The following is a 144179-nucleotide window of genomic DNA, read 5'->3' as shown; positions in this document are numbered from 1 at the left end:
GTACACTTTCTTGAATTTGTTCTGGATTTGGGGACTGTGAAAAGACCCCTGGTGGCATGTCTGGTGGGATAAGTGTGTGTGTCAGAGCTGTGTGTCAGTTGACTATGCAAACAATTTGGGATTTTCAACACATTCATGTTTCTTATAAAAAGAAGAAGTGATGCAGTCAGTCTCTCCTCAACTCTTAGCTAAGAGAGACTGGCATGCATAGGATTTATATCAGCCCTCTGATTCCAATTAAGAGCAAAACGTGCCACTCTGTTCTGGGACAGCTGCAGCTTAACTAGGTCTTTCCTTGCAGCACTAGAGCACACGACTGGACAATAATCAAGATTAGACAAAACTATAGTCTGCAGAACTTGCTTTTTGGAGTGTGGTGTCCAAAAAACAGAGCATCTCTTTATTACGGCCAGACCTCTCACCATCTTTACAACCATTGAATCTATATGTTTTGACCATGACAGTTTACAATCTAAATTAACGCCAAGTAATTTAGTCTCCTAAACTTGTTCAACAGCCACACCATTCATTACCAGATTCAGCTGAGGTCTAGAACTTAAGGAATGTTCAAGACCGGTTTATTACTGGCCGCTCATTCCAAAACAGACTGCAACTCTTCAGTGACTTCATTAGCTGTGGTTGCTGATGCATATATGATTGAATCGTCAGCATACATGGACATACATGCTTTGTTTAATGCCAGTGGCAGGTCATTGGTAAAAAAATAAATAAAGAGTAGAGAGCAGGGAGCTGCCCTTTGGTACACCACACTTTACATGTTTGACATTAGAGAAGCTTCCATTGAGAAGCCTCCTTGATGACAGCGTTGCACACTCTTGGAATTCTCTCAACCAGCTTCATGAGGTAGTAACCTGGAATGCATTTCAATTAACAGGTGTGCCTTCTTCAAATTTGTGGAATTTCTTTCCTTCTTAATGTGTTTGAGCCAATCAGTTGTGTTGTGACAAGGTAGGAGGTGTATACAGAAAATAGCCCTATTCTGGTAAAAGACCAAGTCCATATTATGGCAAGAACAGCTAAAATAAGGAAAGAGAAACAGCAGTCCATCATTACTTTAAGACATGAAGGTCAGTCAATACAGAACATTTCAACAACTTTTGTTTCTTCAAGTGCAGTCGCAAAAACCATAACGCGCTATGATGAAACTGGCTCTCATGAGGACTGCCACAGGAAAGGAAGACCTAGAGCCCAGATAAATGCTTCACAGAGTTCAAGTAACAGAAACATTTCAACACCAACTGTTCAGAGGAGAATCAGGCCTTCATGGTTGAATTCCTGCAAACAAACCACTACTAAAGGACACCAATAAGAAGAATCTTACTTGGGCCAAGAAACACGAGCAATGGACATTAGACCTGTGGAAATTTGTCCTTTGGTCTTTAGTCCAAATTGACTAGAGAACACTAACACGCATTCCAGGTGAAGCTGGGTGAGAGAATGCCAAGAGTGTGCAAAGCTGTCATCAAGACAAAGGGTGGCTACTTTGAAGAATCTGCAAATATAAACTATATTTATCATGACACAAGACGAGACCCAGATGCAGACACAGGCGGCAGATGGTTGGAGTCTTACAATATTTATTAATCCAATAGGGTAAGGCAATAGAATGGTCGCGGAAAGGCAAAAGGGTTAAAACCATTTCAGAGTCCAAAAGGTACCAGAGGGCAGGCAGAATCAAGGTCAGTGCAGGCAGGATGATCAGGCAGGCGGGAAAGTAGTCCAGAGTCAGGCAGGGGTCAAAACCGAGAGGACTATCAAAAAAAGAATAGCAAAAGGTGTACGGGAAAAACACGCTGGTTCACTTGGCTAACATACAAGACGAACTTGCACAGAGAGACAGAATACACTGGGGAAAATAAGCGACACCTGTCAAAAAAATGCAGTTACAGTGCCTTTGGGAAAGTATTCAGACCCCTTGACTTTTTCCACATTTTGTTACGATACAACCTTAGTCTAAAATTGATAATTTTTTCCCCTTATATTTACACACAATACCCCATAATGACAAAGCAAAAAACAATTTTTTTTGCTCATTTATAATTTTAAAAAATAAATATGACATTTACATAATTATTCAGACCCTTTACTTTTTTTGAAGCACCTTTGGCAGCGACTACAACCTTGAGTCTTCTTGGGTATGATGCTACAAGCTTGGCACACCTGTATTTTTGGGGGAGTTTCTCCAATTCTTCTCTGCAGATCCTCTCAAGCTCTGCCAGGTTGGATGGGGAGCATTGCAGCATAGCTATTTTCAGGTCTCTCCAGAAATGTTTGATCGGGATCAAGTCCGGGCTCTGGCTGGGCCACTCAAGGACATTAAGAGACTTGTCCCAAAGCCACTCCTGCATTGTCTTAGCTCTGTGCTTAGGGTCGTTGTCCTGTTGGAAGGTGAACCTTCACCCCAGTCGGAGGTCCTGAGCAGTCAGGAGCAAATGTTCATCAAGGATCTCTCTGTACTTTGCTCCGTTCATCTTTTCCTCGATCCTGACTAGTCTCCCAGTCCCTGCCGCTGAAAACATCCCCACAGCATGATGCTGCCACCACCATGCTTTTGCCAGATTTCCTCCAGATGTGACGCATAGCATTCAGGCCAAAGACTTCAATCTTGGTTTCATCAGACCAGAGAATCTTGTTTCTCATGGTCTGATAGTCTTTGTGTTTTTTGGCAAACTCCAAGCGGGCTGTCATGTGCTTTTTACTGAGGAGTGGCTTCTGTCTGGCCACTCTACCATAAAGGCCTGATTGGTGGAGTGCTGCAGAGGTGGTTGTCCTTCTGGAATGTTCGCTCTGGAGCTCTGTCACAGTGACCATTGGGTTCTTGGTCACCTCCCTGACTAAGGCCCGTCTCCCCCGATTGCTCAGGTTGGCCGGGTGGCCAGCTCTAAGAAGAGTCTTGGTGGTTCTAAACTTCTTACATTTAAGAATGATGGAGGCCACTGTGTTCTTGTTGAACTTCAAACCTGCGGAAATGTTTTGTTACCCTTCCCCATATCTGTGCCTCAACACAATCCTGTCTCGGAGCTCTACGGGCAATTCCTTTGACCTCATGGCTTGGTATTTGCTCTGACATGCACTGTCAACTGTGGGACCTCTTTTCAGAGACAGTTGTGTGACTTTCCAAAACATCTCAAAGGATGATCAATGGAAAAAGGATGCACCTGAGCTCAATTTCGAGTCTCAAAGCAAAGGGTCTGAATACCTATATAAATAAGGTATTTCTGTTTTTTTTAATTGATAAATAAATACAAATGTCTAAACCTGTTTTCGTTACATCATTATGGAGTATTGGGTGTAGATTGCAGAATATATATTTTAGAAAGAGGCTGTAACGTAACAAAATATGGAAAAAGGGAAGGGGTCTGAATACTTTCCAAAGGCACTGTAAATAGTAAATGTACTCTGGTCTTGGCACGTGCACTCTGGCCAACAGCTCACAGATACATTGCAGGTAGGCTGTGTGGTTAGGCTAGTCTACATGAGATTATTAGAGCGAGAATATTTTTGTCAAACGGCAGTCAAGCATCAATCATCATGTCACCAGAATAAGACCCTAATTAATTATTTGAAAGGAGAATCAAGATCACTGTGCACTTTCACCACCCTGTGAAGTTCATCATATCTTATTTCATCTGTAGCTTAATAAACTGCATGGTTTCCCAAGTCGTAGTGGGAGGACCACACACCATATCATCACGTGACTCAACCGACATTTCTTGCATAAATGAACTTTACCTACACAAAAAGATCTCACCATGTAGAACAAACAAATTATCTGACATTTATAAAATTGTATTGAAACTTCCTGTTTCCATCATAGCTGTCGTGAGTTTTTTAAACCGGAAGACTTTACTCACATGGAAACGTGTTTAGACATCATGGCTTTCTCGTGTCCCTCTACAGCTGCCATAGTCAGTGTCTTGCAAAATGATTCATCCCCCCTTGGCATTTTTCCTATTTTGTTGCATTACAACTTGTAATTTAAATAGATTTTTATTTGGATTTCATGTAATGGACATACACAAACAGTCCAAATTGGTGAAGTGAAATGAAAAAAAAAAAAGTATTTCAAGAAATTCAAAAAAAAAAAAAAAAAAAACAGAAAAGTGGTGTGTATCAATCAAATCAAATGTTATTTGTCACATACACATGGTTAGCAGATGTTAATGCGAGTGTAGCGAAATGCTTGTGCTTCTAGTTCCGACAATGCAGTAATAACCAACAAGTAATCTAGCTAACAATTCCAAAACTACTACCTTATAGACACAAGTGTAAGGGGATAAAGAATATGTACATAAAGATATATGAATGAGTGATGGTACAGAGCGGCATAGGCAAGATACAGTAGATGGTATTGAGTGCAGTAAATACATATGAGATGAGTATGTAAACAAAGTGGCATAGTTAAAGTGGCTAGTGATACATGTATTACATAAAGATGCAGTAGATGATATAGAGTACAGTATATACATATGAGATGAATAATGTAGGGTATGTAAACATTATATTAGGTAGCATTGTTTAAAGTGGCTAGTGATATATTTTACATCATTTCCCATCAATTTCCATTATTAAAGTGGCTGGAGTTGAGTCAGTGTGTTGGCAGCAGCCACTCAATGTTAGTGGTGGCTGTTTAACAGTCTGATGGCCTTGAGATAGAAGCTGTTTTTCAGTCTCTCGGTCCCAGCTTTGATGCACCTGTACTGACCTCGCCTTCTGGATGATAATGGGGTGAACAGACAGTGGCTCGGGTGGTTGTTGTATTCACCCCCTTTGCTATGAAGCCCCTAAATAAGATCTGGTGCAACCAATTACCTTCAGAAGTCACATATTTCGTTAAAGTCCACCTGTGTGCAATTTAAGAGTCGCATGATCTGTTTACTTGTTCTGAAAGGCCCAAGAGTCTGCAACACCACTAAGCAAGGGACACCACCAAGCAAGTGGCCCATGAAGACCAAGGAGCTCTACAAACAGTCCAGGGACAAAGTTATAGAGAAGTACAGATCAGGGTTAGGTTTTTAAAAAGAATACCAGAAACTTTGAACATCCCATGGAACACCATTTAAATCAATTATTAAAAAATGGAAAGAATATGGCACCACAACAAACCTGCCAAGAGAAGGCCGCCCACCAACTCACAGACCAGGCAAGGAGGGCATTAAAGAGACCAAAGATAACCCTGAAGGAGTAAGCAAACACGTTTGGTGTTTGCCAAAAAGGCATGTGGGAGACTCCCAAACATATGGAAGAAGGTACTCTGGTCAGATGAGACTCAAATTGATCCGAAGAATACTGCTAAAACAACATGAGTGGTTTAAGGGGAAACATTTAAATGTCTTGGAATGGCCTAGTCAAAGTCTAGATGCCAATCCAATTGAGAATCTGTGGTATAGCTCAAAGATTGCTGTACCACAGCAAAACCCATCCAACTTGAAGGAGATGGAGCAGTTTTTCCTTGAAGAATGGTCAAAAATATCACACGCTGATCTGTTTCACCTGTCCTCGTTATTGTCTCCACCACCTCCAGGTGTTGTTTGTTTTCCCCTGTTTATTTATCCATGTGTTTCCTGTCTCTCTCTGCCAGTTCGTCTAGTATGTCCAAGCCTACCAGCGTTTTTCCCGTTTTCCTGCTTTGCCTTCTCTCCTTTTTTCTAGTCCTCCCGGTTTTGACCCTTGCCTGTTCTGGACTCATTACCCACCTGCCTGTCCATTCTGCCTGCCCTGACCTCGAGCCCGCCTGCCACTCTGTACCTCCTGGACTCTGATCTGGTGATGACCTTTGGTCGTGGACAGGCAATTCTCTTGCCTGTTCCCTTTGGATTTATTAAACATCTTTAAACTCCAACCGTCTGCCTCCTGTGTCTGCATTTGGGTCTCACCTAGTGTCATGATAAAAAAAATCCCAGTGGCTAGATGTGCCAAGCTTATAGAGACATACCCCAAGAGACTTGCATTTGTAATTGCTGCGAAAGGTGGCTCTACAAAGTATTGACTTTTTTTGGGAGGGGGGGGGAGAATAGTTATGAATGCTCAAGTTTAGAGTTTTTTTTTTGTCTTATTACTTGTTTGACAATAAAAAAATATTTAGCATCTTCAAAGTGGTAGGCATGTTGTGTAAATGAAATGATACAACTCCCCCCTCCCAATTAATTCCAGGTTGTAAGGCAACAAAATAGGTAACATGCCAAGGGTGGTGAATACTTTCACAATTCACTGTATGGTGAGCAATATGTTTGGAACATCGAATCGCAATAAAATCACAGTATTGAATCGCATTACATATAGAATCGCTATACATACATACATTCCAAAAACAGGGCCCCCGACCCCAAAAAATATACTTTTAATTTAGTTTAAAAAAAATGGAATCTAGTCGAATTCATTAACTCTCAACTTACTGTTGAAATGTGGAATACACAAGGGGAAATTTTGAAAAATTGGTTGTGCATCAGAAGTGTTTCTCTTATGTCAGTCACTGACAGTCAATTAGCCATGTCAGCTAACAACTATTGGTAAATTAGGCAGCCGGATTGGTAAATGAGTTAGCCAGCCATCTAAACTTGTAGTTGTCAAGGCTCAGGAGAAGACCCAGATGCAGACAGTTTCGAAGTAACAAAAGTTTATTAGAAAAACAGGGAGGCAGGCAAACGACAGGTCAAAAGCAGGCAGAGTTCAGTAGCCCACAGCAGAAGGTACAGGTACAGGTACAGAACGGCAGGCAGGCTCAGGGTCAGGGCAGGCAGAGGTCAATAATCCAGGGTGGTGTGACAAGGTACTCAATTCAAATACAGAAAAATCCTTAATAGAAAACAATCGTTTTCTTTTCATCTATCGTTATGAGGGACAAGAGATTTCCCTAACAGCTTGACCTGGCCAGGAAATACTCTGGACTCTAACGTTAGTTGTAGTTCCTAAATACATCCTACAAGTAGGCTCAGGGTCAGGGCAAGCAGAATGGTCAAAAAACAGGAACTAGAGACAGACAGGAGCACGGGGAAAAAATGCTCGTAGGCTTGACGGAAAAAAACAACTGGCAACAAACAGAACACAGGTATAAATACACTGAACACTCGAAAGGTGAGAGCCAAGAGATTCCCAATACCACTGGAACCTGAGGAGACTTAATTAGCATCAATTGGATAACCTCGCTGTGGTTCCATGAGACTCGTAGGTTGATCAGAGTGGTATTGTGGGTAACCCAGCCTATAGAGCGCCCATTCAGCACTCTAACGTCCATGGGAATGGAGAGGGGCTGAGTGGGGATGCCCAGCTCGGACACCAGGGTAGCCTCCATAAAACTCTCATCTGCCCCAGAGTCGATAAGTACCCGGAGAGATTTCGACTGGTTCCCCCACCGCAGGATGGCATGGAACAGGGGTGTGAGTAATGGGAGAGGAAAAGTTGGAGAGTACTCGCCCCTACTGGTGAGCCTGGTATATTTTAGTGGACACAGGCATTTCGCTACACTCTCAATAACATCTTCTAACCATGTGTATGTGACCAATAACATTTGATAGGAGGACACAAAATTACCAGTAGTCCCGCAATACAGGCAACTCTTCATGTGAAGCCGGTGTAGACGCTCGGCTGGGGACAGCCTAGCTCTGCCTAGTTGCATCGGGTGAGGAAGAGGTGATTCGGCAGACTTCTGAGACTCTTGGGGGAACAGAGACATCGGGGACTTCCGGGATGCCACGGAGGCAAGGTGGAATTCTTGGTCGGGTGTGTGGAATAGGACCCCCTCTCCTTCCTGTGTTCCCGTAGCCGCCCATTGATTCAGATGGTCAAGGCAATGAGCGAGTTGAGATCCGTCGGTAGTTCCCGGGCTGCTAGTTCGTCTATAACCTCCTCCGATTGCGATTCCGGGTTCCAGGCATTCTCAGCTGCAAACGTGCGGAAATCCACTGCATAGTCTGCCACACTGCCGGAGTCTTGCCGAAGCTAGAGTAACTTCCGGACAGCCACTCTCCCGAACAATGGAGAATCAAAAGCCTTCTTCACCTCCGCACAAACTCCTCCAGACTGAAGCATACAGCCGACTGTTGTAGCCCAGGCGAGGGCCCTCACGGACATCAGCATGATGAGGTACACTACCTTCTAGCAGTTCGAGGGGAAGGAGGAGGGCTGCAGCTCGATGATGAGAGAACACCGTGTGAGAAACGCCCGACAGGTTCCTGACTCTCCAGCGAAGCATTACGGGGGAGGTAAACGTGGCAGACAACCCGTGGAATTGCTCCAGTAAAGTGTTCAATGAGCGGTCATGGTATTCAGTCGAGGTCTGGAACCCTTCCATAAGACCACAAAGCAATTCCTCGTGACTTCCAATGGTGCCTCCTCGGGAGGAGACAGTGTTGCGGAGCTGGTCCGAGTCTGCTGGGGCCGTCATGGCCAGTTTGTACTGTCAAGCCTCAGGAGAAGACCCAGATGCAGACAGTTTCGAAGTAAACATTTATTAGAAAAACCGGGGGGGAGGCAAATGACAGGTCAAGGGCAGGCAGAGGTCAGTAGTCCAGAGCAGAGTTCGAAAGGTACAGAACTGCAGGCCCAGGTTCAGGGCAGGTAGAGGTCAGTAATCTATGGTTGTGTGACAAGGTACAGAACTACAAGCAGGCTCAGGTTCAGGGCATGCAGAATTGTCAAAAACTGGGAAAGCTAGAAAACAGGAACTAGAGACAGAAAAGAGCACCGGAAAAAATGCTGGTAAGCTTGACGAAACAAAACAAACTGGCAACAGACAAACAGAGAACACAGGTATAAATACACGGGGGATAATGAGGAAGATGGGCGACACCTTGAGGGGGTTGGAGACAAGCACAAAGACAGGTGAAGCGGATCAGGGTATGACAGTAGTAATCATGCCTGAATACTGACCAGGCACACATGGCATGTGCCCAGGGGCCCTGACCTCCAGGGGGCCCCTATTGATTTTGTTTGTCTCCTTCAGATCATATTAAGATGGCAGAAGTCATATCAAAAATTTAGTTTCAAGAAATTAGCTTTAAAACTGCTAATATTTCTCTCCACTGCATAGAAACAATTATATAATTGCAGGAAATTAGCCATTTAACGACAAAATAATTATTTTTGCCCCATCGTAAAATGAGTAGAATTTCATGAAATGTTTTTTAAAATACACAATTTTCTCTCTGCCCTGTGGCAAAGTGTTTAGAATTGCAGGAAATGAACTTTAAAACTTAAAATGTTCTCTCTGCTGTCAAAAAACGTGTGTGGGGGGGGGGCAAAAGGCTAGGGCCGGCCCTGGTTACTGGTATAAGGAATGTAATTAAGTTGTGTAACTGCACAAATTGATTGATTATACAAATCAGTTGACTGCATGTGTGGGTATGGATGTAGGTACGCAGACCCGCGAGCCACTGCAGATTTCTTATGGTCCCAAGCCCCATCAAAGTTGCCCATCCCTGGTTTAGAGTTCAATATATCTAATGTTATGAACCCAGGAGTAGATGTGGCAGGTAGCCTTGTGGTTAGACCTTTGGGCCAGTAACAGAAAGGTTGCTGGATCGAATCCCAGAGCTGACAAAGTAAGAATCTGTCGTTCTGCCCCTGAACAAGGCAGTTAACCCACTGTTCACTGGTAGGCTGTCATTGCAAATAAGGATTTGTTCTTAAACTGACTTACCTAGTAAAATAAAGATTGCTTACTACTGTAGAAATCACATGGCCTTCACACTGACAACATGAATAAATATATAAACACAAATGGGTAAATCCTATTTTAATAAGGACTCTAATCTATTCCGCTCCGTCAGCCACCTTTCCAAATGAGTGTCTAGTCAATGTTACACACAGACAGCAGTTAAATAAGTGAAGCTAGACGTTTCTTTCACCTAGCTCCCTGGCCTGTTTCTGCTGATTTATGGATGTCAGTTTAGCAGAGTACATGGCAGTGTGAATAATTTGCAATTGTGAGAGATAAAGTAACACATAAGGGGTCACACATTTTCTTGTTACATCTCTGGATAATTCCATCATGCCATTCTCCTATACTTCCTTCTTTCAACTCACCTGTCACCCAAAAGCACTTATCACAGCAGCTATGTTGAGTCTTGTCTGAACTGTTTTACAATATTGATTTGGAGGCATGACATTTTAATTAATACCGGGTCTTAGCTGCTATAGGCAGTGCTATTGGTATGCGTTTGAGGGAGATGAGGGGAGCAATGGCGATAAGAATGAAGCACTTACTGTGAAAAGTTAGTAAAAGGGATGATGTAGATTTGAGAGACACATTGATGAACTATATTTAAGGTGTAAAAAAAAATAGCAATATCTATCTGTCTGTGTCCCATCTGTCTGTCCATCCATCAGTATGTCTGTCAGTCAAAGTTTATTCTGTGATGCACAACAGTCATCGAGACTTAACCAATTCATCTGTGTTTTTTCTCTTCACAGGTTGCATTGAATTTAAGCAAGGAACTTGGCTTGCCAAGAGAGGGAGAGGAGTGAGAGAGGGCTAGGGGGAGATGAGGTAACTTTGCAGCACTCCACTGAACAGCAATAAGCTTTGAGGGCTTAGCCAGCATAAACACATTAAACAGATGAGATTCATCAGCACTCTAGTGTCAAATCCATAATGCCCACAGGCAAATCTCAACAGCCAACTGCAGATACAGGGCTCTCCTCAACACACAGGAAAGCTGCTATCAATTCTGCAGGAAGCAAGAAATATATATTTTTTAAGAAATCGTAAGTAAAGATAGGCCTAGGATTTTTGGTCTCCAATTGACAGCCTTTCTGACCAAAAACATATAAGCTCGTTTAGACATTGCATGCATTTGAAGGAAAGTTACATGGCATCATTATTTAACAACAATGTTGTGAATGTTTTGTCACAGAAATATTACCTGCTGCGACTAAATTCAGTGTAAATTACACAGGATTGAAACGCAATCTTTTAGCAGATCATGATACTAAGTCTATTAAGCAAAGGCTGGAATTCAAACTAAACTAGGCACAGTGATGTTTATACCAACTACAGTAGCTATACTTATTACAGGAAAATGTGATAGGTTAGACATGCATGCTAGCAACTGGTTAGGGGTAAGGTTAAGTTTAGGCATGCTAGGGAATGGTTAGGGTTAGGTTTTAAGGTTAAGGTTAGGTACTGGTATTCCCTGTATGTAGCTCCATTCTTGTGTATTTTATTTTATTCCTCTTGTGTTACTATTTTAGAATTATTTTTAAACTCTGTGTCTTTGGGAAGGGCTCGTAAGCAAGCATTTCACAGTAAAGTCTACACCAGTTGTATTCGGCGCATGTGACACAGATTTGACTTGATTTGAAGGTTAAACCATGGCAAAACAAAAACGCCATTGGATTACATCCCCGTAATCCTGTTCCCAGACACATCAGCCCAAATGAGCGAAGAGTCTAGTGGACCAACGAGTCGAACTTGGCCATCGTTAGCCTATACAGAGGGCCAATAGAATTGGCTTAATCTTCTAACCAATCATCTCCCACAACACCTTCCCCCTAAACTTCCCTCATATGATAGCAGAGCCACGCACAGAGCCACGCCTCGCAGTAGTGTGATTCGCAAAAATTGAATTATGACGAATACTTTACTCAGTATGTTCCTCCCATACAATTCTGTGGTCACTCCCACTAAGGCCAACTTTGAGTGGTTGATATCCCAGGCTTATATGCGTAGTGCGCAATGGCCTGGGGATGAGGATATATCCCCCACCATCCCCAGTTTGCTTGAAAATGCAAGCCACGTACAGTAAAACACATGTTTGTCGATTTGCTGAAAGTTCAACACATTTAATCTTTAATTAGTTTTAATCGCTGAGCTGCACAGCTGGAGCAGTATATCATACCCTGATAAAATTATACATTTAAATTGAAATATTTATCCTCTGAGGTACTGTAAGGGGGGCCCTTCAACTTTATTTCACCATTTATCTGTTGTCTCATTTTTTCCCCAAGTCATTATAGCCCTTTTGGATAGTTTCACTGGAGGCAACCAGATCAGCATAAAATTAAGCTCAGTTTGAAATCTTTACATGCTCCTATAAGATGGGCTGAGATTCAATCATCAGCTGTCTGCCCTACTGGAGTGAATCCCCTCTGATGAAATGGACAACATATTCCTAGGTTCACTTACATGGTGATTATAGCAGCAGAGATAGGAAGTATAACCTTTCTTACATATATACATTTTTTCAAATTCCTTATGTGAAAATGAAGATTTATAATGGCCCTCATTGATTGAGTCTGGAAGTGTAAGAACGAAAGGGAGGAGAACTCATCTCACATGGTGGATAAATGCAATATGAACAAAGCATCTGGTCTCCTATACTCTCTGATGTGTTAATGCATAAAACAGTCCTATTCATTCATTTTCAGTTGCTTAATGTATCATTTACAGCAGAGCGAATGTTGTGTTTTTGCTGCTAATTTGTGTTCATGCCCTTGTAATCATTCCATTGCCTTGCCTGACAGAAAATAATGCCTTTGAATAATGGGAAATATTACCTGATGAATTCATTTACGCGATAGCATCTGGGGTAAGAAGCTTAAATGCCATCTTAAATTACATGCAGGCATTGGGGAAACTTTCAACGTGCCTCATTTGCATGAGAGGAGCACTAAGTGGAGCCTTGCTTCTCAGAGAGGCCGGCACACTCCCGGTGAAGGCTAATTGATGAAATAATTGTAATAAATTAGAAATCATATAATTAGTGAGCAGAAAATATTATCCACAATCTTTTTTTCTCCATGACAGAGGTATCACTCTCTATTGTTTGGTCAAACTTAAATATACTGCCAACAATTAAGCTATTACTCATTAGCACCAAACGGTTAGCATCGAACTGTGTCACTGGTCCACATCACATGGAGTGGATCATTGTGTACCAATCGTCAGAAATGGTTATGTTTGTCATTTCTTTTTTCTGTATAACTTCTGACAGGGGAAAATACTGCTTTCAAAAGTGGATTACAGTGTCTCCTGACCCCTCCTGTCTCAGCCTCCAGTATTTATGCTGCAGTAGTTTATGTGTTGGGAGGCTAGGGTCAGTTTGTTATATCTGGAGTACTTCTCCTGTCTTATCCGGTGTCCTGTGTGAATTTAAGTATGCTCTCTCTAATTCTCTCTTTCTCTCTTTCTCTCAGAGGACCTCAGCCCTAGGACCATGCCTCAGGACTACCTGGCATGATGACTCCTTGCTGTCCCCAGTCCACCTGGCCGTGCTGCTGGTCCAGTTTCAACTGTTCTGCATGCGACTATGGCATCCTGACCTGTCCACCGGACGTGCTCCCTGTCCCAGACCTGCTGTTTTCAACTCTCTAGAGACAGCAGGAGTGGTAGAGATACTCTTAATGATCGGCTATGAAAAGCCAACTGACATTTACTCCTGAGGTGCTGACTTGCTGCACCCTCGACAACTACTGTGATTATTATTATTTGACCATGCTGGTCATTTATGAACATTTGAACATCTTGGCCATGTTCTGTTATAATCTCCACCCGGCACAGCCAGAAGAGGACTGGCCACCCCTCATAGCCTGGTTCCTCTTTAGGTTTCGTCCTAGGTTTTGGCCTTTCTAGGGAGTTTTTCCTAGCCACCGTACTGCATTGCTTGCTGTTTGGGGTTTTAGGCTGGGTTTCTGTACAGCACTTTGAGATATCAGCTGATGTACGAAGGGCTATATAAATACATTTGATTTGATTTGATTATACAGTATGTGCAACAAGTCACTATAAGACTTCATAAAGGCATGCCAGTGTAAAAAGAGTTGGTTTGTTGTTCGGAAAGTGTTTCATAAATATATCCAGAATCAAATTGGGCCTTGTCGTAATACTAACAAAACAAAACATGTCTAGTATGGCTGGAATGTTTTCACACAATTAAGTTGAACCTTACCATTCTGGCTGATTTTTACAGCTTGGCTAGGTTTCATAGTGGGGAAAGAGTACACGTTGGTACCAGTCTTGATAGTGATTCTCATACATAGGTCACCAAATCACAGTGTAAAGCACACAGCACTGAGATTATATTCCTGCAATAGATAACTGGAAACAAGGCAATTATTAGTAAACACATTTACAATGTTCTACTAAATAGCATAAGTGTTATAATGAAATATCTCCTGCCCGGTTTACACCAAATAGTACATCAAAGGCTTCACCCTATTCATTTTAACCTAATTTATTTTCCCAATGAAAGTATTGGTCCAACAACTTGATCCATTTTCATTTCATTTTAATGTCTGAGATGACATTCTGTTTGAAAATGACTCTCGACAGTCATTTTAATTGACTAAAATGTGGGAGGGAATGTCAATTTAGAGAGTGGAAATAAAAAATGCTCAGCTGACTGATATCATCTTTTTAATTTTGGTCAGTGGAAATGTTCATGTCATTCAAATGCCTTACTGATGGAAAAAGCAGCTATGACAATAATGCTTCTGAGTCTAGGCGTCCTCTTCGTTTTAAACTGGGAAATCACAAACAGTTTATGGGGTTGGGAGCCAGAATGTCACTCAGGTCTGTCCATCTTGAAATGGCAAAACCTGCTGAAGTGTATTGATGTTCAAAAGTATTGTCCCACTGGGAAAATATTTCAGTTATACGCTTAGTTTTGATTTACATTGGATTGAGTTGTCAACTAACACTAATTCAATGTGAAATCAACAAAAAAAATTTAGCCACATCATTGGATTTAGGTTTAAGTTACTTCATGTTGACTTTTGCAAATCCAGTCAGTTTCCACGTTAATTCAATGTCATGACATTATTTATGATTTTGAAATGGATTCAACCAGTTTGTGCCCAGTGGGGTACTGAATTGTTACTGAATTACCCCTATGGTATGGTATAATAGTAGCATCCTCAAATGCCTTTCCCTGAGCATTTCCTATTTATAAATTCAAATGTTCTATTTTTTTCATTTGAAGTCCTCCCACAAGAGGCAGCCATTCATTCTGTACTTAGAGAAGGCCCGTTTGGTCAGAGTTTAGGGATCCTACATTTCCCCATTACAATTAGTATGTGTAACAAATGCTACACGTGTACTTACTATATGTCTTTCGTGATCAACAACAGATCCACAATTGATCCACGACATTGTTAGCGACATCATTTGTTCAGATAAATATGAATTATTTCTCTACTGGGGATTCATATTGTAGCTGTTAGATCCACTGTTGTCGTTTTGAATGGAAACAGAACCTCAGAAGTAGCATCATAGTTTTCAAATGTTTTGTCGTTGGGAACACTTTCAGGTGTTTTGTTGTTGTTGTTGTTGTTGTTGCTTGTGATCCATTGACGGATTTTTCCTTTCCTTTTTTTGTTTATAAGATCCCTCTGCTAATTTTTCTCACCTGTAGCAAAGTGCTCAGGTAAGCTCTCCGTCATAGCGCAGGGAGACAGAGATTGTGAAAATCTCCTGCCTTAATAAGAAGAGAGGGAGAGGAATGCCTTGCCTTCCTCATTACACTGCTGTCATTTACTCTTCATCCCCCCGTACTCTTTAGTGGCATTAAGACGGGATGTAAATTTGACAGTTAACGCTGTTAGAAAATGGCTGGTTCAAGAAGGGCAGGAATTAGAGATGGGCATTAGGCACTGATAAGCTCCTTTCCTCCGCCGTGGCGGCTGCTTAACATTCATGGGAAAGTCATCATCAAACAACGTTATCGCAGCTCTGTTGACGGCCGAGGAACATCATCACTATGATAATTTTTTTTATAGCTGTGAGCCAAAAAAGCACTCTTTTATTTCAGCGGTTTGTTAATGAGATAGGAGCTTGTTGGTATGGGCGATGCAAACTTGCCACTCTCCAGCATTTGTTTGAGTCCCCCAGTCTCCCGTCCCCCACTCCCACATCCCCACTCCTCCCCCTCCACGCTGTTTAATGTGGCAGGGAGACGTTTTTATGTACTCCAATAGAAGTGTTCTGTGTACATTGCCGAAGGAGGGCTTTTGTGTGTACCTTCACAGATCAGTTGCTCAAAGTGATATCAGCAAACACTCTAAGCAGCAAGGTACCTGGCATGTGGCACCTGTCAATCACTTACTAGCATATACGGTCACGGGTGCAAGGATGTGTTGTATTATAGGTAACAAGATATACACTGAGTGTACAACACATTAGGAACACTGACCAGGTGATTCCAGATGAAAGCTATGATCCCTTATTGATGCCACTTGTTAAATCCACTTCAATCAGAGTAGATGAAGGGGAGGAGACAGGTTAAAGAAGGATTTTTAAGCCTTGAGAAAATTGAGACATGGATTGTGTATGTGTGCCGTTCAGAGGGTGAATGGGTAAGACAAAAGACTTAAGTGCCTTTGAATGGACTATGGTAGTAGGTGCCAGCCGCACCGGTTTGTGTCAAGAACTGCAACACTGCTGAATTTTTTGACGCACAGCAGTTTCCCGTTTGTATCAAGGGGAGGGGGGGTGCAATTCAATATTAGGAAGGTGTTCCTAATGTTTGGTATACTCAGTGTGCTTGGTTGGCCTATAGATATTTTATTACTGGTATGACCATCATAAAGCTTCATTCCCATGTCCCTCACCAACAAAAGTGGTTATTACTACAGGCCTTTGTTCTGTAGTTAATGCTCCTTTGCTGGATTTCAAAGAGTAAAATGTTAGTTAGTTGATATTTTGTTTGTTTAGTGCTGATTTAATTTTACTAGGATCATATCACCTCCGCCTTACCTGCCACCCTAGACCCACTTCATTTTGCATACCACCCCAATAGGTCCACAGACAATGAAATCGCCATCACATTGCATACTGCCCTATCCCATCTGGACAAGAGGAATACCTATGTAAGAATGCTGTTCATCGATTTCAGCTCAGCATTCAACACCATAGTACCCTCCAAGCTCATCATTAAGCTTGAGGCCCTGGGTCTCAACCCCGCCCTGTGCAATTGGGTCCTGGACTTCCTGACGGGCAGCCCCCAGCTGGTGAAGGTAGGACACAACATCTCCACTTTGCTGATCCCCAACACTGGGGCCCCACAAGGGTGTGTGCTCAGCCCCCTCCTGTACTCCCTGTTCACCCATGACTGCGTGGCCATGCACGCCTCCAACTCAATCATCAAGTTTGCAGACAACACAACAGTAGTGGGCTTGATTACCAACAACGATGAGACACTCGGAGTGTTGTGTCAGGAAAACAACCTCTCACTCAACATCAACAAAACAAAGGAGATGATAGTGGACTTCAGGAAACAGCAGAGGGAGCACCCCCCCTATCCACATCTATCCACATCGACGGGACAGCAGTAGAGAAGGTGGAAAGTTTGAAGTTCCTCAGAGTACACATCACAGACAAGCTGAAATGTTCCACCCACACAGACAGTGTTGGGAAGAAGGTGCAACAGTGCCTCTTCAACCTCAGGAGGCTGAAGAAATGTGTCTTGTCACCTAAAACTCTCACCAACTTTTACAGATGCACAATTGAGAGCATCCTTTCGGGCTGTATCACTGCCTGGTATGGCAACTGCACCGCCCACAACCGCAAGACTCTCCAGAGGGTGGTGTGGTCTGCACAACGCATCACCAGGGGCAAACTACCTGCCCTACAGGACACCTAGCACCCAATGTCACAGGAAGGCCAACAAGATCATCAAGGACAACAACCACCCGAGCCACTGCCTGTTTACCCCGCTACCATCCAGAAAGCAAGGTCAGTACAGGTGCATCAAAGCTGGAAAACAGTTTCTATCTGAAGGCCATTAGACTGTTAAACAGCCATCACTAACACAGAGAGGCTGCTGCCTAAATACAGACTTGAAATCATTGGCCACTTTAATAATGCCACTTAAATAATGTTTAAATATCTTGCATTACTCATCTCATGTGTATATACTGTATCCTATACCATCTATTGCGTCTTGCCTATTCCGCTCGATCATCGCTCATCCTTATATATATATGTACATACTCTTTATTCTATCCCTTTACTTAGATTTGTATGTATTCGGTATTTGTTGTGGAATTGTTAGATTACTTGTTGGTTATTACTGCACTGTCGGAACTAGAAGCACAAGCATTTCACTACACTTGCATTAACATCTGCTAACCATGTGTATGTGTCCAATACAATTTGATTTGATTAATGGTGGAATTGCTTCGTATGTAGCCCATTGTTTGTACTCACTTTCAAGTATTCACTTGCTAGGCCAACCAGATGAGTAACCCACTGGGCACAGACGTAAAATTCAACGTCTATTCCACGTTGGTTGAACGTTTTTACAGCATTGGGAACCATTGCAAGTTGAGCGACGCATAGAGTGTTGTCGCTGCCAGCACAAAGAAGCTCTGTTTTGGATGGGGATGCATACACTGTGGACTGTAGATACCCCAAATCAGATTTTGGATTTATGACTTAGCTTTTGTTTGTTGAGTGGTTTAGCAGATATTTGATCTTTTGAGATCCCTACCAAGGGAGCCTACCAAGCATATCTAACTTGCTTTAATTAGTTCAAACATTTTCTGAATGTGAACTGTACTGAATATTGCGATATGTTATTGGTTCATTCTCATTTCAGATATTCCATAAATCATAAACAATGGACCTCTTTTTCGGGTATACAGCGATACGCCCTCGTATATACTTTTCACTGTCTGGAACATTACTTTGCCACATTTCCTGCTTTGAACTCAGACGAACAGAGCTGTTATAGCCTAACTGAATGTCCTGTTGGGTAGAGTTGTTTGTTTTTATATCCATCCCCATGAGCTGTTCATTTCCCACCATAAGGTCCTTCTATTGCTTTTCAAAAGAAAAGCATTTCCTCATGGCCTCCATGTCCACGGCACAAAGCGACGGGTTTGTAAATTCTCTATTGGTTTTGAGTGCTTCCATGCGTTTACATTTATTGAACAGAGAAAGGGCAACTTTGGAAATCAATCGATGTTTATTTCTTACCCGTTTGTACCCTAGGCATATTTCACGAGGATACTATTGAGTGCGCGCATGACAAAAGTAGGCTACAGTATTTATAAATATTGCTATTCATTTTCTTCAAATGTGCTACATGGCGTTTGTGTCTCATTGCCTGGAAAACGTTGACAAAAGCCAGCCAAGAAGAGATTACAAACCAATTCCCTCTTTAGTGTATCTTCATCTATATATTGAGTAAGAGACTTTTAAACAGAAGACAATTGTTTTAGTACCAGGTTTTATTAGTGTCTGGCATGCCTACGGTAGTTATGTTTCTTCAATACATGTAAACCTTTGTAAAAGTCTCTATGTCCAACTCTCCCAATGAGGAAGTATTTCAGTAATGCCCTTCTGTTTACAGAGAGCTTGCATTAGAGACCAAGCAGGGTGTTGGGGGGGGGGGGGGATAGAGTAATGTAGAGTAATGTAGAGGGTTATGATCGGGTTTAAAATGGTTATTTAATGAAAAGTGAAAATTAAGTCTCAATAAACCCTTTATGAAGCCTATATAGATGGTTTATACATAATTCATCATTTTAGTAAATGTTGTGACATACAAAGCGGGACAAAGAGGTAATGACACATTTAGAGACGTATCAGATCTGTATGCCCTTTATGCCGTGTGCTTATAAATGATCTGTGAAGCATCTATGTTGTGCTGATGAAGACTCTAAGCCTTGTAAGTTGTTTGTTTAAAGAGGGTCCGGTCAACCTTTTCTGAGTATAGTTACTTAATTTAATGACCGTTTCTCTACAATACCAGTATGTTTCAGTAGCCCATTACTTAGTAATCACATTGTCAAAAATCCTCTGTGCCTTTCATCCATCCCACACACCCTGCTGCTGTTTTTGTGGTCCCTTCTTTCACTCTCTCCCTCTCCCCTGTTCACTCTCGCTGTTCCCCTCTTTCACTTCCCTTGCGTTAGTGTTCAAATTCTGAGGGAATGAATGGATTACTCTTACTGAAATAGCTGTAACTCACATTTGAGGTCAACAGCAAATCCGTTTAGAAAAAAAAAACACACAAATAACCCCACTTTTCTCTCTCGTCCACAGTGACCTGCTTTTCAACAGTTCCTCGTCGTGTGGAGCTGAGCCAAGAGCTTAGTGCCACATTGATAGGAGGTAATCTGCAACACTATTTCTTCTCTAATATATTTACATTATAGTATTAGACTAAAATAAGCACCGTATGAGGGTGAGAGGTTGAGTGTTGTTGAATGATTACCTACAAGACTGACAACAAACAGACCCCAAATGAAAGGGGAAGCAATGGGTAACGGAGGAGACATACTGTGATGCAATTCTTCACATTCTGTATTCTAAAGAAAGGCTTGGTTTTGGGACTTCGCAATAATGTGTCTCAACCCTCCCATCAAAAAGCATGCCACAATGCTTTAATTCACTTACAGCAAAACTACAACTTATTCTTGGGATGAGAGGCTAAGGCTATTAGCTGATGCTAATTATGGATGTCTAAACTAGAAGGATGTGATAATAGGGAAAGGGGGATACCTAGTCAGTTGTACAACTGAATGCCTTCAACTGAAATGTGGTCTTCCGCACTTAACCCCACCCCTCTCAATCAGAGTGGTGCGGGGGGGGGGGGGGGGGGGGGGGGGCTGCCTTAATCAACATCCACGTCTTCGATGCCCGTGGAACAGTGGGTTAACTGCCTTGCTCAGGGGCAGAATGACAGATTGTTACCTTGTCAGCTCGGGGATTCAATCTTACGAGCTGACAAAGGTTACGAGTCCAACGGTCACGAATAACCTAACGGTTACTGGCCCAACTCTCTGACCACTAGGCGAATCACATGTGTTCTTGAAAATGGTTGACCATAGATCAATAACAGATGAGGTCAATAGGGCAGAATGGCCACTGATAACTGATGGAGGAGCACAATGCCATAGCAGGGTATTTAGGGTTTTATACAGGTTTTAGAGGTAAACACAGGTTTTTGAAATAAGCAGAGAAGGGATAAAAACTTGTCCCTGCATAACTGAATATGATGGAGAGTATCTACATTAAGACTTTCTAACACATTCATAATCCATACATAACCCATTCATAAGAAGTGAATCATTCTTATGTCAACAGCTAATGTATTGGTTATATCACAGTAATGGACCTTATCAAATTGCTACAATTCTGAACTGCTGCTTATGAATGTGGTATGTATGGTTATGAAGTCCTTATGTAGGCTAGCCTACCATTAAGTGTTACCCTTTTTTTCTATTTTTTGTAATTTTTTAAATTATTTTTTATTTTTTTAACCTTAATTTAAGTAGTCAGTTAAGAACAAATTCTTATTTTCAATGACGGCCTAGGAACAGTGGGTTAACTGCCTTGTTCAGGGGCAGATTTGGGAATGGCATGGCTGAATTATTAATCCATTTCGAATGCTACATTCTCAGTAAAAGACTCAGAATTTGCGTCAGTTCTTGTGGTGCACGGGTTCACAATTAATGTGTAATTAGCAGGTAATACTTCTTAATTGAAACTGATACTGTTTTAATAGTTTTTAAGAGTACAGTTTCGACAGAAACAAATCCACTCATTCAATACAATCAAACTGGTTGCATGAAAGAAAGAAAGTGAAAAAGGAAAGAGCTTGGAAGCCAACGAAGTGTATTACACACATATTAAAGTCATTTTCTCTTTGCCTCCCAGACCTGGCCAAAACACTTTTAAGTTCCCATTGTACTCCAAGGTATGTCATTTTTTTTAATATATATTTTTTTACTTGTTAACTTTGAAGTAAGCTGGGAAACGCATATAGGTAGAGAGGGGATGGCATCAAATAATCAGCAACTTCAAAAAGCATGCTGCCACTTAGCTCTCCCAAAGCTAATGTCCTCGAGACATTCCGAATGGAAATTATTCAAACTCATTTAGTGGCAGCAAATTGGTCTAAGTTCAATCAGAAAACAGACTGACACTGAACAAGAAGTGCAGCCTAATTATACTTGTTTGTCAAATGAAAATTTCATTTGGACAGAAATGAAACCTCCCAGCAACTTCTTTTAAGGTGAGCTCCTAGTTGTATTATCAGCTAAATGCAGTAAAAATCCATAATCATATGGTGATAATGAAAATGAAGCCAATGTTAACATTCAGGCTTCCATTGCCCCGGGCACACGGCGATAAAAATTAAGTACCATAGTCCTCTGGCAGGCACGTTGACACCCGGGCTGGTCTTTAGCCTCTTAGATGCGTTTTTTTTGCATTTTAAAAACGTTATCAAAGCACTGTTGCCTTGTGGAAAATGTCAATGTGAAATGCACTGAAGGCAAATTGGAATTTCATTAATTGTAAAATTATTGCTTTTGACTGATGTATTACTATGCTTGTTAAGAGCTCGAGAGTGGAACGCTCGTCTGTCTGCTCGGCAGTCTCGCCTCCTCTTGTTCCGTGTCATTTGCTGAAAGTTAGAGATCTACTTTCTGACCAAAATGGAAACGGAGAGTATTTGTAGTGAAGGGCAAGTAAGGCAGATCTAGTCGGGGGACATTAATTTCTAACATATTAGCATTATCTTTGTCTATTTGGATCTAAAGGTTGCATTACAGATGACAATTATGTGGAAAGAGGAAAGACAATGGACACATGATCAGATACATTGTCTATCTGGATAGAAATGATCCTGTACGGAGAACAACTATGGGGAAAGATGAAAGACAATGGACACATGATCCGAGATTTGTAGAAACTTACTTACATCAGAAACGTACTGTTGGTGTGTGTTTTTCGACATCTTAAACTATTGTGCAGTCAGATACAGCGTGAGCAACAACGCATCGCATACATATAGCATTAGACACAAGGGTTGGTCCTCGATTAACCAATGTTATTATACAGAGAGGTGACCTTCCATGGTCTAGTTGGTAACGACCCGTATGGTTCACCATGGAGATAGGAGCACTCTGAGTACAGCCTATCAACCAGTGCTACAAAGAGTATTGAGCTGCAATTACAACAAGGCTTAAGAGATGCCCTTGTGTGCAGACATCAGAGAGTCCACAGAGTGTAGGTATCAGTTGATGTACCTGCCCTCACAGAGCTTGTGTGTGTGTTGATTTACCTCTTAATCCTCTGTATTTCAATGTCGTCAATGACGTAGGAGTGGAAGGAGTCAATGAGTTGACCGATCAAGTCCATGAGATTTATTATCAACAGCAAACGGAGACTAAATGTTTCCCAGTAAATTAGGTGTGGAATAATGTTGTTTTGTGTGATACATTGACTCCTGATGGATTTGAAACCCTGACTCTCTATAAAGTAGTTACAGTACCATGACACACGTTTGGAAGCCGCATTTCTCTTTCATTTGTTCTTCCACAAACTCTGCTTTCTTCTCTCGCCTCAAGATTGCTATTTACCATACACTAGCACAATTGCAAAAGTAATATGCTGCATAGAATATCAACTAAACATAATTAAAAATATCTATGTGTATATATGATTAAACTATACATACAGAATTGTCACATGGCTGATCTCGATTATTCACATCCTTAATTGGATTTGTAATTACGTTTTTATGCCAACTTATTTCAATATACACTTTTTCAAGCATTGGCCTTTAGGATAGACAGAGAGCTGCACGCAATACATTTCTTGCATCGATGAGAACAGTTGCAACTGTATTTGCAGTGGAGCTCTGACCTCTTGTGAACCAACCAGGTAGTGCACTAGTGTGCTACTTAATCGAGAAATACAGAATGAATTATGAATCATTTTTTTGCCACTGTGAAAACCATCAAAACTCTTTTTGGCAAATGTTGATGTATCTAGACTTTGTGTGAATGCAAAGCATGATAGACTATATTTTACTGTATGTGGCAAGATCATTTAACCCATGACTACCCATGTGAAACATTGAAGTGACTTCAGGACTTCACATTATGTGCAATTGGATAGTTTGAGTTTGCTGTTTGACCATGTTTTTATAAAAATAAAAAATAAACTGCTTATGTATGTAAAATCTTATGTTTTCTACCTATTATCCAGCATTGAGCGCTGAGATTCTGTTTCATGAGATGTCTACAGTACACAACATACTATTATTCAACACCAACAAACGTTGCTGACAACTACAACGTATTCCATATGACAGTGGGGATAATCAATGGGTGAAAAGCATACCGCAATGCCATAGACAGTTTTATTTCCTCACCTCTGTGGTGCAGTTTGGTATTTTTACATTGTCACATGTCAATCTGTTACTCCTTGACATCATTTAATTAGATACTGGATTGAGCAACAAAAAAAATAAGGCCGTATATAGTTCCGCTTCATGGCCACGAGTTCAAACTCGTGGCCAGGAGCTAATGCATTTAATTATACACCTGCCATGGGTGGTACCTTGCTAAATATCTATTCACTATATACCCTATTTATAAAAAAATATACCTCTGATGTTCCACATTGTCAAGGATTGCACAAAACGTCAGCACGTATGCAGGATATTATGTAGCATTAATCCATTTTCTGCCATAAACTCTGTACTTGTGGACTACCTGTCCACGGTAATTCTGCCGTCTTTCTATATGAGATGGGCACGAACAACATAAACACTGTTACCTTTACAATGAGGCCACCCTACCAAACGTTCTATTCAAAATGAAACAATTATCTCCAACTAGAGAAGCACCGTGCCCAATATAAATAAATAAAGCAGGAATAATCTGCTGGACAGCATGATTAGTGTAGGCCAAGGCTGACATCCAAATTGGCTGTCTTATCATGTCCAAGTGATTCCAGCAGAGCAGAAACAGTAGATGAAAGCGAAATGATCTTTAAATAGTAGTTTAAGATGGTGGCTCGATAAGTTGTTCCACAACAGTTTTGATCAACGGAGCATGCATTCAGTACATTGCCTATTTAGATACTCCAGATTAGGCTAACAGGTCCTTTTTAATGGTTCACAAATAATATTTTTTTTCTCAGTTGTAATCTCTTCACAACTTCATTGTATTATCAATGTTACTGACAGTAGCATGCAGCAGCTCAAGCCTGTAGGAAGTGGTGGAAAATATAAAAATGGTAAACTTATTGTAAACGTTTTCATAGTCTTTATTTTTCTGCTGTTACAAGACAAAAACGTACAATATTAGCAATAAAAATGTGTCATAAATTACTGTCAATAGCAGCGACCACGCATTTGTTTAAGTACGAAAGGTAGTAGAATTGATAGTTTACTTTTCTTTAGGTTTGAGTTTATTTTTAATTTACCTAGGGGTGTATTCAAACTGTTTTCTAATTAGTTTGCAGGTTATTACTAAGAAACATCCAGAATCTCCTGGCTAGCCAAATCAGTGTAGGAAAGGCACGGAGATACTAAAACTTGAACTGAAAAGTGAACTGTGCCTTTAAGGAAGACTTTTGAAGTCTAGCTAATTATAATAGCGCAAAATGACTTGGTTAAAACTGTAAAACGACGACAACAGCCGAACGACAACAGTTTAGGAACCACCCCCGTGTATTTTGACAATGGCAAATTGAAATAGGACCCTTCAGTGGCACACTTATCTTCGTATGACTCTGCCAATGACTACCTAATGTCTAAAAGTCCATGAATAGGATTTGTTGTGGTCTCTTATGAGTAAGCCTCTCAATAAAATGTCCCCGCTGAGGGAAATGTCAATGCTATCCTCTGTGCTAGACAATGCAATGTTTGTTTAAATAATAATTGGAATCTTATCCTGCTGTTTGCTCATCATTTCCCGTGTGTGGTTATTCTCGACCTAAACTCCATTTAAGTTTATAATAACATTTCAGAATAGTTCCAGTTCACGTAAACAGAAGGTCTGACGGAGGTACATTTGATTTATTTCTGGGCTACAAATGGAGCAGTTTTAATCAAGGGAAACAAAACTTTGCTCAGGTACTCCAGCAGAACATACGGTATAATCTACCTATACGCATGAAAACACTGGGGGAATAAAGGAGTGACATACACTGAGTGTACAAAACATTATGAACACCTGCCCTTTCCATGACATAGACGCATGAAAACACTGGGGGAATATAGGAGTGACATACACTGAGTGTACAAAACATTATGAACACCTGCCCTTTCCATGACGTAGTCTGACCAGGTGAATCGAGGGGAAAGCTATGACGTTGAGACTGGTGTTTTGTGGGTACTATTTAATGAAGCTGCTGGTTGAGGGCTTGTGATGCGTCTGTTTCTCAAACTAGACACTAATGTATTTGTCCTCTTACTCAGTTGTGCACAGGGGCCTCACACTCCTCTTTCTATTCTGGTTAGGGCCAGTTTGCGTTGCTCTTTGAAGGGAGTAGTACCAAGCATTGCATGAGATCTTCAGTTTCTTGGCAATTTCTCGCATGGAATAGCCTTCATTTCTCAGAACAAGAATAGACTGACAAGTTTCAGAAGAAAGGTCTTTGTTTCTGGCCATTTTGAGCCTGTAATCGAACCCACAAATGCTGATGCTCCAGATACTCAACTAGTCTAAAGAAGGACAGTTTTATTGCTTCTTTTCCAGCTACAAGAGTCATTTACAACATTAACAATGTCTACACTGTATTTCTGATAAATGTTATGTTATTTTAATTTCCAAATTTTTTGAACGGTAGTGTATGTTGATAGTTTGTCATCATTTGTATTACTGTGTTTTATCTAATGATTTGTGGAAAACCAGAACAAATAACTGGTATGTCTTGTCATGACGTTGGAGTCTTATAATGACATATACCTAATATCTCGCTGCAAATGACATATTACTAATATGTCACTTTTTGTGACATTGATACAATGATTTAAATATCACTATTTTAACATTTTCTAATGAGAACATATTGGGAAATCCTAATTTCCACTCTCCTACCCTGATTGGGTTAAAGAAGTGCAATACTGATCTCAAACTTGGAAAGACATTTTCTGTCCTCGACTCGTTGAAGAGTTTATTCTCAGTAGGCACAGAAACATACAGTGTGATCATCCAAATTTAACTACCAATTAAAATAATTTTACATTTGTTATCATATTTTGTACAGCAACCTCATACGGCAAAACAGATCTCAAAGACAGAAGTTCATTTCTGAAGATATATCTGTGTGGCCTAATGTGTGGCCTAATGTGAGTGTGTAAGTACAATTACCTGAATATATATTTTTTTTAGATATAAGACTCCATATGCAGTGCCTAAAACCATTCTCAGATCGTTTTAGATTTCTTTCCATTAGTGTCTCATTGTGTCTGAGGGACTGCTTTCCACAAGTGCTGGCTAGCTGCTTACCAAATGAGGTTATAGTGTTTCCCCTACCAACTGTACATTTCAATAATTTGTTGGAGGGGCCTCTCACTGTCACTTTTTATCATATTATCAATGACGACTCAATTTCGCTCCGGCCACTCCAAATGGAGCGCTGACCCCGGCCCTATTACAGTCCTGTAATGAAGTGCAATGGAGTGGTAATTGGTCCACATTATACCAGATCAGGTAACATTAGACGTATTTCCTTATCACAATGAGCCCTGCTGCTGACTCTCAATGAGAAACGAAACACAGTCCCTTTCTTATGCAGGCTATCATCCAAATAACATTTTAGCTACTAGGCTATACCACCCCTTCCTATTTCAGTTTTGCATTTCAAGATTGCACTCCACATACTTAGGTTGCAACTTGTTTCTGGTTTCCCTCTGCCCTAAAAACTCCTGAAAAACTCCCTTATTACTAATGCAGATATGTGGGAGATGTCTCCAAGGATGGGGAAGTACAGTGAGTGAGCTGGTAACATGAGCGTCTTCCTGTAATGTGAGATGTACAGTCCTGGTCTGGCCCATTGTGCCTCTGTGGCTCCATCCATGTCTCCACGCCATGCATTGCAATATTGTTCTCTTATGTCCCGGTGTAAGTCAAATGAATCGGCATAGTCGTACTCCACCTTTTTGAAATGATATCTCACTCTACTCTAAGAAGTGTTTTTCGGACAGAAATCCCCAACCCATTATGGCACATTTCTGAAAAAGTTCATTCATTTCAGGATATTTCAAGATATCACTTCAATTCCCAATCATATCTTAGAGATGAGAACATATCCCAGGGAAATTCTAGTAATAGTGAACATGCAGACATCGCTCTACATTTGTTGAGAATGACAGTGGCCTGGGTTATAATTCTATGAGTCATACATACATATGCTTAACTTTTCTACTATTTTGTCAAATGATGAATTATGCAATTTCCATGTTTCCGTCTGCTGGAAAAACTGAGCTGAATAACACATTTCCCTAGCGTTGCAGTACTAGCGTTGCAGTACTAGCGTTGCAGTACATGAAACAAGTTTTCCAAATCTCAAACATTCAACCTTTAGATTATTTCTCCTCTCAATAGTGGCAGGCGGTAGGTAGCCTAGTGGTTAGAGCGTTGGACTAGTAACCTGAAGGTTGCAACATTGAATCCCCGAGCTGACAAGGTAACAAATATGTCGTTCTGCCCCTGAACAAGGAAGTTAACCCACTGTTCCTAGCCCGTCATTGAAAATAAGAATTTGTTCTTAACTGACTTGACTGGTAAAAAAAACCCATTTAAAATAGAAACGTGACACTGCAAGGTCAGTTTACTGCATATCATGTATAGTAGGGTTGATATCAAAACAGTGGAAGGGACAAGATAAATGGAAAGCAGCGACAACGTCTAGTATTGATTCATATACTGTAACGGTAGTGTGTACAAAGTGAGCATAGAATTGACAGAACAATGGTCCAGAAGAACATTGAACTTGCCATTCTGAAATACTGCAGTGCAGCCCCTGCTCTGAACTGAGTCAGGTTCTCTGGTAAGGTCAAAGCCATGCGCTGAACACTCACTGAGGAATAAAATACAGGATATTGGATAACAAGGTTAAAATATAGGAGCAAAATATGCTCTTATTAATCTCAGGCTGCAGGGATTTGACTTGAGCCACTTATTAATAGACAGTGGTTTTGAGGGAGTCCAAACAAAAGATAAAGATACAGTCATGCTCATGGCAGAAGTTAAAAGAAATAAGGATATTTCCACAGGAAATTGAACTTGGAGACAGGTCATGGATCACCAGACTTCAGAGAGAGTTGCAGGAGTCAGAGGTGAGCGTTTCTTAGTACTATTAAAAAGACAAACAGAAGGGGATCAAAGACAAAAACAAATGCAATCTGCTATTAAGCCCCTCGAGTCGATTAACGCACCGTTGCGTCAATCTATGTAACATGATACAAAATCCCCATCAAAATCCGTCAGTTTAAACTAGTGATATCTGGGTTGTTTTTTGTTGTTGTTGTTGCATTGGATCCGTCTCATTCCACCGCATCCGCCGATGTCGCACATCTGAGGTGAAAGGTGGCAGAGCTGAAGCGATTTTGGTGTTTGTCAGACCATGAGAAATCTTGAAAATCGGTCTGCGCACGAACACCTCTGTGGCGTCCGAAAGGTTTCGACCTCCACAACTATTATCATGAACACGATGATGGTCTTCGTTTTTGCTCTACAACCCCCACAGTCAGGAGACTGAAGTCTGAAGTCGATTCAGTCGATGTGCCAATTTCTGTTTGTAGCATCCGAACCGTTTGTGCTACAAACTAATGTGACCCAATAGTGAAAAGGGGAGATTCTCACAAACACAATGACCCCACAAGTGTCACGGGACTCATTTGAAGGTAACTGGTACCGGTAAAAGAAAAATGGAAGTATTATGTTTATTTCCTGAGCTTTCTTATATCACCTAGATATAGGACAAACACTTAAAAACCTTTCTTATGATAATATTTTTAGCAGTTTTTTTGCCATTTATGAATGTGTTATTCAATGTGTTTCTCTGGGCTATAGTAGTAAAGGCCAAATTCAATAGTTTATCAAATAACAATTATCCATAGTATGACTATCTTAAAACAATTCCATATGTCAGCTTAGAACGGCTTAGAGTTTTACGAATTAAAGAGAAAAGAGAAGTGCAGAGTGATTCCGTGCCTGGGGGCAGAAACATTATTTCATATTTAGATAATTCAATCATTGTATCAGTCTCGTATAGCTCTAGAATTGTAATTGTGGAAACATCCAATATTAGGTAATAGAGTAAACATTTTAGAATTGATGATGGGTATGTGTACCGAGATGGCCAGAAGTATGTGGACCACTGCTCGTCAAACATCTCATTCCAAAATCATGGGCACTAAGATGGAGTTGGTCCCCCTTTACTGCTATAGCAGCCTCCACTCTTCTGGGAAGGCTTTCCACTAGATGTTGGAACTTTGCTGTGGGGACTTGCTTCCATTCAGCCACAAGAGCATTTGGGAGGTCAGGCACTGATGTTGGGTGATTAGGCCTGGCTTGCGGTTGACGTTCCAATTCATCCCAAAGGTGTTCGATGGGGTTGAGGTCAGGGCTCTGTGCCGGCCAGTCAAGTTCTCCTAGACCGATCTCGACAAACCATTTCTGTATGGACTTTGTGCATGGGGGCATTGTCACTGTTGCCACAAAGTTTGGTGCACAGAATCGTCTAGAATGTCATTGTATGATGTACCGTTAAGATTTCCCTTCACTGGAACTAAGAGGCCCAGCCAAAACCATGAAAAACAGCCCCAGACCATTATTCCTCCTCCACCAAACTTTACAGTGTGCACTTTGCATTTGGGCAGGTAGCGTTCTCCTAGCATCCGCCAAACCAGATTCGTCCGTCGGACTGCCAGATGGTGAAGCGTGATTCATCACTCCAGAGAACGCGTCTCCACTGCTCCAGAGTCCAATGGCGGCCAACTTTACACTACTCCTGCCAACGCTTGGCATTGCACATGGTGATCTTAGGCTTGTGTGCGGCTGCTTGGCCATGGAAACCCATTTTACGAAACTCCAGACAAACAGTTCTTGTGCTTACGTTGCTTCCAGAGGCAGTTTGTAGTGTAAGTAGATTTGGAGCTGGAGTTTGTCTTTGTATTCAGTGATAACATGCTGCCCTCTGGTGGGCCTGTGTTACTGGACTGCAAGTGTAGGAAACCCTGGTCCTGGAGTGCTGCAGGCACATCATGTTTTTGATTTAACTGACCTGGAAGACCAGGTGTGTTGAATTGAGGTAATCACTGAACTGATCAATTAGCTCAGTTGGTCAGGTGTCCAGCCTTAACTGCGGTACTCCAGGAACAGGGTTACCTACCCCCGCCATACAGCATATACAGTTCTGGAATGCCTCTCTCAGATGTGCTTATGATGGTTGTAATGTGGGTTTGGTATGAGCACTTGATGCCGACACAGTCCCATAGAAGTTTGTAGCAATACAAACTGGTTTTGAAATAAATGCTGTACTGGATAGGCTATTTGAAGCTATGAGATGAGTTGTATGTCAGTGATGTGTGAACGCAAGATGCCTATGACAATATGTAAACTCACACGTCCCCTCAGTCACTGACATGCTTTTATGTGATGTTTTCAGGTTGACATTGAAAATCACACACACACACACTGTGTAAGGAAGTGAAAAAAAAGGATAATGTGACAACTATCAGGTGTGTGTGTGTGTGTGTGGGGGGGTGTGTGGGGGGGTGGGTGTGTGGGTGGGTGGAAAATACAAGATACAATGACTGCTTTGTTGTCTTGGTATGTTTGCTCTGTCATTGGTTTGACTTGAGGTTTGTTTTAGTTTTAGTCAGAAACCAAACTTTGTGAGAAGAGAGAACTCATGTAAAACATGTCACAAGCACTAGATCATGTCGACACAGATGATAACACGATACAATAAACTGCATTTCTCTCACACTTATCGCAGGGGCAGGTCTCACATGTCACATCTGTTTTAGGAAGTGACAGAGTGTCATCCAATAAGCAGGAAACAAACTGTTTCTATTAATATGACAGTGCAGGGGAGTTATTTGGCGAAAGCTGTTCATGAGAAGAGTCTAAATTCTGTGGGGTAGAAAGAAAGGCTTTGACTCCAAAAAGTAAGAAGAGCCTTTCAAAAAAGGGCAGATGTTTTGTGCTGTGGGGTGAGTTGATGCAACTGTTCTCAAACTTCACAATTATGGATGAAGTTGTCTCACCCTCAGAATCAGGTAAGAGGTGGACTTGTTTGACGTCTTACACTTCTTTATTATTTTTTTTGTCTGACGTTAGCCGGACAATAAAATACAAAATGTTTCAAATTCACAAACTAAAGTAATACTATAAGCTCTCACTCCACACTCGTGGTTTTAAAGAATTTAAAATTTTCATTCAGAAACTTCAATATGACATCTACCTAAAACTGCAATGGCTTCTTTCTTTTTTTGACTGATGTATAATGTAAGACCATTGACAGATTTGGTTTAGAAATAAGGAAGTTAGTGTTTTACTCTTCCTGTAGTTATAGTTGGCAACTGCATTGGTGACACGTTTTTGCGTGTCATCTTAGCAATATCTTTGCAAAAACAATGTCTGTACAGTATGATTGAAGCACATTTAGGATTGGGGTTAACCCACGTTTTAAAAAAAATACTACATTTTACGATAGAATACTATAGTGCATACTATAAAACTCTATAGAATTCTGTAGAAAACTAATATACTATAGAATCCTATACTCCACAATGTAGTATCCCTTGATCATGTAGTGCTTATTATAAACTTTTGTAGTGTACTGTAGAATACTACACTACACACTGTAATATTCCTTGATCATATAGTGCTTACTTTAGAATTTCGTAGTATACTGGAAAATACTACAGTACACACTGTAATATTCCTTGATCACATAGTGCTTACTTTAGAATTTCGTAGTATACTGGAGAATACTGTACTACACACTGTAGTATCGCCCTCCTTTTAGGTTTTACAAGGGTGAACTTGGCTTGATTAAGTAAAGTAATGAGTTACAACAAATTACCCGGACCAATGTTGACTCTGGTCAGTGTTTGCTCAGCTACTTATTGACTGTACTCAGTGCTGACATCTCAAACAGCATGCCTATTCATTCTTTAACCACAGCAACCTTGAAATCGCATAGCTCGGGCTGTTTTGGACACCTGGTATCGTGTACAGTTTCTGTGCAACATTAAGCATAATCCCAGCATTAATACCTTGACTTTTCTTTTTCTCAAATAACTTAAGAGAGAAAAAATACATCTATGAATATAATTTGATGTATGAATTTAGGTGTTAAGTACAGTTATACACTGTCCTAAATTATTGACACCCTTGATAAAGATAGGCTCAGACGAAGGATATCAAGGATCTGGAAGGATTCTGTACGGAGAAATGGCCTAAGCTCCTTCCCAATGTGTTCTCCAACTCATAAAACATTTGTAACTGAATTCAGGAAGGTGAGCTTATGTCAAATTTTCAAGATTGGCTTTAAAACATAAAAAAAAAATAATAATAATACAGACTCTGAGCTTCAAAATGGTATATGATACACAGTTGGGAGGACTGCATGAGGAAATGATGCTTATTTGAAATGTTATAAACTTGTTATCCCACTTTGGGGACAAGTAGCAGAAAAAGGACCATGAATGACTTTCACACTTTCTGGAGAAATCGTCTTTGTTTACTCCCATTCATCAATGTTCACAATGTTCACAAGCCCTAGCATTTTCCATCTCTTTAAGAATTCACATGTCAACACATGAGTCGGCATGGCATTGTCCTCCCGAAAGTAGTCCCTCTATTATTGCCCTCCATTGTCTCAGCCAATCACGGATCCTGCCTTTCTCCCTACATAGCTCGGTGCTTTCTCCTTGGCTAAACTAGGCTCATAATTGAACATTTGTATTCATATTTGTAATTAAGGCATTTGAAAGTTCACATGTTGAAGAACGTATTTCTGCAAAATTGTCAGCAAAAAAAGGCCCTATGATGGCCCTAATGTGAACTAGGAAATGGCGTCAAACGCTTACATTTTAAGAAAAGGCTTGGTGCCAAAAATGTATTGCTTTTTAAACAAAATCTCTTTCTCTGAACAATTGTATTAGTATAAAATAATAATAATGTTTTTGCATACAATAAAGCTCAGCATTTGAAATATTTATCTTATAGTCATTTTTGCTCATCTTTATCAAGGGAGTCAATCATTTCAGACCCCACTGTACATAAACAATTCAATTGTTTTTTAGATAATTAATTGATAAGATGTTAAATCCCATCATTTTTCTGTCTTCCAGCAATGTCTGGATTCCACTCCACGTGTGAGCTGTTGATTGTCCATTCTTGCGAGGCTCAGGAATGGGCTACGTATCTGCAGAAGATCTTGAAGTCGTCACGCAAGTTTCCCAAAAGGTCTATCGTATTGTATGCAGTTGACAGTGCTGACCAGCTACATGGATGCGAACTGAACATTTTCTATAATAGTAAATGCATCGTGCTGCTGCTGACAACAGCAATCCTGGACATTCTAAATGACCCTGAAGTCCTGGGAACTTTTCAGAGACTCCTTCATCCTCCACACAGAGTGGTGGCGCTGTTGTGTGGGATGTCGGGCGATGACGTACCCACTGAATGGTTTGAAAACTGGCAGAGCTGGAGAAAACTGTATGCTGAAGACGAACCTGCTCTTTACATCTCCACCATTCTAGAATCCATCGCTGACTGTATGTTCGCCTTTATAATACCCATGTTGTTGTTCTGCCTAACTTTGTTTCAAGTTTCAAGTTCTAATGCCACATGCACAAGTCCAGTGAAATTCCTTTCTTGCAAACTAAAAAACCCAACAATGCAATAATCAATAACAATCTGTTACTAGAAGAAGATAAATAAGAATATGATAAGTAAATTAGCATACTATATACTGGAAATAAGTGTCAAGTAAGTGTCAGTACCATTTTTACATGTGCAGGGATACTAGAGTGATGGCGGTAGATATGTGTAGGGGTAAGGTGACTAGGCAACAGGATATAAGATAAACAGAGTAGCTGCAGCTTGTATGTGAGTGGGTGTGCGGTGTGTAGAGTCAGTATAAATGTATGTGCATATTATTTGTAAGTGAGCTAATGATAGGGTTTATTTGTCTTGGTGTGACAGTGTGCGTGAGAGTGTAGGGCTCTGTGAGTGTGCATACTGAAATAAAAGATTGATAAAGGCACAAGGTAAACTCGGTCCGTGTAGCTATTTTATTAGTTACTTATCAGTCGTATTACTTGGGGATACCTCTTGCCGTGTGGCAGAAAATAAAACAGTCTATGGCTTTGGTGTTTGGTGTCTTTGAAGATTTTCCGGGACTTCTTTTCCTACCGCCTGATATAGAGGTCCTGGATGGCAGGGAGCTCAGCCCCAGTGATGTACTGGGCTGTCCGCACAACCCTCTGTAGTACCATGCGATCGAAGGGCGGTGCTATTGCCATACCAAGCAGTAACGCAGCCAGTCAATATTCTTTCAATGGACCAGCTGTAGAACCATTACAGGATTTGAGGGCCCATGCCAAACTTGTTCAACCTCCAGAGGGGCAAGAGGCGCTGTTGTGCCTTCTTTGTGACTGTGTGTGAATTTGGACCACTTTAAGTCTTTAGTGATTTGAAAACCGAGGAACTTGAAGCTGTCTACATGCTGCACTGCCACCACGTTGATGTGGATGGGGTCGTGTGCCCCCCCCTGTTTCCTGTAGTCCACGATCAGCTCATTGGTCTTGCTGACATTGAGGGAGATGTTGTTGCTCTGGCACCACACTGTCAGGTCACTGACCTCCTCCCTGTAGGCTGACTCATCGTAGCCGGTGATCAAGCTTACCACTGGCGTGTCGTCACCGAACTTGATAATGGTGTTGGAGTTGTGCGTGGCCACACAGTTGTGGGTGAACAGGGAGTACAGGAGGGGACTAAACACACACCCCTGTGGGGCCACTGTGTTAAGGGTCAGCATGTTGGAGGTGATGTTGCCTACTCTCACCACCTGGGGTCGGCCCGTCAGGAAGTCCAGGATCCAGTTGCAGAGGGAGGTGTTCAGACCCAGAGTTCTAAGCTTTGTGACGAGCTTGGAGGGGATAATGGTGTTGATCGCTGAGCTGTAGTCAATGAACAGCATTCTCGCATAGGTATTCCTCTTATCTAGGTGGGTGAGGGTAGTGTGGAGAGACATTGAGATTGCAGGTCACGGTTGGGTCTTCCTCTGTAATGCGTAATAGACTTCAGCCCCTGCCAAATGCCGCGAGCGTCAGAACCTGTGTAATATGATTCCACCTTATTCCTATATTGACCTTTTGTTCGTTTGATGACTCTGCGGAGGTCATAGCAGGCCTTCTTGTGCTTATTCCTGTCTTCGGCCGTAGCATCAGGGTTTTCTACGATTGCTCTGTGTGGGGTAGCCTTGCTCTTTAGTTTAGCGCCAACCTCAAATTAAAAGCTAATCCAGGGCTTTTGATTTGGGAAGCAGCAAACCTTCACCGTGGGCACAACGTGAAAGTATATAGCCAGATTCTCATAACATTCAGAGATACAATAACTTGATGAGTTTATGTTTGAGTTTTTGTGTCTTTGTTTAAAGTCAATGAGTCATTTACCATTAATGTATTATACTCACAAAGGATCACGTACCCTCTAGTTGTGAACTTACAGTCTTGTTAATTAAATTCACACATTTACCCATATTCAACTGAGAACAAGTGATGATAGGCTTTTATTTTGACTTTGTATTCAAAGGTAATACAGAAGAGGCTGAACATGAGGCGGAAGCTACAGCAAAATCAGAAGCAAAAACAGAGCACGAAATCCCTGTGGTTATGAACCCCAAAGCTGAGGGGACAGAGGAAGAGTCAGTGACAGAACCAGAGTGTGTCCAGGACGACAATGACGATGTGAGAACAGAGATCCACCCAAACCAGGAAATGAGCCCCACACAACCCACCTGCCTCACTGTTCAACCAAACAGAGTTTTATGCGGGGTAAGAAATGCTTAAACATACATATAGACAACTCTGAAATGGTACTGAACATTGTTCAAATATTTAATCTGGAAAGCACCACATAAGGAAAGATTCATGTTTACATAACAGGTACATGATACTGTCATAAGTATAAAAGCTTGTGGAGTGTATAGTGTCGGACAACAATGCCTCTTGGTTACTTTGTTTATTTTGTGTTCATTTAAAAAAAAAAAGATTAATTGATTAATATCAAGGCACAACTTCAAATCCCCCTCAAATTGTAATCAGCCCAGGACAACTTTATTCGCAATGGCAGTTTTTTGAGGAAACAACTATTAAGCATAGAATGCTATTTTTTTTTTACCTGTTTTACAGGACCATGCAACTATTTTTATAATCTTTTCTAATAAACTGGACAACCAGTTGAAAATGGAGGTGGTGTTTGCCTCTGAAGATTCAACTGCAAAACGGGTTCTAGGGATTTTGGAGAATGAATACACTATCAGTATTAATGCGCCTGGTAAGTAAAACTACCTTCAGAGGCCTTCGATCACAAATCTACAGCGGAACTTTTAGACCACTTACCCCAGTCTTCTATTTCACTTTGACTCATTATTCTATTTCATTTTCACATTCCTTTTGTGGACATTTTTTTCCACCAATGTGAATCATTTGAAGTGATTTGATAAGCCAATATGCCGTACAGTAGAAATACAGGACGCTAACTCAGATAACATTTATCTTTCCCAGATATGCCAGCAGGAGAGGTGTCACTCACTATGTATAGCAACGACTCACCAGTCTGTTTGAGGCCTGTAACATACTACACAGCCATGGGAGAAATCAGCCGTTATCTTCAACATGCAGCTGCTCCCCTGAACTTTATGTGTCAGGTGAGAGTTAGCTCCGTATAGAGTAAAAATAGGTCACACTTTATTTGGATAGTCCGGATAGTCCATCTGTAGGTGCTCTACAGATAGTTTGTTGATAGTGGGACTATCTGTTGATAAGCAACTGCTTGCTAAGGTTACGGTTAGGGTTTAGGTTTAGAATAAGGATTAGGGTAATGGTTAAGGTTAGAGCTATAGTTAAGGTAAGGGTTAAGGTTAGGGTTAGGGCTAGGGTAGGGTTAGGGTTCGTAGAGAGTTAGTTGAACTGTTGAACTGTTACTGCAAATAGTCTGTTAAGCATCTACAAATGGACTGTCCAAATAAATTGTTACCTAAAAATACAATACTGACAAATTCACTTTTCATCAACTCTAAATGAATGTATTTTTTATTTTTATTAAGACATTGTTCAATGACATTGAAGGTGTGATCTCACACAGACCAAAGCCTCAAGAAAGCCCAACAAATATTTGATTAAATTCTTTATGCTGGACGTATAATATTTTATTTAATCGTGTGTTATTCATTTCTGTGTTTCTAGGCATTCAATTTAACATCCAATACCACAGAGTCACTTGACAATTTGCTGACAGACTCATTACAATGCAGGATCCCTGCAAGTGGACTTCATGTGTTTGGAATCAGACAGCTAGAGGAAGACAATATGGCTGCATGTAAGTGTTATTTTTTTTTTACAGAAATTATAATGGAATGATACATTTGCTTGTCTACACATCAGCAGTTCTACAGTGATTTAAAAATATATTTTTTTACCTTTATTTAACCAGGCAAGTCAGTTAAGAACAAATTCATATTTTCAATGACGGCCTAGGAACAGTGGGTTAACTGCCTGTTCAGGGGCAGAACGACAGATTTGTACCTTGTCAGCTCGGGGATTTGAACTTGCAACGTTTCGGTTACTAGTCCAATGCTCTAACCACTAGGTTACCCTGTCGCCCCAGTGATGGGACAAGACTGTAACTACCAGTTTGATATCACAATATTGGGAGGAAAAAGAAGTACAAAAAGAAGTAAATAAATGTCATATTTACATAAGAATTCAGATCATTTACACAGTACTTTGTTTAAGCACATTTGGAATTGATTACAGCCTCAAGTCTTCTTGGGTAACATGCTACAAGCACACCTGTATTTGGGGAGTTTCTCCCATTCGTCTCTGCTGATCATCTCATGCTCTGTCAGGTTGGATGGGGAGCGTCACTGCATAGCTATTTTCAGGTCCCTCCAGAGAGAGATGTTCGATCGGGTTCAAGTCCGGGCTCTGGCCGGGCCACTCAAGAACATTCAGAGACTTGTCTTGAAGCCAGTCCTGTGTTCTCTTGGCTGTGTGCTTAGGGTCATTGTCCTGTTGGAAGGAGAACATTCACCCCAGTCTGAGATCCTGAGCACTCTGGAGCAGGTTTTCATCAAGGATCTCTCTGCACTTTGCTCCGTTCATATTTCCATCGATCCTTACTAGTCTCCCACTCCCTGCTGCTGAAAAACATCCCCACAGCATGATGGTGCCACAACCATTCTTCACCTTAGGGATGGTATTGGCCAGGTGATGAGCAGTGCCTTGTTTCCTCCAGACATGACACTTGGCATTCAGGCCAAAGAGTTGTTTCTCAAGGTCTGAGAGTCCTTTAGGTGCCTTATGGCCAACTCCCAGTGTGCTGTCATTTGCCTTTTACTGAGGAGTGGCGTCCTCAACCATAAAGGCTTGATTGGTGGAGTGCTGCAGAGATGGTTGTCCTTCGGAAGGTTTTCCCATCTCGACAGTGGAACTCTGGAGCTCTGTCAGAGTGACCATCGGGTTCTTGGTCACCTTCCTGACCAAGGCCCTTCTCCACGATTGCTCACTTTGGCTGGACGGCCAGCTCTAGAAAGAGTCTTGGTGGTTCCAATCATCTTCCATTGAAGAATGATGGAGGCCACTGTGTTCTTGGGGACCTTCAATGCTGCAGAAGATTGTTGTGCCCTTCCCCAGATCTGTGCCTCGACACAATCCTGTCTCGGCACCCTACAGACAATTCTTTCAACCTCACGGCTTGGTTTTTGCTCTGACATGCACTGTCAACTGTGGGACCTTATATAGACAGGTGTGTGCCTTTCCAAATCATGTCCAATCAATTGAATTTACTAAAGGTGGACTCCAATCATGTTGTAGAAACATATCAAGGATAATCAATAGAAAAAGGATCCACCTGAGCTCAATTTCAAGTCACGTAGCAAAGGGTCTTTTGTGAAAAATTCTAAAATCCTGTTTTGACTTTGTTATTATGGGGAATTGTGTGTAGAGTGATGAGGATTTTTGTAATCTGAAGCATCCACGACCAGCTACGGGTCTGTAGTCATTTAGGCAGGTTACCTTGATGTTCTTGGGCACAGGGACTATGGTGATCTGCTTGAAACTTGTTGGTATTACAGACTCTGTCAGGAACAGGTTGAAAATGTCAGTGAAGACACTTGCCAGTTGGTCAGCGCATGCTCGGTGTACACGTCCTGGTAATCCGTCTGTGAATGTTGACCTGTTTGTTGACCTGGTCTTACTCACATCGGCTATGGAGATCGTGATCACACAGTCGTCCAGAGCAGCTGATGCTCTCATGCGTGCTTCTGTGTTGCTTGCCTCAAAGCGGGCATAGAAGTTATTTAGCTTGTCTGGTAGGCTCATGTCACTGGGAAACTCGTGGCTGTGCTTCCCTTTGTAGTTCGTAATAGTTTGCAAGCCCTGCCACATCTGACGAGCGTCAGAGCCGGTGTAGTGTGATTCAATCTTAGTCCTGTATTGATGCTTTGCCTGTTGATGGTACATCGGAAGGTATGACGGGATTTCTTTTCAGCATCCCGCTCCTTGAAAGCGGCAGCTCTACCCTTTAGCTCAGGGTGTATGTTGCCTGTAATCCATGACTTCTAGTTGGGGTACGTATGGTCACTGTAGTGACGACGTCATCGATGCACTTATTGATGAAGCCAGTGACTGATGTTGTATACTCCTCAATGCCATTGGAAGAATCCCGGAACATATTCCAGTATATGCTAGCAAAACAGTCCTGTAGCTTAGCGTCTCCTTCATCGAACCACTTCCTTACCGAGAGACTCACTGGTACTTCCTGCTTTAGTGAAGAGGTCTGAATACTTTCTGAATGCACTGTATTTAAACCCATTTTATCAGACAGTTAGTCAATCAGATTAGGGGGACTAGAGTTATGGTTATGAAATGAGATAAATGGGACACTTAGTAAAAAACTTTCTCTCTCTTCCATTCACCTGTTGTAATCATCCCAAAATCCTATATGGGACATATGAATATTCTGGGACATGGCCCCTGTCAATGACTATCAAAACGTTCTATGTGGACATCCACAAATGTGATCTTGGACATGGCCACTGATCATCCCCAATTTTTATCTGGACATAAAAAAAATGCCATCTAGACCATTCCACAAATAGTGTGCCGTTTATGCCCTAGTGACATTATGTGTGTACATTTTGATAAAACACTCAATTTAACAGTTGGATCACATTCATCTACACTCTAATTAAACCACGTAAAAAAAAACATTTGTAGTATATTTTCATAAAAAATGAAATGTTTGTTTTCTCTTAAAATCCCAATTGTGGTATGTCCCACGTCATGTTTGTTAGACCTTTTTGGAAAATGTTAACCCACTTAACAAAAAAAATGTCCCTATGTTTTCACTATCACTGTAAAGCCCTAGTTAATTTTGTTGCTTTGACAAAGTCATTTCTGAAGATGATTATTTATTTAATGTGATTAGTGACTAATATACATTTGTCCTTCAGGTTTAAGGTGGACCCTTTAACTGAACTGAACTCTGGTTTTAATATGGTAAAACTAGTATTTTTTAAGAAATGTTTCTAAAAGAAACATTGAACATCTAAAAGTCAAGTAATAGTGTATTTTTTCTGTCTGTTTCCTGGTGTTTTGTGGACGAAAGCTAAGCATGTCGAGCATAACACTGTTACCCATAGATAGATACGCTAGGAATGTTTTAACAAGTTCAAATGTTTTGTTAAGCTTGTATTCAATTGCCCCTCCTTATTACACACAACAAGCTTCCATTCCCCTCGGTGACAATGGCTGATTTAATTAAGATGAAATCGTCAACCCTGTTACGGTCAACCCTGTTACGGTCAACCCTGTTACTTTAATATTCACCTTTTATAGTGATTTGTATTTATTTTTTTAGCTCTGGAGATGGGAAAACATGGTTATCATGAAGTTGAACATGTGCACTTTATAACAGTGTTAAAATAAGGTGACATTTTTGGGGGTCAAAATTACACTATCCAAAAGGCACTCGATTCGTGCAAAATAAAGTTATATCTAGTACCTAAAAGGGTTCTTTGACTCTCCCCATAGGATAGCCCTTTGACGAACCCATTTTAGTTCTAGGTAGAACCCTTTCTGGTTCTAGATAGAACCCTTTCAGGTTCCAATGTAGAACCCTTCCACAGAGGGTTCTACATGGAACCCCAAAAAGTTCTACCTGGAACCAAAAAGGGTTCTCCCATGGGGACAGCCGAATAGCCCCTATGGAACCATTTTTTATAAGAGGGTGGAACGATCCATCTAATCATGTACAAAAATCTTATCTGGAGGTCCAAAAATGTTGTCCACACCCATTGACATATGTTGACATCCAGGGATGTGATCTAAGTTCCAAAATATCAATAAATAATGTGTACTAGATGAATTGCCAACGTTTCACTTTTTTGCAAGTTCAACTGATAGTTTTTAAGTCCTCAAGAACGTTCAGAAAAAGTGGAATAGATGACATTGATTAATTAGACTTTTTGTGTCACTCAGATCAGCGAAAGGAGGAGCTTCCCACTCTGCTTCATTTTGCAGCAAAGTACGGGCTGAAGAATCTGACAACAGTCCTGCTACAGTGTCCAGGTGCCTTACAGGCCTACAGCGTGATGAATAAGAATGGAGATTACCCAAATACACTGGCAGAGAGGAGTGGCTTCTCTGAACTGAGACAGTTCATAGATTACTTTGTGGTAAGTTCATTGTTAGTATTTTCATTCCGTGATGTATTTATCTTTCATCTCTGAAGTGTGAACTCGATTATGTCAATGGCCACAGCCAGCTCACTGTCACCTATACCAAATGGAAATGCATTATGCTTATACTATGAATTGCACAAGAAGGAATGAAAAGCTACTGGTAAATGTTATGGTTGTAGCTTTCTGAAAAACATCTCTTCAGTGAAGACTATGTTCACGATGTCTACTCGGTAGGAGACAGCAGGCACGGCGGTAGAAGATGAGGAGGTGTACGAGTCCAACTCTTCTCAAGACATCATGAACGACTCCCTAAACCCTGGGTGTCAAGAAGACATCTACGAGACCATGTCCAACTCTTCTCAAGACATCATGAACGACTCTCTAAACCCTGGGTGTCAAGAAGACATCTATGAGACCATGACCGAGTTAAACCATGACTCCGGGGAAGACCTATGTATGACTAAATTATGACTAATCACATTAAGTACCATTTATCTTTGATGATGATGGAGTTAATAATAATGATGATGTTGAAGATCTTTGAATATTTTATTCCCCTCAGATGAGGACATGGAGAAGGCATTAGGAGAGTCTCATAACCCTGAGCAAGTCATACTTAGAACATTTTTTCAAGGTAAATTTGCAAAACACTGCATTGTACTGTACTGTAATTGGACTTGTGGACTTAAGTATGGTTTATAGTCTAGATATTCAGATCCTGGCTCTCTCTTTTTTTACAAATGACATGGCTTTTCTTTTTAGGTAAACCTGATGCAGGTGTGCCCCAAGTTGGGGAGGATACAACTGATGAAGAGGTGGGAGACCAGGTGGAAGAACCAGAGGGGTTTGAGGACGAAGAACTTTACAACATGTGTGTTTCTGATCAAATCTATGACACGTTGGACGAGAGTGCAAGCTATCTCCCGGAAATTGTCAACCGTCCACCAGCCCCCATTCCGAGACCTGTAACATTTTCAGAGCCTGAGGAGTCCAAGACGTACATTTCAAGAGGTAGATGGCTAAAGGGTTCTCCCAAGGTATCAGCTAGTGCATGAGTTGTCAAACCAGTGTAAAGTCATTTAGGTTGAGGTGAATAACAATGATTTTTGATTCACAGTGTTTTCAGCAAAAGAAGAATCAAGTCCACAGATGGACCTCAGAGAAACAGAGTCGTTCACTGGTATGTATCAAATTGAAAAGCAGATTAGATTATTTGTCCTGAATCACATCTTCTCCACTAATTAGTAAACAATGTATGTGCCTCCAAAACCTCCAGTGAGGCCTGTGAGAGATGGAGCCTCCGCCTCCTCTTCCCATGACCCCTATGCTGAGGTGAAGACCCAAGGCCAGAGGCAGCTCATAGCCTTGCAGGAGAAGGTGAAGGTGGGGGTCCTGAGTGTGGATGATGCTGTCAAGGAATTCAAGGCCTGGCAGTTTGATGAGGATAGGAGATCTCAGTCTCTGCGTAATCAACAGGTACAGTAGTAGATTATAGTTCATACTCAAATCTCTTGGCAGAACACACGAAACAGATCTTTTCTGTGGACCAAGCCTAGCCTCTGGGTGTACAACGACAACCTGAAAAACTACTTCTTTTTTTTTTTTACAGGAAAATTTGAAGAGATTACGAGGCAGCATTACCAGACGCCACAAAGAGAGGGAGAAGATTGGGAAGGAGATCGGTAAGAATATTTGGAGACTACTAGCTCTACTTTGTCTCTACATGTGATGAGCATAGTTTGAACTTCAATTTGCAATTACATTTCATTTGTCAGGGTTACTGAAAAGTGTTTATTTTGATATTTGACTATGCCTACGATTCTGTAGGTCACAAGACAGCATCATATTTGATACAAAACATGATAACGTCTTAGCAGTTGCTGTAAAACACTGAAATGGAAATACATTATATTTACAAAAGTACGTGGACACCCCTTCAAATTTGTGGATTTGGCTATTTCAGCCACACACATTGCTGACAGGTGTATAAAATCGAGCACACAGCCATGCAATCTCCATAGACAAACATTGGCAGTAGAATGGCCTTACTGAAGAGCTCAGTGGCTTTCAACAGGGCAATGTCATAGGATGACACTTTTCGGCCCTGCTAGAGATCAACTGTAAGTGCTGTTATCGTGACGTAGAAACATCTAGGAGCAACAACGACTCAGCCGAGAAGTGCTAGGCCACACAAGATCACAGAACAGGACCGCCGACTGCTGAAGTGCGTAGCGCATAAAAATCCTCTGTCCTCGGTTGCAACACTCACTACCGAGTTCCAAACTGTCTCTGGAAGCAACATCAGCACAAGAACTGTTCGACAGAAGCTTCATGAAATGGGTTTCCATGGCTGAGCACCCGCACACAATTCTAAGATCACCATGTGCAATGCCAAGCGTTAGCTGGAGTGGTATAAATCTCATCGCCATTGAATTATGGAACAGTGGAAATGCGTTCTCTGGAGTGATGAATCACGCTTCACCATCTGGCAGTCCAACGGACAAATCTGGTTTTGGAGGATGCCAGAAGAACGCTACCTGCACGAATGCAAAGTGGCAACTGTCAAGTTTGGTGGAGGAGGAATAATGGTCTGGGGTTGTTTTTTCATGGTTGATAACGCTACAGCATACATTGACATTCTAGACAATTCTGTGCTTCCAACTTTGTGGCAACAGTTTGGGGAAGGCCTGTTCCTGTTTCAGCATGACAATGTCCCCATGCACAAAGCGAGGTACATACAGAAATGGTTTATCAAGATTGGTGTGGAAGAACTTGACTGGCTTGTACACAGCCCTGACCTCAACCCCATCGAACACCTTTGGGATGAATTGGAATGCCGACTGCGAGCCAGGAGTAATCGCCCAACATCAGTGCCGGACCTCACTAATGCTCTTGTGGCTGAATGGAACCAAGTCCCTGCAGTAATGTTCCAATATCTCGTGGACAGCCTTCTCAGAAGAGTGGAGGCTATTATAGCAGCAAAGGGGGAACCAACTCCATATTAATGACCACAATTTTGGAATGAGATGTTCGACGAGCAGGTGTCCACATACTTTTGGTCATGTAGTGTACTTTGCAGTGGCTATTTTATCATGTACACTGCTCAAAAAAATAAAGGGAACAATTAAACAACACAATGTAACTCCAAGTCAATCACACTTCTGTGAAATCAAACTGTCCACTTAGGAAGCAACACTGATTGACAATACATTTCACATGGTGTTGTGCAAATGGAATAGACAACAGGTGGAAATTATAGGCAATTAGCAAGACACCCCCAATAAAGGAGTGGTTCTGCAGGTGGGGACCACAGACCACTTCTCAGTTCCTATGTTTCCTGGCTGATGTTTTGGTCACTTTTGAATGCTGGCGGTGCTTTCACTCTAGTGGTAGCATGAGATGGAGTCTACAACCCACACAAGTGGCTCAGGTAGTGCAGCTCATCCAGGATGGCACATCAATGCGAGATGTGGCAAGAAGGTTTGCTGCGTCTGTCAGCATAGTGTCCAGAGCATGGAGGCGCTACCAGGAGACAGGCCAGTACACCAGGAGACGTGGAGGAGGCCGTAGGAGGGCAACAACCCAGCAGCAGGACCGCTACCTCCGCCTTTGTGCAAGGAGGAGCACTGCCAGAGCCCTACAAAATGACCTCCAGCAGACCACAAATGTGCATGTGTCTGCTCAAATGGTCAGAAACAGACTCCATGAGGGTGGTATGAGGGTCCGACATCCACAGTTGGGTGTTGTGCTTACAGCCCAACACCGTGCAGGACGTTTGGCATTTGCCAGAGAACACCAAGATTGGCAAATTCGCCACTGGCACCCTGTGCTCTTCACAGATGAAAGCAGGTTCACACTGAGCACATGTGACAGACGTGACAGTCTGGAGACGCCAGGGAGAACGTTCTGCTGCCTGCAACATCCTCCAGCATGACCGGTTTGGCGGTGGGTCAGTCATGGTGTGGGGTGGCATTTCTTTGGGGGACCGCACAGCCCTCCATTTGCTCGCCAGAGGTAGCCTGACTGCCATTAGGTACCGAGATGAGATCCTCAGACCCCTTGTGAGACCATATGCTGGTGTGGTTGGCCCTGGGTTCCTCCTAATGCAAGACAATGCTAGACCTCATGTGGCTGGAGTGTCAGCAGTTCCTGCAAGAGGAAGGCATTGATGCTATGGACTGGCCCGCCCGTTCCCCAGACCTGAATCCAATTGAGCACATCTGGGACATCATGTCTCGCTCCATCCACCAACCCCACGTTGCACCACAGACTGTCCAGGAGTTGGCGGATGCTTTAGTCCAGGTCTGGGAGGAGATCCCTCAGGAGACCATCCGCCACCTCATCAGGAGCATGCCCAGGCGTTGTAGGGAGGTCATACAGGCACGTGGAGGCCACACACACTACTGAGCCTCATTTTGACTTGTTTTAAGGACATTACATCAAAGTTGGATCAGCCTGTAGTGTGGTTTTCCACTTTGATTTTGAGTGTGACTCCAAATCCAGACCTCCGTGGGTTGATAAATTTGATTTCCATTGATAATTTTTGTGTGATTTTGTTGTCAGCACATTCAACTATGTAAAGAAAAAAGTATTTAATAAGAATATTTCATTCGTTCAGATCTAGGATGTGTTATTTTAGTGTTCCCTTTATTTTTTTGAGCAGTGTATATCTTGGTGGGGCAAACTACAAATTGTAATGTTAGATGCCCGCAAAGCCACTACACACACAATACATTAATTGCACTATGACAGTGACAAACGGTGACTACAAACTGTTAGGGCCTACATAAAATGGCCCCAACAGCAGAGCTTTCTTTTCAGAACCATGTGGTGAATCCTTACTACTGCTACACCTGGCTAACAGCTAACCCTTGTCTGGCAGTGAAACAGTTCATTCAGCCTCATTTACTGCCTTTTAAAAAAACATAGCTGATATTGCTGACTTGCTGAAACAAATGTGGTTTCTACTGACAATTGAGATGTACAAACTATGGCATAAGGGGATGACTAGCGGATAAGAGGCAATCCGTTATTTCGATTAAGACATTAATAAGCGAGCTAGGACAGATGTAGTCAATATAACTATTTGTTCAGCACTTTTGAAATGTACAAAGACAGAATTCAGAACATGGGCTGTTCTTACAGTATTCTCCCTGTACACCAAGTCAGTAGGGTAAACAGTAGGATAAATAAAGGGGGCATATAAGCAGACATTGAAAGCTCTTACAATATTCAATGTTTACATTTCTTTAAAGGTGCCTAAAGGCTGCTACAAGTGCACCACCAAGTCAGACCATTAGGCTAAATTATGAGGGGGAAATGGACCAAATTATTAGGGTGAGGCACATGGGCTACTAACAGCTTACTACATAACATACACTTAGTAGTACTTTCTTAGCTATAGTATACATATCTCCCGGCATATTACATAATTTAAGCAGCACCATACAAGACATTTTTGGACATCTTGTTGTGATGTGCTCACTTGAACAGGACGGTCCTTCGTGGCGGTCCTTCGTGTGTAAATCTTGTCATTACAGTCTGGCATTCTCTGGATTTATGGTATTTTCAAGACAAGGTCGAATCATGACGTCAATGATCTTAAGGTCAGATCTCTAGAAAGAGGCCCAAGTACCCGACTTGGAATTCTGAGTTGGATGACCATATTTTCCCAGTCGGGGCTTGTTTTTTTCAGAGTTCCCGGAAAACTCACTGAAGCCTGAACTCCCTGAAGCCTGAGAAAGTGTCAGAAGTCATGCTGGATTGACAACCTTTTATTCAACCTTTTATTGCCCATGGTGTTGAATGTTTATCCTTTTAAGCTTGGAAAAGAGACCCTTATACCCAGACTTGGACCACAAACCCACTCCACTGAATAGCAGGCTAGTGATTGCTTTGCAAAGCTTTCAGTTAGCCACTGATTCCTTCCAAACCACTCATTATTGAATTTGCGATTTCCAACTTGTTGTGTAATGTTTATGTCCAATGGCCGATGAGCACCGATACGTTTTATCTATAATTTATCTTTATTATTTCTCTTTATATGACAAGGATTGAAAAGGATTTGCCAGTAGATGATTAACTTAATTAATGATGATGACTGCTAGCTTGCTAGCTAAGATTTTGAAAGTATGATGTTGAATAAAAAAAAAAATGGATTTAACCTTTATTTAAGTAGGCAAGTCAGTTTAGAACAAATTCTTATTTACAATGACGGCCTACCCCGGCCAAACCCTAACCCAGACGACGCTGTGCCAATTGTGCGCCGACTTATGGGACTCCCAATCACTGCCAGTTGTGATACAGCCTGGAATTGAACCAGGGTCTGTCGTGATGCCTCTAGCACTGAGATGCCATACCTTAGACCTCTGCGCCACTCGTCCACCCAATCACACACGATCAGTCCAATCAAAGCTACGGTAGATATAACATGATTTGACGTCATTTTATCTGTAGCCAATGACCTTTAGGTTTCTTGGATGGGCACTAATGTAACTATGGCAGCAAAATTTCGAGCTCTACACGTAGATTTTGCAGTGACGTAGTGTCTCCATGAGTGACATGGGCGCAACTAGAGAACATTACCAACACTTACGCTCCATATTTTCCGCTGGCTGCCCCACCACTACATAAAGCACTGAGCTAGGCTGAAACACTTGCATTTTGGTGCTGCCTTACTCAAGAAAGCAACGAAGAGACTATGTTTGCAAACTGATATGTGACAAGTACTAATGCCAAAATAACATGCAAAACAGGCAACAACAATATTTTTGTAAATTATTTTTTTGAATAGCTAAACAGTTGGTGCTCAGAACCACCTGCCCTGAATGACAGGTCACCACTGATACTTTGTAACATCAATGAAGGTATGATATTTAGCTTATTGTTGATGAGTGATGCTTATTGTTGATATGGCCTCTACCCTGTGAGGTCTGGAGATAACCGCCCCACTACAGAGGAACCTTCCCTGGGGCGCCAACATGGCTGTGGAGTGTTCTGTGTACGAGCCCACCCCACAGGTCATTGCCCAACCCCCTCCTGTGATCCGGTCAAGCCAGAGAGACACCTGGAAGACTGGCAGTACCTCCAGCACATCCAGTGAGTACCATCTCTGTCGTTTGAATGTCACTATGAGCCTAAATGGTAGTACAAAATGACAACTGATGTAATTACTAAGTTGGTACTTTTTTTGTCATTTTGATGTTGTTTATATTATTGTTATTATCAAAAAATCTGTATTAGTACCAAGATAGTGCTTTTGGAAATATACTTTTCATTTGGAAAAGTGATGAACTCTGAAACGCAATTGGCCGTTCGTTTTGCTGACCAACTCTGAATATTTCCATATCCCGTATGGTCATTATGTCTAAAAGATGAAAACCTGTAACACATTACTCTCCCCATTATTGTTGCTCAATTCAGCTCCTCTCTCTAAGTGGCTTTCGTCTCTAGCTATTAATGTGCACGCTTGGCTGCCCGTAGCAACCCACCACAAGCTCTTGTTGAAGAAACTGTCTCACAATTACTTGTAGTGTTTCTTCCTTTCCTGAGCTTACATTTTTTACTTTTACTTTCCCCAGGTACTGGCAGTAACAGACTCAGCACACATAGTACGATTAGCTACAGCAGCGGAACTGAGCCTGACTTTGAGGTGAGACCAAATTGTTCTTTAAAGTCTTTTCAAGGCCCAGTTCACACAAAACACTCTTAGTATATTTCTGTCTTTGTGAATCCACGCTTCAGTAAACAAGGCTAAATAGCTTATTCGTAATCATACATGTTGTTGCTGGAGAGATATTCAATCCGATGGAATCAACTCACCGCAAAAAAAAACCATTTCAGTTATACAGCACATTTGTGATTGACATATTGCGGAAAAAAACAAGCATACTTATGAAGGCACAATGTACTTCTTTACTATGCACTCTTGTCAATGTATTACAATCTGTCAACTGCGACAGTGCTTTTGTAGATTCCCTGATTATGACTTATGCTGTGTATTGATTTGATCCATGGAAAGGACACAGCAGACTTCCTCCCTCTACCCCCACTCCCTCTACCCCCACGGCCCGCTGAGGCCGCACCTCTACCTCCTCCCCCCAGAATCCCACCACGACTCCCAGACCGGTAAGCCCGCTCTCTGGATAAGAGAGGCCTTTTTATACGTTCCTGTGTCAGGATCACTGGAACTAGCTGATTACAGAATGTTATATTGCATGTAATACGATATGGGATTTCTAGAAAGTCAACATTGAATCAGTAATATGACATCATCATAGACAGCGAAGGCGACTTCCTCCTCACAGAAATCAACAACAAAGTGCAACTTAAACATGCAATTTATGGTATTACAGCAATATGATGATTATAAGCATGAAGGGTCACAGAGGGTCTAATATTGCAGTATAACAAGCAATGTTACAATATCACAATGTGATTTATTAATGCTGTAGATAACAGCTCAACAAAGAGTACTATGCAAACCAATAGTTTCAGTTCAGAGTACGACATATTGAAAAGGCACGCACACTTGAGAAACACATCAGTGAGTATTCTACACTGTCGGCTACACGCAGTGGTAAACATTAGATGACAGAAGCGATAACGAGGAAATAATGGCCCACCACTGACTGTGTGTTCAGAGAGGAAACCTGAAGTGTGAAGATAGGCTATGTACAAGTTCAACATTTTCTTCATGAGCAAAAACATAAAAACGTGTCACATGGTAGAGAGAGGGATAGATGTTGAGTAAGAGTTTAACATAACAACGCTTATTCTACTCGTAGAGAATTCTAAATGTCTCGTTTCATGTTCACCTGTATTCATTTGAACATTTGCATTATAGAGCCTTGGTCAAAATGCAGTGTGAATGTAGTCATAGATGTCTATAAGCAGTTATTAGCACCTAAGTTGTCCATTATAATACATGATGCACTGCTCATAAAGAGTTAAACAGGCATTTTGAAGAGGGTATTCAAAAGCAGTGTTACCATGTATTCTTCCTAATTGTAATGAAACTGCCCAGAATATATTTATGTTGATAGTTACGTGCAACTTGCATCTCAAATAAAACCACGTGGGTAAACCGAGTCGATAAGCATCACAAATTGCCAACCACAAAACCAACCCCAACCCTAATGATTACACGAAACACTCTCATGATTCTTTACCCTAGAAGTTGTGGCTATATTTTGAAATGTAAAAATAATTGATGCATATCCAGTTACTGCAGCTGAAAATGACTGGACTAGTGGTGAAAAAGACAATCAGCTACACCACACGACCAAAAGTATGTGGAAACCTTCTCTTGCGCTGACGTTGCTTCCAAAGGCAGTTTGGAACTCTGTAGTGAGTGTTGCAACCGAGGACAGACCATTTGTACGCACTACACACTGCAGCATTCGGCCGTCCATATCTGTGAGCTTGTGTGGCCTGCCACTTTGCGGATGAGCCATTGTTGCTCCTAGATGTTTCCACTTCACAGTGACAGCACTTACAGTTGACTGCAAGTTGACGCTCTTTTGAAATGACTGGAAATACTGTTTGTCTCACATCAACATATGGAATTGTTTTAAGAAGGTCATACCAAGGATAATTTAGCCATTTGATTTTGAATGATAACACAACACTATGTAAAAAATGATGTGATGAAAATGTGTATTTGGCCATTAGCTCATACAAACGCATTGAATAACATTCACTACATTGAACAACAGAAGTATGTTCTGAAGTGTCGGCCCTATAGCTAAACAGTGTCCATATATACTTCCATTCATTTGTCAACTGGTACCTTCAGACGAGTGTCGTGAGGCCTGTTGGAGTCCTAGAGCAAAATAATCGACATGTAAGTGTTTGTGAGTGTATCAGCTTTCCACAGTTAGTTCGGACGCTACAGACAGAAGTTGGCAGATCAGCTGTTTAGACTTCAGACGAGTCCCAAGATGCTTGTCCCAAGACAAAACATAATTGTGTTTGTTAGAGTCTCATCTTTCCATAGAGGGGCCATAATAGTTTGTAAGCCGATCCGTTCCGGACGCCACAGACGATTTTGTGAGGAGACCCATTTTCGAGATGTCCCATGACCTGACAAACACCTCTCTAGCTCGGTCACCTTCCAGCCGCAGATAAGGAAGGGCGACGTAAACGGGTGCGGTGGAATGAGACGCATCCAATGAAGAAAAAAACAGATATCTCTAGTTTAAACCGACGTATTGTTGCGTTTTGTTGTATTATGCTAATTCAGGGGGGGGGGGGGGGGGGTTCATCTCTGTTTAATTTGTCATGCCAAGTGTAACTATGTGGTTATCTGTTATATTTTGTAGGGCTGTTGAGAGTTTGCTGGAGGAGCGTTACGTATCATACCCCTCTCGAGCTCTCCCTCAGAGACCACCTCAGAGGAACAACTCTCCCCCTCTCATACCCCGGAGAACACGATGACACACAGTTCTGCTGTCATAGCATTTCAAATGACTGCCCTCTAAAATAGCTGTCAGGAACAAATCAGGCAGTGTTACTTACAGTATTCATACCCCTTGACTTATTCCACATGTTGTTGTGTTCCAGCCTGAATTCAACATTTTTTTTTAACCATCTACATACAATACCCCATAATGACAAAGCGAAAACGTGTTTTTCGAAAAGTTTGAAAATGTATTGAAAGGGAAATACAGAAATATCTCATTTACATAGGTAGTCACACCCCCAAGTTAATACTTTGTAGAAGAACCTTTGGCAGCAATTACAACTCTCTTAATAACTTCACCATGCTCAAAGAGATATTCAATGTCTGCTTTTTTTTTAACCCATCTACCAATAGGTGCCCTTCTTTGAGAAAACCATTGGAAAACCTCCCTGGTCTTTGTGGTTCATTCTGTGTTTGAAATTCAATGCTTAACTGAAGGTCCTTACAGATCATTGGTATGTGTGGGGGTACAGGGATGAGGTAGTCATTTAGAAATCATGTTAACCACTATTATTGCACACAGAGTGGGTCCATGCAACTTGTTAAGCACATTATTACGCCTGAACTTATTTAGGCTTGCCATAACAAAGGGGTTGAATGCTTATTGACTCAAGACATTGCAGCTTTTCATTTATCTAAAAACCTAATTCCACTTTGACGTTATGTGGTATTGTGTTTAGGCCGGTGACACAAAATATAAATGGAATCCATTTTAAACTCAGGCTGTAGCAAAACAAAATGTGGAAAAAGTCAAGGGGTGTGAATACTTTCGGAAGGCACTGTATATGAACATCATGCATGAAGGTTTGGGTGTGTAGAACAGAACCACATAGAACGTCATCCTCAAGTCAGTCAATTCGGTAAGTAAACTGAAATCCATATTTAAAAGGGACATCTTGGATTCAAACAACAACAAAGTGGCACCCTGTCACTTTTTTGGTGAACAGTTGAGGGGTGGGACTGTATAAGCATAATAAAAAAAGGCATCTATTTTCAATGACTTCTAAATAAACTCAAATGGAGAAGCTATTCATTTCAAACGTTTTTCAATGTGAAATTCAAATCACTTTCTGAATTGACTGACTTGAATTCTAATGACTCCAACCCTACAGTAGACGCAGTGGTAGTGTAAATGATTTCGTAATAACTAACATGCGTTAGAATTGTAAACGGTTTTCAACAAATTGATCAAATAAGGATTATGTTATGTTTGTTTGTCACGCTTGTTCGTGGATTGTGTACCACTGTATACAACCGATCACACAATGAACTTTGATGTTTACAAATGCAAAGATGAACCATATATGTAATCTGTTTTAAAATAAATGTTTTGAGTTCATGTTTGGCACGCACCACAAGACATGGACATGAACATTCATTTCCTTGAAAGGAGTGCCATCAGCAGATGAACTTTGATTTTTACAAATGCAAATATGAACCATATATGTAATCTGTTTTAAAATAAATGTTTTGAGTTCATGTTTGGCACGCACCACAAGACATGGACATGAACATTCATTTCCTTGAAAGGAGTGCCATCAGCAGACGGTGTAAATCGGCACGCGTTTTACACCGCACTCTGTACATAGTGGATGTAACGTACAATATGAGCCACTTGATGGCGCTCTGTACATGATTTACACCGTTTTTTAAATGAAATGAGAGTGATGTTTGGCATGTTCTTTCTTTCTTTCTTTTGTAACACTATCAATTATCTATTGTCTGATGCTTTGATGTATATTTCATTGTCAACCTGCACAACACAACACACTATTGTCCGCTTACATTTGAGTGTATTTTTGGCACTTCCATATAGCTTAATTGACAAGTGAGCCCAAGATGGATCCAACAAGCTAAACGTATGGTGTATTAATGTATCACATTTGCACCTCTTCCTGAGTCACTATGCATAGTGGTCCTTCAACCAGAAATACACTTTAAAAACACCAACTTCACCAAACTTACTACTTACTACCTCATAGGCTACAATTAATCAAATGCATTCAATTCATCTCACATGAATTTCGCATTTTACAAGAGTTTACTTAATCAAATTATCCGTCAACATTCTAATGATGAGACACGTGTAAGAAGCCTGTAATGTAAGAGCGATGAAGATATCTCATAATAGGACATAATGAGTCCTGACGCCACCTCCATTATTTCGCCTGTCCTCAAGGAGGGAACGACGCATGTATTTGAGCAAGGGGTGAGATGCGAACCGTGTCGAGGAGATTGGTGGGTGTGTGTGCCTGTGTGATCGCTGTGGCGACTGTACATTGTAGCAGAGACCTCACTGCCGCGTGTGGCAGCGATATTGATAAGGAACACTGGATTGCCACTCTACAAAGGTAAACATTTGTCATTTTATTGTCTGCCTTTCTCATATGCTTAATTTTGCTCGTCAGATAAATATCGTGCATAAGACCATTTGGATTGCCACTCTACAAAGGTAAACATTTGTCATTTTATTGTCTGCCTTTCTCGTGTGCTTAATTTTGCTCGTCAGATAAATATCGTACATAAGGCAATTTGCATCATGCCCACGTTTGATCATTTCGCTCCCCTGACAACATAAACGTTGACAAATGTGTCTTTCATTTGATGGCTCGAGTGACTTGCGTCAATAATATCACGAGTGTTTGATTGTAATTCTAGCACTTACCTATTACCTGCACTGATGCGCTAAATACCGCAGTGGAGACACATCCATCTGATATCTGCAACCACACGACTAACCGCCGCTCATCCTTGTGTCAAGACACTATAGGGTTGTAAAAATAGAGTATTCTAAATATTGGAACTAAGGAATAAAACGTTGTGTTTTTTTGTTGTTGCAGGGAACGCTACAAGCCGCGTGCACATTATTGAACACACCGTCACTTGAACTCTTTCCAAATTATTTTACTCTTGATTAGTTCACAATATTGAGGATTTTATTTCTCCCGTAATAGCAGAAATAACATATGGCAACATGGTATGTAGGTAAATACATGAATGACGTCATTGGTGTGTATGGGCTGTAATGCACATAATACGGCACTGATAGGTAACCCCATTCAACTTTTGTAGGTACAGTACAGTATAATAACGTGTGGATGGTTGTCTACTTACAAACTAGCATCTCAAAATGTGAGTGTGGGAAAATTGAATCCAGAGCTCCTAAATTCCCATTGTTATTATCTTCTCTTTGCGTTGCATTCCCCTGTACAGTATAGGCCTACCTGGTTCTCCGTGTAATCTGTGTGGATGTGTAAAAATGACACAATGAATAACATAAGGCTGTCTGGAAGTCCATACTGTGCTCTGAAGTTGGACTTAATAGGATTGCTGCATCACTCAGTGAATGAGCTGCAGTATTAAACAGGCAAAATCAAGAAACAAACAATAGACTACTCGTGGTCACCAAATGGGAGATGAGAACCTCAACCTTTGGACACCGTTCCTTGATAATATATATGTATTTATTTTTTACAATTTATGAAGATTCTGGATTATGATATTTTTTTGATTATCGTCACAAACCCACACTTCACCCATAGAGACGAAAGCAACTGAATGCCCCATAGGGACTGAATGTACAATAGTTATTGACACACTGAATGGCTACCTCCATGTTCCTGACAGTTTCTTTGACAAACAGGCAGGCTTCCTGATTAAGTGCATGTGACATGTACTTTCACACAACGGGGAGGGGCATGGAGGCGCTCACTAACCACTGAATGACTGACCTCAGGATTGACCTGTGACCTCTCGCAGGAGGGAGAGCATGACAACACTGCCTCACTCACGTGTCTACACGATAGTGTTTTCATGTCAACATCTACACCCATTCAGCCCATGTGTACCATGACTCTGCCCTGTCCTGCAAGACCAATTTGAGTACTCCTGTCAACCAGTAAAACCTTGAGTCCAGGGGGATAGGTCCGTTCAGGACTGCAGCTGTAAACCATGCTACCATGTGAGCCAGCACACCTTTCAGACAACCGAGCATACATCAGCACTATATACAATGGAGGACTGTTGTCTATTGTCTAAGGAACTCTCTCTTTACCAGAAACATTTAACATGAACATGACATACTGATCAACATGCTGAATGGGTGACACATTCTGTAACAGTTGGCGAAGGATCTATAGTGCTAAGAAACCCCATGTGCTCTGTCGTTTAGAATGAACGCTTCCCCCCCCCCCCACATACCGTATTAATGAACTCTCTTTAAACCTTCACGTCCGACCTGTCCTCTTAGTCTTTATCAGGCGTCGCTCAAACGTTGGTGCTAACGTTTTTACATCCAAAATATTTCCTCATGTATGGCCATATTCTGTCTCAGTGTTCCTATGCTGACATGTCCAATGGCACAGGTGCATTGCAAACTCAAATGTCACCCCATAACATGTGAACAGCACGCAATTGTATGCACCAACTGCCGTAAGTCGCTCTGGATAAGAGCATCTGATAAACTACTAAAGAGGAAAATGGAAATGTAAGTACACGGAACAGTTATTTCTTTGAGAGAATTGTCTATGGCTTGTTGTTTCTGTCTTCCCAGGCGGATGATTAACGTCTTCTCAGGCTGATGATTAACGTCTTCTCAGGCTGATGATTAACGTCTTCTCGGGCTGATGATTAACGTCTTCCAAGGCGGATGATTAACGTCTTCTCAGGCTGATGATTAACGTCTTCTCAGGCGGATGATTAACGTCTTCTCAGGCTGATGATTAACGTCTTCTCAGGCTGATGATTAACGTCTTCTCAGGCTGATGATTAACGTCTTCCCAGGCGGATGATTAACGTCTTCTCAGGCTGATGATTAATTATTTGTGTTGAGTGGTAAATATTTGATCAAACCTTTAGAATCATGTTACTTGGAACCCTTTGAAGCGAGAAGAACAACCACGAGACACGAATCAAAACTGAATTTCAGATGTCTCAAGAGGTGCTTTATATGTCCATTATAAGGTTATTTAACATCTTTAGGATCTTAGTCATAAACCAAAGCCAGTTTATGGTAGGCTATAGCTAGACAGGTTTTATTAGTCTCTAAATGCATTTATCCAACTTGCATGTATTTTTTCAGTACAACTGGAAACCAAGGCAGGGTTAAAGCCAGCATATTAATCTAGGAGTTGTTGTCAATTATTATGCATCAAATACCCAAATCAAGAGCTTTTGTTATGTGATATTGCTTGATGGCATATGATTTGTTTACAGATCCTAGACAGTACCAGATAATGAATGCATTTGAAAACAACATTCTCTTTATTCTAAATAACTGATGGTTCTCTGGGCAGGCCCGATGTTTCTGCCAGACACACCAGAAAGGTTTCTGTTTCCATTCTGTGTTAATGTTACTGCACGTTGCCTAGCAACCTCCCCCCCCCCCCCCCCCCCCCTTTTCTCCATCTGCTCCAATTGGCCAAAGTGGATAGTGCTACATGAAGTGTTGTGCTTTGGCTTTTCGAGGTCTGAGCACACAAAGAGAAGCCCACCAATGGAAGTGAGTAAACAAGAAAGTGAATAGAGAATTTATGGTTTGGTGATTGATTTCTTGTCGCCCTCTCGCTGGCACTGCAAGCTGTGGTGGAAAAACCAGGGGAAAACAAAACACTTGCTGACAGCTGTTTCGACAAAAGCATCTAGTCTTGCTATATGCCCCACTCTGCACCATGCAGGCACGGTAGAATATCAAATTCAAATGTAAAAGCCAAGCATTTTTTTATTTATATTTTTTATTTTACCGTTATTTTACCGTTATTTTACCAGGTAAGTTGACTGAGAACACATTCTCATTTACAGCAACGACCTGGGGAATAGTTACAGGGGAGAGAATGAGCCAATTGTATGTACAAAACATTAGGAACACCTGCTCTTTCCATGACAGACTGACCAGAGGAATCCAGGTTCAAATCATGATCCCTTATGGTCACTTGTTAACTCCACTTCAATCAGTGTAGATGAAAGGGAGGACACAGGTTAAGAAGGATTTTTAAGCCTTGAGACAATTGAGACATGGATTGTGTATGTGTGCCATTCAGAAGATGAATGGGCAAGACAAAATATATAAGTTCCTTTGAAAGGGGTATGGTAGTAGGTGCCAGGTACACTGGTTTGAGCGTGTCAAGAACTGCAATACTGCTGGGTTTTTCACGCTCAACAGTTTCCTGTGTGTATCAAAAATGGTCTACCACCCAAAGGACACCCAGCCAACTTAACACAACTGTGGGAAGCATTGGAGTCAACATGGGCCAGAATCCCTTTGGAACACTTTCGACAGCTTGTAGAGTCCATGCCCCAACGAGTTGAAGTTGTTCTGAGGGCATTTCACACCGGTTGACCTCCTCCTTCTCTGCAGCAACCCCAGCAGCTGTGCAGAGCCCAACTGAGTGATCCGAGACAACAGCATCAATGTAACAGTCTTGCTTCCGTCCCTCTTCTTGTCCTAACCTGGTCTTGAACCAGGGACCCTCTGAACAAGCATCGTTAGCTATCGCTCGAAAAAAAGCCGGGGTTCTTGCAGGGCAAGGGAAACAACTGCTTCAAGGTCTCAGAGCGAGTGATGTCACCGATTGAAATTCTGCTAGCACGCACAGCTAACTAGCTAGCCATTTCACACCAGTTACATATAGTACTGTCGTGATGAAGCTGAGTGCCTGCTTATCCAAGTGAAAGATAAAGCTATCATTCTTGGAGCTGACAGATAATAGGCTATCAGTGCCCTTTAGTGCTTGTGTCACGGTAAGAGGATAGACAGACATGGGGTGGCACACTTAAAACCGTGCAGATATCGAGACATTTTTAGAGACCTACTTTTGTTACTTTTGTCTATGTACTTGAAATGACTGGATTGTCGATTGCTTTAAAAAAAAAATATTGTAGATATGTGTAGCTACTGTATCCTATGACAAAATAATCAAGTTGTCAGGTCACACAACCACTCAGGGAGTCATAACAGGTAGGACACTCAACAGTACGTAAGCCTGCATTTAATTTCTGAGTCAAAACACCACACTGAAATAAGGAGAAACTTTCAACACTCTCTCAGGACATAACCTGAAAATTAATCAACGCGCATATAAACATGTTAGGGTTCCCCATTGTCTAAGCCAACAAGAATCCACCTTAGGTCGTGGCTTGTCCTCTGGCGCTCTTCCAGTTACAGAATGATCGAATCTTATACTCTATGTCAGTCAAATGGCATCTGATCTATATCTATATTGTATGTTTTAAAAAAGAATAATCCCGGTTTCATATTTGTACTGTTTTGTACTTTTTACCAGGTGCCTAACAATAAGTATAATTGTTTATCCTCTCTCTGTCTGTGATTCTTGGTGTATTCTCTACCAAGAGATCTTGGAGGACAGCCTAGAGTCCTTGTGAGGCAACCGTATCGTCCTTGGTAAACTTTCAGCTCAGTGACATTCTTATTACACTGGCTCTAAAAGCTGAGCTGTCAGTTTGTGCTCAGACTGGCTCTCTAAAAATGTCCATATGAGACATTGTGTCCATGTGATGAGCCAGCGCCTTCCCCAGGACCTTCACACGTGCCAAGCCCACTCTATCCTCAGGCTCTGGTCATTGTCAATGCCCAATAACTGTCAGGGCTTTTCATGGCCATGCTAGCTAGCCGCAGCACCAACAACAACGACCCTCCATTCTCAGAAGCACTAACCTTTCATTAGCCAGGTCAACACACTGGGTGGATGTTTTTCCTCCTGTGAAAAGAGTGACACCTCACTTGTTTTTCACTTTATCTTGTAAGAACTTGTCGGATTATCAGAATACTCCAGTCCAGTATGTATGTATTGGCCATATTTTCTGTCTCGACAATTACTTATGTTCTTTCCTGAAACACTAGAAACCCAGAAAACTAGAATGTTTTAAAAATGGCATGCATTTCCTTTTATATTGCAGTTGTTTATTAAAACTGCTAGCCCCTGAACATCCAACGGCTCTTGTGTGGAATGTGTAGAACCCTCGGGCTCACAGCCAGTATGGAAACTGTTCATGGAAGAGAGGGGTCCTCACAATTAGAGGACTAAGCTGTTTCTCTGGCCCGGGCCTTTTCGAGCCATGTTTGGAGATGTTTGGTGAGATCCACGCTCAGCACTGGACAGCTTCTTTCCTCTCTGCCATTTGTTGAGAAAGAAAAAGTCAAACTATTTTGCGTAACAGCTCCCGCTATTTTTCTCTGGAGTACACCAGACCTAGTGGTGAGAGCTATTTTATATATGAACACAGCTCACTTGAAGTCTCAGAATTAGAGTAGGGTTCCCTGGCTGTGTGAGGTTTATCATAGTTCAGCAATTTTTTTTTAAGCAAGCAGAGAGCAGTTCTCGAACATGTGGAGCATAAGGGATTGCTACAGCTCACAATCGCTGTTCTCATTCACTGGCAGTGACACTGAGTTACACGAGTTGAAATTAGACCATTTTACTGACAAAATATACACTTAGGGAAATGTTTTCCACCATACCAGTATCATATTCCTCTCATTTGTCTTTTTCTTTGGCTTTCTTTGTTTTTATCGGATAGTGTTTACATCTCTTCTCATGCTTCTGAGATAGACAGTTGGAAGCTGGAGGGATTTTTTTTTTACAAAGCACATACGACTGTCAACCATGCAGGTTTGAAGTTCCACGAAGACCATAATTACATTTCAGTATGTCATTGTTATGCATACATGTTGTTAATGAACATAGTGAAATGGATTGACTGACCAATGTACGTTATCAACACAGTAAGAGAGCTTGTGAGTCAAGCCCCAGGGTTGTCCTGTAGCTAATTCCAGACATCTTGTAATGTCCAGTCTATTCTGCATGGACTGGGTTTGGATAGGGGGGGGCGAATGTTTTGATATGATCTGCTGCAGTTGTTGAGTGGGTGCCACATTCCCAGGAGGCATGTGGTGACAAGTCCATCTGGGCACGCCTTGTGCTGAAAGCAACCAGAACCCCAGACTCCCTTGTTGGTCTGAGGGTGAAGGGCCCAGTCCATATCACCTCGCCCAGTTAGTCTCAGAAGTCAGAAGACTGAGGAGAAAGAGATCAAATAGAGGGTCTGTCTAGAGTCGTAGGCTTGTTGACTATCTGAGAGAGCTTCCTACTCCAGGCTTGTTTATCTGGTTTACAAAGAATCTTGTAAGTAAAGTGTGATCTATAATGTGATGTATAGAGTGAATTTAGTGTCTAATGGGAAGTGAATTAGAGGATGTGTTTTTCCTGTATGTATACATATTACATTCACAGTAAAATGTTGTGTTGGACTCCTCAAATATTACACATGCCTCAGAACAAACAACTTGCTCTGGCTTTGAGGTGATCCTTGATTTTGAAGCTGTGCTGAAGGGAAGGCTACATTTCTGTAGCCATCTGTGTTGTGGAGCCTCAGCTGATGCATATCTAAAATGAATATGCATTTCTCTGTTAGTCCTGAATCACACATTAGGGAGAGTGAGCTTTCTTTTTTTTTTAAATGTACACTTACAGTTGAAGTCAGAAGTTTACATACACGTCAGTAGGAGTCATTAAACTCATTTTTCAATCACTCCACAAATTTCTTATTAACCCATTTGGGATGGGGGGCAGTATTTTCACATTTGGATGAAAAGCGTGCCCAGAGTAAACTGCCTGCTACTCAGGCCCAGTTGCTAATATCTGCATATTATTAGTAGATTTGGATAGAAACCACTCTGAAGTTTCTAAACTGTTTGAATAATGTTTGTGAGTATAACAGAACTCATATGGCAGGCGAAAACCTGAGAAAAATCCAACCAGGAAGCGGGAAATCTGAGGTTTGTAGTTTTTCCACTCATTGCCTATCGAATATACAGTGTCTATGGGGTCATATTGCCCTTCCTAAGGATTCCACTAGATGTCAACAGTCTTTAGAACCTTGTTTGATGCTTCTACTGTGAAGGAGGGGGGAATGGGAGGTCTGCCAGAGTGGCATGAGCTGGTCACACGCATTTGAGAGATAGCTCTGTTCCATTACATTTCTACAGACAAAGGAATTCTCCGGTTGAAACACTATTGAAGATTTATACCTTCAAACTCAGTGGTTTTTTGCTTGACATCATGAGAAAATCAAAAGAAATCAGCCAAGACCTCAATCCTATAGAAAATTTGTGGGCCGAACTGAAAAAGCATGTACGAGCAAGGAGGCCTATAAACCTGACTCAGTTATACCAGCTCTGTCAGGAGGAATGGGCCAAAATTCACCCAACTTATTGTGGGAAGCTTGTGGAAGGCTACCCAAAACGTTTGACCCAAGTTAAACAATTTAAAGGCAATGCTACCAAAAACAAATTGAGTGTATGTCAAATTCTGACCCACTGGGAATGTGATGAAAGAAATAAAAGCTGAAATAAATAATTCTCTCTTGTTATTCTGACATTTCACATTCTTAAAATAATGTGGTGATCCTAACTGACTTAAGACAGGGAATTTTTACTAGGATTAAATGTCAGGAAGTGTAGAAAACGGAGTTTAAATGTACAGTTGAAGTCAGAAGTATACATACACTTCGATTGTAGTCATTAAAACTCGTTTTTCAACCACTCCACAAATCTCTTGTTAACAAACTATAGTTTTGGCAAGTCGGTTAGGACATCTACACATGACATCTACGCAAGACACATTTTTCCAACAATTGTTTGCAGATGGATTATTTCACCTATAATTCACTGTATCACAATTCCAGTGGGTCAGAAGTTTACATACACTAAGTTGACTGCCTTTAAACAGCTTGGAAAATTCCCCAAAATTATGTCATGGATTTAAAGCTTCTGATAGGCTAATTAACATCATTTGAGTCTATTGGAGTTGTACCTGTGGATGTATTTCAAGGCCTACCTTCAAACTCAGTGCCTCTTTGCTTGACATAATGGGAAAATCAAAAGAAATCAGCCAAAAGAATTGTAGACCTCCACAAGTCTGGTTCATCCTTGGGATCAATTTCCAAACACCTGAAGGTACCACATTTATCTGTACAAACAATAGTACGCAAGTATAAACACCTTGGGACCACGCAGCTGTCATACCGCTCAGGAAGGAGACACGTTCTGTCTCCTAGAGATGAACGTACTTTGCTGCGAAAAGTGCAAATCAATCCCAGAACAACAGCAAAGGACCTTGTGAAGATGCTGGAGGAAACAGGTGCAAAGTATCTATATCCACAGTAAAACAAGTCCTATATCGAGATAACCTGAAAGGCCGCTCAAGGAAGAAGCCACTGCTCCAAAACTGCCATAAAAAAGCCAGACTACGGTTTGCAACTGCACATGGGGACAAAGATCGTACTTTTTGGAGAAATGTCCTCTGGTCTGATGAAACGAAAATGGAACTGCCATCATGACCATCGTTATGTTTAGAGGAAAAAGGGGGAGGCTTGCAAGCCAAAGAACACCATCCCAACCATGAAGCATAGGGGTGGCAGCGTCATGTTGTGGGGGTCCTTTTCTGCAGGAGAGACTGGTGCACTTCACAAAATAGATGTCATCATGAGGGGGAATATATGGATATATTGAAGCAACATCTCAACACATCAGTCAGGAGTTAAAGCTTGGTCGCAAATGGGTCTTCCAAATGGACAATGACCCCAAGCATACTTCCAAAGTTGTGGCAAAATAGCTTAAGGACAACAAGTCAAGGTATTGGAGTGGCAAACACAAAGCCCTGACCTCAATCCTATAGAAAATGTGTGGGCAGAACTGAAAAAGCATGTGCGAGGAAGGAGGCCTACAAACCTGACTCAATTACACCAGCTCTGTCAGGGGGAATGGGCCAAAATTCACCCAACTTATTGTGGGAAGCTTGTGGAAGGCTACCCAATACTTTTATTTTGAAGGCAAACCGCAAATTCCACTATTGTGCTTAATCCTTATTGTGGCTAGCTTCACAACCCATAACCCGGTCCGGCCTAGCCTCACTAGCCGGATGAAGCTAGCTGGCTGCTTATAACGTTAGATTTGGGCAACAGGATTAAGTTGCTGACTAGCTATTTATTTTCATGAACTGAAGTTCAATTTCAATAGGCAAATAACAAGTGGCAACCTAGCTAATACTTACTCACAAGGATTCCTAAATCATCGCTAAGATATTGAAAATGACTGCAGGTTTTACTGGTCATTGTTTTCAGGCTGGTTATATTGGTGCCATCTATGTACCAAACCAGAAGTCGCAGTCGAACAAACAATGCTTTATTACCAACGCGGTATTGTAAACACATAGTTCGTTGCCGGTGTTTGCTTGTTTGTAGACTGTTTTGTCCAGCTTTGACAGTGCTACTGTATCTTCTTTGACATACATACTATGGAATGCCGTTTGGGTCTTTATGTCGTGAAGCTAATAGCAGCTATTACTTTGTAAATCCGGTAGGGCAGCATCTGAAAAATAGCGCACTTGGTAGTGTGTATCGGTGCTCGACCAGTCGGTGAACGCCAACATCACCCACGCCAACATCACCCACGACAGAGAGCAGTTGATTGTCAAGGGCAATGAAAGCCATTATCTTGGCTTTAATGGATTTCGCTTTTGAGTTGACCGGCTGAAATCTTCTTACTCTTTCAAAATGACTGCTCGACTTGTTGACTGCTTCATCCACACAGCAGACATTGTGGGCTAGGTTAGGAATGCTGTATTGCACGTGTAGCGTGAAATGTTACATTATGTCATGTACCTACGTTATATAGGTATGCACAGTAGCATTGACATCGGTTTTTAACATCAGTGTTAAACTAGACATCGGGCCGATACCGATGTTGTCATTTTTAGCTAATATCGTCCGATTCTGATATATCGTGCATCTCTACTAAACAGTCCATGAATTGCACTATAACGGTGACAAACGGTGCCCACAAACAGTTAGGGCCTACATAAAGCTGTCCCAACAGCACCACCAAGTCAGAACAGTCGGCTAAATTATGAGTGGAAAATAGACCAAATTATTAGGTTGAGGCACAGGGATGTAACCCAGACAAAAGAACGAGGTTAAACCTCTAATAAATACACGGGACAAGACCTGTAATAACAATACTCGGGACGAGACCCGTAATAAGAAGTGCACAACAATGCACGGGACGGGACCCGTAATTACGAGTACACAATACATGCAGCACGAAAGCCGAAACAACAAAGCACAGGTACTCACAAGACCAATGGACATGGGAAGAATAACCAACCCTAAACTGAGACAGTGAGAATGGCCCGTCCGACGCCGTCACAACTTCGGCAGCTGCAACTGGCCTGTCCTACGATGACGCGACTTCGGTAGCTGCAACTGGCGCTGACCGGCCTGAGTCTCTGTGTTTGTCCCCGAGGCCGGTGTTGTTCAGCTGCCAGTGCATAGCGTCAGGAAGTGGATTCTGTCATGGATTCCCCCGGTCCTGCTGTTCATTCCATGGACCAGTTCTGGAGGTCTATGTCACCGGACTCTAGGCGTCACTGAACTGTCTCATTACGCACACCTGATTCCAATTCCCCTGATTAGTAATTGTATATGTGCCCTCTGTTCACCACTGTCTTGTCCGTGATTGTTCCCATGGTCTTGTGAGTACCTGTGCTTTGTTGTTTCGGCTTTCGTGCTGCGTGTATTGTGTACTCGTTATTACGGGTCTCATCCCATGTATTTATTAAAGGTTTAACCTCTGTCTTTTGTTTGGGTTACATCCCTGTGTTTTTGTATACGTGTTTGTTTTGGGCTTCGTCCCCGTGCCTTTCATGGCATGTTGTATTTTTGGGTGGAGTATTAAAAACTCCCTATTACGTATTCCTGCGCCGGCCTCCAATCATTTATACAAGGTGACAGCAGCAGTTTGTGGACTTTGTGTGATAAAACAAAGGTGTGGTTGAATTTATTCTGTGTCTTCTTATTGTCTCGACCTTTAGGCCAATGTTTCATGTCGCAAGGCATATGAATTAACAGGTTAAAGAGCAAACACCATTATCAATCACAACACAGGTTGTAATATGGCTTTTTGGGGGGGGGGGGGGGGAACTTGGCTTCCCCAGTGATTTCTACCCATGCACTGCTATTGATCAAAGCTAGATCAATGTCTGCAAGATCACATAATGATAGTATTGTACATAACTGCATTACTGCATTATTGACTGTATGTTTGTTTTTACTCCATGTGTAACTCTGTGTCGTTTTATCTGTCGAACTGCTTTGCTTTATCTTGGCCAGGTCGCAATTGTAAATGAGAACTTGTTCTCAACTTGCCTACCTGGTTAAATAAAGGTAAAATAAATAAAAATAAAATAAATAACCAAATATAGTATAATGTTACTGTAAGACAAAAAACACCAAATTTTAGGATGATTGTGCGAATGGTCGCATTTTTCTCCTACGCTACCAAAACCCAACAAGTTAAGTTATAGTCGGATGTACGTGATGCAGATGGTATACACTGTCCAACAAAATGTGTACTGTACTTGCAGGTTCCTGCTTGACAATGCAACAGTAAGAAATAAAAGATCATACTAAGTAAATGGCTCAGTAGAACAGAATAAACATGTTAGCAGTATAATATAGGAAGGCACAATTTATAGTCCAATTTTTACCAATGTATTGGGGAAGGAGGGGATGAGGGGCAAGTGTTTAAATTGTGCAGTATTTAGCAATCATAAATCAAGTCTGGTAGCAGCAGTTGTGTGTGTGTGTGTGAGAGTTCATGTGTTCTAAGTCACAGAGAGTAAATGCAGGTCATCAGTCCAGATCAAGTGTTCAGCAGTCTGATGATTTGTACATAAACTGTCTCGGAGCCTGTTGGTATCAGACCTAATATCAACATCTTGTGGCTGGGGTGTGTGGGGTTCTTGACGATGCTGCGGGCCTTCCTAAGGCACCGTTTTTTTAGTAGTTTTACTGGGCCACCACCCGCTGGAGGGCCTTGCGGTCATGGATGGAGAAATTCAGTGTGCTCCACTAGGCAAAATATATGCTTTGATTGAAACAAAACAGGTATGCTACAGTTTGTTAACACCATCTGCAAAGAAATGTATATAATTCAAAACACTGTACTTTCGAAACACTGTACACAACTCAAGATTTAAATGCACGTTCCCATGAATCTGCCTATTTATTGACACAATACAACATATCACACTCAACCAACAAACAAAAAAACACAACATTTAAACACGATGACACAACATTGTTCGATCTCATCCTGGGCCCGTTTTCCCAAAAGCATCTTAAGGCTAAAATGCTTAAGGTCATCATTCGAACCATTGAGACTTAAGATGCTTTAGGGAAACCGGGCCCTGGTCAAAATAGGTTTCAGACACAAAGGCCCATTTCTATACTCTTCCTTATTTTCTTTGCCAGTCACAATTTCATCCCAAAAAAACAAGAATGTTGCACAAATGAGAGGGCTGCAAGGAAATATCAAAAACAACAAAATAAATAGGTAAACAGCAATAATATCATTAGTGATAGAGTAATGGAAATTAAATGCCAGCAGTTCAATTTCAAATTATGTACATGATTACTGTACATATTGATTGGTATTTATAAACAGAATTGGTATTAATTACATAATATAAATTACATATTTCCCCCGTTTTTAATCACTTCAAGACTCTAAGTACTGTGATGTTTTTGTCTCGTGTGAGATTCAAATGCTCAGAAACGCATAAACTATATACACAAAAGTATGTGGACAACCCTTCAAATGAGTGGATTTGGCTTTTTCATTCACAGCCGTTGACAGTTGTATATTTTAAAAAATCATTCAATCCTCATAGACAAATATTGGCAGTAGAATGGCCTGTACTTAAGAGCTCAGTGACTTTCAACGTAGCACAGTCATAGGATGCCACTTTTCCAACAAGTCACTTCATCAAATTTCAGCCCTGCTAGAGCTGCCCCGGTCAACTGTAACTGCTGTTATTGTGAAGTGGAAACATCTAGGAGCAACAACGGCTCAGCCGTGAAGGCCACACAAGCTCACAGAACGGGACCGCTGAGTGCTGCCAAGTGTAGCGCATAAAACATCTCTGTACTCGGTTGCAACACTCACTACCAAGTTCCAAACTGCCTCAAGAAGCAACTTCAGCACAATAACTGTTAGTCTAGAGCTTCATGAAATGAGTTTCCATGGCCAAGCAGGTGGAAGAATGTTACATATGCCTCTAGGAAGAGGGACCACCACAACACCTTGCTACAACTCAACTACCCGTGGAGTGAAAGAGGTATGGGACTGTAGGTGCGAGTACGGATGACAAAGGCAGAGAGTGGTACCGTATGGGGAAAAAGGGGCTGGACAGAACCAAAGCAAAGAATATCAAAGCCCCCCCTCTCCTACCTTACCTGCCTACCCACTACTTACTTAACTTAGCACCACCCAGTGCGCTAACCAAAATACAGGGGGTGGTCCACCCAGGTCTTAACTAGTGTGCATAAACAGTGAATACTACGAGTAATGTATGCCCGCAGGCCTCTTGTCTAGGCACTACCTAGGTGCCTTCCCTTTCCCCCCTGGGAACAAATGAAACAGAACAATACAAATGTCATTAAACAATTTCAAGAATCAAAACACAGTTCTATTGGCACACAAATGCCTCAAATCAGCAGCTACAAAAATATTTAACAAAACCTGTCTCTGAGCAAAAACCAACATAGGACATATGTCCATCGCTCTCCTAACAACAACCAACACAGGCGCTCACCCTCATCTCTCTTCTCTCGGCAATCATCTGTCTTCTGAGCAATAGAACACTGGCTTATATAGCTTCAGAAGGAGTTGGTAATTGAAGACAGCTGTTCCTGACGAGAGGGTGGGGTCAGTTCCAATTAGCAATGGCCGACCATCAGCTGCTTAGGGGAATTCAGGAAGCCATCCTGAAACACACAAATACACAAATCACAACACAGAAACTGGGGAATGTAACAAAGAACTTGACTGGCCTGCACAGAGCCCTGACCTCAACCCCATCGAACACCTTTGAGATGAATTGGAATGCCGATTACGAGCCAGGCCTAATCGCCCAACATCAGTGCCCAACCTCACTAATGCTCTTATGTTTGAATGGAAGCAAGTTCCCGCAGCAATGTTCCAACATCTAGTGGAAGGACTTCCCAGAAGAGTGGAGGCTGTTATAGAAGCAAAGGGGGGACAAACTCCATATTAATGCCTATGATTTTGGAATGAGATGTTCGACGAGCATGGTAGCTAAGGAATTATTAGCAACGTTACCTGCTTAGCTATGCTATTCTAAATCTCTTAAAAAGCACTTGAACGCAATCATGTTGTATAAACGACTTCACCAACTGGGAAATACGAGATTCCAAAGAGCATTTGAAGGCAGCATATGACTGCCATTGATGACATATTTTTAATGGTATACCATGATATTGTAGTGGCAACCTTGTGTTGTGTAATTGTAAATTGGAGCTAGAGTTTTGTTAATGTCCTGTATTGAAGAGAGAGCTTGTTCTATTTCTGCAATTTTATAACACACACACACACGTACACACACGTGAGATGTATGCAGACTCCTACTTTGCAGAGAGCTCCACCCCTGTATTATCTGTCAACCAGGAAGTAGTAGAGTTCACAACGGAACCACACTGTAGCATGTAGCTATTCAGTAATGCTCGCAACATTCGGTCTAAATTATTTATTTGCCTTATCTATGGACTTATAATTGTTGGAAATAATCAACATTCAAATAACCATTAAAGATGGTTGAAGAAACAGCATAATCTACTATACATTGTGATTTCCAAGTTCGACAGACCTCACTGCTGTATGTTTTCAAAAGTGAAAGTAAACCTCAATTCCAGAAGCCATCACAGAAGAGAGACAGTGGTGGTGAGAAAATGGCATCTAAACCTTCCCTCCCAGAGGAGGATCTCTGCTGTACTGTGTGCTGTGACATCTTCAGGGATCCCGTTTTCCTGTCATGTACCCACAGCGTCTGCAAAGCCTGTCTGAAGGAATTCTGGAAACAGAAGGGATCTCGAGAATGTCCAATGTGCCGGAAAAGATTGTCAATGGATAACCCCCCATGTAACCTAGCTTTAAAGAACCTGTGTGATGCCTACTTACAGGAGAAAGGTCAGAGATTTTCAGCAGGGCCAGATGTGCATTGCAGTCTGCACAGTGAGAAACTCAAACTGTTCTGTCTGGATGATAAGCAGTCAATTTGTGTAGTGTGCCGGGATTCAAAGAACCATAAAAAGCATGACTGCATCCCCATAGATGAAGCTGCACTGGATCATAAGGAGGAAGTTAAGACGGCATTGAAGCCCCTAAAGGATATGCTGGAGGTCTTAAATGAAGTTAAACTGACCTGTGATCAAACAGCAGAGCACATTAAGACACAGGCCCAGCACACAGAGAAGCAGATTAAGGAGGAGTTTGGGAAGCTTCACCAGTTTCTACAGGATGAAGAGGAAGCCAGGATTGCTGCACTGAGGAAGGAAGAGAAGCAAAAGAGTCAGACGATGACAAAAAAGATTGAAGAGATGAGCAGGGAGATATCATCACTTTCTGACACAATCAGAGCCATAGAGAAAGAGCTGGGAGCCGACGATATCTCATTCCTGCAGAACTTCAAGGCCACAGTCAAAAAAGCAAAGTGCACCCTGTCAATTCCGGAGAAGGTTTCAGAATCACTGATCCACGTGGCAAAGTACCTAGGCAACCTGCAGTTCAGAGTCTGGGAGAAGATGCAGGAAATAGTTCAATACGCTCCTGTGATTCTGGACCCCAACACTGCCCATCCGCATCTCATCCTGTCCGAGGATCTGATGAGTGTGACATACACCAAAGACGCACGGCAGCTTCCTGAAAACCCAGAGAGGTATGATGACCTCTTTGTGGTCCTGGGCTCTAAGGGCTTCAACTCGGGGACACATAGTTGGGACATTGAGGTTGGAGGAAATAAAGCCTGGGCTCTGGGTGTAGCTTTAGAGTCTGTCCAGAGGAAGCAAACGATTGGCTTTAGACATGGGTCCTCTGGTGTGCAGTGTAAAGATGGGGAATATACTACCCATTCCTTATCGGACGAATGTACTCCATCCACTCCCTTCAAAGTGAGAAAGCCCCAGAGAATCAGAATGCAGCTGAACTGGAAAAAGGGAGAGCTTTCAGTTGTTGACCCAGTTGATAACACAGAACTTCACAGATTCACACATCCTTTCAAAGAGAGAGTTTTTCCATACATGTCTACTTTACGTTTTAATCCTCTGAGGATCTTGCCAGGGAAGGTCTCTATATCAATTGGTTCCGCCTCTGTCTAAACCAGGTGTTAACACGCTGTAAGTCTGTAAAATATAATCTTATTCGGTAATGGACAGCACTTATAGCTACTGAAGTCTTTGTGAATACACGCCTTGATATTATAGTTTTTTCTACATGAGTGTTTTTTTAAAGGGGGGGACATGGGTTCATGGTAGGCCTGTAAAAATCATTGAATTTTAAAGGGAAAGCATCAAGTATCATTATCCCATGGGGAAATGTGGGACTTAAGAATGCTATAGCATCCAGAGACCCAATAGCTGAAGAAATACGAACAACATCATGATTTACCTCCGGTAAGGGTGGGGTCCTGCTAGTGTACATATGTTGCATTACTTTTGCCGTTATCGGTGGGGATTTACATTAGCTGTGTGTTGTAGGACGTACATTGTAGATTTGACATCATGACATTGTGACAGTGTGAGGCATTGTTCAAGCCAATTTGACCTATTCACAGTAATACCTATGGTATGCTGGTATTAATATTACCTTTAATTGTTTTTTATTCATTATTTACTTCTTATATATATATATAACAAATCTGTCCATACTTTGTTTAGCACGTGATGTTTGTGTCCCAATAAACAGTGACTTCCTAAAGAATTTAAATAATAAACAGAGCTCTGTGTTTTCATTCTCTTACAAGAGGCAGTAAGAGTTGGCAATGGTTTTTAATAGATTAATGTTGATGGGAAATGTAGAGATTAATGAGTGATCATTGGCAACCCGTCATTCAGGGCAGATGGGGCACAGCTTTTAAGCTGTTTTGCATGTTATTTTGACATTAATACATGTCACATATCAGTTTGCAAACAATGTAAAAAAATATATAATAATAATAATTGCTTTCTTGAGTAAGGCAACTCCAAAACACAGGTGTTTCAGCCTAGCTCAGTACTTTCTGTGTTGATGGGGTAGCCATCAGAAAATACAGAGTGTAGGCGTTGGTAATGTTCTCTAGTTGCGCCGTGATTGGCTCAGTGTTCTGTCACTCATAGGGACACAACATCACCGCCAAATCTAAGGGTAGAGCAAAAATATTCAAGCCCCTTGGGTGCTGACATGGAGTTACATTAGAAGTGCCCATTCAAGAAAGCTTAAGGTCATTGGCCACAGATAAAATGACGTCAAATCACATTATACAGTGCCTTCAGAAAGTATTCAGACCCCTTGACTTTTTCCACATTTTGTTATGTTACAGCCTTATTCTAAAATGGATTAAAGTAAAACAAATCCTCAACAATTTTCAAACAATACTCCATAATGACGAAGCAAAAACAGTTTTTAAATTTTTAATTTTTGGACAATTTATAAAAAATAAAAAGCAGAAATACCTTAAGTATTCAGACCCTTTGAAAAGAGACTCGAAATGGAGCATCCTGTGTCCATTGATCATCCTTGAGATGTTTGTACAATTTTATTGGAGTCCACCCCCGGATAAATTCAATTGATTGGTCATGATTTGGAAAGTGACACTTTTTATTTATTGAATTTCTATTTAACCTTTACTAACTAGGCAAGTCAGTTAAGAGCAAATTCTTATTTACAATGACGACCTACACCGGCCAAACCCTATCCAGGACAACGCTGAGCCAATTGTGCTCTGCCCTATGGGACTCCCGATCATGGCTGGTTGTGATACAGCCCGGGATCGAACCAGGGTCTGTAGTGATGCCTTTAGCACTGTGATACAGTGCCTTAGACCGCTGCACCACTCGGGAGCCCAACGGGAGCCCACATATCTAAGGAATTGTCTGTAGAGCTCTGAGACATGTTTGCGTCAATCTGGGGAAGGGTACCAAAAAGAATTCTGCAGCAATGAAGATCCCCAAGAACACATTTGCCTCCAAACGACCACCCCTCATCACTGTCAAACGCTCCCTAAAACACTTCAGCAAGCAGGCCTTTCTAACTGACCTGGCCCGGGTATCCTGGAAGGATATCGACCTCATCCCGTCAGTAGAGGATGCCTGGTTATTCTTTAAAAGGGCTTTCCTCACCATCTTAAACAAGCATGCCCCATTCAAAAAAAATGTAGAACCAAGAACAGATATAGCCCCTGGTTCACTCCAGACCTGACTGCCTTTGACCAGCACAAAAACATCCTGTGGCGCACTGCATTAGCATCGAATAGCCCCCGCGATATGCAACTTTTCAGGGAAGTTAGGAACCAATCTACACAGGCGTTAGGAAAGCTAAGCTCAGGCAGTTAGGAAAGCTAAGCTAACACAGGCAGTTAGGAAAACTATCTCTTTCAAGCAGAAATTTGCATCCTGTAGCACAAACTCAAAAAAGTTCTGAGACTCTGTAAAGTCCATGGAGAATAAGAGCACCTCCTCCCAGCTGCACACTGCACTGAGGCTAGGAAACACTGTCACCATCGATAAATCCATGATAATTGAGAGTTTGAATAAGCATTTTTCCACGGCTGGCCATGCTTTCCACCTGGCTACCCCTACCCCGGTCAACTGCCCTGCACCCCCCACAGCAACTCACCCAAGCCTCCCCTGTGTACTTCCGGCGCCGACAGAGATGGCCGCCTCGCTTCGCGTTCCTAGGAAACTATGCAGTTTTTTGTTTTTTTACGTGTTATTTCTTACATTAGTACCCCAGGTCATCTTAGGTTTCATTACATACAGTCGAGAAGAACTACTGAATATAAGATCAGCGTCAACTCACCATCAGTACGACCAAGAATATGTTTTTCGCGACGCGGATCCTGTGTTCTGCCTTACAAACAGGACAACGGAGTGGATCCTATGCAGCGACCCAAAAAAACGACTCCGAAAGAGAGGGAAACGAGGCGGTCTTCTGGTCAGACTCCGGAGACGGGCACACCGTGCACCACTCCCTAGCATTCTTCTTGCCAATGTCCAGTCTCTTGACAACAAGGTTGATGAAATCCGAGCAAGGGTAGCATTCCAGAGGGACATCAGAGACTGTAAAAGTTCTTTGCTTCACGGAAACATGGCTCACCGGAGAGACGCTATCCGAAGCGGTGCAGCCAACGGGTTTCTCCACGCATCGCGCCGACAGAAACAAACATCTTTCTGGTAAGAAGAGGGGCGGGGGCGTATGCCTTATGGCCAACGTGACATGGTGTGATGAAAGAAACATACAGGAACTCAAATCCTTCTGTTCACCTGATTTAGAATTCCTCACAATCAAATGTAGACCGCATTATCTACCAAGAGAATTCTCTTCGATTATAATCACAGCCGTAAATATCCCCCCCCAAGCAGACACATCGATGGCTCTGAACGAACTTTATTTAACTCTCTGCAAACTGGAAACGATTTATCCGGAGACTGCATTCATTGTAGCTGGGGATTTTAACAAGGCTAATCTGAAAACAAGACTCCCTAAATTTTATCAGCATATCGATTGCGCAACCAGGGGTGGAAAGACCTTGGATCATTGTTACTCTAACTTCCGCGACGCATATAAGGCCCTGCACCGCCCCCCTTTCGGCAAAGCTGACCACGACTCCATTTTGTTGATCCCTGCCTACAGACAGAAACTAAAACAAGAGGCTCCCACGCTGAGGTCTGTCCAACGCTGGTCCGACCAAGCTGACTCCACACTCCAAGACTGCTTCCATCACGTGGACTGGGAGATGTTTCGTATTGCGTCAGATAACAACATTGACGAATACGCTGATTCGGTGTGCGAGTTCATTAGAACGTGCGTTGAATATGTCGTTCCCATAGCAACGATTAAAACATTCCCTAACCAGAAACCGTGGATTGAGGGCAGCATTCGTGTGAAACTGAAAGTGCGAACCACTGCTTTTAATCAGGGCAAGGTGTCTGGTAACATGACCGAATACAAACAGTGCAGCTATTCCCTCCGCAAGGCTATCAAACAAGCTAAGCGCCAGTACAGAGACAAAGTAGAATCTCAATTCAACGGCTCAGACACAAGAGGCATGTGGCAGGGTCTACAGTCAATCACGGACTACAGGAAGAAATCCAGCCCAGTCACGGACCAGGATGTCTTGCTCCCAGGCAGACTAAATAACTTTTTTGCCCACTTTGAGGACAATACAGTGCCACTGACACGGCCTGCAACGAAAACATGCGGTCTCTCCTTCACTGCAGCCGAGGTGAGTAAGACATTTAAACGTGTTAACCCTCGCAAGGTTGCAGGCCCAGACGGCATCCCCAGCCGCGCCCTCAGAGCATGCGCAGACCAGCTGGCCGGTGTGTTTACGGACATATTCAATCAATCCCTATACCAGTCTGCTGTTCCCACATGCTTCAAGAGGGCCACCATTGTTCCTGTTCCCAAGAAAGCTAAGGTAACTGAGCTAAACGACTACCGCCCCGTAGCACTCACATCCGTCATCATGAAGTGCTTTGAGAGACTAGTCAAGGACCATATCACCTCCACCCTACCTGACACCCTAGACCCACTCCAATTTGCTTACCGCCCAAATAGGTCCACAGACGATGCAATCTCAACCACACTGCACACTGCCCTAACCCATCTGGACAAGAGGAATACCTATGTGAGAATGCTGTTCATCGACTACAGCTCGGCATTCAACACCATAGTACCCTCCAAGCTCGTCATCAAGCTCGAGACCCTGGGTCTCGGCCCCGCCCTGTGCAACTGGGTACTGGACTTCCTGACGGGCCGCCCCCAGGTGGTAAGGGTAGGCAACAACATCTCCTCCCCGCTGATCCTCAACACTGGGGCCCCACAAGGGTGCGTTCTGAGCCCTCTCCTGTACTCCCTGTTCACCCACGACTGCGTGGCCACACACGCCTCCAACTCAATCATCAAGTTTGCGGACGACACAACAGTGGTAGGCTTGATTACCAACAACGACGAGACGGCCTACAGGGAGGAGGTGAGGGCCCTCGGAGTGTGGTGTCAGGAAAATAACCTCACACTCAACGTCAACAAAACTAAGGAGATGATTGTGGACTTCAGGAAACAGCAGAGGGAACACCCCCCTATCCACATCGATGGAACAGTAGTGGAGAGGGTAGCAAGTTTTAAGTTCCTCGGCATACACATCACAGACAAACTGAATTGGTCCACTCACACAGACAGCATCGTGAAGAAGGCGCAGCAGCGCCTCTTCAACCTCAGGAGGCTGAAGAAATTCGGCTTGTCACCAAAAGCACTCACAAACTTCTACAGATGCACAATCGAGAGCATCCTGGCGGGCTGTATCACCGCCTGGTATGGCAACTGCACCGCCCTCAACCGTAAGGCTCTCCAGAGGGTAGTGAGGTCTGCACAACGCATCACCGGGGGCAAACTCCCTGCCCTCCAGGACACCTACACCACCCGATGCTACAGGAAGGCCATAAAGATCATCAAGGACATCAACCACTCGAGCCACTGCCTGTTCACCCCGCTGTCATCCAGAAGGCGAGGTCAGTACAGGTGCATCAAAGCTGGGACCGAGAGACTGAAAAACAGCTTCTATCTCAAGGCCATCAGACTGTTAAACAGCCACCACTAACATTGAGTGGCTGCTGCCAACACACTGTCAATGACACTGACTCAACTCCAGCCACTTTAATAATGGGAATTGATGGGAAATGATGTAAATATATCACTAGCCACTTTAAACAATGCTACCTTATATAATGTTACTTACCCTACATTATTCATCTCATATGCATACGTATATACTGTACTCTATATCATCGACTGCATCCTTATGTAATACATGTATCACTAGCCACTTTAACTATGCCACTTTGTTTACATACTCATCTCATATGTTAGGCGTAGCAGTAGGTCGTCCTGTCCTGTCGTGTCCCTGTATATATCGTTTATTTTTCGTTTATTTTTCGTTTTTTACATATTTTCTCCACATATCTCTTTGAAAACATTTTGCTAAACCCTAAGCTTCCAAATACTCTCCTGCAACCCGACTCACCCAATGTAGCTATTTTTCCTAAAGTATTTATATTTACTTCGGGACCCCTCAACTGAAGCTAGCCAGCTAACCAGCGGGTATGCTAGCGGTCTCCAGCTAACCGGTCATCAGCTAACCTGTAGTTCGGAAAGCTCTCGCCTGTTCGTACAACGCGACTTTAACCAGAGCACAACGGACCTATTTATTTTTCATCCCCGGATTCCCACCGCAAACGGAACATCTTTCAGCTGGATTTTTCAGCAACTAGCTATCTAGCTAAACCGCAACCTCGGATTACTCCTGGCTAGCGTTTCCACCCACTTAGCTTGAAGCTAGCCCGGCCGTAGCACCTGCGCTACCACCGTAGCATACTCCTGAGCTACAATACCCGGGCCCACGACCGGTCTACCGATGTCATCGCATGAAGAGGAATAAACAGACTCACCCCATCGCGACGTCCCCCAAAGGCTAACTCTCTAGCCCTCGCTATCTCCCTGCTTGCTAATTCGGCCTGCTAACTGCTAGCTTGTCCAGCTCCGGCCCGCTAACTGCTACCTTGTCTAGCCCGGGCCTACAAACTGTTAGCTTGTTAGCACAGGCCTGCTAACCGCCTGAATCGCCGCGTCTCAAACGCTCACCGGACCCATATTTATTTTCTATCTCTTTTGACTTTTAATTTGTTTATACCTTCCGGAAACCTGCCTCACCCAATGTGATACGGAATCGCTATTATTTTTATTTTTAGAACACACTCAAGAACCTCCAGAAGCTAACCAGCTAACTAGCTACAAGCTATTTAGTCATTGTTAGTTTTTTTTTTTACCCGGATAACACTCGCCAGGCCAGCTTCCCTGCCCCATCCACCGCTGCCCCCTGGACACTGATCTCTTGGCTACATAGCTGATGCACGCTGGACTGTCCATTAATCACGGTACTCCATTCTGCTTGTTTGTTCTATCTGTTGGCCCCGTTGCCTAGTCTACGCCATTTTACCTGCTGTTGTTGTGCTAGCTGATTAGCTGTTGTCTCACCTACTGTTTTAGCTAGCTTTCCCAATTCAACACCTGTGATTACTGTATGCCTCGCTGTATGTCTCTCTCAAATGTCAATATGCCTTGTATACTGTTATTCAGGTTAGTTATCATTGTTTTAGTTCACAATGGAGCCCCTAGTTCCACTCTTCACGCCCCTGATAACTCCTTTGTCCCACCTCCCACACATGCGGTGACCTCACCCATTACTACCAGCATGTCCAGAGATACAACCTCCCTCATCATCACCCAGTGCCTGGGCTTACCTCCGCTGTACCCGCACCCCACCATACCCCTGTCTGCGCATTATGCCCTGAATATATTCTACCATGCCCAGAAACCTGCTCCTCTTATTCTCTGTCCCCAACGCTCTAGGCGACCAGTTTTGATAGCCTTTAGCCGCACCCTCATTACTACTCCTTCTCTGTTCCGCGGGTGATGTGGAGGTAAACCCAGGCCCTGCATGTCCCCAGGCACCCTCATTTGTTGACTTCTGTGATCGAAAAAGCCTTGGTTTCATGCATGTCAACATCAGAAGCCTCCTCCCTAAGTTTGTTTTACTCACTGCTTTAGCACACTCTGCTAACCCTGATGTCCTTGCTGTGTCTGAATCCTGGCTCAGGAAGGCCACCAAAAATTCAGAGATTTCCATACCCAACTATAACATCTTCCGTCAAGATAGAACTGCCAAAGGGGGCGGAGTTGCAGTTTACTGCAGAGATAGCCTGCAAAGTAATGTCATACTTTCCAGGTCCATACCCAAACAGTTCGAACTACTAATTTTGAAAATTACTCTCTCCAGAAATAAGTCTCTCACGGTTGCCGCCTGCTACCGACCCCCCTCAGCTCCCAGCTGTGCCCTGGACACCATTTGTGAATTGATCGCCCCCCATCTAGCTTCAGAGTTTGTTCTGTTAGGTGACCTAAACTGGGATATGCTTAACACCTCGCCAGTCCTACAATCTAAGCTAGATGCCCTCAATCTCACACAAATCATCAAGGAACCCACCAGGTACAACCCTAACTCTGTAAACAAGGGCACCCTCATAGACGTCATCCTGACCAACTGGCCCTCCAAATACACCTCCGCTGTCTTCAACCAGGATCTCAGCGATCACTGCCTCATTGCCTGTATCCGCTACGGAGCCGCAGTCAAACGACCACCCCTCATCACTGTCAAACGCTCCCTAAAACACTTCTGTGAGCAGGCCTTTCTAATCGACCTGGCCCGGGTATCCTGGAAGGACATTGACCTCATCCCGTCAGTTGAGGATGCCTGGTCATTCTTCAAAAGTAACTTCCTCACCATTTTAGATAAGCATGCTCCGTTCAAAAAATGCAGAACTAAGAACAGATACAGCCCTTGGTTCACCCCAGACCTGACTGCCCTCGACCAGCACAAAAACATCCTGTGGCGGACTGCAATAGCATCGAATAGTCCCCGTGATATGCAACTGTTCAGGGAAGTCCGGAACCAATACACGCAGTCAGTCAGGAAAGCTAAGGCCAGCTTCTTCAGGCAGAAGTTTGCATCCTGTAGCTCCAACTCCAAAAAGTTCTGGGACACCGTGAAGTCCATGGAGAACAAGAGCACCTCCTCCCAGCTAGGTAGGTAACACGGTCACCACTGATAAATCCATGATTATCGAAAACTTCAATAAGCATTTCTCAACGGCTGGCCATGCCTTCCGCCTGGCTACTTCAACCTCGACCAACAGCTCCGCCCCCCCCGCAGCTCCTCGCCCAAGCCTCTCCAGGTTCTCCTTTAACCAAATCCAGATAGCAGATGTTCTGAAAGAGCTGCAAAACCTGGACCCGTACAAATCAGCTGGGCTTGACAATCTGGACCCTCTATTTCTGAAGCTATCTGCCACTATTGTCGCAACCCCTATTACCAGCCTGTTCAACCTCTCTTTCATATCGTCTGAGATCCCCAAGGATTGGAAAGCTGCCGCAGTCATCCCCCTCTTCAAAGGGGGAGACACCCTGGACCCAAACTGTTACAGACCTATATCCATCCTGCCCTGCCTATCTAAGGTCTTCGAAAGCCAAGTCAACAAACAGGTCACTGACCATCTCGAATCCCACCGCACCTTCTCCGCTGTGCAATCTGGTTTCCGAGCCGGTCATGGGTGCACCTCAGCCACACTCAAGGTTACTCAACGATATCATAACCGCCATCGATAAAAGACAGTACTGTGCAGCCGTCTTCATCGACCTTGCCAAGGCTTTCGACTCTGTCAATCACCATATTCTTATCGGCAGACTCAGGAGCCTCGGTTTTTCGGATGACTGCCTTGCCTGGTTCACCAATTACTTTGCAGACAGAGTTCAGTGCGTCAAATCGGAGGGCATGCTGTCCGGTCCTCTGGCAGTCTCTATGGGGGTGCCACAGGGTTCAATTCTCGGGCCGACTCTTTTCTCTGTGTATATCAATGATGTTGCTCTTGCTGCGGGCGATTCCCTGATCCACCTCTACGCAGACGACACCATTCTATATACCTTCGGCCCGTCTTTGGACACTGTGCTATCTAACCTCCAAACAAGCTTCAATGCCATACAACACTCCTTCCGTGGCCTCCAACTGCTCTTAAACGCTAGTAAAACCAAATGCATGCTTTTCAACCGGTCGCTGCCTGCACCCGCATGACCGACTAGCATCACCACCCTGGATGGTTCCGACCTAGAATATGTGGACGTCTATAAGTACCTAGGTGTCTGGCTAGACTGCAAACTCTCCTTCCAGACTCATATCAAACATCTCCAATCGAAAATCAAATCAAGAGTCGGCTTTCTATTCCGCAACAAAGCCTCCTTCACTCACGCCGCCAAGCTTACCCTAGTAAAACTGACTATCCTACCGATCCTCGACTTCGGCGATGTCATCTACAAAATGGCTTCCAACACTCTACTCAGCAAACTGGATGCAGTCTATCACAGTGCCATCCGTTTCGTCACTAAAGCACCTTATACCACCCACCACTGCGACTTGTATGCTCTAGTCGGCTGGCCCTCGCTACATATTCGTCGCCAGACCCACTGGCTCCAGGTCATCTACAAGTCCATGCTAGGTAAAGCTCCGCCTTATCTCAGCTCACTGGTCACGATGGCAACACCCATCCGTAGCACGCGCTCCAGCAGGTGTATCTCACTGATCATCCCTAAAGCCAACACCTCATTTGGCTTTATTTGCTGAAATTGTTGCAACCCCTGTTACTAGCCTGTTCTACCTCTCGTTCGTATCGTCTGAGATCCCCAAAGATTGGAAAGCTGCCGCGGTCATCCCACTCTTCAAAGGGGGAGACACTCCAAACTGCTACAGACCTATATCTATCTATGTACCCTGCCTTTCTAAGGTCTTCGGAAGCCAAGTTAACAAACAGATCACCGACCATTTCCAATCCCACCGTACCTTCTCCGCTATGCAATATGGCTTCCGAGCTGGTCATGGGTGCACCTCAGCCACGCTCAAGGTCCTAAACGATATCATAACTGCCATCGATAAGAGACATTACTGTGCAGACGTATTCATCGACTTGGCCAAGGCTTTCGACTGACAATCACCACATTCTTATCTGCAGACTCAACAGCATTGGTTTCTCAAATGACTGCCTCGCCTGGTTCATCAACTTCTTCTCTGATAAAGTTCAGTGTGTCAAATCAGAGGGCCTGTTGTCCGGACCTCTGGCAGTTTCTATGGGGGTGCCACAGGGTTCAATTCTCGGGCCGACTCTCTTCTCTGTATATATCAATGATGTCGCTCTTGCTGCTGGTGATTCTCTGATCCACCTCTATACAGATTCTGTATACTTCTGGCCCTTCTTTGGACACTGTGCTAACTAATCTCCAGACGAGCTTCAATGCCATACAACTCTCCTTCCGTGGCCTCCAACTGCTCTTAAATGCAAGTAAAACTAAATGCATGCTCTTCAACCGATCTCTGCCCACACCTGCCCGCCGTCCAGCATCACTACTCTGGATGGTTCTGACCTAGAATATGTGGACAACTACCTAGGTGTCTGGTTAGACTGTAAACTCTCCTTCCAGACCCACATTAAGCATTTCCAATCCAAAATTAAATCTAGAATCGGCTTCCTATTTTGCAACAAAGCATCCTTCACTCATGCTGCCAAACATACCCTCGTAAAACTGACTATCCTACCGATCCTATTTTGTAGCTTTCCTACAAAATAGCCTCCAACAAATTGGATGCAGTCTATCATAGTGCCATCCGTTTTGTCACCAAAGCCCCATATACTACACACCACTGCAACCTGTACGCTCTCGTTGGCTGGCCCTCGCTTCATACTCGTGGCCAAACCCACTGGCTTCAAGTCATCTACAAGTCTTTGCTAGGTAAAGCCCTGCCTTATCTCAGTTAACTGGTCACCATAGCAGCACCCACCCGCAGCATGCGCTCCAGCAGGTATATTTCACTGGTCACCCCAAAAGCCAATTCCTCTTTTGGCCGCCTTTCCTTCCAGTTGTTTGCTGCCAATGACTGGAACGAACTGCAAAAATCGCTGAAGCTGGAGACTCTTATCTTCCTCACTAACTTCAAGCACCAGCTGTCAGAGCAGCTCACAGATCATTGCACCTGTACATAGCCCATCTGTAAATAGCCCACCCAACTACCTTATCCCATACTGTATTTATTTATTTTGCTCCTTTGCACCCCAGTATCTCTACTTGCACATTCATCTTCTGCACATCTATCACTCCAGTGTTTAATTACTATATCGTAATTACCTCGCCACTATGGCCTATTTTATTGCCTTTACCTCCCTTATCCTGCCTCATTTGCACACACTGTATATATACCTTTTTTCTACTGCATTATTGACTGTATGTTTGTTTATTCCATGTGTAACTCTGTGTTGTTGTATGTGTCGAACTGCTTTGCTTTATCTTGGCCAGGTCGCAGTAGTAAATGAGAACTTGATCTCAACTAGCCTACCTGGTTAAATAAAGGTTAAATAAAAATAAATGTTAAAAAAAATCTTAAATGGAAGAAGTTTGGAACCACCAAGACTTCCTAGAGCTGGTCGCCTTGCCAAACTGAGCAATTTGAGGAGAAGGACCTTGGTCAGGGAGGTGACCAATAACCCGATTTTCACTCTGACAGAGCTCTAGAGTTCCTCTGTGGAGATGGGAGAACCTTAAAGAAAGGACAACCATCTCTGCAGCACTCCACCAATCAGGCCTTTATGGTAGAGTGGCCAGACAGAAGCCACTCCTCAGTAAAATGCACATGACAGCCCGCTTGGCATTTGCCAAAAGTCACTTAAAGACCCTCAGACCATGAGAAACAAGATTCTCTGGTCTGATTAAACCAAGATTGAACTCTTTGTCCTGAATGCCAAGCATCACGTCTGGAGGAAACCTGGCACCATCCCTACATTGAAGAATGTTGGTGGCAGCATCATGCTGTGGAGATGTTTTTCAGCGGCAGGGACTGGAAGACTAGTCAGGATCAAGGGATAGATGAACAGAGCAATGTACAGAGAGATCCTTGATGAAAACCTGCTCCAGAACGCTCAGGACCTCAGACTGGGGCTAAGGTTCACCTTCCAACACGACAGCGACCCTAAGCACACAGCCAAGACAACGCAGGAGTGGCTTCAGGACAAGTCTCTGAATGTCCTTGAGTGGCCCAGCCAGAGCCTGGACTTCAAACCTATCGAACATCTCTGGAGAGACCTGAAAATAGCTGTGCAGCAACGCTCCCCATACAACCTGACAGAGCTTGAGAGGATCTGCAGAGAATATTGGGGAAAAACTCCTCAAATACAGGTGTATCTGATTGTACTGTATCTACAGTAGCTTTGATTGGACATCATACTTTCAAAATCTTAACTAGCAGGCTCGCAGTCATCATCATGAATCAAGTCCACAATCTACTGGCAAATGGTTTTTAATCCTTGTCATATGAAGATAAATAATGAAGAGGAATTATAGATAAAATGTATTGGTGATCATCGGCAAATATTGCACAAAATCACAAATTCAACAATGAGTGGTTTGGAAGGAATCAGTGGTTAACTGCAAGCATTGAAAAGCAATCACTAGCCTGCTATTCAGTGGACTAGGTGTGTGGTACCAAGTCTGGATAAAAGGGTATTTTTTCCTGACTTAAAAGGATAAACATTCAACATTAGCTGTGCTGTCAATCCAGCATGACTTCTGCCACACTCAAAACAACTGTAAACTCAGAACTGGGAAATCTCACTTCAGTGAGTTCAAGACAACTGGGAACTTGGGGAAAAAAATGTACTCCGACTGGGAAAATACATTTGGAATGGTCATCCAGCTCGGAATTGTAAGTCGGGAACTCTGGGCTCTTTCTAGAGCTCTGACCTGAAGATCGCTGACATCATCATGATTCAACCTTGTTTTTTTCAGAGTTCCCAGTTAACTTGAAAGCACCATAAATCCTGAGAATGCCAGACTTTGTATTGTATGCTGCTGCATAAATTATATGCCAGGGAGATATGTGTACTGTAGTTTAGAAAGTAATTATAGGTGTATGTTGTGTAGTAAGCTGTTAGTAGCCCATGTGCCTCACCCTAATAATTTGGTTCCTTTACCGCTCTTACTTTCACCAACTGTTCTGACTTGATGGTGCACTTGTAGTCTATAGCCTGTTTTAGAGAAATGTAATCATTGAATATTGTAAGAGCTTTCATTGTCTGCTTATATGCCCCCTTTATTTATGCTACGATTCTGACTTGGTGTACAGGGAGAATACTGTAAGAACGGCCCATGTTCTGAATTCTGTCGCTGTACATTTCAAAAGTGCTGAACAAATAGTCCTAGCTCACTCATTAATGTCTTAATCGAAATTACGGCTTGCCTCTTATCCGCTTGTCGTCCCCTTATGCCATAGTTTTTGCATCTCAAATGTCCGTAGAAACAACATTTGTTTAAGCAAGTCAGCCTAATCAGCTATGTTTTTTTTAAACGGCGGTAAATTAATTAACTGTTTCGCTGCCAGACAAAGCTCCGCTGATAACCAGGTGTAGCAGTGGTAAGGTGTTGGAACTGCTGTTGGGACAGCTTTATGTAGGCCCTAACAGTTTGTGGGAAGAGTTTGTCATCATTATAGTGCAATTAATGAGTTGTTTAATGTTGTGTTGTGTAGTGGCTTTTGCTGGCATGCATCTAAAAAAAATGTTTTTTACTTTGCCCCACCAATATTTACATGCTAAAATCGCCACTGTAAGTGATGAATTCTGTAATACTCCGGGTGTCATGGGTGTGGAGTCAAACGCAGGAGACAGAGAGTACAATGCTGTGCTCTTTAATTGCACCAACGCACCACAGGGTGCTCACAATAATAACGGCCCCAAAACACATGGAATGAAAAATGACTACTGAAAAATGCACGACCAGGAACTAACACGTTCCTCTACTACAGAGCCGAAGGTTACAATGAATAATCCCGCACAACAACCAGGCGGGCCGGCTGTCTAATAAAGACAAACTAATCATCACAAACAGGTGCTACCAATAAACATACAAGGAGGGGGAGGAAAGACAATCAGTGGCAGCTAATAGGCCGGTGACGACGACCGCCGAGCGCCACCCGACCGGGAAGGGAAACCACCCTCGGTCGGACTCGTGACAAATTCCATGTGGTTACAGACCGAATTGAAAGTTACCTCATTATAGAAAATAATTGAAATTCCTGCACACAGGTTACCTCTGCTAGTTTATTGTCAACATTTCAGTCTGAGACTTTCTGAAAGACCTGAGTGTTGGCAGGGTTCATCATAATTTATTTTCAGAAGAATTGTCCATGCACTGACGCTGTCATTCATTGTCTGTTGTCAGGTTTCAGCTTCTGTCTCTCTTCGGACCCAACCCCTCCCCATGTTTAGCTATTGAATGACAATGACCAGAGGCCACTGAGAGGCGGGAAACAGTTGCCAGGCAGCCACCTCATGGCCTCATAAGTTTATGACCAACAGCAGCCCTCTCATTAGATATCTGAGAGCAGAGCACTATACAGTATATAATCATCCAAACAGAATGCCAAAATGAATTTGGTTATGAATGTGGGTTTTGAGTTTCTCAATTTAGCACAGTATTTATTTTTTTATTTTATTTTATTTTTAAATGTTTTTTATTTCACCTTTATTTAACCAGGCAGGCCAGTTGAGAACAAGTTCTCATTTACAACTGCGACCTGGCCAAGATAAAGCAAAGCAGTGCGACACAAACAACAACACAGAGTTACACATGGAATAAACAAGCGTACATTCAATAACGCAATAGAAAAATAAAGTATATATACAGTGTGTGCAAATGGCGTGAGGAGGTAGGCAATAAATAGCCCATAGTAGCGAAGTAATTACAATTTGGCAGGTTAACACTGGCGTGATAAATGAGCAGATGATGATGTGCAAGAAGAAATAGTGATGTGCAAAAGAGCAGAAAGTAAATAAAAACAGTATGGGAATGAGGTAGGTAGATTGGGTGGGTTATTTATAGATGGACTATGTACAGCTGCAGCGATCGATTAGCTGCTCAGATAGCTGATGTTTAAAGTTAAATATTAAAGGAAATATAAGTCTCCAGCTTCAGGGATTTTTGCAATTCATTCCAGTCACTGGCAGCAGAAAACTGGAAGAAAAGGTGGCCGAAGGAGGTGTTGGCTTTGGGGATGACCGGTGAGGTATACCTGCTGGAGCGCGTGCTGCGAGTGGGTGTTGTTATCATGACCAGTGAGCTGAGATAAGGCGGAGCTTTACCTAGCATAGACTTATAGATGACCTGGAGCCAGAGGGTCTGGCGTCAAACATGCAGCGAGGGCCAGCCGACTAGAGCATACAGGTCACAGTGGTGGGTGGTATAAGGGGCTTTGGTAACAAAATGGATGGCACTGTGATAGACTGCATCCAGTTTGCTGAGTAGAGTATTGGAAGCTATTTTGTAGATGACATCGCCGAAGTCGAGGATCGGTAGGATAGTCATTTTTACTAGGGCAAGTTTGGAGGCGTGAGTGAAGGAGGCTTTGTTGCGGAATAGAAAGACGATTCTAGATTTGATTTTGGATTGGAGATGTTTAATATGAGTCTGGAAGGAGAGTTTACAGTCTAAACACATATTCTAGGTCAGAGCCGTCCAGGGTAGTCATGCAAGTCGGGCAGGTAGGTGCAGGCAGCGAATGGTTGAAAAGCATGCATTTGGTTTAAACTAGCGTTTAAGAGCAGTTGGAGGCCACCGAAGGAGTGTTGTATGGCATTGAAGCTCGTTTGGAGGTTAGTTAACACAGTGTCCAAAGAAGGGCCAGAAGTATACAGAATGGTGTCATCTGCATAGAGGTGGATCAGGGAATCACCCGCAGCAAGAGCAACATCATTGATATATACAGACAAAAGAGTTGGGCCGAGATTTGAACCCTGTGGTACCCCCCATAGAGACTGCCAGAGGTCCGGACAACAGGCCCTCCGATTTGACACACTGAACTCTGTCTGCAAAGTAGTTGGTGAACCAGGCGAGGCCAAGGCTATTGAGTCTGCCAATAAGAAATACGGTGATTGACAAAGTCGAAAGCCTTGGCCAGGTCGATGAAGACGGCTTCACAGAACTGTCTTTTATCGATGGCAGTTATGATATAGTTTAGTACCTTGAGCGTGGCTGAGGTGCACCCGTGACCGGCTCGGAAACCAGATTGCACAGCGGAGAAGGTATGGTGGGATTGGAAATGGTCAGTGATCTGTTTATTAGTTTATTAACTAGGCTTTCGAAGACTTTAGAGAGGCAGGGCAGGATGGATATACAGTAGGTCTAGCAATTTGGGTCTAGAGTGTCACCCCCTTTGAAGAGGGGGAAGACCGCGGCAGCTTTCCAATCTTTAGGGATCTCAGACGACACGAAAGAGAGGTTGAGCAGACTGGTAATAGGGGTTGCAACAATGGTGGCAGATAGTTCTAGAAAGAGAGGGTCCAGATTGTCTAGCCCAGCTGTTTTGTACAGGTCCAGGGTTTGCAGCTCTTTCAGAACATCTGCTATCTGGATTTGGGTGAAGGAGAAGCTGGGGAGGCTCAGGCAAGTAGCTGCGGGGTGGGGGCAGAGCTGTTGGCCGGGGTTGGGGTAGCCAGGAGGATAGCATGGCCAGCCGTAAGGGGAAGAAATTGTTGAAATTTTAGATTATCATGGATTTATTGGTGGTGACCGTGTTACCTAGCCTCAGTGCAGTGGGCAGCTGGGAGGAGGCGCCCTTGTTAACCATGGACTTGACAGTGTCCCAGAACTTTTTGGAGTTAGAGCTACAGGATGCAAATTTCTGTTTGAAAAAGCTAGCCTTTGCATTCCTGACTGACTGTGTGCATTGATTCCTGACTTCCCTGAAAAGTAGCATATCGCGGGGACCATTCGATGCTATAGCAGTCTGCCACAGGATGTTTTTGTGTTGGTCAAAGGCAGTCAGGTCTAGAGTGAACCAAGGGCTATAACTGTTCTTGGTTCTACATTTTTTGAATAGGGCATGCTTATTTAAGATGGTGAGGAAGTTACTTTTAAAGAACAACCAGGCATCTTCGACTGACGGGATGAGGTCGATATCCTTCCAGGATACCCGGGCCAGGTCGGTTAGAAAGGCCTGCTTGCTGAAGTGTTTTAGGGAGCATTTGACAGTGATGAGGGGTGATCGTTTGACCGCGGACCCATAGCGGATGCAGGCAATGAGGCAGTGGTCGCTGAGATCCTGATTGAAAACAGCAGAGATGTATTTGGAGGGCAAGTTGGTCAGGATAATATCAATGAGGGTGCCCATGTTTACAGATTTAGGATTGTACCTGGTGGGTTCCTTGATGATTTGTGAGAGATTCAGGGCATCTAGTCTAGATTGTAGGACTGCCGGGGTGTTAAGCATATCCCAGTTTAGGAAACCTAACAGAACAAATTCTGAAGTTAGATGGGGGGCAATCAATTCACGGTGTCCAGGGCACAGCTGGGAGCTGAGGGGGGTCTATAACAGGCGATAACAGTGAGAGACTTATTTCTGGAGAGATTAATATTTGGGCATAGACCTGGAAAGTATGACAGAACTTTGCAGGCTATCTCTGCAGTAGATTGCAACTCCCCCCCCCCCCCCCCCCCTTTGGCAGTTCTATCTTGGCAGAAAATGTTGTAGTTGGGTATGGAAATCTCAGAATTTTTGGTGGCCTTCCTAAGCCAGGATTCAGACACTGCAATGTGTCTGAAGGTGTCTGTTTGTTTTTCAGTGTGTGTGTCACTGAGCCAAATTGACCTGTATTTGTTAAGATAAAGTAGCTCTAAAATCATCTCAGATTGTCCGGATCAAGAGAATGTGCATTTAGGTAGAGACTTTAGTACTGGAGGTTTACTTGATTACAGTTTATCTCAGTCTCCTGTTTGTCTAGGCTGGAGCACTGCTGGAAAATCTCCATGAAAATGATTTTTAGTCCAGGATTAGGCATAATTTATGTCTGGGATAACGGCCCTGTAAATTGACCATCTGTACTGTACTTATAATTTCTTCAGATAGAGGTAGGGCTTCAAAAACAATGCAGTTAACTCTCATTACGCATCATGTCAAATAGTCTTAGGGATTTCAGACTGGTCACGAATTATCAATGTAGTTCTTACAATGACACTTTAGCTGACCTCTTGTGGACACTTGGGGTCAGGAAATTAGTCTGTTTATTGCACAACTGTATGAGGAAGAAATGTGCCTCAAAGACATGTTGTTTTACGATCTGGTTACGATCTGGTTGTGCCCTTGGGTTTTGTCTGGAAACTCACTCAAATCTCTTTTTAGGCTTAATTTCAGGAGGTCGTCATCGAACCACAACTGTGTGTTGTGCAAGAGAGAGAGAGAGAGAGAGAGAGAGAGAGAGAGAGAGAGGAGAGAGAGAGAGAGAGAGAGAGAGAGAGAGAGAGAGAGAGAGAGAGAGAGAGAGAGAGAGAGAGAGAGAGAGAGAGAGAGAGATAGAGAGAGAGAGAGGAGAGAGAGAGAGAGAGAGAGAGAGAGAGAGAGAGAGAGAGAGAGAGAGAGAGAGAGAGAGAGAGGAGAGAGAGAGAGAGAGGAGAGAGAGAGAGAGAGAGAGAGAGAGAGAGAGAGAGAGAGAGAGAGAGAGAGAGAGAGAGAGAGAGAGAGAGAGAGAGAGAGAGAGAGAGAGAGAGAGAGAGAGAGAGAGAGAGAGAGAGAGAGAGAGAGAGAGAGGAGAGAGAGAGAGAGAGAGAGAGAGAGAGAGAGAGAGAGAGAGTCTTAACTCAGTTCCAATCTTCTCTACAGCCGGGCAATATAAATGGGAGTGTTCTGAGTGTCTCTTAAATCAGTCCTCAGGGTGATATACAATGGAGGACTCCCTGGAAGTGTTTCACTGCCTCTTTTATGTGGCCTTGGTGTTGTTCTGCATGCTCCAATGATGCAGCTCGGATCAGCATACTGTATGTCCTGTTCTCCTTTCTTTCAACCAGTCCTGGAGGACACATTTAGCTGTCGCACAAGGGACTCGTTTGATGTGTTCCCTTGCAATTGAGTATCAATAGCAGCACTGTCTTCAGCGGTAGTACGCATCACTATAGTATTGTTTGTGTACTTAATCATACCACTGCCGACTAATGAGGTGAACACCCCTATGTGATGAACACATACCTTCCTTGACTGCTCGTTGTTCTGTGAGAATTGGATATGCAGTTTGGAATTGGAAGTATATGTATAGCCTAAAAACATGGTTAAAACTATAATATTGATATCATGGATGGTCAGTCCTTGCATCCATAGCGAATCGATGGATTTGAGAGTGGTTCTATCTCTCTCTATCCCTCAGCTTTTTACCGAAACTGTGGCGGGGAACACTTTCTTAATGTTTCAATTAAGGATTACGGCTTTAAACACCTTTTAATAGAGTCATAGAGTTAATATATGGTACAATCCTCTAGTGAGTGAGTTACTTTTGTGCTATTAATGTCAAGCAAAACTTCTGAAGTCGAGAACAACATTCTTAGTATCGCAAACAAAAATTATGATATTGAAACCCAAAAGTATTGACAGCATAACAAAATGTTTTGAGGAAATATTATGATAATGCAGTTTAATAAAAATGCTTCCCTCTTTCCTGCAATTTCCCCCCCCCCCCCCCCATCTTTGGTTACGTTACCCTGGCCTTTGCTTTCTCTGCCTTTTTCATTTGCAAGTTTTGGCACATTCCTTCCAGCAACATAGCACCTTGCATTGCACTTCTGGTTTGCTTCTGAAGCTAAGCAGGGTCTGTCCTGATCGTTCCCTGAACGGGAGACCAGACGTAGCTGGAAGTGGTGAAAAATAAACGTGTTAACAAATGTGCATCTGAAAACCACGTGTCTGACTCATGTGAAAATTGTACATGTGAATGATATTTTATGCATCAGTACCAGCAGGACATATTGACCTACAGTTCAGCATGTTAAAGTAATTAATTAAAATAATTAAATAAGTATGATCACTTTCTCCATCCAATGTTTGCAAATGTTTGTTTTTCTTCATCTTCAAATGCATTAATGCTTGTTCCCAATGTACCCCAGCCTATTCCTGACAATAAACAAACTGCTGCTCAGACTTCCTGCTCTCTCATGATGGCCCTAAAAGAGCTGACCACTATGCTGTAAATTAATACATTTTGCTCAAATCTGCTTTGCTCTACAATAACTCTCTCCCTCTGGCTTTCTTTTGTTCCAGGGCTGTCCAACAGAGGGCAGTGTGAGATTTGACCAATCCCACAGTAAGTTTCATCCACTTCTTTTCCTCATACTGTATCTCTCATTATACCGCATAGCTCCGTTCTGCTTCCAGGAAGTGCACTGTAAGGATGAAGGAGGTCGAAATGTCAAGAATCAGGGCTGTCCAGCAGGTCTCCTATATGGAAGCAGTGCAAATGGTTGAAGGAGGGAGTGGAAATGAAGAAGAAATGGCAATGGATGCCCCGTAGCCTGCAGAAAATCTTGTTCACCCGTTAATTAACAGATCCAGAAATACTATAGTGAAGAAGGTAGATTTGTTGCGTTTATTACGCAGGTGATACAGCACAGGCCGCCAAACAAACAAGAAGTCAAAGACAATGGATATAGTTGTGTATGTTTCTGGATCTCCAGGGCTTCGTAGCCGAAACATTACAGGGAATATTGTCTGAAGATGTTTTTCCCTTTCAGGCCCCAGAGCCTGTAGGGATCTGAGTAGACATTTAAATTTGACTAAAGGAGTACAAATATATTATTATTATTTATTTCATTTTTTTTGGGGGGGGGGGGGGGGGGGGGGGGGGGTGAATAATATGAGTATGTTTTTTCACACTTTCCTTATTTTCTGCGTTGAAGATCCCCGGTTTTCACCGCATACAGTAGGTGGCAGCATGCACCTCTAACGTGTGTTTGCGGACCGCCATAATACCATAGAAGAGAAGAATAAGCACAGCTCTGCTGTTGCAGAAGGCTCTACTGGTGTTTAGGGTATTTGATAACAATGCCTGTTAATTTCGTTGAGTGTAATTTTTTTAATTTTAACTAGGCAAGTTGGTTAAGAACAAATTCTTATTTACAATGACAGCCTACCCCAGCAAAACCCTAACGACGCTGGGCCAATAGTGCACCGACCTATGGAACTCCCAACTCACAGCCGGTTGGGATACAGCCTGGAATCAAACCAGGGTCTGTGGTGACGCCTCTAGCACTGAGTTGCAGTGCCTTAGACCACTGCGCCACTCGGGAGCCCTCAATGATTAAGTTAATTTGTATCATTGCAGCAGCTTACTCATACAAGAAATAGGCCTGTCAAATGTTACACCACTCCAACCATACATTCCAGTCAACCAGTCAAGCATTGAGAAACAAGCAAAAGCAGTGAGCAGCAACAAAAGTGCTTTTTTTATGATGGAGGGCTGACATACAGTACAGGCTACATGTTAGCATGAGCAGAGTTTGTGATTGCATGCGGCATTGACGGCTTCGGTGGAGAGGACACATAAAATACTGTATTCCCCCACTAGATTTCATCGCAATTCTGTACGTGATGTAGCTATATGGTTGATATTCCAGTAAAGTCATCGTCAACAACATCTGTTACTGTACACTTGTAGTTCTGTTCTCTGCCGTTAAAAGTACAGCGGCCTACTGTCTTTTATGTCTCCAAAGGTCCTCGTTGCAGCAGTGTGTCCCTATCTGTCACTATCATCTCCTTCCTGTGGTCTGTCGTGCAGCTCCACTTTCCTCACTGTGTCAACACTTCTCCTCTGTGTTCTCTGTCAACTCATGGGTGTTGTTTATGTCATCAGGATGTTGCGTATGTAGTAACATACAATGTTAAGTAGCACAGTTTCATCAGCTAATGTCCTAAAATATGTTGTAAGAGGAAAATACACAGGTGTACTATAGCTCTATTTTACTGACCACTCCTTGGTGAGGTTCACTTACACACAGTGGTTCAGTTGAAGTGTTAGCAAAACCAATACCTCCTCCTTGTTTTGCCCCATAATACATTGAACACCCCTCCCTGCCAATGCAACTACCATTCCCAATGTTCACTTTGGAGAATTTGGCCCCAGCTTACACTTGTACACTGTGTCTGTCTGTTGTTTTGGCAGCTCCTCCGGTCCCCTCAGGTCCTCGCTGTGTGTCTGCAGTCAGAATCACCCCTCTGACAAGCATGAAAGGCTCTCCTGATCTGATTCCGTCTGCAGGTGAACACACTCATTAACTCCTCTTCCCCTCCTCCACTTCTCTCATCTATCTTTCATCAGGCTGAACTCCCGGACACCTTCGACACACTGGATATGCCGAGGAGGATCACTTTGTTAACAATCTGCATCCATTTTAAACAACAATATGCTACTATAGTGTCTCTGCCAGTGTTACAACACAGTTGTACTAATTGGATGTAATGACTGACTCAAATCAAATTATTTTTTGGGGGGTCACATACACATGGTTAGCAGATGTTATTGCGAGTGTAGAGAAATGCTTGGGCTTCTAGTTCCAACAGTGCAGCAATATCTAGCAAGTAATATCTAACAATTCCACAACAAGTACCTAATACACACCAATCTAAGTAAAGGAATGGAATAAGAATATATAAATATATGGATGAGCAATGTCAGCAACGTCAGAGCGGCATAGATGCAATAGATAGTATTGAATACAGTATCTACACCACCGTTCAAATCTTTGGGGCCACTTAGAAATGTCCTTGTTTTTGAAAGAAAAGCAAAAAGAATTGTCCATTCAAATAATATCAAATTGATCAGAAATACAGTGTAGACATTGTTAATGTTGTAAATGACTATTGTAGCTGGAAACGGCTGATTATTACTGGAATATCTGCATAGGCACACAGAGGCCCATTATCAGCAACCATCACTCCTGTGTTCCAATGGCACGTTGTGTTAGCTAATCCAAGTTTATCATTTTAAAAAGGCTAAATGATCGTTAGAAAACCCTTTTGCAATTATGTAGCACAGCTGAAAACTAGAAGGCCAGCATCCCGGAGTCGCCTCACTGTTGACGTTGAGACTGATGTTTTGCGGGTACTATTTAATGAAGCTGCCAGTTGAGGACCTGTGAGGTGTCTGTTTCTCAAACTAGACACTCTAATGTACTTGTCCTCTTGCTCAGTTGTGCACTGGGGCATCCCACTCCTCTTTCTATTCTGGTTAGGGCCAGTTTGCACTGTTCTGTGAAGGGAGTAGCACATAGCGTGGTATGAGATCTTCAGTTTCTTGGCAATTTCTCGCATGGAATAGCCTTCATTTCTCAGAATAAGAATAGACTGACGAGTTTCAGAAGAAAGTCTTTATTTCTGGCCATTATGAGCCTGTAATTGAACCTACAAATGCTGATGATAGATACTCAACTAGTCTAAAGAAGGACAGTTTTTATTTTTTATTTAAATAGCACAACCGTTTTCAACTGTGCTAACATAATTGCAAAACGGTTTTCTAATGATCATTTAACCTTTTGAAGAGGATAAACTTGGATTAGCTAACACAACGTGCCATTGGAACACAGGAGTGATGGTTGCTGATAATGGGCCTCTGTACGTCTATGTAGAAATTCCATTAAAAATCAGCTGTTTCCAGCTACAATAGTCATTTACAACATTAACAATGTCTACAATGTATTTCTGATCAATTTGATGTTATTTTAATGGAATAAAATTGGCTTTTTTTTCCAAAAACAAGGACATTTCTAAGTGACCCCAACATGTTGAACAGTAGTGTACATATGAGAAGAGTAACGCAAGATATGTAAACATGATTAAAGTGCCATTATTAAAGTGACTAGTGTTCCATTTATTAAAGTGGCCAATGATTTCAGGTCTGTATGTAGGCTGCAGCCTCTCTATGTTAGTGATGGCTGTTTAACAGTCTGATGGCCTTGAGATAGAAGTTGTTTTTCAGTCTCTCGGTCCCAACTTTGATGCACCTGTACTGACCTCGCCTTCTGGATGGTAGCGGGGTGAACAGGCAGTGGCTCGGGTGAATGTTGTCCTTGATGATCTTTTTGCCCTTCCTGTGACATCAGGTGCTGTAGGTGTCCTGGAGGGCAGATAGTTTGCCCCCGGTGATGCGTTGTGCAGACTGCACCACCCTCTGGAGAACCCTGCGGTTGTGGGCGGTGCAGTTGCCGTACCAGGCGGAGATACAGCTCGACAGGACGTTTTCAATTGTGCATCTGTAGAAATTTGTGAGGGTTTTAGGTGACAAGCCAAATTTCTTAAGGCTCCTGAGGTTGAAGAGGCACTGTTGCGCCTTCTTCACCACACTGTCTGTGTGGGTGTACCATTTCAGTTTGTCTAATGGTGTTAGTGCGTAATTAATTATATGGATGAGGGGAGTATTAAAGTGTTGGCCTGGATTTGACATTTACATTCTATTTTTAGAATTTGGGGCGTGAAGTAACATGGATTGCCTCAGGACCTGAGGCAATAGAACTGTGTCTCATGGTGATTATTGAAGCTCACTCTGAGGATAGAGTCAAACAATGCGAGTCTGTGAGGATGTTTCACACATCTTTTGCCTCTGAACAATGAGTGACTGTGAAGATCCAATGAAAGTCTGGTGCTAACATCATTGTGTGTACCTGTCTATCTATCTATAGAGCTGGACCCTACAAGGGTGTGTAAAGGGAAGGGGGTCGTGACTCTGAGGGCCACTCTGGTCCACATAGACGACGAGGACTGCGTCAGTGAAGAATCAAATGTTGACACAGCGCCAAGTAAGTCAAAGAGAATGCTAAAGCTGCTCTCTAAAATCTTAGATATTACAGCATATGTACAGTATATCTAATATTTCTGGTATTATGTAGTGTTTTCCTTCTAATACAGAGTCGAGGGGAAACGCCATCATAGCTCCGTGAAAGGGTCAGATGTAATATAGCTGATGAGGCAAACTGGAAGGAAATGTTCCCGTTAACAAAATAGCACATTGTAATATCTTGATTATGTCATAGTGTGAATCACTAGCAATAAGGACTATTTTAGTCATTTGTTTTGCTCTCTTGATGCATATGGAAGAAAATTCCCTGTATTGCCAAGCTTTTCTGTTCAAAGAAGTCTTAAAATTCTTGAGATACTGTACTTCATCAAGTACAGCTAGACTCACATATGCAAATATTTCTGCTGTTTTGATATTAACGTGAGATAACTTGTCACATTTGAAAGTGTATTTACATTTGGTTGCCCCGCACAACAGGGAATCGTTGACAATGATTGCTCATATTTTCCTGTGTTTTGTCCCCCCCCAAAAAAAACTTTTGTTCGGACCTGCCCACACTGCACTTTGGAAACAGTGCCTTAACTGTGGACTTGTTTGTCGAATTCAGTTACAACTGGGCTTTAAACTGGCCAAGGCTTTTGGGGAGATGCTTTAATTGTTTGTTGAGACTGAATATAAAGGCCATTGGAACAAACAGCCTTTACAGACCACTGAATAGGCGCCTTGTTCTGATGACAAAGTTCACAGATTGTGGGAGAATCATTGGGTTTCTTTCTCCATGGAGATATTAGCATCTCTGTCCGGGAAAAGCGCTATAGGAAGCGCTTTGGTCACCGCAGGATCAGCCAGAGATTTATTTAATTGAGGATGAATTGTTTCCTGTTTGTAGTTTGGTGTTAATCTCTGAAACGTGTTAATTGCCAAGAGACAACGATTGCCAAGAGTACAGTGGTTTGTTTGTGTGTCTTTCAGTATTGTTCGGATTCTCGTCGTCTTGCACTGTTATTCACTGGCCAAACTGAGATTGTTTTGGGATCATTTCAGGTGGTTGGATCGGCCAGATCAATGGAGACAGCGCTCAAACGGGATTTGCTGATGGAGGCTTCCACGACATCACAGCTGATTTACCTACAGTCAACAGAACTCAAGCCCAGGTGCGTTTTCATCTAAGATGTTTGATAATTCCCCCCTATTTTGGGTATTTATGGGATAATACATCTGATAATTGCATGCTTGTTTTAATGTGAATAAATTCACATTTCAGCTTGATATAAATAGCTGTTTTGGTGTATTTTTGTTGTGTATTATGTGTCAATAATATTGCCTAAAAGCTGTGTTTTCTTAGCAAACCAGAATATGTTCCTGCTCAACTACTCACATACGACCCAGTTCATTATTATTATCAAGACGAAATAAGTATAAGAGAGGAACAGATTCACTCACAAGTGTTATTCACTCATTACCAGGGAAGTTCACCCGTAAACACAGAAGAACCCCAGCTTCCTGCCTCTTTTGACATTCAGAACTATATTTCGTCGACAAAGGCCACCTCTGCCTACCCATCCGCCGCTGGCACTGTCAACCCAACCGTAGTTCTGCTACAACACAACAGAGGTAAGCACCCCTGATTCTGCGTAGTTTCGGAATGTGGGTTATGGATGAAATTGCCATCTGTTGACCACACTGTGAAGGGTGGACAAAACTCTGAATGTAGGTGCCTGGAATAGAGAGCCAAGTGAGACTGACTGGAAGGCTGATTGGGCTTTTACTGTATGTTTGCCAGCATGGATTGACCAGCTCAAAGTAGCTCAGACTTGATCCTTTTTGATTAGCATTGTTTCATTGTCCTTTGTCCCATCTCTGTCCTCTCCTCACGACAGAGCAACAAAAGCAGCTTTCTATTATGGAAGGTATGCGCTGGATGTGTCTTGTGTCTCGTCCACTGCTTCCTCTTTTCAATATTAGTTCCTTCTGCTGGCTGGACAACATTTACTTTCATTACCTGATAACATGGATCGATTTAGCTCATTTGTTGGTTCAAAATCGTCCCTACCTGTTTCAGTCCATTTTCTTCTGTGTGGTGTCGAATGAGCAGGATCCATCTACTACCTTCACCCCTTACTGCCTGAACAGCCTCATGTCGGCCCGTTGTGACGTGTTTTCTTGCTCCTGCTCTGAGATATTGGATCAATGTACATACTTACATATAAGAATAGTACTTCATAACAATACCAAGCTATCTTATAAATTACTGCACTTATTATGTTTTTGGGGGTGGGGGGGGGGTTACATTTTTTATTGTAAAGCATTTTGTAATTCGTTATCTCAATTGCTATGTTATTTTTGTGTCATCTGTTCATAATCATGTTTTACCATTGAAATGACTGTATATCATTTGCATAGTCTGCTTGTGGATCATATGGGGTATGTAGAGATATTTGCCAGGACAGATTTTGACTGGTAGGACCCACTGTAGCACTTCTCTTCCCTTTGACACAGCAATGTTGGCTTTTTCAGACCCCACCCCAGAGAGGGACAAATCGCCTGATCCAGGACCTGTAGTTGGAACAGAGCGAGAACTGAGCCAACACCCAAATATGGACGGCAAGAGGATGAGGTACTCTCAATCCCATATCTTGGGACCACTGAACCAGCCCATCGTGCCAGTACGGGTAAGAAAACAATGTGAAGTTACTGTATAAAGAGAGGAGAGTGGCCTGCCTGGTCCCAGATCTGTTTGAGCTGTACAGCCAAACAATGACAACAACCATAGGAGTTAGTTATACAGCACAAACAGATCTGGAATCAGGCTAAGAAGACACACCTATGAGTGTACAGTCCAGATGTTATGAGTTGTGCTTGATAGTTTAAGTCCCTTTTTTTTATTGTGCCTTTTTTAAATAATCTGTAGGCTTTTAATACTTTTTTAAATTGAACCTTTATTTAACTTGGCAAGTCAGGTAAGAACAAATTCTTATTTACAATTACGGCCTACCCCGGTCAAACCCTAACCCGGACGATGCTGGGCCAATTGTGCAGCACCCTATGGGACTCCCAATCACGGACGGTTGTGGTACAGCCTGAAATCAATCCAGGGTCTGTAGTGAACGTCTCTGGCACTGAACTGCAGTGCCTTAGACCGCTGCGCCACTCGGGAGCCTCCTTCACAGGGCATTTTTCATTTAATGCTTAGGTAGGGAGTACAGTGGTGAAAAAAACTATATGCCAATCCATTTATATATGTTTTTGTCACAACCCCTGTTTGTTTTTAAATATGATTTAAAAAACATGAATATTTTTTTTTCAGAACACAGATAAGTCAAAGGACTGGTACAAGAACATGTTTAAACAGATACACAGAATTCCAGGTAAGGGGATCATAACAAAAATCGGACTGCCTGTCCTCATGTGTGTGTTTGATTTGACGTTGACCCACGTGTCTGTTGTTTCTGTCAAGCCGTTGTCTTTGTGAGTGTGTTCGTTGGTGTCATGTTGTGTGTGTTGTTGTTTTTGTCTCCGTCGCCTCGCTCAGAACCTGTTGAGGAAAACCCATATCGCCCCACCTACATATTCCCTGAATCCTATGATCCTAGGCAGATGAAAACAACAGGTACCCAATAGCAATCGTGGCTCCACTTCCTGACATTACTAATCATGTATAATCCCTTCATTATAATGTCCTTATGACTGTGTTGACTCATCTTTTGTTACTTACCGTTGCCTTGATAGAATTGAAAACGGCTCAGAAATTAGAGCACTGGTTTGCTCAGTAAAACTAAGAGTGAGATTAATACAAGACTACGCCATGAATTTCACTTGAACTAATGTTTAACACAAATACTGTTTTTGCATGACCTAATTCATGGACCATATATTGTGAGCTCTGCTCATCTTTTAATGTGAATATATTCATGAACAGACATTTCCCGGCATTTCAATTCTTCCTGATCCAAAGATGCAGTACTGGAGACAGATTAGGAACATTTGGGACACCAGATCAGGGATGAGCAACTGGCAGCCCGTTTTTGTAGGCCCGTGGATCAATTTCAAGTGGAACTCAATCAGGGTCCCAACTTACTGTGGAGAGTTAGAATAGTAGAATTACCCAAGGTGCAATTTCAAAATGTGGTTGTGCATCAGCAGTTGCTCTCTTGTTATGTTAGTCAATGACAGACATTCAATAAGCTCATGCCGGCGATTGTTTTATGTATTGGTAAGTTAGTCTTTAGTCTAGCCAGCTATCTATAAGCTTGTAGTAATCACGGTCAATTATGGACCGGGGTGGGGGCCATTGGTTTGTACGTCACTTTCACTCAGATATCATATTAATTAAGTCAAGGCAAAATGTGTAGAATTTGCATGTAATGAATTACAAAATTGCTAAATGTTCTCTAAGCCCCATTGCAAAATGTATAGAATTGCAGGAAAGTAATTCTAAAACGTAATATTCTTCTCTCCACTCTCAAGGGGGGGGGGCGGTAAAAAGTTTTGCCCGTAAGGTGGATGTGGCCCCCCATCAAAAATGTGCTTAGGGCCCCCAAAAGCCTAAGGCAGGCTCTGACTGCATGTGTAGGTAAGGGTGTGGGTACGCAGAACCGCGAGCCACACTGCGGCCCCTCGTGATGAGTTCAGATTTTCTGTGGCCCCTACCCCCAATAAAGTTGCCCATCCCTGCACTAGATGGTGCTCAAGTGCTATGTATTACAACAACCAAGCATGACAGAGAGGCTCTGTATGTACTATACAGGCGGTAGTAGATCACACTGTCTGTGTTCCATGTACAGTCTATCAGCATTTTTACACTACACTAGTTGTAAACCTGTCTAGTTGGTGCAAAGCCCTCTATTTGTGTGTGCGTGTGTATTCACTTATACTGTATTGACTACACTGAAACTATCAAACTGTTAACTGCACTATCTAACAGTTAACAGTTGTTTTTAAATCATGATTGCCAAGCATGTCTCATGTAGGCCTACATCACCTTGCATGCAGTTTTGTACAGTAGACACTGAGTATACAAGACATTAGGAACTGCTCTATCCATGACATAGACTGACCAGGTGAACGCTATGATGCCTTATTGTTGTCGCTTGTTAAATCCACATCCATCAGTGTCGATGAAGTGGAGACATGGATTGTGTATGTGTGCCATTCCCGAGGGTGAATGGGTAAGACAAAAGATTTAAGTGCCTTTGAATGAGGTATGGCAGTAGGTGCCAGGCGCACCGGTTTGTGTCAAGAACCGCAACGCTGCTGGGTTTTTCATGCTCAACAGTTTCCCATGTGTATTAAGAATGGTCCGCCACCCAAAGGACATTCAGCTAACTTGACACAACCCGCGGGAAGCGCTGGAGTCAACATGGGCGTACTCAGCGTACTCGTAATGTTTGGCGTACTCAGTGTGTGTGCTGTTTACAGATCTACTTATTTTCCCTTTGTTTCTGCTCATGTCTGCTTCCCAGCAACCTGATGTCTGGTTATTTACTGAGTCAATCGATTTATCAGTCGATCAATAAATCGAATAATTGATCAAAGAAAGTGTTTTATGAAAATTGTACGCTTTATTGCAAGATTTCCCAAGAACAGCATTACTTATTCATGAAGATGTGTTATGCGTCTTCCAAAGTGCTTTGACTGACAACCTCCGAAAAGCACTCTGTTTACAGTGTGTTTGAAGAAATGTAATACCTGATGGAGTGAAGGGCATACTGTCCTGTGCAATAACAGAGGAGGAAGAGACGCTTACTGTGCCCTTGGAAGAGCTGTACCCGGCCTTATAGCCTTATATTTGGATATATTATATACGGCTCTGGCTGTACCCTGTGTTACAGCAGAAATGTATGGAATACATAGAGTTGAAGTCGGAAGTTTACATAGACTTAGGTTTGAGTCCTTAAAACCCGTTTTTCAACCACTCCACAAATTTCTTGCTAACAAACTATAGTATGTCAGCATAATGTATTTAAATTACCAATGAATATTGATTTTCAGGCATCGTGATGAGATGTTTTTAAAAACTATGCCCCCCCCCCTTCGGAAAGCTATTGTTGTAGATGCAGGCTATAGCATGTCTTTTTGGTCTACATTTAAAAACATTTCATTGCTATTATTAATCTCACTTCTGTTTTGGATCATCTTCGACGATGCATTAGGGTGCCCGTCTTGAACAGTTGATTAATGTAGTCAACACATACTTGACCTTGCCATTCTACAAGTTCACTGCTTGTAACATTGCTATAGGAAGCAGTTTGCAGAATTCTGTCGTTACAGTGTGGCACTGCTGCTATCAAAGTGACCTCTACTGGTGATACTGAGGATCTAAATATGTAGCACCACTTTATCAAGCCTATTAACAGACAATAGATGGGGTCACCCGCCCTTGGTTAACATTGCATAGCGAAGACGTATAGAAGTGGAACTACCAGTGGAGCAGGCTAGTATGTGCATGTGTATAGTCTATTTCTAATAGTGATGTTTCCCTCTGTTACAGATGATGGTCACTCCTCCTATGGTTATGTGGAAGAAGGTGCGTTTTGTCCTCCTCTTAGATTCAGACATGAATCATAATCCTTTATTTAACTTGTATAGCGCTTTTTATTACAGAAAATCATCTCAAAGTGCATTAAAAAGCACAAAAAAAACCCGACACATTTAAATTGAGATGGTAGAGATGGAGATTGAATGTCTCTATATGACTGGATGAAAGGCTGGGTGTTGAGGCAATTTGGATTGGATATTGTATATTATAGATATTATATATATATATATATATAATATAATTATATTATATATATATTATAATATATATAATGTGATCTCAATAGCATGGTTTTTCGTTCTTGTTTAAATTGACTGTACAATCAAATTGTGAGGACGAGCCCCTACACGAACACTTTGGACACTGAGAATGATTTCAGTTAATTTCAGTTTAAGCAAAACATTACAAGCCGCTTTCATAGCAGAGTCTGATGCTCTTTTGTGTTTATTTTCAGTGAAAGCGGTCCCACGTTCAAAAAGTGCCGCTGAAGTTGACCATAGGTCGTCTATGCCTGTGCCAACACGGTCCTCTTCCCTCAAACCTGCCAAAAGGTAAGTCCTTTTCTATTGCCGTTCCTTTAAATATGGACAGTAGCGTAGTGTGTCCTAGAAGACCTCTTAACCCAATGAACTTACTCTTCATTAGAAGTGAATTGCCTTTGCCGAGCTGTTCACAAGGGGATGCATTTTTGGTAGCACTTTTAGATGAGGGACTGTAATGAGATACAATAAGAGGTATACAATTATATTCATTTTAGCTAACATGTTTGGTGTGGTACTGAATATTTAGTCATGTAAAATGTAACCTACACACTTGACTACACACTTGTCATGGATTCAGGAATTCTACTTTTCTGGTTATATTAGATGTTCTTCAGGAATCAGAAGGGCATCTACAGTAGATGAGTACAGAGCAGTAGGAACAGTACTTTGTTCCTCACCTTTGACATCGACTCATGCTAACCTCATGGTTACCTTGTCCCCAGTTAGGTCCTGTCTAACCTTTACTACCTCCTGTGCTTGTCACACTACATATGATTAGACAACCTCCTCGCCCCTCCCCTTAAATGCTAGTTCTGGCAAAGAAAATCCACTCTCTAAGGCAGGGATCATCAACTAGATTCAGCCGCAGGCCGATTCTTTTTCTTCAGCAGATGGCCAGGAGGCCCGGAACATAATTACAAATCATTTGTATACTATCACATATATGTCTCTATTATACATGGTAATATTTTGCAACAGATTTCCCAAATTAAAATCACTTGGAGCTGATTTGCTGGTGTTTTAAATATATATGTTGTTTTTTATAATCTTTTTTTATTAATTTTTTTGCTCTGAAAACTTATGGGGTCAAATTTGGGGAACCCTGCTCAAAGGCGTGTGTGGAGGAATGAGTGATGGAGAGAAAGAAGGAAGACAGGTGATGGAGGATAAACTGTTGCTCACGGAAGCTGCAGATGACGTGCCATATTAACTCAAGCCCTTTCCTTGGTGTATACAGTGCAATGGCTTTTTTTGAATGTTACAGACTTATTTTAAAATGGATTTCCCCCCCCCCAAAAAAAATGTTTCTCATCAATCTACCCCATAATGACAAGGCAAAAAGTGTTTTTTAGATATTTTTGCAAATATATTACAAATAAAAAACGGAAATATCACATTTGCACAAGTATTCAGAGCCTTTACTCAGTACTTTATGTGAAGAACCTTTGACAGCCATTACAGCCTTGAGTCTTCTTGGAAATGACGCTACAGGCTTGGCATACCTGTATTTCGGGAGTTTCTCCCATTCTTCTCTGCAGATCCTCTCATGCTCTGTCAAGTTGGATGGGGAGAGTCACTGGACAGCTATTTTCAGGTCTCTCCAGAGATATTCAATTGGGTTCAAGTCTGGGCTCTGGCTGGACATTCAGAGACTTGTCCCAAAGTCACTCCTGCGTTGTCTTGGTTGTGTGCTTAGGGTCGTTGTCCTGTTAGAAGGTGAACCTTTGGAGCAGGTTTTCATCAAGGATCTCTCTCTACTCTGCTCCATTCATCTTTCCCTCGATCCTGACTACTCTCCCAGTCCCAGCCGCTGAAAAACATCTCCACAGCCTGATGCTGCAACCACCATGCTTCACCTTAGGGACGGTGCCAGGTTTCCTCTAGATGTGATGCTTGGCATTCAGGACAAAGAGTTCCATCTTGGTTTCATCAGACTAGAGAATTTAATTTCGTATGGTCTGAGAGTCCTTTAGGTACCCATTGGCAAACTCCAAGCAGGCTGTCATGTGCCTTTTACTGTGGAGTGGCTTTCGTCTGGCCACTCCACCGTAAAGGCCTGATTGGTGAAGTGCTGCAGAGATGGTTATCCTTCTGTAAGGTTCTCCCATCTCCACAGAGGAACTCTGTTGCTCTGTCAGAGTGACCATCAGGTTCTTGGTCAACTCCCTGTCCAAGGCCCTTCTCCCCCAAATTGCTCAGTTTGTCCAGGCGGCCAGCTCTAGGAAGATTCTTAGTGGTTCCAAACTTCTTCCATTTAAGAATGATGGAGGCCACTGTGTTCTTGAGGACTTTTAGTGCTGCAGAAATCTTTTGGTACTGTTATTGTTATTTGTCTTTTATTGTAAGTGCAAAATTGGGACGTAAACATGAAAAACGTGACATTACAATCAATGGGTACAGGAGATGAAAAACATTGTGTGTCCTCCACAGAGGACATTTCTTGATAAGCTCTTATATAGCTCTTATTTAATGTGATCAAAATGATTACACAGTCCTGACAACTCACTTAACTATTCCTGAGATATTCACTTACTGTAAACAATTTGAATATCAAAAAAATTATCATTAATAATTACACACACTTCTTTTAAATTGTCCATAAAAAAAATTTACAACCAGGAAGATAAAGTTGTCCCTCTCAAAGAGACAACAGGGCTTAATACTGTGGCTTGCATGGCCTCGGAGATACGGACCAAGAACTGAAAACATTTTATTGCTGGGTCTCAGTGTGATAGAAAGCATTTGTTTCCGTAAAAGTATATCATGCAACACTTAACTCTCAGATTAAAACATGACCGTACATTTTATTCTTTATTAAATAATCTCTTAAAACGGCTCTGATAGAGAGAGAGAGAGAGAGAGAGAGAGAGAGAGAGAGAGAGAAAGAGTGAGACTAAAAGAGATGGAGAGTGGGAGGGGCACAAGCTTTACTGTACGGGAAAACACTGTTGATGATGGAGCTGTTACCCACAAAACTAGCCCCAGCTAGTTGCCATGGAGACTGCTTGACTTAATAGGGATTTGCTCTTTCCTCCCCTCCCCCCTACAGGAACGACTGGGAGCCCCCTGACAAAAAGGTAGACACCAGGAAGTACCGTGCCGAGCCCAAGAGCATCTTCGAGTACGAGCCGGGAAAATCATCGGTGATGAAACTGGAGAGAAAGGTACGACAGCCATGCTCCCAAATGCCACGCGTGTGATTCTGTGTTTGCCTCTGCAGTCTCTATTCTATGCATGTTGTGTAAGCTGTTTCCCTCTAAGAGCTTAGGTGGCTGCTTCACTAACTAGGGCAGCTTTAGTAGGTAACGTATGGGTAGACTGAATTGCCATGTGTACAACATTCCTAAAGGAGGATACAATGACAGATGACCTAGCTGGTGGTGTGGAGGTATCACTTACAAGCCTTGGCCATTGTCTTGCTGTGATTCAACAGCAAAAATTGCCTTGAATCTGCTTGGAAAGGAGTCTTACACAGTACACAGTTTATGGACAAAAAATGCTATGGATATTTTTCATTATCTTTGACAGTATGAATACCTGTAGATCATTGTCCCAATACAGTGTATGCCACCCGTGTTCAACTGAAAGAACTGAATCTGGGCAGCATTAGTGGCCCACTGTGATAGGGGCATTAAAAGTCCACTGTGATAGGGGCATTAAAGGTCACTGTGATAGGCGCATTAAAGGCCCACTGTGATAGGGGCATTAAAGGCCCAATGTGATAGGGGCATTAGTGGCCCACTGTAATAGCGGCATTAATGGCCCATTGTGATAGGGGCATTAAAGATCCACTGTGATAGGGGCATTACAGGCCCACTGTGATAGGAGCATTAAAGGCCCACTGTGATAGGGGCATTAAAGGCCCACTGTGATAGGGGCATTAAAGGTCACTGTGATAGGGGCATTAAAGGCCCACTGTGATAGGGGCATTAAAGGCCCACTGTGATAGGAGCATTAAAGGCCCACTGTGATAGGGGCATTAAAGGCCCACTGTGATAGGGGCATTAAAGGCCCACTGTGATATTTACAGTCAATTGTTTCGATGACATACACCCATTGATTCTTAAACAGTACCACTTATTAATGTCTCATGAGATTCATTAGTGAGTGGGCCTTTAAACAAATGCTACATATGGGTTTTAGCTCACAGTTGGTTTAGTTGATAGCCTCTTTGTGTGGCTCATACAGAAGAGAATAGAGATGCCTCTCTACAGTACAACAGTTATTTGATTATATCATAATGTAATCATTGTTTGTCTGGAGTTCAGTTATGGTGGGACTCATCCCTGTTGCACCACATACTGAACAGTAGAGATCGAGGCCTTGTTAATGCTTTCCACCATTGTTAGACAGACACTGTATGTGATGTGACAATTTCTTTAATTACAGGACACGGTCTGTGGTTCTGTGTCAGGTTCCTGGCAGCATTAGCAGAAGGCCTCTTATTTTTCGGTCTCTTATTTTCATCTAGCCTCGTATATCTGTTGTTCTGTGAATTATGGTCTTCCTTATTGCCATTGTGGCTCAATGATTGAAATACACTATGCATAAGCATGTTAGGAGATACATTCACATTTAAAGAAGTAGAATAATACGATCTCAGTAGGAATACAATCATAAGAAGCAGATGGGACCTATGAAAGCACACTTCTGTGTCTTCTCTTACACGTGTGCACAGACTGCACACTCTAGTTGAGTGCGATTCTGATGACCGCTTTATATTATTTGCTGACGTCACAGGTAATATGCGTTCTATGTCTTTTATCCGTTTGAGAGCGAATCCGTCATCTTGTATGCGGTCCACATTTCAGAAATGTCCGTTTGTTTTTTTTCTCCCACCTTGGATAACTCACCTGGCCTACAGACCAATCTTCAGGAATTCCTTTTGGATTAGGACATGTTATGTTTAGAAATCCAGCATGTCGGGAATGTGGGAGTGTCGTCTGGATCACATCAAGAATGTGTCAAAGCCTCATTGCCTGTGTCTGTAAATGCTGTGCTGTCTGAACTGTCTTCTCTTTGTCTTTCTCCTCCTTTCCTTTTTGCCATGGCCCCTGTAGACTCAGCACACTAGTCCAGAAGATGTAGATTTAGAGAATGAGCCTTGGTATAGATTCTTTTCAGAGATGGACTTTGATAAAGCGGTAAGTGGCCGCTGTCTTAAAGTGACAGTGTATTTAAACTATGCATGTGGTAATAACATCCATGTTTAAATGCCTAAACAAACTACTGAACAAATATATAAAAGCAACATGCAACAATTTCAACTGAGTTACAGTTCATATAAGGAAATCAATCAATTGAAATAAATTCATTAGGGCCTAATCTATGGATTTCACTTGACTGGACAGGGGCGCAGCCATGGGTGGGCCTGGGAGGGTATAGGCCCACCCACTGGGGAGCCAGGCCCAGCCAATCAGAATTATTTTTGTTATGACAAAAGGGCTTTATTACGGACAGAAATGCTCCTCAATTTCATCAGCTATCCGGGTGGCTGGTCTCAGATGATCCCGCAGGTGAAGAAGCCGGATGTGAAGGTCCTGGGCTGGCGTGGTTACACATGGCCTGCGGTTGGACGCACTGCCAAATTCTCTAAAAATTATGTTGGAGGCGGCTTATGGTAGAGAAATGAGCATTCAATTATCTGCCAACAGCTCTGTTGGACATTCCTGCAGTCAGCATGCTAATTCTACGCTCCCTCAACACTTGAGACATCTGTGGCATTGTGTTGTGTGACAAACCTGAACATTTTAGAGTGGCCTTTTATTATCCCCAGCACAAGATGCACCTTTGTAATGATCATGCTGTTTAATCAGCTTCTTGATATGCCACACCTGTCAGGTGGATAGATTATCTTGGCAAAGGAAAAATGCTCACTAACAGGGATGTAAGCAAATTTGTGCACAAAATTGAAGTGAAATAAGCTTTTTGTGCGTTTGGAAGGTTTCTGGGATCTCTTATTTCAGCTCGTGAAACATGGGACCAACACTTTACATGTTGCGTTTATATTTTTGTTCAGTATATGTCTGTCTGTAAGGACTACTCCAACAAGTTTACCTCACATCTGCAAACCTTTACTGAATATAAACAAACTGTTATCCCCTCCTAAATATCTCGCAATGCGACCGTACCTTGAGTAATTTGCCTGCGATCACTTTTCCCAGCTCTATAGGTACTCAATGAACTCTATGTATAGCTCTATCCTTGTATATGCAACGCATTTGTACATTTTTATTTCTACTCTCAGTCAGAAGTGTGAAAGACAAGTGGGTCTGTGGCAAAGCAATGCAGTTAATGGCTATTCGGTTGTTTGCCATGCTCATGCCGTCATCGCTATCAATGCTTGTTGTTTTATTTTGCACCTTCTATACATTCTGGAACAACTCCCATCGTTTGACTTCAGTAACACCTGAAAGTGGGCTGTCTTTTTAAAACGTTGTTCTACTTTCATCCTGTAAATATTGGCACCTGCTCTTCATCTGTGAAGCTTGCTTGAGTTTGGACTTCGCTATGTCAACTATATCAACTATATCAACTATATCAACTAACTTCGCAATGTCAACTATGTTGGCAGCTGAACATTGTACAACGGCCTACAGTAGCAATGGGCCTTATCCGGTGATTAGATGATTTGCAATTTTTACACATTATCCATTGGTGAGCCTAATTATATATCCAATACAATTTGGGTTAGGTGTCCTACTGCCACTGTATATGAAGGAAGAATACAGGTAAGTGATAAATCCCACAGCTGTTATGGCTGTATCAGGCAGAAAGCCATCTTTGCATTTTATCCTCACGGCTATGCCAACACTGGCACCATGCCCTCTGTACCATGTCATTCATTCAGCACCCATGTGGAACTTGTTGTTGTTGTTGCATTGATGGGAACCCTACAAATGAGGAAACATAGCAAACGCCAGAGGACTGGGCAAGTTGATTCAACTGTGGTAACACCCCTCAGATCAAAACTGTTATGCCCTTTTCATACTAACGTGCTGACCCAAACTGTATTGTGCTGGCTCTGATATTTTCCTTTCACATGGTCCTTTCCAGTACAGTGTCTGACAACTATGGTAGTATATAAAACCAGGCCAGCACAAAATGGCTTGGCTCAGCCCTGTAGCCTGAAAAAGGTCCAACAGTGTCCATGCAAGCACTACACGACAGCCCCTATTGAATCAAGGAGTGTTGTCTAGACTGGTATATTTACTATAGCTACTTTTCTAAGTGAGGGCGTGTTGTCAAGGTTGATTCAGAAGTTTGAGATACGGTGGGTAGCTTTGATAAATACTGATACGCTACATGCCTCGGGCATCAGTCGGCACCAGACAAGTATTCAGACTCACTGGCTGCCCACAAACAGATGTTCCATCTCCTTGCCGTCTGCTCTGTCAGTCAGTCAGTCAGTCAGTCAGTCAGTCAGTCAGGGCCAACCTCCACGTTGGAGTCTGCCTGGAAACCATACCTTCTTATTAATAAGGGTTAGGAGTGGGTAGTACTAGAAACTTTGGCCTCCAAGCGAGTTGTCTCAGGGCATGTGGACGGTTGCCAGATTAGCTCAATTTGATGACCTACTGACTCAACGCTTCAGATACACCTGGTATGTGTAGTATTTGACCCTCAAGGGGTGGGCTAGACACCTTGGCACATTGGGTTTAAACTGGCATATCTCGCCTGGATTATGGCGACTCGATCTATGAGTTCTCAGAGTGCTCATGGGATGATGGCTCCTTCTTGGAAGGTCTAGCTAGTCTAGGCTCCATGTAACACATGATGATCAACCTAAGGAGGAAACCTGAGTATTCTTTCACAATATTTGTTCTTAATATTTTACCCAAAGTTAAGTCCAAATGGTTTCTTGACAGCATAATGATCTAACGATAGTTAAAGTGATTTTCTGACCTCTTATACTTGTAGGACATTGTCTTATAATCACAATCTCTGTTGCTCCAAAAAACCTGGTCATAACCAGTATGGCTGGGAATTGCCTGGGACCTGATGAGCCGACATTAGCAAGATACTTAGGCGCCGATACGATAGGTATTGCGATTCTTGTGATTCTATACTGAACCAATATATAAACGCAACGTGAAACAATTTTTTGCGTGTATAAAAAATGTCAACATATTTTTGTTCAGTTTATATGTATTGAGATTCGATGTTCCAAACAAATGTTGAAAACAAATTGGCTCCCTTATTAAAAAGAAGATGGAGAACAAGCTATGAAGGAAAAATACTGGAATTTTAGTTCAGGTGCAGCAAACTAGCGCATAAAGAATATTGAAATATTGTCAAAACGACACGATATACCGTCCAAAATATTATCCCGATATGTATCTGTATCGATTTCTTCCCCCCCATCACTAATAACCAGATAGATGCAGTGATATTATTGTTTAATCACATTAACCATTATACATCTCAAAGGTCACAACTTATGTGTGAGTTCACAGTCAGAGGTCTGGACATTCGTATGATTACATTCAATAAAGTTCACAGTTACGTTCAATCACAGCTCCATGGATATACAAGGCGGAACGGAAGCCAAAATGCCATACATATTTACGAGTAGGATGAACATTTTGGCCTTCTTTGTTCCGACTGAGTGACTCCGTCAGTGACTAGTGTGTCTAGTGTACGCTGTCACTGAGGGGGCGGCTGCATGTGGGACCACTGATAAAGTGTCTGACTCTGACCACAGTCTTTACACTGAGTCATACCCTGACTGATGGGGGGCGTCCCAAATGGCACCCTATTCCCCATATAGTGCACTACTTTGGACCAGGGCCCTATAGGCCCAGGTGGAAAGTAGTGCACTATAATGGGAATAGGGTGCCATTCCATTATGATACTCCATCACAGCCTTAATGTTCGCCCGGAAGTAACCCATAATCCCATCAGCTCATTGTGTTTTCATATATAACCTCTGTTATATACCTAAGCAATAAGGTACGAGGGGGTGTGGTATATGGCCAATATACCACGGCTAAGGGCTGTTCTTAGGCTCAACGGCTGGATGCAGAGGTGCCTTATTACTATTATAAACTGGTTACCAACGTAATTAGAACAGTAAAAATAAATGTTTGGTCATACCCGTGGTATACGGTCTGATATACCACGGCTTTCAGCCAATCAGCATTCAGGGTTTGAGCCACCCGGTTTATAATGAACCTTTATCTCTAAACACTTTATGTGGAGAAGGTTAAGGATACAGCTATAACAACATGCTAAGGGAGCCAGTGTATTTATAAGAACTTGTCTAAATGAGGATTCGCTTTTCGAAGGAAAGGCTCCCATTACATATTGATACACTCATGATTCCTATTTTTGAATGTAAATAAACAAAGCCCATAGCACCCCAACCTGCAATGTTGGCCTATATAGAGTGGGGCAAAACAAGTATTTAGTCAGCCACCAATTGTGCAAGTTCTCCCACTTAAACATTTGAGAGAGGCCTGTAAATTTTCATCATAGGTACACTTCAACTATGACAGACAAAATGAGGGAAAGAAATCCAGAAAATCACATTGTAGGATTTTTTATGAATTTATTTGCAAATTATGGTGGAAAATAAGTATTTGGTCACCTACAAACAAGCAAGATTTCTGGCTCTCACAGACCTGTAACTTCTTTAAGAGGCTCCTCTGTCCTCCACTCGTTACCTGTATTAATGAACTTGTTATCAGTATAAAAGACACCTGTCCACAACTTCAAACAGTCACACTCCAAACTCCACTATGGCCAAGACCAAAGAGCTGTCAAAGGACACCAGAAACAAAATTGTAGACCTGCACCAGGCTGGGAAGATTGAATCTGCAATAGGTAAGCAGCTTGGTTTGAAGAAATCAACTGTGGGAGCAATTATTAGGAAATGGAAGACATACAAGACCACTGATAATCTCCCTCGATCTGGGGCTCCACGCAAGATCTCACCCCGTGGGGTCAAAATGATCACAAGAACGGTGAGCAAAAATCACAGAACCCGCGGGGGGACCTAGTGAATGACCTGCAGAGAGCTGGGACCAAAGTAACAAAGCCTACCATCAGTAACACACTACGCCGCCAGGGACTCAAATCCTGCAGTGCCAGACATGTCCCCCTGCTTAAGCCAGTACATGTCCAGGCCCATCTGAAGTTTGCTAGAGAGCATTTGGATGATCCAGAAAAAGATTGGGAGAATGTCATATGGTCAGATGAAACCAAATTATTACTTTTTGGTAAAAACTCAACTCGTCGTGTTTGGAGGACAAAGAATGCTGAGTTGCATCCAAAGAACACCATACCTACTGTGAAGCATAGGGGTGGAAACATCATGCTTTGGGTCTGTTTTTCTGCAAAGGCACCAGGACGACTGATCCATGTAAAGGAAAGAATGAATGGGGCCATGTATCGTGAGATTTTGAGTGAAAACCTCCTTCCATCAGCAAGGGCATTGAAGATTAAATGTGGCTGGGTCTTTCAGCATGACAATGATCCCAAACACACCGCCCGGGCAATGAAGGAACGGCTTCATAAGAAGCATTTCAAGGTCCTGGAGTGGCCTAGCCAGTCTCCAGATCTCAACCCCATAGAAAATCTTTGGAGGGAGTTGAAAGTCCATGTTGCCCAGCAACAGCCCCAAACATCACTGCTCTAGAGGAGATCTGCATGGAGGAATGGGCCAAAATACCAGCAACAGTGTGTGAAAACCTTGTGAAGACTAACAGAAGACCTCTGTCATTGCCAACAAAGGGGATATAACAAAGTATTGAGATAAACTTTTGTTATTGACCAAAACTTATTTTCCACCATAATTTGCAAATAAATTAATAAAAAATAATAATAAGAAGAATTGTGTCTGTCATAGTTGAAGTGTACCTATGATGAAAATTACAGGCCTCTCTCTTCTTTTTAAGTGGGAGAACTTGCACAATTGGTGGCTGACTAAATACTTTTTTGCCCCACTGTATATCCCCCACCAGCAAAGTAGTACATTTCTTTGAGTCATCACAGACACCTGTTTGGAAACAGGCGTATGGAATTGGGCAAACAAATTTAAAACAGTGTTCCTCTGACGCCCCAGGGGAAAGGAATTCACGGTACCTTCATCCGCCTAGATTGGTAAACAGCTTCTAAAATGTTGTGTCCCATAATTTCTATCGAATCCACACGTTACAGAAAGAGACGTCAGATGTCTGCAATATCTGTCTGAAATCATTGTTTGACTTCAAGGATCTTGGCATGCTAGTGACAGTGGTTCATGCACATGAACTTTCCATCTTCAGTGACGTTCTTTCGTAGTCCACTTTTTATGGAATGTTTCTGATTGAAGAATTAATCATATTTGGCATCCAACATATGGGTGAACCTTTGCAAAGCATGTCTGTTTCTGTTCAACTTTTTATTGTTATGTCAACCTGCCATAGACTATACTGTATCAGTGCCGTTTAAGATGAGGGAGGACGATTATATTTTTAATGATCATGGCCTTATTTCTATTACAGCATGACTGTCATTCATAATCCATTTACCCATCTCAATGTAACGTTGATAGGTTTAGGCTACTACACGATACTCTAATTTTCCCTATACCCATCATGAGGTTGCTACAACCTAGCCTATGAATGAAAGATCCATTATTTTGTAATCAAGGTGACACATTCAATACTGCCTTTCACACCTTTGCCTGCATCTAGATGATCTAGGGTGTAATCATTAGTCCAACAGTTGCATACAAGAGTTTTTTCTATTGGACAAATTCTGCTATATTTAGTCTCGCTTCGTTCCGTTTGCTTCCATTTAGGAAAAGATTTTCAACAGAATCGGCGGAATTAATACACCATTGATCACACACAAACTCAGTTCACTTTCATAGCAGCCACATACAAACAGCATGATCACTTTGCTCGTTAATTCCTTCTCGCATCTACGCGCTCTCCTCCTCTCACCTTCTCTCTTCGCTTGTGGACATCAGTGTACAACACATCAGCTGTCTGTGACCAGGCAAAAAAAACGTTCAAAGCCAAGCCTTCATATCATAACCGCTAACCGCTACACACAGCCTACATCATTGTCACCATATTAGCTAACATCATAGTCAACATAGCTGCTAGAACTAATGCATTAGTAAACTCGCTACAATCATGCAGTACTGTGTACAGTCAGCAAGCAGTTTAGCAGTTACACAGGCTGGCGGTGGCAATAAATTAATAAAAACAAAATCTTACCTTGACTTGGAAAAGTTCCAGTGCTGAATAACCAGAGCCAGCTAGCTAACATGACATCTCTCTCCGTTTGAGCTGGGTGTTTGAGTAGGCTAAACTAGCTAGCTGTATTCTCTAGCTAAAATGTGAAAGAGAAAGGGAAATCTAGCTCTCTCTCTCTCTTGTTTCTCCTTAATTTTTGAAGAAATTAATTTGTTTAAAACTGTTCAACTATTGTATTTCTCTCTCTTTGAGTCAACTGCTCACCACTTTTTATGCGCTGCAGTGCTAGCTAGCTGTAGATTATGCTTTCAGTGCTAGGTGGACAAAATGTCAGATCATGCTGCAAAAGCTCTGCTAGGTTGGAGGACATCCTCTGGAAGTTGTCAAAATTACTGTGTAAATCTATGGAAGGGGTTGAGAACCATGAGCCTCCTAGGTTTTGTATTGAAGTCCATGTACCCACAGGAGGATGGAAACTAGCTGTCCTCAGGCTTCACCACGGTGCTACCCCACAGAGAGCTGTTGAGGTTACTGTAGACTTTCATTGCAAAACAGTGTGTTTTAATCAATTATTTGGTTACATGAATATATTTAGTATAGATTTATCCAAAAGGATACCTTTTTTAAAGTTCTTCTATGCAGAAATCTCTGCACCATTTCCTGGTTGCTAAAACTCAAATAATTTGCCTAATTTCAGTTTATGTGACAAAATAAGCTAGTATAGTGTATAGAATCACTGCTGTGAAATATATTTTCCATAACGAAAAATATTGTTTCAGCTGTTTGAAGCTGGTGTAAACCGAAAGTAAAAGACCCAAAAACCAAGCATATAAATAGCACATATTGAACAGATCTACCGCTTCTTAGACTTACTTTCACATAGAATTATAGATCTGTAACTCACATTTCTATGTGAATTTGGTCGGGTTGCCCAAAAAGTTACATATTGCACTTTAATGTTTCACTATTTACATTTTTCTGAAATTCACTGAGGAGGATGGTCTTCCCCTTGCTCCTCTGAGCACGAGAAACCATTCATTTCATCCCATGTTGAGAGGGACTTGGAGTTCAGTCAGCAGACCTGGGTTCAATTTGAGCGCTTACTTTAGCCTTTTTGGTGTGCCAGATGGGTGTGGTTTGCAATTTTGCAACTATTCTATTGGCTCCATTGTGCCAGGCAAGCTCAATCAAGTCCAGCTAAAGTATTTGAAATGATTATCAATAGTGTTTGAACCCAATTCTGTCAGACAGAGAGGGATATAAGGACAGGAAAGTGAGAAGATAGACAATTCTGTGGCAGTGGCATGTTCTCGAAGAGGGGGTGAAGTGCCCGTGGAACATTTGGCTTTATAAATAGATTAGTCTATAGACCTTCCAGGCTGAATGCTGGTCTTATAAAGATAGGCATTCATTTTGAAAGGTTATTAATGATCCTCCTCCCCTGGCAACCAGAGGGAATGAATGTTGTGGGAAATAAGCCTGTGCCGTATGCTACTGGTCCGGTCGTCTGTTTGAGATGGGACGGGTGTGAAGACATGTGGTGTTACGAGAAGGACCAGGCTGGCGCTTGGGATTGTGCAATCTTATGTGCAAACAACACTCGTGCTTTTATTCATAGCCCGCATGTCATGTCTGTTGTTTTGACACTCTGTGACTTCGCATGGAGAAAAGCAACAGAAACAGTGGGCTAAAATTAGCGAAGCTCTAAACCATTCAAAATGCTAGCGGGTGCTACCCCGCCAGCGAATGGCTCTCCCTGTGTTTTGGGGTTAGTAACCTCCCCAGAATAACATCAAATAAGATAACGTGTGTTGTTAGCCCGCACGGCGGAGTCCTATAAACAAACTTATTCACTCACCCCTTTCTTGTTTGTTTATGTGTGTGTGCTTGTGCTTATCCTATATGTCAAACTTTATTTGTGTGTTATTGTAAATGTCTGACTCCGTTTCTAATTGATTTTACTGTATTCAGGAATTGCTGTTATTTGCATTATACTGTGACAATATTTGTGTGTGTTTCTGTGTGTATGTGTGTGCACGTGTGCGCGCAAGTGTGTGTAATTTGGCCTGCTTGCACCACCAGCTGGTTAATTGTCCCCCGGTCTGGTCCAGTGGTAATGAGAGAGACTCAATACCAGACAAAAGAGAGGCCCTCTGTGAGAGACACCAGCCTATTGGCTGAGCCTAGTGAGAGCCCCCTCCACGCATGGGCCCCCTCCCCTGACCGATGCACGCCCACCCCCCCTGCACCCCTCCTCACTGCCGCTTGTTCTCCAACTTGCATGCCGGCCAAAACACACGCTTTGCTCCTCCGTGTAAAAGCTTCGTCCAGCAGAGCTAAGGATCGGCAGGCGTTGGAGACACTACAGACAGACACAGGAGAGGGAGAGAAGAGAACCTCACGACAGCTAATGCTCCTGCATCTATTCAAGCTGGAAGAGACCTTCCTGTGGATTTATCAATGACTTCTTTGTTTGGTCTGTTGCAGAGTGCCCCCTCTTTCAGCCCTCTGGAAACACCCTCCGACCTACAGAAGTAGTAAGTCCATGCTTCTCTTACCTCTATGCTTCTGTCTTGTTGCTTATCCATTCCCAAACGTGTGTTTGTCTGTGTTTAGAGCACGTTTTTAGGAGGGCTGTCAGCAGGGATGTTTTTGTGTGTGCATTTGAACACCCTGTGAAGATGTTCCCTGAGTCTGCTTCCTGAGAGAGAGAGAGAGAGAGAGAGAGAGAGAGACTTATTAACGAGGGTAAAAACTGCCAGTACAGTGTGTCCTCTGTCTGCTTTGGAGAGATTTTGGGGGTGGTGGGTGAGAGAGGGGGGGGAATGGTTACTATGTGGCGATTTATTTAAAGCTGAAAGCAAACAGCCCCTGAGTCAAACCTGGATGTCATTTGTGAGTGGAGAGAGACAGGGAACTGCGCTCTACTCCACCCCTACAGCTACGTAACATTACAGAAAACGTTATCCCCCCAGAGTGGTTGTGTGATGCGCCTGTATCGTATAACAAGAATAACTTTTATATGAAAGAGGGTGTTTGGTCATTAAGCAAACCAGCAGCGTTACGACTTGGATCACTTTGTTTTTGTCAGCAGAGATTTATGTGCGCTATTTTTGTTTACGCAATAAAATGTAAGGAATTCTAGCCCTCGCCATGGTGACTTTCTTGAGGTCCATTGGCTGAAAGTTGTCCCTCCATTTCAACATGGAATTTTCCATCTCTCTCCAAACTTAAAGTGCATTCGGAAAGTATTCAGACCCCTTGACTTTTTCCACATTTTGTTATGTTCTTTTTTTCTCCCTGATCAATCTACACACAATACCCCATAATGACAAAGTAAAAACAAGTTTTTGGAAATATCACATTTACATAAGTATTCAGATGCTTTACTCAGTACTTTGTTGAAGCACCTTTGGCAGCGATTACAGCCTTGAGTCTTCTTGGGTATGACGCTACAAGCTTGGCACTCCTGTATTTGGGGTGTTTCTCCCATTCTCCTCTGCAGATCCTCTCAAGCTCTGTCAGGTTGGATGGGGTGTGTCACTGCACAGCTATTTTCAGGTCTCTCCAGAGATGTTCGATTGGGTTCAAGTCCGGGCTCTGGCTGGACATTCAGAGACTTGTCCCGAAGTCACTCCTGCGTTGTCTTGGTTGTGTGCTTAGGATTGTTGTCTTGTTGGAAGGTGAACCTTCACCCCAGAGGTCCTAAGCACACTGGAGCTCTGTCAGAGTGACCATCAGGTTCATGGTCACCTTCCTGTCCAAGGCCCTTCTCCCCTGGTTGCTCAGTTTGGCCGGGCAACCAGCTCTAGGAAGAGTCTTGGTGGTTCCAAACTTCTTCCATTTAAGAGTGATGTAGGCCACTGTGTTCTTGGGGACCTTCAATACTGCAGAAATGTTTTGGTACTTTTCCCCAGATCTGTGCCTCGACACAATCATGTCTCGGAACTCTATGGACAATTCCTTCGACCTCATGGCTTGGTTTTTGCTCTGACATGCACTGTCAACTGTGGGACCTTATAAAAACAGGTGTGTGCCTTTCCAAATCAAGTTGTAGAAGCGTCTCAAGGACGATCAATGGAATGCACCTGAGCTCAATTTCGAGTCTCATAGCAAGAACCTGTTTTCGCATTGTCATTATGGGGTAGATTGATGAGGAAAAACAATAATATTATGCATTTTAGAATAATGCACTGTCGTAAAAAAAAAATTTGAGAAAGGTCTAGGGGTCTGAATACTTTCCGAATGCACTGTATATTAGGATTTCACAGCATGATATTCCCTAACTCTTTTGAACAGTTTGTTGTCATCCTAAATCTTTGACGTCATTCATTGTCGTCAGCTCATTGGATATGAAGTAGCACAGCTTATTGATATTGCCATGCACTGTATTGCAATAAGTTAATTAACAGAGACGTCTGTTTGTACTTATTATATTATATTATATACTACACATTTTAATTAACGTCTACAGTCTAGATGGATTGCTTAAAGCATTGGTTCAGTCTAAAGCCTTTCTTTTTAAATAAATAAACATGTATTTGTAAGGGTCTAACAAGTATGTATAGTAACTGGTTGCATCAACTATCTGCCCCCAAGTTCTGAAAATTCCCATTTAAAATGAGCAAAAAACGATTTGTTTCTGGTCAATAGCTAATCATAAGTGCACATAACTTTGATGAACAAAAATAATAACAACTGTCAGAGCACTGGCTTCGTTGGCCCAAAACCGCTTTGATTTGCTAACGTTTAATAATGCTTGTGATGCGATCAAAACAGTTTGCGCTATATAAACCCTATCGATCGCCTGTTCGTGAAATGTGTTTAAAATAGCCCTAAACTGCTGAGATGAAGCCGGTACGTCCCACAGGCTTTTAGAGCGTCGGAGTTTCCTGGGGGTTTCTTTGAAATTAGAGGCCTAGCCTATATTCAAGAACTTTCAAGTACACATTTACCCCATTGTTGTATATCCACATTGCTTACTGTATACAGACGTGGGTATGAACAAACGGACTCAAACAGATATTCTTAGCTTTGAGTGCGGTATAGGTCAGCGATGGACATGTGCACAAACAATATTCAGTCCTTAGACTGCTCACGGTTGATTGTGATGCTATCAGCTGTAGGCTATTTTTCAAATATTGCCTTTTTTTTTCAAACAGGCTAAGCTCCTATCCATCTATTCTTAGCCTTGCAATTTTATCCGTCATCAGACAATCAAGCTCTCTGAGCTCGATGCCTGCTGGTTAGATGTTATTGGGTCTTCAGTCGTATGCCAGGTGGGACGTTGGTTCCAAGGAGCGGTAAGAGCCAATGTAGCCTGCTAAGGGGTATTTATTTGAGTACTTGCATGTACCCTATAAAGTAAAGTATTTTTTTTATTGAATGTGAAGGCAGTATCCCAAATGGTTGGTTCTTCTGAGAACTATGAAATAGGTTCTTATTAAGGGGGTTGAACAAACAAAGGAGGTATTTATAATCCAACATTTGGTTCTTCCTGTTAAACTGTAACCAGGCACCATGTCAGAGTGCCTGACTCATTTGGGGAAAACCTGTTACTCTCCTCACGCCTCACTTTACTTGAGCCCTCAAATGTGTGTCTATTGTGTCCCCAAATGTTTTTTGTTGTTGTTCATTTACAGCACAGGAAAGTAGAATATCCGGCAATGGGAATTAAACTACTGTTGTGCTACCCTGTAAAGACACTGTCGGTGGAGAGATTCCTTTTGCAGAAAAAAAAGTTGTTGTCAGGTTTTATTTTTCCACGTGACTTACTACGTTACTGGAAAACCGTTGTCAGTTTAATGGCCTCCACTCGTACATGGCAGCACAAATAGAAAGGCAAGGAGGCGTCAAGTTCTCTCCTCTCCTCAGAGCAATCCTGAGAAAAGTACAGGTGCATAGCAGAAGAGAGGCAGGAGCAACATGTGGTAACGTTCAGGCAATATTTTTTTCCCCGAAATCTCTCCAATTGGCCCCTGTGGAATGCTAAGATAAGGGTGGTGAGCACAAATAGTGAGTGTTTTACATCAAGGTCCAAATTCCAAGCATTCTTATATGGATGCGTCTTTGTACTCTTCATGTTCCCATAATACAAGTAAACAAAAAGGCTGAATGGACAAGTAATCAACCACAGAATGTTCAAAATAAGTCTAACCATATTGCGACTCGCAGAATTGCGTAAATACAAATGCAATTCTTCTTTATCCTTTCATAAAATGCATTTTATGCAACATTTTTAACTCAGACTGCACTTAATTGCCCATGTTCCCTTCTAGCTACAGTAGCTGGTTGTGTAAACATGTAGTCCTGTTCTAATCAGGCTTTCTGAGTAAAGCTGCTTTTTTTTAAGGTTGAATCACTCTTTACTCCCTGTTTTTCTCACCCCTATCTAGCTCCGGGTGTAAGGCCGGACACAGCGAGGTGGAGAAGGACGAAGGCTCGTCTGGCAGCGAGCCAGCGGCTCCAGAATGCGACCGCTATGTTTACAAGAGCATCCTGGAGGGCGGTGATATTCCCCTGCAGGGTCTGCGGGCCCTCAACAAGCGCCATGCCAGCACCTCCTCTAAAGGTAGGGTTCCACCACTCAACACATGCTGCCAGTAAATCGGGGTGAACTGAACTGGCTTCACAGTGTGACTCTGAACGTTTTTTTTCTTTTTTTTTTACCACTCAGACAGAACCGAATGACTTATGGGGATGATGAACCATAAAAGTGTCTGTCAGAGATACATGTGTTTCCTTTTAACTCTGAATGTCCTTGAGTGGCTCACGTATTCTTTTCACACCAGAGGCCAATCATCTTGCAGCATTTCTTTTTTTACTCAGATGTTTATTTGATTTATTATTGATATCATGGATCTTTCACCAAACTGTCCATATCCGCTTGGAAATCCATTGAGAGTTCAGCTGTTGGAGGTTTTCTCGCAAAATCAATGAATGAAGGCTATTAGGCTAACCTTGGGTTTTCCCCTCGTCTTCAGTTATTTGCCTCTGCAGGCCAGGCGGTCGTTGGAGAGGCTTAGGGGCAGGGCTCCAAAGTGTACTTAAGCCAGGGAGCAAAGGTCCAGGCGCCTGGGACGGATGGGGAGGAAAGGGGGAGATAAACAGGACTCTGGTTTTCACGGCTGGGCCAGACAGGGGTGAGATAAACAAGAAGGACGTAAGCAGGGTGGTCAGGAATGAGGAAGTCAGCTGTCAGAGGGAGTTCAGAGGGTGGAATTCCTGCGCACATGACCAGGGGAGAGAAATGCGATGGGGAGAGGAAAGGAGGGAAGGGGACGAGAAAGGAAGGGGCCCATCTAGGTGATGTTGCCCCAAGTCACCATCACGACAGTCCATTTGGAGTTTGTATCAGTTTTTTGCCAGATGCACAAATGTATTCTTTATATTCTTATTTGATGTGAGCCTTCTGCCCTTCTCAATTAATAAGAAATATTTGTTCTCAACAGAATGATTTTAGATGGCTAGTAGACCTACTGTATTGGGAAACAAAGTTACCAGATGACTTGACTGCAGTTCAAGTCCCTATCCTATAAAAGTCTTGCCTGAAGTCCCTTTTCCATAAAATTGTGGAAACTGCTGTAAAAGAGAATTCCGCCCAGAGTTATCTTGAGCAAACTTAGTTTACTGACTAGCACGCTTTCTCGTCATGGCTTGCCAGAGGAACGCCGCCTTGGACACTCAGTTACAGTACAACAGAGCAAGACAATGTGCAGACAAAGAGACAAAGAAGCAACTCATCGCGTGGTTCTGCTTCGTGCTCTTTCAAACAATAATGGAACACTTTGTTTGTCACCGAACTTTACTTCCTGCAGGCTGTTCTGGTGGCTAAGATTGTAACGTCCCCTTATAATGTCATATTCATGTGAATAACAGTAGCATTCAACTTATTCAGTGCGTGGAGCTCAAACAGGACACCGAGGATATTGCAGGTCTGCCATATGAGCCAAAATGACAGACTCATAAGAATAATGGCAGTTAGAATTTGGAATCCTTGTGGAGTTACTTTCACGACAGCTGGTGGCAGTTATGTGTCATCATTCCCTACTGCAATGTGTCATTCCTTACTGTGGTAGAACCAGCACATACAGTACTTGGCATTACTAGCACATCACTTACTTAGGTGAGAGTCAACCATAGCCTCCTCATCACAGCAGGTGTGTCTTGCTGAAAATTATGCTGTAGTTAGTTGCTCACAGGGGTGTGAACGAGCTTGTCGTTCTTTACCGTTTTATTTGAGACTGTGGCTTGTGATTCCTCAATGCTGAGGCTTATTTGGTAGGTATTGTTTGTGTTAAGTAGTGCGTAGATAGGCAAGTAGCTTATAGAGTCATCTGTATTTCTTATGAACACGTACAGTATGAACGGTTTACTGGATTTATACACGTTTCCAAAGCTAGCTAGCTCTCTGTTGTGAGGTTCAAGAGGCAAATATTAGAAAATGAAGTCCAGTGTTTCACTCGAACAACAAGCTGACCAACATTACATCACAAAGCATTTCATGCATGACGTACTTCCCTGCTCTTTGCCCTTTCTGTTGTTTCGTTTATTTTATGTTTGCTGCTTACGATCACTACCAATTTTATTATGAACGATTGTGATTGAATAAGCATATCAGATCCAGTGAAAATACTACACACTTAATCAAAATCAACATTTTCACTGCTCCAACTAAAAACAAAGCATTTTACTTCATTTTACAGGTATCATGACTAATTGTATAACAGAGCCATTTGTGGCGTAACAGAGTCATTTGTACCATAGCAAAGTAATTTGTTACTTGACGTGAAATGAATCAAGTGTTTTTCTCCCTCCCATCAACCTCTGATGGAACCATTAGAAATGTGTTGACCCTGTATTTTTCTTCAGTGGGTGTGAATTTGTGACCATTGTAACCTAATACGATGTTTATTTCTGTTGTTCTGCATGCTTGCCAGTGGATTATCAAGGTGGGAATGGCTATATCATTTCCCCCTGCTCTTCTGTAAATAGTCGATCAGTTCTTGCCAGTAATGCCCTAGGTTACCAGTGTAAGAATAAGAAGCCCTTATCTGCCGCCAAAGGCTGCATACCCCAAATCCTCCCCTCTAAGTTCAAACCTAAGCTGATGGCCCCTGGTGGTGACAGCCAGGACAGGAGGACTGTGCCTGCCAAGCACCCAAAGGCACACAGCTGTGAGGATATATACACAGGGAGCACAGGAGCAGAGGCCCGGGAGAGCGGACTACACTCAAACACAGACTCAGACTCCAATGATCTCCCTCTTGACTCTGAGACTGGTTTTCAAAATGGCAACCCTGAGACTAGAAGGAGCACAGCCGAGTTCTCCACCCTATACCGGAACATGCACAGCATCCAGAGGCCTTCCTACTCGGTGGGCTCCAGCCCCCACGGGAGTGTCCGTAGCCTGACCTCCCTGTTTGAAAAGGTGGGGATCAATGAAACTGATGGGGAGGGGGACGAGGCAGGGGGGAACATTCCCCGGCGGGACGCTGTGTCGTCAAGGGTGTCGGCGTTTGAACTGATCATCCAGCGCTCCAGCTCGACTCCCACACGCTCCTCCTCCATGCCAACGCTACCCACTGGCCCCACCCACAACCACGGCGCCACCAACCTCTTCATGGTGTCTGCCGTCTCAGCTGAGTTGCTGCTGGTCACTGACCCTGGGCAGACAGAGGGCTGCCCTCTGGAGGACACGGTGGGCAAGGCAGCCCAAGACGAGGCCTCTCTATCAGGCAGCAAGATAGTGGAGGCGGTGGCATCCTCGGAGTACAGTGACACCCTGCGAGCCGAGTCTCTCTCTGGGACTGAGGTAGAGATAGAGCAGCACGGCTCCACAGAGAAAGTACCAAAAGAGAAACCCCCAGTGGTCACTTTCTCTAGAACCTCAAACAGTCCCCCAGTACCAGTCACTCCATCTGCTCCCCCACACAACTACCACCTCCACAACCACCACCACCACCACCACCTTAAACCCAGCAGCAAGTGCAAAGGCTCCTGCCCAGCCTCTTATACCCGGTTCACCACCATCCGGCGGCATGAGAGGCAGCAGCAGGCCTCAGCCCAGCAGGACAAACTCTCCACTCAGGAGAAAATAAAGAACTCCTCCTCTCTCCCCGCGAACCTCTTGCTCATGGGCCCTGCACCATTCATGGTGAAGAGGTCTCTCCAGTCTCACCGGGCCAAAAATTATTTCTCAGCCACTAAGGTGATGGCAGGTCAAAGGTCACAGGCCCATTCTAGAGAGCCCAGGCCCCTCATCCCACAGCGTTTCTCTTCCTTGGAGGTGCTGGAGAGGCTTGGCACTGGGGAGGGTGCGCCGACCGGCAGTGACAACAACCTGACTAATGGGGGAGGCATGGACGCCAATGGGAATCTTCTGCAGCCGCTGGCAGCTCATCGCAGAGGTGGCTATCTCCTCCCCATACTCCTCACCCTTCCTACACACCCGTGCCGATGGCCACTCATTTTGTTTATTCTCCAAACTTTTCTTCCTCACATTGTGTCTGTTTCTTTCACAACGTGATGCTACCACCTTCCATCTTTTTAGTCTCTGTGGTTCGTGACAAAGTGACAATGCAGCCTCTCCATTTCAGTTTTTGGTGTTTTGGTTTTGGTGGTTTTTCCATTTTCACTTTCTTGCCCGACGAAATTGTTTCCCCACCAACCCATCAGAAAACACTTGAGTATCTTTGCATGACACCGTCATTTTGATTAAAATATATTGAATTTCATGTAAAATGCCATGCAATGTTGGTGTGGGCTATTGTTATGGCATTGCATACTGTATACACCCTCAAGCAATGTGTTACCCTGAATTATTTTTAAGGCTTTGTGGATTTGGATTTGGTCAGCTTTGAGGTAAACAAATGTGCATCCTCCATTCATCTGTCATCCTCCATTCTATCATTCTGACAGGACTGGTGTTTCAATTAGAGACTATGTGCTTCACACATAGCTGGCATTGGCATTTCCTGTGTTTTATTCTGTGCGATAAAACATGGATTTCTGTCACAGAGGTTGGGAGTCATAGGGGTTTACTATGGTGCTTGCTTGGAGGCACTGTGCAATGTCTACTGGTAAAGGCTGGGTGGGAAGCAAGATGAGTAACGCAGTACAGTTAGTGGTGACTGGGATGAGGCACTAAACATGTCCGTGTGGAATTTAGATGACTCATTGGTGATGGGTGATATGTGTTCACATTGTACAACAACCATATCATAGTCACATTATTGTATCTGAATTGTTTTGTACAAGTATTTGTTGCCTCTATAGCTGTCAACCTCTCTCTCTCTCTCTGCCTTTTTTTTCCCATCAACAACACCCTAAAGCTTAGTCATGGTGTGTTACTGTGTTTGTTGTTGTTTCGTGCATGTGGGAATATACACTGAGTGTACAAAACATGAAGAACACCTTCCTTATAGTGATTTGCACCCCCCCCCCCCACTCTCGATGACTAACAGCTCATGTTTCTCTAGCTCATCAACAATAACACATTTGAGCCCTCCTGATCCATCATGGAAGTTATAAGATCCACTCTCTTGATCCATGAACTGCTCTGCTGCTGACCTCCCCCATATACTGTAGATAGACATTCATGCGCTTCAATAAAATACTTTGTATAGTAGTTCACAATCACAATGACACACCGCAGCTACTATATATACTGTACAAGAATACAGACTGAGTGTACAAAACATTCAGAACACCCACAGTTGTGTCAAGTTGGCTGGATGTCCTTTGGGTGGTGGACCATTCTTGATAAACACGGGAAACTGATAAACACGAGAGAGAAAAAACGGCAGCATTGCAGTTCTTGACACAAACCGGTGTGCCTGGCACCTACCACCATACCCTGTTCAAAGGCACTTACATCTTGTCCATTCACCCTCTGAATGGCACGCGTACACAATCTATGTCTCAATTGTCTCAAGGCTTAAAAATCCTTCTTTAACCGGTCTCCTCCACTTCATCTACACGGATTGAAGTGGATTTAACACGTGACATCAATAAGGCTTTCCCCTCAATTCACCTGGTCAGTATGTGCCATGGAAAGAGCAGGTATTCGTAATGTTTTTGTACATTTAGTGTATGTTTTTGTACATTTAGTGTATGTTTTTTTCACAATTTTTTTTTTGGGGGGGGGTGTATTTTTCCTTTATCATACTGAAAATTACACCTTTTCTTTGGAGCATGACTAGTTCTATTTGGTACAATGTTACAAGTCCCCTTGCTTTGTCAAACTATGCTTTATACATCTATTGGAATTGTGGTATTGCAATGCGTTAGGGTTATTTAAAAACAAAAATATATACACTGCCGTTCAAAAAGTTTGGGGCCACTTAGAAATGTCCTTGTTTTTGAAAGGAAAGCAAAAAAAAATGTCCATTAAAATAACATCTAAATTGATCATAAATACAGTGTAGATATTGTTAATGTTGTAAATGACTATTGTAGCTGGAAACGGCTGATATTTAATGGACTATCTACATAGGCGTACAGAGGCCCATTATCAGCAACCATCACTCTTGTGTTCCAATGGCACGTTGTGTTAGCTAATCCAACTTTATAATTTTAAAAGGCTAATTGATTATTAGAAAACCCTTTTGCAATTGTGTTAGCACAGCTGAAAATGGTTGTTCTGATTAAAGAAAACTGTCCTCCTTTAGACCAGTTGAGTATCTGGAGCATCAGCATTTGTGGGTTCGATTACAGGCTCATAATGGCCAGAAACAAAGTACTTTCTTCTGACACTTGTCAGCCTATTCTTGTTCTGAGAAATGAAGGCTATTCCATGCGAGAAATTGCCAAGAAACTGAAGATCTCGTACACGCTTTGTACTACTCCCTTCACAGAACAGCACAAACTGGCCCTAACCAGAATAGAAAGAGGAGTGGGAGGCCCCTGTGCACAATTGAGCAAGAGGACAAGTACATTAGAGTGTCTAGTTTGAGAAACAGACACCTCACAGGTCCTCAACTGGCAGCTTCATTAAATAGTACTTGCAAAACACCAGTCTCAACGTCAACAGTGAAGAGGTGACTCTGGGATCCTGGACCTCTAGGCAGAGTTGCAAAGAAAAGCCATATCTTAGACTGGCCAATAAAAAGAAAAGATTAAGATGGGCAAAAGAACACAGACACTGGACAGAGGAACTCTGCCTAGAAGGCCAGCATCCCGGAGTCGCCTCTTCACTGTTCATTTCTCAGAACAAGAATAAACTGGCGAGATTCAGAAGAAAGTACTTTGTTTTTGAACATTTTGAGCCTGTAATCGAACCCACAAATGCTGATGCTCCAGATACTCAACTAGTCTAAAGAAGGCCAGTTTTATTGCTTCTTTAATTAGAACAACAGTTTTCAGCTGTGCTAACATAATTGCAAAAGGGTTTTCTAATGATCAAATAGCCTTTTAAAATTGTAAACTTGGATTAGCTAACACAACGTGCCATTGGAACACAGGAGTGATGGTTGCTGATAATGGGCCTCTGTACACCTATGTAGATATTCCATTAAAAATCAGCCGTTTCCAGCAACGACAGTCATTTACAACATTAACAATTTCTACACTGTATTTATGATCATCTTGATGTTATTTCTTTCAAAAACAAGGACATTTCAAAGTGACCCCAAACTTTTGAACAGTAGTGTATATTACAGATATTGAGAGCAGCATTATTGATGAATTTTGTTTTGTGAAAATCTTCAATCACTTGTAAGATTTTCAGGACATAATGAATTTATTTTTCGTACTAGATTCAGACTCGTCCCAGGCTTTGACCCAAGGAGACCTTTGTGACGGCCAGGACGAGGTGGTTAGGAGACGCCATGGAGACAAAGAGGTAACATTTCTTTATAGTTTTTAATAATTTCTGAAATGTTTAGTTTCTAGTCATCTCAACAAAACCTGATAGGGCTTCACTCTCTTTTTGAACAAGAAATAGAACTCAAAACGTTTCAGTGTAAACTAAAACGGTGAAATATTGTAACAATTTTTAAATCTTGAAAATGTCTGTGGTCCTCACAACTATTCATGTGGCATACAAGAACAAGTGAAATACAAAAAATGTACTCGCAGATTATGCTGTGTTTCTCTGACAGAAAATCCTGGAAGAGCAGCGGCGGCTGAAGAGGGAGCAGGAGGAGGCTGACACAGCATCGAGGCGACACACAGGAATCGTTCCCACCCACCACCAGTTCATCACTAATGAACGCTTCGGAGACCTGCTCAACATCAACATCAACGACACAGACAAGAGGAAATCCGGATCAGAGGTACAGTACAGTACCATCCCTCTCATTGTGCAACATGACAGCTATTTTGGTGGTGTGTGTGCGTTAGTGGTGCGTCAGCTGTTTGTTCACACGCACCCGCCCACAAATGCCAGTAACCCATCGGCAACCTTTTTTCTTCATAAAGGTTGTTTACTTGGCCTTTATTAGTCCTGTATTAGCGGGCCAATATACCCCCCCCCCCCCTCGCCCCAACATAGGGGAGCACAACATAGGTAAGCAGATCATAGGCTAGCATTACTTGCTTGCACAACATAGTTTTGACCCCTCCCCCGTTATGTTTCTGTGACATATATTATCATCATGATAACCCTGCTGTTCACTGTGTATTCCCTGGCACACATTTAAAAGGGAAAGGGGGATACCTAGTCAGTTGTACAACTGAATGCCTTCAACTGAAATGTGTCTTCCGCATTTAACACAACCCCTCTGAATCAGAGATCAGAGGTCTTAATCGACATCTATTTCTTTGCCCGGGGAACAGTGGGTTAACTGCCTTGCTCAGGGACAAAACGGCCAATTTTTACCTTGTCAGCACGGGGATTCGATCCAGCAACCTTTCAGTTACTGGACCAACTCTCTAAAAACAACACTCTAACCACTAGGCACTACGTTTTAATCAGTCAGCTTCCTCTGTTGGCAGTGCTCTATCCATTTGACTGTAGCCCACAGTAGCCCAGTATTTTCCACCGGACAGAAACACAGTCACAAGAGCTGTTTCACTCAGATCATTGCTAGAATATTCTCAGTGGATCAGGGTCACTGAAAGGGCACAAGTAACAACCAGATGAGCTCAGAGATTAAATTAAGCCACTCAAACATTTATGCATTTTCACTAATTACCATTGTACGTAACCAGTACAAATTAGTACTCTGGATTATATTTGTTTATGTTTTTATTCAGTTTTGGAAGCATATAATAACAAAGTTAGTGTTAATTTCCAGTGCGTTATAAGCGGTGGAGAAGAAAACAAATGTATATTGCAACTGGCATGTACAAGTGATATGTGGTTTTTTATGAATCAACAATGTTTTACTACAGGGCAGTGGTGGGAAAAGTACCCAGTTGTCATACTTGAGTAAAAGTAAAGATACCTTCATAGAAAATGACTCAAGTAAAAGTTAAAGTCACCCACTAAAATACTACTGGAGTAAAAGTCTAAAAGTATTTCATTTGATGATTTTATTAAGGATCAAAAGTAAATCATGTGTGTTTAGTGAGCCCACCCGATCAGAGACAGTATGGATGACCAGAGATGTTCTCTTGATAAATATGTGATTTGGACCATTTTCTGTCCTGCTAAACACTCAAACTGTAATGAGTACTTTTGGGTGTCTGGGAAAATGTATGGAGTAAAATTAAATGATTTTCAATAGCAATGTAGTAAAGTACAAGTTGTCAAAAATATAAATAGTAAAGTGCAGTACAGATACCCCAAAAAATGACTTAAGTAGTACTTTAAAGTATTTTTACTTAAGTACTTACACCACTGTAACAGGGTATGAAGATGAGGGTATAATAGGACTGTGAACATAAACCAGAAGATAGTCTTGTGTGAATCTTGCAAGCTAGCATGCAAGACCAGCCTGAACTGAATAACCATCGTTCCGTACATGTCACAGGGCATTGGAGTCCAGTCTCCTTTATCCATGCTTATTTTCTAACAGTCCTTACTTTGTTTGTTTACAGAGAACTCCAGCCCTGGCTCGGTTTGACTTCAGAGCAGAGACTCTAAAGTGGGTCAAATTCATTTGCACACATACCATAACTGATTTCAAGAGCATGCACAAAATACATTTAAGCTGCAGTGAAATATAAACACTGGTGTGTTGTAATCATCACGTGACTGTAACATGTAGGCCTATGTAACATTTGTGTGACTGATGGTGGTTTAGATGAATCTCCACTCTCACATAGCAATTTACACGTGGGGAGACGTCATTCTAAGTCTTTGAGTGAAATATTTAAAGTGGGTGATATTTCTGCCATACTTTGTCATATTGCTCAGATGCCTTTGACATTTTGCTCATGTTGCATTTAGAAATGAATGCATATTGTTGAATCCAATAGCTAACCTATGTTTGTTGTTGCCCTTTTTTTCAGGGAGTTACCATTTCAAAAGGGAGACATTGTGTACATCATTCGACAGGTGGATAATAATTGGTTCGAAGGGGAGCATCACGGCAGAGTCGGCATCTTCCCACGGAGTTATGTTGAGGTACAACCCCTTCCTGTATTTTGACTCAAAATGAACTCTGACCTTTTCTTACTAGATGGAACTCACTATAGTACGGTACAGACTGATGTGCCAAACAGATTAGTCAGTGCAGGGTTATTATGATACCAGTCAGTTCATCAGGTTTATGACACCAGTCAGTTCAGAAGTTTAAGTAAGAGTCCCAGTAATGATATTCACCGGAGTCATGTTCAGTAAGAAGAAACTGTTCTGAAACAGAGTGAAACAGGGAGGTGCTACCAGAACATGTCCATTAAAAAAACAGATATTTGTTTCCTGTCGCAAAGCGTTTTTACCACAGTGTGCCCTCCCGAATGTGACACTGGTACCTTGCATTGACTTTAACTGATACCCTCCTAAACTTGACACTTGTTTCTGGCATTGAAGTTGACCGATGCATTTTTGGCTTTGGGTGTATGTTTGCTCCAGCTCCTTCCCCCCGCGGAGAAGGCCCAGCCAAAGAAGAGTGCCCCAGTGCAGGTGCTGGAGTATGGAGAGGCCATAGCCCGTTTCAACTTCACAGGGGACACGGTGGTGGAGATGTCATTTAGAAAGGTAAAAAGAAGAACTTTTTTTTTTTAAAGGTATTGAGCTTAGGATCGGCTGAAACATTTGTTCCTCTTTTTGTGTAATGCAAAATGGAAATCGCAAAGTGTTACAACATAGTAACATCATAGTGTTATGATACAGGAAATACAGTATGTTTAACATAAATGTGTGCATGCTGGTGTTTAGTTTGTGCTTGATGTGATGTTATTCAATGCTATGCATCGAAATGTGCGATCATATGAGCTAACGGGATACCAATGTGTCTACAGGGAGAGAGGATCATCCTAATTCGCAGGGTCGATGAGAACTGGTACGAGGGCAAGGTCTCCGGTTCCAATCGCCAGGGTATCTTCCCTGTCACCTACATAGAGGTGCACAAACGACCCAGAGTCAGGAATGGATTGGATTATCCAGACCCGCCCATTGGCCAATCACCTCACCGCAGCCTCAATGCTTCCCCTCAGGTAATGGCACACGCTCTTGTAGAGCTCAGTCTGTCCAGGAATACAAAAATCCCAAATGCTCCAAGTTTGTCTCTTTTTTCAATTTTGTTTACTTTGGAGCTGTAATATTCTTTTTCTTTATTATTTGTGTTCATTTTTTGCTCATGTCTGTTTCATCTTTCCTTTCCATTTCTGTCCCTCGTCCTCCCCTCTCTCTCTCTCTCTCTCTGGATGGTCATTTTGGTCTATAAGCTGAACCGTGTCCGTAGCAACCGGCTCATCTCGTCCCCCCTGCCCCTCCCCCGCTCCCCCCGCCGCTCTGTGTCCCCCGAGGTCCACGCCATCTCCTCTGAGTGGATCTCCCTGACCATAGGGGGTGCCGGCCCCCCTGCTGCCCCAACCCCTCCTCTACCCCCACTCCCCTCTGTGTCTTATCGCTGGGGCGAGTACCTGCCCCCTTCCATGTCCGCCAGCCCCGTGCCCCCCATCTGCGGCAGCCCTTACTGCATCTCCCCATTGGCCTCCCCTTCCACCTCCCCCCTGCCCCCACCCTACCCACCCCGCCCTGGCTCAGCCACCCCTTACCTCACCTTCACCCCTCCCCAGGGGGAGGACTTCCTGCTCTCCCCTCCCTCTCCTCGTCTGTCCCGCAGTCTGAGCCCCTGTGGGGGGGTGGGCCTGGAGAGCTGGCTGACAGGGGCCAGTCCCTTGCGCATCCTGGAGAGGGATTTGATGGAGGGGGAGGGGGCAGAGGGAGACAGGGGCACTGGACGCGAAGCCCTGGGCTGCTGGCGAAATAGCCCTGCAGAGGTATCTGGCCTACTGCATGGTGTGCAGTGTTGCATCTCAGGCTCACTGTGGCTGGAACTGGAGATCTCACCTCCATAAGCCACGATAAGAGGATGTTTCAATTGATGATGCCTCTAGATAGATAATTGTGCAATAGATAGTGAATGATGACTAACTGTGATGTTGAACTAAAGTTGACCCTCCTCCAATGCAATCAGCAGAGCTTACACGACTCCTGTGTCATATTTTGGTCTGCATGTGTTTCTGTGTGTGCCCTACTCACATGCACATGTTTGAGTGGTAAATTATCTCCTCAGGTGTTTGGAATGAAAACCATATGCATGATTTGTATTTTTGAAATGTGTTGAATGATTCAGAGAGTTGTTGCAGAATCTTGACCCCCACCACTATAGCATCATCTCACTGGGAACAGACATCAATTCAACCTCTATTCCACGTTCATTGACATGATGTGGAAACAACATTGATTCAACCCAGTGTACCCAGTGGGATGTTGTAACATTTTGATGATCAAGATTGATTTGGGAACAATACGAAACAAGTGTATGGATGTTTTTATAGAACATATAGATGTGATTGTTTTTTTAATTATAGAAAATTACTTTTGTTCGAGAGACACACTACATGACCAAAAGTAGGTGGACACCTGCTCGTTGAACATCTCATTCCAAAATTTTAGGGAAATTAATATGGAGTTGGTCCCCCCTTTGCTGCTATAACAGCCTCCACTCTTCTGGGAAGGCTTTCCACTAGATGTTGGAACATTGCTGCGGGGACTTGCTTCCATTCAGCCACAAGTGCATTAGTGAGGTCAGGCAATAACGATGGGCGTTTAGGCCTGGCTTGCAGTCGGCGTTTCAATTCATCCCAAAGTTGTTCGATGGAGTTGAGGTCAGGGCTCTGTACAGGCCAGTCAAGTTCTTCCACACCGATCTCGACAAACCATTTCTGTATGGATCTCGCTTTGTGCACGGGGCATTGTCATATTGAAACAGGAAAGGGCCTTCCCCAAACTCCAGGCATCCGCGAAACCCATATTCGTCCGTCGGACTGCCAGATGGTGAAGCGTGGTTCATTAATCCAGAGAATGAGTTTCCACTGCTCCAGAGTCCAATGGACGGCGAGCTTTACACCACTCCAGCCGATAGTTGGCATTGCGCATGGTGACCTTAGGCTTATATGCGTCTGCTCAGCCATGGAAACCCATTTTATGAAGCTCCTGATGAACAGTTATTGTGCCCTACGTTGCTTCCAGAGGCAGTTTGGAACTCGGTAGTGAGTGTTGCAACCGAGCACAGTACATTTTTATGCGCTTCAGCACTCGGCAGCCCCGATCTGTGAGTTTGTGTGGCCTACCACTTTGCACCTGAGCCATTGTTGCTCCTAGAAATTTGATGAACTGACTTGTTGGAAAGGTGGCATCCTATGACGGTGCCACGTTGAAAGTCACTGAGCTCTTCAGTAGGGTAATTCTACTGCGAATATTTGTCTATGGAGATTGCATGGCTGTGTGCTCGATGTTATACACCTGTCAACAGCAGGTGTGGCTGGAATAGCTGAATCCACTAATTTGAAGAGGTGTCCACATACTTTTGTATGTATAGTGTACGTCTCACCAAGAGTGTGAATTGACTTCCACTGCAATTCTGTTTACAGCACACACGGTTGAAAATGAATTGCGTCCTGTAGACATGAACTCCTATTTGCAATCCATGCATGAGTCTAATGTGTGTATTGTTCCTCTTACAGCTGGTGAAGAATGAGAGCGACTACCATGGTAGAACCTCCAGGAGCCCTGTCATGTTGTTTGACATCCACGACAACAACATGAATGCTAACTCATTTGCGGTAAGGTGCTGGTTTGCATGTCGTGGGCTGACGATACAATTAGAAAACGTATATGTTTGATATTTCTGGAGTAGAAATATGCGGTGGGGGTTCGTTTTCTCGATGATCTACGGTGGTCGTTTCCTTTAACTCATCAATGTGAAGATATTCATTTAACTTAACGTCATCACTTAACAAATCATTTATACTAAACCGCGTCACTCAGCTTCCGACTTTTATTTAGATTTTCTGCAACAACAAAAACATTTGTTTTTAACGAGTCAATAAGATTAATATGACAGCATTCTTGCATGACCTTGCTGCCATCTTTTCCTCTCCATTGGTTGTGCATGTCTTCTTTTGAATGGTATCATACGTTTACTAATATTTCATTGTGACTGTGTACATTCTACCTGCCACTCACTCTAGTGTCTTGCTCTTCCATGCGTACCCCTTTGCCGGACTCCAACACGATCTCTCCTGGTGTTTCACGGCTTTCCTGTTTTTTTCTGGTTTCTAACGGACCCTTCTCTTTCTGACTTGCTACTCACCGGACCTCCTACCTTTCTTCTTCCTGTACGTCCTCTAAACTCCCTGCCCTGCCCTGCCCCTCTCCCCAACTCCATAATCTCTCCTCCTCTTCTGGGCTGACTGGGAATTCTGTGGAAATTCTCCCTCTGACCTGACCACTGTCACTAGGAAGCGGTTTGTAATGAGATCATGAATATAGCTGAGACCTCAGTGAGGTACTGCAGCACCCTCTCCCCCTACCCCCATGACTCTGTCCTTCACAGAATCCTGCCCCCCCTTCACCCCAGTAAACAATCTCTCATCATTTCTCAGCAACCCCAGTCCCACAGCCCGGAGCCGAGTCGTCTCAGCTGTGGAATGTGAGTATGGCCGCCTGAAGTCTGTCCCTACATCTAGTCTTAGCTCTGGGTACACTGGTTACTGTTATACTGTTATACTCTGACTAAAGGATTCAAAGCCCCAGTTCAAGAGTCATGTTCATTAGGGCACGCAACGGGAAAAGTTTTTGAAAGCTTTGCAACGGAAAAACTAAAATGAGCATTTTCTTTGGGGGGGGGGGGATAAATCCCAGTAATCCCTCTGTTTCAGTTGGTTTCAATCCGTTTGGTGCCTAATCAAATTGCCATTTACCAGACCAGGACCTGGTCTGGTAAATACATTTCTTATATCGTTTTTGATATTATGTCTCTCAAGCCCTTTTATGGTTGTATTTCTGACTTTATGTAGTGTTACCCTACAGTTTCCAGGCTTTGTACTGTTACGTGCCACAGAATGAGGATGAGCTGGAGCTGCAGGAGGGAGATCTTGTCAGCGTAATGGAGAAGTGTGACGATGGCTGGTTTGTTGGTATGTGCCTGGGGCCTCAGGATAGATTGCCCGAAGATATAGTCATAATCACTGTGTCACAGCTTGTCACATACATCCATATAAGGTTACAGCAGAGTCACAGCAGAGGGTTAATCTTCCACGTTGGTCATTTCTCAGAAATTCTCACATGGATGTTAAAGCACCTAGAGTTCAATAGAGTGCCCAACTTACATTTGTTCTGCCTGAGTAGGCACATTTGAGTGCAAAGACTAACAAATATGGTTGTTGTTTTTTCATTCTCAGGTACCTCAAAGAGGACCAAACAGTTTGGCACGTTTCCAGGAAACTACGTGAAAGAAGTCAACTTGTAACCTGTCAACAGACATTTATAGTGTGAGGAGAACCCAGCTCTAACGTGGTTACCATTCAAGTATTTGGGAAGGCATTACTATTGGGCTTGATTGTTTCAATTAGGATAGTCATTCAGCCAGGTGAATATGTTTGTCTGGTGTAAGTGATCAGTTTGGTGTGAGGTATGTTAATGTACATGAGGCGAAGACAGGAGGAAGCTTTGCTGTTGACTCACTGCCCAAACGTCAGTGTGGTGTATACGTACTCCAACCATATCCTAAACAGTACATGGGCTGAATTTATAATATCCAATTCTGACAATAGAACTTTTAGTTTTAAAAAATCCTCCCAAAATGTCAGCACATACAGACTACGTTATAAAAGGAGTTTACAAAACATTATGAACACCAGATTTTTCCATGACATAGACTGACCAGGTGAATTCAGGTGAAAGCCATGATCCCTTATTGATGTCACTTGTTAAATCCACTTCACATCAGTGTAGATGAAGGGGAGGAGACAGGTTAAAGAAGCATTTTTAATCCTTGAGACAATTGAGACATGGATTGTGTATGTGTGCCATTCAGAGGGTGAATGGGCAAGACAAAAGATTTAAGTGCCTTTGAACAGGGTATGGTAGTAGGTGCCAGGCGCAGCGGTTTGTGTCAAGAACTGCAACGCTGCTGGGATTCTTAATGCTCAATCTGTTTCCCGTGTGTTTCACGAATGGTCTACCACCCAAAGGACATCCAGCCAACTTAACACAACTGTGGGAGGCATTGGAGTCAATATGGGCCAGCATCCCTGTGGAACACTTTCAACATGTCCCAACTCAATATTAGGAAGGTGTTCTTACTGTTTTGTACACTCAGTCAGTATTCTTGTACAGTATATATAGTAGCTGCGGTGTGTCATTGTGATTGTTAACTACTATACAAAGTATTTTTGAAGCGCATGAATGTCTATCTACAGTATATGGGGGGTCAGCAGCAGAGCAGTTCATGGATCAAGAGAGTGGATCTTATAACTACCATGATGGTATACGAGGGCTCAAATGTGTTGTTGATGAGCTAGAGAAATAGGAGCTGTTATTCATCAGCTATCTTTCAGGACCTTTTTTGGCGAAAGCATTTTTCATTGACTTTAAATGCGGATACATTCATCTGAAGGTCAACATGACATGCTAAGTCGTCTAGAAGACTCATGTTTTTCCTAGGAAAACCCAGTAACTAGTATTGTTAGACATACCATGGAGGTATCAGGCTGTATGTGATGGCACATACTTGGACAGGGTCCAACAAACCATATTCCTTGGTTCGAATTTTGAAAACCCATTGACCTGACAGTGAACTTCTTTTTTTTTTAATTATAGAGTCGTGGAATGGCTTGGTTTCATTAGCTCAGAATTCACTGAAAACTATAAAGCCATGTTTGTGACAATGTAGTCAATGTAGGCTTGTAGTCTTCATAAAATAGCTGGGCGTTCTTACCTCAGTGTAGTCCAAAAGCTTCCAATGCCGTTTTAGTATTGCCTCTGTTTTCTAACCAAGGTGTGTCCTATAATTCAAGCATGTTCGTGTGCATGATAGAAATCTGGAAATGCTCAAACACGTTCGCTAATATTAGCTCAGCTTTCTGTCAGCTGAAGTGATTAACACAATCAGGAAGACTGGTTGTGCTATGTACATACCTGATTAAGACAGATCGTGCATGTGTATGAAGGTGTGTACGTGCAAGCAAGCTTTTATGCCTATGTGTCACACCTATGTGTCACACATCTCTTATCAAAAAATGATTTTCTGTCATCTTGTACAGCATATCTGTCCCGTAAAATTAGAAGTAACATTAGCTGTCTGATCTTTGGTGATTCCTGTGAGGTAGCTTGGTGGCAGCTATACTGGCTCCAGTGAAACCACAGGACAGGCGTGGTGTGTCACTCTTTTTAAAGCACTTAACTTCCGCCCCGAGGTCATTTTTGAGCTTTCTCCTCACACTAATTGTTTACTAATTCATTTGAAGTTTAAAAAGGCCTTTCGTGAACTAACACTCGCACTTTACTTTTTTTCCCCCCTTACTAGCGCTGACTTTGCTGATAGCTACTTTATTGAGGAAAAATGTACTTACTATGACTGTGATGTGTGGTTGACCCACCTAGCTATCTTAAGATGAATGCACTAACTGTAAGTCGCTCTGGATAAGAGTGTCTGCTAAATGATTAAAATGTAAATGTAACTCTTTGTTTGAGTAACGATTGATTTTAATTTGTGAGCATTTTATTTTTTACATTTGACAAATTATATATCCCAATATTGTTGGATACAGGGGCCTTTTATACACAGTAGACTATGTGTAGCCTCAGTGTAGCATCTGAGAGTGCTAAGCTATTTAAGAGCATTAAACTACATCAATGCCATTATTATTTTGAGGCCAGCAGGTACAACCAGAAAAACATTACTCATTATCTTTGAGCTGGATTGCTCCCTCAGTGAAGATTGCTTTGAATTCAGATATCAACGCATTGAAACAGTCTTCCTGTGAGGACAGAGGTCCTCAATCTGAGAGCTACATCAGATCACTATGCCGGTAACAGCCACCATACGTCAGAATATATCCTGAAAATGTAGCAGATTGAAATAAGAATGTATTGTGTTGTGGCAGCTCTACTTTCTTCTCTCTTACTTTGTGCGTATCAAATTATTCCTCCTTATGCCTCACTGCTATGCGTTCTTCGAAGGAATCCTCAATGTCATGAGTGACAGTAGTCTGGGTTCACGAGGCCAATAGAATTGAAATGTGTTTCTAAGACAAAAAGAAGTATATCTGTCATAAGACTATCAACATCTAACTAGTATTATTACCTTTATAGTGATACTTCATCTACTTAATGATGACTTATGTTAAATATCGTTTAAAGCTATTAATGCCATGTTCACATTGTCAGTTTGAAGTGACTAAAATCCTATTTATTTGCATATCCGATTCAAATCTTTTCTTTGTCCTGCAGTCTGAACAGCCAAAAACCACATGGAATCTTGATATTTCTAGCCACCTTTCGAAGGTAGTTTGAAGTCAGATACATATCTTATTCCTGACCATGTAACTTGTGTCTTAATGGTCGAATCTGATTTATTTGCCCCCAAGTGGTTTTTAGACTGTTATTTGGCATATCTTGTTGCTTGCTAGCTACTTTGTTGACCGTTTGACAAGAACATGTGGTAACGAACTAGTTGACTTGTTAATTGTTTACAAACAAATGAGTGAATGTTCTAGAAAGCTTAAACAGCTACCTAGCTAGGTAGTTGGCTGCTGTGGCGAGCCCCCAAAAAAATCATTTGTTTTGAAAGTTGCATCATCTTATCCTTTGAGGCTTTAAACGTGTTCTTACACTGTAACTTTTAAGCATTCAAAGTACCTGGGAAACGTCCATGTCAGGAATTGTTATCAACTTAGCTTGCTACATAGCTTCTGAGTGATAGGAAGCACGAGCACCACCACCAATCAGCCTACACCACTGAGGACACACCATCATTACTATGACAACTAGCGTAGCCATGTCAGCAAATGACTGCCATCTGAACACACACACACACACACATCCGATCCGAACTGATTTGAGCATTGAGGCTTTAGTGGCTGCCACCTATCATGTTTACCTTGTGAGATATTTAAGTACAGTTCTGCCTGTTTACTCATCTGTCAGTTGTACTTGAAAAGGAATAGAAGCTTCACTCTGTCAAGCTGTTACAGTGTTTGTCATTGACATGAGACAATTACAACACCCGAACATTAAACATCATTGTTCTTCCCTAGCTTGTTAACTGCCAATTGCCAACATTGATGAGAATATAGTCTTGTGTGACAGTTGTTTTAACGAAACCAGTTACATTGTTACATTACAGATTAAGGTCCAGGGACAATCGAGTACGGAGAGGTCTGTTCCATGTCACACTGACTGTACAATAGACTTTGGCAACAAGCAATCACTCTTCTTGTGGTATCATATCATAGCCTCACAAGTCTGTGTAAAATGTTGATGGGATAATGTGCTCCGCGAAACATCGCAGGATGTATGAATGTATGATTGTGGAGTACTGTATAACACTAACAAGGATCAATGCTGTCAGCTTGAATGAACATGTATAACATTAAACAGCCTGGCACAATAAGAATTGTAAATATGTATAATAAAGAAGTATGGAATGCAAGCGATGGGAAAAGTCACATGAAGCTCTCTGTTGTTCCCAAGGGATTTTGGGGGGGGGGGGGCAAAGCACAGAGTGAAGAGTTATTGAGCACAGACCATTTTGATGCATATGATGCAACGTTGCGCTGCCATTTTATGAGGATCGTAAGGCCCTTATGTCAGATGCAAATTGTGCCTCATTTTCATGAGCTTTTATTGATTATCACAGAAATGTATCCATATGTCATATTTAAGGATATTACTATTGTTTTCCCCGTTGTTTTTTTTTGTATTTGTGATGGGAGAAGACATGTACTAAAGAACATGATAGCTACTGGATTAAGTGTGACACAACGCTTCAAATAAATGATTAATCATCATAACTATGTGTTCATTAGTTTTCCCGAGACGCTCAACCTGCAACAGGTTTTGTTTGTTTGCTTATTTTTTTTGCGGTGCTGTTACCATGTCAATATTAAAATGAAGACAACACTATTTGCTGCTGTGATATTATTATTGATATTTCGGTATTATGCAATATTTAATAAACTATATAAAGCATCCTGAAGTACCATGTGTCTTAATGTCCTGTAGAAGGTCTAACTTTGAAACAACTGAAATGTTAAACTGTTTTACAGCCATTTGTACACATTGTTTGACTTAGCTTATTCTGATTATTTTTTTCACAAACACATGCACACCACAGACTCACAGAACAGGTCAACTCCAAAAAAGACATGCTGTGACCTAAGATGTCCTGGGTAACACGGATCATGTAATGAATTATGGAGGCGACAGCACAGTCAGTAATGAACAGATGTTTGTTTAAATGATCATGGAAAAGTAAACAGTTTTGGCTACAGGGAGGCCGACACCCCCAACGACATCCCAATTTAACCCCTGAGTGAAAGTGATCAATGCAGTCAAAGTTTTGTATTGCTATGAAGAAGGTAGCTAGCAAATTGTTCAAGCGGAAATCAGCAGTTGAAACAACAATAAAGTGTACTCCACACCCCTCTTTCGGTATAAAGCTGAGGGATGAGGCTGGAGAAACGTAACCACTCTCAAATTCAGAGACAGAGCTAACGATGCAAGGATTGACAATCCATGATATCACAATTATAGTTTCAACTGTGTTTTGAGGCTATCTAGTATTTGTTTACAAACATTGGCATAAAATAATCTTATATTTTTGGGTTCTGATGGGGTACGCCAGCTAAACAATAAATGAATTAGAATCAATGGGTACATATCATTAATTTTATATCATAAAATTACATATCCAAAAATGAATGTAGCAACTGCAGATTGCCCCTTTAATGCTATTTTGTCCGTTTTTTTGCATTTGTAACTTATTTTTAAAACTTATTTTGTACACAATGTTGCTGCTACTGACTCTTATGACCGAAAATAACTTCTGGGCATCAGAAAAGTGACTACTCAACACGAACTGGAAGAATATTTTTCCTTTAACAAGTCCGACGAGAATGATATAATGCTTTCCCGGGAAAAGGCCCACATCCCCGCCATTTGCGTGAAGAAAAGACAGAGATAAAGGGGGCAGAGGACAGCTGCCTTCTGAGAATTCATAAGCGAGCGAGTAAACTCCCACTGCCATCCGTT

The 144179-nt window shown here is 42.5% G+C and overlaps 3 protein-coding genes across 6 annotated transcripts; all 3 read left to right on the top strand.

The window, feature by feature from the left end:
- The first annotated feature begins 31701 nt into the window (after positions 1-31701).
- On the top strand, positions 31702-54837 carry LOC109889778 (phosphoinositide 3-kinase adapter protein 1-like). 2 transcript variants are annotated; one of them, XM_020481487.2, is made up of 17 exons: positions 31702-31997; positions 34080-34505; positions 36547-36788; positions 37146-37290; positions 37521-37663; positions 38202-38334; positions 42498-42694; positions 42935-43154; positions 43263-43334; positions 43463-43711; positions 43818-43880; positions 43977-44176; positions 44310-44382; positions 49631-49798; positions 50281-50351; positions 50721-50827; positions 53023-54837. In XM_020481487.2, the coding sequence occupies exons 1-17, from the start codon at positions 31940-31942 to the stop codon at positions 53135-53137; spliced, it is 2682 nt and encodes an 893-aa protein (XP_020337076.1). In that variant the 5' UTR covers positions 31702-31939; the 3' UTR covers positions 53138-54837. The 2 variants fall into 2 exon arrangements, with proteins under 2 accessions (XP_020337076.1, XP_031679206.1); XM_031823346.1 differs by lacking the exons at positions 31702-31997; positions 34080-34505; positions 37146-37290 and having other exon boundaries at positions 36671-36788; positions 53023-54830.
- Positions 54838-54957: 120 nt separating this feature from the next.
- Positions 54958-143119, top strand: LOC109889775 (sorbin and SH3 domain-containing protein 1-like). 3 transcript variants are annotated; one of them, XM_031823345.1, is made up of 26 exons: positions 54958-55513; positions 93011-93053; positions 94908-95003; positions 97420-97536; positions 98580-98689; positions 99002-99149; positions 100053-100207; positions 100843-100903; positions 101068-101145; positions 104026-104061; positions 104528-104624; positions 107386-107500; positions 109397-109480; positions 119012-119061; positions 122920-123095; positions 130282-130367; positions 130627-130800; positions 132509-132555; positions 132923-133037; positions 133485-133610; positions 133874-134068; positions 134300-134857; positions 136607-136705; positions 137528-137574; positions 137955-138061; positions 138326-143119. In XM_031823345.1, exons 3-26 carry the CDS (start codon positions 94970-94972, stop codon positions 138391-138393), a joined length of 2883 nt encoding a protein of 960 aa, XP_031679205.1. In that variant the 5' UTR covers positions 54958-55513; positions 93011-93053; positions 94908-94969; the 3' UTR covers positions 138394-143119. The 3 variants fall into 3 exon arrangements, with proteins under 3 accessions (XP_031679205.1, XP_031679204.1, XP_031679203.1); XM_031823344.1 differs by lacking the exon at positions 134300-134857 and adding an exon at positions 125464-126933; XM_031823343.1 differs by lacking the exons at positions 54958-55513; positions 94908-95003 and adding exons at positions 62236-62302; positions 125464-126933.
- Positions 70700-73024, top strand: LOC109889777 (tripartite motif-containing protein 35-like). Its single transcript, XM_020481486.2, has one exon. It carries the CDS (start codon positions 70986-70988, stop codon positions 72408-72410), a length of 1425 nt encoding a protein of 474 aa, XP_020337075.1. The 5' UTR covers positions 70700-70985; the 3' UTR covers positions 72411-73024.
- Positions 143120-144179: the final 1060 nt, after the last annotated feature.

Source organism: Oncorhynchus kisutch, linkage group LG4 (assembly GCF_002021735.2).
Source record: "Oncorhynchus kisutch isolate 150728-3 linkage group LG4, Okis_V2, whole genome shotgun sequence".
NCBI lineage: Eukaryota > Metazoa > Chordata > Actinopteri > Salmoniformes > Salmonidae > Oncorhynchus > Oncorhynchus kisutch.
This window is presented reverse-complemented; position numbering and strand designations above follow the sequence as displayed.

Excerpts from the sequence above, each read along its gene's own strand:
- LOC109889778 (XM_020481487.2), top strand. The coding sequence starts at position 31,940 with ATGCAACTGTTCTCAAACTTCACAATTATGGATGAAGTTGTCTCACCC. Across the intron at positions 31,998-34,079 it reads TGTCTCACCCTCAGAATCAG|CAATGTCTGGATTCCACTCC; the intron begins GTAAGAGGTGGA and ends TCTGTCTTCCAG. Across the intron at positions 43,155-43,262 it reads TGACTCCGGGGAAGACCTAT|ATGAGGACATGGAGAAGGCA; the intron begins GTATGACTAAAT and ends TATTCCCCTCAG.
- LOC109889777 (XM_020481486.2), top strand. The coding sequence starts at position 70,986 with ATGGCATCTAAACCTTCCCTCCCAGAGGAGGATCTCTGCTGTACTGTG.
- LOC109889775 (XM_031823343.1), top strand. The coding sequence starts at position 100,133 with ATGGACGGCAAGAGGATGAGGTACTCTCAATCCCATATCTTGGGACCA. Across the intron at positions 107,501-109,396 it reads TGATGAAACTGGAGAGAAAG|ACTCAGCACACTAGTCCAGA; the intron begins GTACGACAGCCA and ends TGGCCCCTGTAG. Across the intron at positions 133,038-133,484 it reads TCCCACGGAGTTATGTTGAG|CTCCTTCCCCCCGCGGAGAA; the intron begins GTACAACCCCTT and ends TGTTTGCTCCAG.